The following is a 144,179-nucleotide window of genomic DNA, read 5'->3' as shown; positions in this document are numbered from 1 at the left end:
TCTTACACTTAGTTTATGGAATACACCCTTGGGCACTTGAAGCAATAGCCAACCACACTCCCAGGCTGCCCAAACTGTGAGCTCATTTACAGAATCATCTCTATGAACTGAAAATCCCTGAAACAGGATGTCTACATAAACAAGTTTCATATTTAAATACATGGCCGCCAGTAAAAACCTGAACCCTCTGCAGCTCTCCATGGACTGAAGATGTAGTCATGCTATATTTTAAAGTAGTAATATTTTTTGAAATATGTGATATTTTGCGCATTAAGATTGTTTCTAGAAATATTAAGTGTTAATTACAGCCTTACATCAACATCAGGATGTTCAAATTGAAGAAGTGTTATTAAAATGTACTGATCATTGATCATGTTTGAGATTTCCATTAAAAGAATCACATCATACTTTATTTATGAAGTCATACATCATGTAAGTGTATACAAATTTCCTAACAACTTAAACTTCAGGTCAGTTGCACAGTTTATTAAATTATTTTCAAAAACGTTTGGCCCTTAATTCTTATTCTTTGATAAGAATATCAAAATGAAATGAAGGAAAATAAAATAAAATAAAATAGATGCGTATAATGAAATTGGTTGCTTCTTATTTGCATTGAATCACTGAAGTAATCTGCATAAATTTACACTTTTTAGTGCTACTTTTCACTCAAATGACATTGTCACTGTCCAGTATATATAAGGAAATTCTGGGGTGTAATCAAAGATAAAGCTTCATGTCAAAAATTTCATGTTTTTACTTTTATACACTGATTAACAGTCACATCAGTTCATGGCATTTTTGTGCATATTGGTGTTTACTGAGTTTACTTAATTTGTGTTTAGAATGCCAGTCCTCATTAGCTGTTGTCAATTCAGTGATCAGAAAGCTGGGTAACGTTGCTATACTTTGTGAACAACAGCCTCTAGCTTTTTTGTGTAGGATGCCCCAGTGGATAACTAATGAAGTGAACTTAACTAAACTCAAAGCCCCATTGTCTTTCTGGCCTTATGTTAAAACTGACCAATAAAAAAAAAAAAAACAAATAACAGTAGCTCCCTTGTTAAAACTGAAATAAATTTTAAAAACATTTCACGTGTACTGAATTGGGTTATTAGTGTTATGCAGTTTTTAACACAGTTGGAAAAAACAGTTAATTGAAACAGATTACTTATTTTCCATTTATTATATTGCTACTGTTAAAAAAAAAAAAAAAAAAAACACCTTGGTCAATATATGGAATATGTAGGAGGACACGTTTCTTGATTAAAAGAATGGATTTTAAACACATAGTCATAGATCTGAAAGCCTTAGCTGTTATGATTTGGTGTTGCAGACGTGGTAAAATGAGATTAGGGCCTCCAAAAAGGCCTTAATAGCAGGCCAGAACCTTCACTAGCTGGCCCAGAAGAAGCTTACCAAGTCTAGCTTACTCCCATCTACAGGCAGTCCCTGGGTTACGTATGAGATAGGGACTGTAGGTTTCTTCTTAAGTTGAATTTGTATGTAAGTCGGAACAGGTACATTATTTTAATAAATGCTATTGTTGACTGACTGTAACCAAGTGCTCTACCAATGAATGATGGAGTTTCACCTCTCTCTGAACTTTTTATTATTTCTACTTTATTTTCCATGGTGATGGTTTTTCTCTTCTTTACTGCATCACCAACACTTGCATCAGATTTGTGTTTCAGAGACATTTTTGAAGGGTGAAGACAAAAGGTTAAGATGAGCTCTTCTGCACAGCACTGTACACGTTATCACAGCAGGAAGGCACACATTGACAGCACGTCTGGTGTACTGATGAGAGACAATTTCCTGCTATGTTTGTAACAGTACAAGCAGGCTTGCTATTGAAAATGAATGGGGGCAGCGAGGGGTGGTACACCATCCGCCCACCACACAGTCACCTCCACTACAGTATGCTGCCTGCAGCATCAGCCCACTGAGAGCGAACAGGGTGCGGCCAAAGGCGGGTAGTGAATTGCCCACCACTGCCCCCATTCAACAGGCAGCCACCCGAAGCACATTACAATGTTGCCCCCTGCCATCCAATTCACCCTCAATGGCCTCCGTTCAGCCACAACCGGGTCACCGCTTGCAGCATCACCAGCCGCCCACCACGAACAAACAGTGGCAGCTGTTCAAGGGACACTGCAAGGCTGTGTGCAATACGGGCAGCGAACCGCCCCCCTCGGCTTCATCAAAAGTGCACACGAGCGCTTGCTGCACACCCAGCCGCCCACTGAGAATGAATCAACTGGAGCCGCACGAGGGACACTACACTGCGCGAGCAGTGAAACCGCCCCCTCCAGCCTCTGTCCAGCCACCACTTGCAGCGTCCCCAGGCCGGAGATGACAGAGCAGCAGTTATGGAGGAGCCTGCATCGCGTCCCCCAGACAGAGGAAGGAGCAGTTGTGGCCCCGTTCGTAAGTCGTATGTCGGATGTCCGTAGCTCGGGGAATACCTGTACTATTAATAGGCTTCGGCCTGACTAGGCCCAACAAAGTGGAAACTGGTTTTAAGGTTCAAAAATGAGATCATATATTGCAAATACATCACAAAACAGAGAAACTGTGTAAAACTCTGGCTTGTGGCCAAAATGCAACAAACATTTTTATGTAACTGAAAAGGTTTTATTAACAAGCAAACAAAGGTTAACTAAAGGTACTCAAATAAGCAGAAAACATTTGCCTGAAAAGCTATCTTAAAGCAAAACCTCAATATACTAATCCAAAACAATATCCAAACACAGAAGAAATGTCAATATTCATAAATACTTCTAGGTAGCTTCAATGAAGCTCTACTAAATCTTCTTCCAAGGCTAAATATATAGCCAGGGAGGAGGTCTTAACAGCAGTAGCATCAGGGTAGTCCTGCCTCTTAGAAAACAGAGCACATGGAATGGTGGCAGAATTAAAAAGACAGTACATGATTACAAACATATTAGGAAATATGAACAATAATATTTCAAAAATAATAAAAGCAACAGTAAAACATGTAATACACATACTGTAAATCCTAGTTGTAGTAATGCTAACATTATATTCAATTGGTGATTAAAAATAACAGATATATATACTAGCTGTCCCCTGTGGCACCGCCCACGTAGTAGTGAAACAGGACAAACTTAAAAAATCAATAAAAAAATAAAAAGAAATGTAATTCTGGCCAAGCGGAAGGCAGGCTACATTAAACATAGGCACTGTATCTGATCGTGTGGTGAGAAAAGAACGTGGCCATGATATCTCTAGCCATCAGCAGTGACCCTCTAAAACACATGTAGCTCTGATCTCTTTCTCAAAAACATCAAACATTACTCCTTAACAATCTATAGATGATAATGTCTGTTGAACAAACAGGTATTGCTGGTTAAGCGGAGTCAAGGTACTCTCCAACACGTGGTGAGAGGTAGACCTACTTGAACGGAGGCTGACGCATGAGGAGGGCCCTATCCCCCTGCCCTTGGTCCGCAGCCTCTATATCGGATTCGTGCAAATAAATTACCACCGCAAGCGAACTATGATACTTAGCATGAAGAAAGAAGTCGCAAAATCGGCTGGAATGTTCAAGCAAATTATAGAAAAAAAAAACAATCCAAAAAAATATAAAAAAAACATGGGACGAGACGAAACCTGTTCAGAGAGACGAGACGTGACCTTCTCAGAGAGACACTTTTACGTCCTGCAGGACTAGACTTTGTGCCAAGAGATTTCACCATACCCTGGGCCAGAAAAAGACAAAGAGTAGATGACAAAGTAGAACGTCGTAAAGAATTCAAAAACGTTGGCGCGATACACATGCAGAGCAGGTTAGAGATAATGGAAGTAGGAAAATTCGAAAGTCTCAAAAAAATGATAGTAAAGATTGCATTAGCGCAAACAGATGGAAAATATTACTCAGTGAAATAACTGAACAGCGAAAGGAGATCGAATAGTGTTTGAGGATGTTTGGGGGAAAAGGGAGACAAGGCAGTGAGAGAAAAGGACAGCTGCTGTACAGGCTTTTAAACGTTTGAAGCGCCGCACAAGATGCAGATCACGTAGCACGGTGGCAGCAGCAACCCAGCAGCTGATAATAATAATAATAATCCATTACATTTATATAGCGCTTTTCTCAGTACTCAAAGCACTATCCACACAGGGAGGAACCGGGAAGCGAACCCACAATCTTCCGCAGTCTCCTTACTGCAAAGCAGCAGCACTACCACTGCACCACCTGCGCCACCTTTGCTGATGGAGCAAAGAGGAGGTTAAAAAAAAAACTATTTGTATCTCATTGTATCACCATTTAAGACGGGTTTCGGAGGAGCAACGGCTTTTCTTTGGGCTGCGTTCAGCCCCCCTCTTTACAATGGCGCATAGCACAGGCGGGTTGTTAGTGAGTGAAGCGAGCAGGGGGCAAAGCCACCTAGTATGTATATATATATATATATATAGAGTCAAACTTGGATCATACAGTTGCATAGGAGACTGGAAAAAGAAACCAGGTTTCTAAGTCACACAATTTTTATTGCTGAACTGGCAGGTACAGACAAAAGGCTTTATTCAAAAGAGGATTATCTTCAGCTGGTAAGCACACAGGTTGCAACTGGCAAAGCTGTGGTCCAGCTCCCCTTGCCTGGTTAAAAGAGCACAAAGTCTTGTTCATCAAACTGGTTTAATGACTCAGGAAACAGTGACTGGGACAGACGCAGTCTGAGGGAGAGAGGACAGGAGAGTGAGGTATTAGATCGGCCAGGGCTGGGTCATTTAAATGTTCTAAACCTCGTGTGAGAAGCATGGTACATGGTAAGCCTGCAAGCCTGCAGGTGATCCCGCAAAAGGGACGGGTAACAGTGTTTTTGTTTCTCATTGAAATATTGTTTAAGGGGGAATTTCTGAAGGGCAGTTGTATTTCTTTGCCATAGGTTTACTGTTTAACAGAGAGATAGCTCGCAGTCAAGAGAGTAAGAGAGTGCAGCTCCCACTGCTCTGTGATAGGAAAATGTAGCAGGGGAGGTACTGAACTGCCTATATGTATTAATTTAGAAACAAGAATAAAAATTCAGTTGTAAAAGACCAATGGTGGAGTTTACAGTGATTTGTAATAAGTAAAGACAACTTCTGAATATGGTCAATATCTCTGTATTAGAGTACAATAGTCTGATAGTCATCTTGTTCCATGGCTTGGAAGAGATTCTTGCTTAAAGTACAATGCAAATCTGTTAGAGTAGCAAACAGTCATGATGCAAATCAATCAAGAGTACAATCAGTAATAAATTAACATCGTATATCAATCTCAACAGGCATCTCATACACAAAATTTTAATTCATATAAATATATAACTATCATCTCTAATACAGGTATTTGAGTATTGTGTAAAGTTCTGGTCACGATGCCAAAAGAAAGACAATAACAGCACCAGAAGCTTTGGTAAGGAGAGCAACAAGGTGGACTTGAGGACATGTTGCAATGTGACAGAGTCAGAGAATTAAACCTGTTCAGTCTCAAGCAGGGTAGACTCTGTTGGGATCTAGTCCAGGTCCTTCACAGTTCTGAAATGTATTGATAAAACAGATCCAGCGTCATTTTTACAAGCTTAACTGAGAACCGTGTACTCAAAGATACCAGTTGCAATTAAGGATAATGTATTTAGGACAGAAGGAAGAAAGCACTTCTTCACACAAAGAGTGGTGGGAGTGTGCAACAAACTACTGAGACATGTAATTGAAGCAGAAACCTTGACAACCTTTAAGAAGTATCTGGATGAAATAAATGGACAACTTCGCTATTAGCTAAACAAACAAACTTGATGGACTGAATGGTCTTCTGTTGTTTGTCAAATTGCCTATTTTCTATGTTCTTGAAATGATGAATTTAAGGTGAAAACCTGAAACCATTTTTTTCTGACAAAAACTTGGGGAAATCTGTAACAAAATAAAGACTATTTAAAGTATCAGTATGACATATTGGAACAGTTTGGTAAGGACTAAACCCCACAAGCTTGATGGTCACTTCTTCTTTGCAAAACATCTTGCTTGTGTTTAGTTTGTATGTTTTCTTCCAGTTATCATTTAGTGCTCATTTTAAGACTCATCTTCTAAAACACAGTAACTATTAAATTAAGCCTATTCTTTCCATCATGGTCATTGATGTAATCACATTAATGTATCGGCCTTAATTGAAGAAGGATCCAGGGTTATGATGTAGAATTCACTCCTCCTCCTCCTCCTTCTCCTGTTCTGGTACTGCACCACTCTTCTTACCAGGCACAGCAAAGACATAATAAAAACTATACTAATTGTACTGAAGAATATTTTTATAGATGCTACAACTGACCTTGTGATCCTATTCATAAGCTGTTTTTGAGTTTAGTATGAGTTTGGACTTCAGCACTAGCATTTCACTTATTCTTCTTGTTAATACTTAAAACTAAATTTCAGTGATACAAGAGGTGATGTTTAAATTTTTCATTTAGATAAATGGACATTAATAAAGAAGGATTGTACCGTAGCAGTTTTTTTTATATATTTATTTTTAATATGCATTTACTATATGAGATGATAGCTCTATTGCATTCATGTCAACACTGCCATTTACTAATTTTATAAGCAATTATGTAAAGTTTAAAATGTGTCCAATAATTCCTATGGGAATTTGTACCAAACTATTAAGCTACGTACTGTAGTTGACGTGGAAACCTTGACACCCTTTAAAAATATCTGGATGAGATATTTGGACAGTTGATATGTAATGTAGCCAAACACACTTAATGGACTCCTTTGCTCTATAATATTTTGGAAGAGCTAATACTGAATTAGGTTTCATTGTGATTTGTTTCTCATAAAGATTTTTTCTGCAGCAATGTTTAAATGGAAGAACAAGAATTAAATGTCATTTTAAAAATGGCATCATATATGAGCTGAAGCAAAGTGTAAGATTCAAAATCACAGAGTGGCTAATATGAACAGGGTGATCTTTGAGATTATGTAACTTAAATTTCTGCGGTGTTTCACAGAACGAATTCAATTGTTTATGTTTTGGATTCAGAGGCAACGAAAGTATGTTTGAAGCTTTTTCCCTTTTTATATAATAATTTCATTAGAAAATATAGTTCTAACTAAAACACTTCTGAAGCCATGTTTATTGGTACTAAAAGAGGCCCGAGTTGTATTATTAAGAAAAAATAAATAAATAAAAAAAGCTTGTAAGGTTATTTCAAAATAGTAAAGTCATCCAAGGAAGCCAGCACTTGGGTGGTTTAATTTATCATTCCGGTCAGGAAAAAGTTTCTTGTAAGCTGCAAGAAAAACATCCAAGTGAAGCTACTGTGTAAAAGATAACATCAATTATTTCCAAAAAGTCAGACTGTCAGGAGGACATGAAAGAAATGCTCTCATGGATGTCTATTATTTATCACTTTTTACTTTACTACTACACTGCATTTTCTACTCTATATTTTGTATGAGAAAGGGCACGAATGAAAGGAATTATGAAGCTCAAAAACAACAAAATTGCATATAGTATATTTTATTTAAAAACAAATCTTTACTCTAAATTCATTGAAAAAAGAATGACTTTTATTGTTTCAGTTGCTTAGAGGTTGGTGTTCTTGCATGTTCTGCTGGCATTTGAATTGTCATTATTATTTTTTGCATTTGTGGTATTTGTTACAGACCAACAACATGTTTTATGTTTTATACTGAGTGTTAATGCAAAATTGTCTCACGTGAAAGTCTAAAATGCAAAAGATTTGCTTCCTGTAATAAAGTAATACAAACTCGTGTCAATGGTCACTTCACTCTGTGCAATTTCCTTGACACAGTTACAGAAATAATTAATCAGCATATAGGATTATATTGAAAAATACTGTCTACACATAGAAATAATACAAATAAATTAGCCTCACACATATTTTACAATGTGTCATTCTTAGATTATAAAAATAAGCATCAACATATGTTAGGGATGATTTATAAATTAACAAAAAACACATATTGATAAAATATACTTTCATTCCTAAACTGTTTTAGCACTAATGACTTGGTTAGAGTTTTTCTGAGTTGGTACATATTATGCTATCGTAAAAATATAATTATCATATGTTTTTCAATGTTAGAATATTCAAAGTATTTTTTAAACAGTTGGGCAAATAACTAATGAGAAGCTAATGACTCAAAGCCAAGATTTAAATATCTCTCTAATCTCCTCCAATCAAATACAAGGATAATTAACTCGATCAAGTTACCTAACATTTCTCTACAAGAAGAAATATTTTCAAATAGTTAAAAAGACTGGCATCCAAAACTGAAAAGTTTAATCATTGCCTCAGTTATCTTGAATTGTACTCAGCATGTCATATAACCCAAGACTCAATTAACCTTTTCAACCACTTCTATACACATTCTGATTGAGGGTGGGTAACGAGATAAACAGGTCTCACAAATGCTAATCAAAGTGTGTAAAAACGTAATACACAATATGCAATGATTCTATAGTGTACATTACCTGATTGTCCATGAGAAAAGAGGTAAACAGATATCACAGGTGCTTTTCTAAGTAGTGTCAGATTCAAAACTCCCATTGTTATTATATTCTAACATTTTACTATATACATGTAAAACTTTATACAGTATTTATATATACTATTTAGAATATTGGGAGAAGGATGCAAAGGATAGAGCTGACAAGCAAGAGAAAAAGAGGAAGGCCTAAGATTAGGTTTACAGATGTGGTGAGAGAGGACATGCAGGTGGTGGGCGTGACAGAGCAAGATGTAGAGGACAGGAAGATATGGAAGAAGATGATCCGCTGTGGCATCCCCTAATGGGAGAAGCCGAAAGAAGAAGAAGTAAGTCATTAGCTGTAATGTACATTTTTGTCTCAATTCTTCTGTATGGAATGAACTGAGTCTAGGATATCAGCTAATCCAGAAAAAATTTCAATTTCATGTAAACAGTAAAAATCAGTGTCCCCACCATAGATCCCTGTGGTGCTTCCCTTATGACATTTCTAAATTTACATAACCCATTATTTTCTGTGTTTACGCCAGTTCTGCACCCATCAGCACATCACATCACGCTTTGCACTTACCCAAAAGCGTCTGGCTGCAGACCAGACCCTACTCCACTTACGTGACAATACTGACCTTATAAATTTAAAATTTCTCAACGAGTACATAATCAAAATGTTTTTGAAACACATGGTAATTAATATATCTTGTTGCTAAGTTACATGTTTAGAGTATTATTAAACAGGGTCATCCTTCTATAATTCAGTTCCAGTACTCTACTACTATGCTACTTTCTATTTTGTCTTTAAGTTATATTTGATTTACGTTAGACTAACTGAGCTGCAATTAGAAAGGTATACCTGATTTCCTTTTCACAAAGGTCTTAGAAATTTCAGCAATTTGTAGTGATCATGGGAAAATAAATACCAATGGTTTATGCATATAACCAGTAAGGTTCTTCGGGTCTCTAAGATAAGCATTATCAATGACTGATGATTTTTAACCTTTTTAATTTTTTATACCTTGCTCACTAATAATTTTCAAAGATACTGTTTTATAATTTACCAAGATACTGATCTTTAGAAAATAACACCGTTTCTGTATGCCCAAAAAGTGTTTCTGTTTTCTGTGTTAAGTATTTGAAGTTGATTTGAGATATCTTAAACATTGTCATTTCTGTATTATCTGTATACAGCATATTCATCGGGTTATGTTTTTAGTGAACTTTACCTTGTGCGTTCTTTGTGCTTACAAAACTAAAAGAATCTATTATCCCATATTTTTGTGCTGTTATCAATATACAGTTAGGTCCATAAATATTTGGACAGAGACAACTTTTGTCTAATTTTGGTTCTGTACATTACCACAATGAATTTTTAATGAAACAACTCAGATGCAGTTGAAGTGCAGACTTTCAGCTTTAATTCAGTGGGGTGAACAAAACGATTGCATAAAAATGTGAGGCAACTAAAGCATTTTTTTAACACAATCCCTTCATTTCAGGGGCTCAAAAGTCATTGGACAAATTAAATAACTGGAAATAAAATGTTCATTTCTAATACTTGGTTGCCTTTGCTGGCAATAACAGCCTGAAGTCTTGAACTCATGGACATCACCAGATGCTGGGTTTCCTCCTTTTTAATGCTCTGCCAGGCCTTTACTGCAGCGGGTTTCAGTTACTGTTTGTTTGTGGGCCTTTCTGTCCGAAGTTTACTCTTCAACAAGTGAAATGCATGCTCAATTGGGTTAAGATCAGGTGACTGACTTGGCCATTCAAGAAGTTTCCACTTCTTTGCTTTAATAAACTCCTGGGTTGCTTTGGCTGTGTGTTTTGGGTCATTGTCCATCTGTATCATGAAACGCCGCCCAATCAATTTGACTGCATTTAGATGGATTTGAGCAGACAGTATGTCTCTGAACACCTCAGAATTCATTCAGCTGCTTCTGTCCTGTGTCACATCATCAATAAACACTAGTGTCCCAGTGTCACTGGCAGCCATGCACGCCCAAGCCATCACACTGCCTCCACCGTGTTTTACAGATGATGTGGTATGCTTTGGATAATGAGCTGTTCCACGCCTTCTCCATACTTTAGCAAAGTCTAATCTAGCCTTTCTATTCTTGAGGCTTATGAGTGGCTTGCACCTTGCAGTGCACCCTCTGTGTTTACTTTCATGCAGTCTTCTCTTTATGGTAGACTTGGATATCAATACGCATAGCCCCTAGAGAGTGTTGTTCACTTGGTTGGCTTTTGTGAAGGGGTTTCTCTTCACCATGGAAATGATTCTGCGATCATCCACCACTGTTGTCTTCCATGGACGTCCAGGTCTTTTTGAGTTGCTGAGTTCACCAGTGCTTGCTTTCTTTCTCAGGATGTAACAAACTGTAGATTTTGCCACTTGTAATATTGTAGCAATTTCTCAGATGGGTTTTTTCTGTTTTCGCAGCCTAAGGATGGCTTCTTTCACCTGCATGGAGAGCTCCTTTGACCGCATGTTGTCTGTTCACCGCAACATCTTCCACATGCAAGTACCACACCTCAAATCAACTCCAGGCCTTTTATCTGCTTGATTGATAATGACATAACGACGGACTTGCCCACACTTGTCCATGAAATAGCCTTTGAGTCAATTGTCCAATTACTTTTGAGCCCCTGAAATGAAGGGATTGTGTTAAAAAATGCTTTAGTTGCCTCACATTTTTATGCAATCGTTTTGTTCACCCCACTGAATTAAAGCTGAAAGTCTGCACTTCAACTGCATCTGAGTTGTTTCATTTAAAATTCATTGTGGTAATGTACAGAACCAAAATTAGAAAAAAATTGTCTCTGTCCAAATATTTATGGACATAACTGTAATTATCCAGCTTCATTTTAGCATTTCTAATTTCCTTTTTTGCCTGTTTCTTTTTAGTTTACAACTTTTTTTACAAATACTTTATTGGGTCTTTACTCATAAAGTGAAAAACCCTTGTCGCATATGCATGTGCTTAGGTGTCATTCCACCCCAGACCACAGATCGGCTCTGTAGTTCATGTCATTCCCTCTTGTGTTCCCAGATCTGATGATTGCAGGCTCGAGGACTTTTGGTGTCAATCTTGATTCTCCTTTGGAAGTCCTGCCTCTTCCACCCAGGACCTAATAAACAATAACCCACCAGACTTAGGCTGTCATAACAGACTCATGTCTGGATAAGAGGTTTTTCCCTGGAAGTGCACTGGCACTAACTTCTTTGTTTTGTTGTTTCTTTTTGGCAAAAGACCAGCCAATGAGGGAGCTTCACCTTTTGGTGCCTCATCTCTTTTGTGTGTATTACACCTTATTGCAATCTCTTTCTGCTCTTTAGATTCATCCCATTCCATGCCTTCACTTTACCTTTAGGTCTTTAATAATGTGCAACAATGTACCGTATCTGAGAGTACAAAAGCTGCAGGTGACACTCTTTAATGTTCTGGGTTTTGAAAATAAAATATTTTTAAAATAGTTATAGTGGTAAATAACTAGAGGATACAGTAATATGCAAGAATAAGCAAAAGTCAATATTTATTAATGGAGCAAAATAGGAAGAGAACAGTGGCATCTCTGCAATAAAGACCGGTGTGACACTGCCACCTGTGTGCAGCAGATGGCAATGTTGGGCACCAATGTAATTTACCATAGTCTTCATAATCAATGTATTCAATATTCCATGATATGCTCAATGCAGCTTATTAGCTAGAAAAAATGTTTATTTTTTGAGAATTTTCTTTGTGCATCCTGCCGCCGGCCTGTTTCCAAGATGCTTGGATGAAGACATGACAGATGTGGGCCCTCATATGCCTGGTGCTGTACTGCAGAAACAATACAGCCAGTTTGCTCTTCATCCACAAGTGGCTAAGCTCCTAGTAAATCTGGCCAACACCAAAACCAAGGCTGGCAGTGAAGATTCCTTGCATTCAATCCACAAAACAAAAATAGGCTGATTTGTTACCAGCATCTACATCCCCTACATAAACTCCAACTGGCTGTAAGATGACACCACAGCACTGTGAAAAAGAATATATAGAAAATGCTACAATTTGAAGAAGATGACAATGATACTGTCAGTGGCAGGGACTTGCTCAGGGTCACTTCTCTCTTCAGTTCTCATCCTCACATGGAGTTGCTGGCTCTAATCCAGGGCCTCTGAGTCAGTAACAGACAGTTCTCTCGGTATAACGATGTCAGAGTAGAGGGACAGGACCCTGAATGATTCCTCACCACTGACATTTATGTGCTTGTCTGGGACTGCTCAGAGGAGGGGCGAATGTTAGGAAGGGGTAAGATGGCTGAAAAAGAAAAAGCCTGCCGCTCTACAGTTTAAAATCGCAAGCTCACATATTCACCTAGGGTCAAGTTTCCATTAGCACAACAGGTTGAGCTGCCATTTCTGACTTAGAGGCCCTGGGTTTGCATCCAGCCTTTCTGTGTGAGAATATAGATCTGAGAGGAGTGACACCCTGAGCAATTCCTTGCTAGCAACATTTGGGGCTAAACTGGGATTGCTCAGGAGAGAAAGCAAGTAGAGCAAGGCAGACAGGAAAAGAAGCAAGAGTTATGGGAAAAGTCTAATCTAATGCGACCTTAAGCAAGCTAATTATACAGCAAAGAGCTAGCAGCAGGGAGATGTTTTAAATTGACTTCTCAAGCAAATGTGGCCTTTTGACTACTGCAACCATGACTTCTAATTCACCATAAGGTCCCATCCATGTAAACACAAAACACATCTCATGGCAAGGGACTGGGATAAAATAAAAAAAAAACAAACAAGACAAAGTAAGGGATGGGGAAATGAAAAACAAAAAGAAAACAGAGTCAAGACGTTTCTGTAGCCCTAACAGCAGATAAGTACTTTTATGACATCTGTTAATTCTGTTCTAGGTTGACATAAGCAATTAAAGTCAAAGATTGCTAAAACAGGCTGAAGGATAGTGAGTAGAAAGTAGGCATGGCGTGACTGGTTAGAAGTTATCTTAATGGCTTTACATTTCAGTCTGCAAAGACAAAGTGAATCCACTGGGGCAGTGGCAACTAGTGACTTTATAGAATGTGCACACCAATTTCTGTAGTTGTTTCCTGTCCTTGGCAGAAAGGTTGCAATACAAAATATTTTTTTTTGGTTCGGGTGCTCTGTACTACTCCCTGATAACTTACTGCCCTGGGCAGCAGCCCACCTCACCCATATCTAACTTTGTCATTTGTCGCTTAGGCATAAAAAAGTAACCAAAGATATACTGTACATTTTTTGTGAAAATAAAGAGCAAACTAAACATATTTAAATGTGTATTGCTTTACTCCAAATGCAATTTGACCACAAAATGACATTTCTGGCTAACCAAGCTATATTTGTTTTATTTTATTTTATACAATTGACTAACGTGAAATGTCAGCATTACATTACAACTGGGAGAATTTGGGTACCTTTGTTATCTCCGAATTGCTCTGAGTCTATAGGGTGTTCACATGGAATTTCTGACGCAGAAACTCATATTTACCATTTATTCGTTGGCAGATGAATGTAGCAGATCTATGTCTGTTGAGTTGTGTGAAGCTCCAGTCCTTACCTCTCCTCCAGCTAAGTCTTGGTATTTCATGATTTATTGTTTCTTTTCTCTGTCGGTCCCACCAGAGATGCTCTTTTGGTCATTCAGGGTCATGTCAGGGTAATGCAACTAGTGCAGAATGCAGCTGCTAGAATCTTAACTAGGAAAAGAAAATCCAAGCACATTTCTCCAGTTTTGATGTCACTACACTGGTTACCTGAGTCATCCAGAATTGACTTTAAAATACTGCTTATGGTTTACAAAGCCTTAAATAATCTCGCTCCATCTTATATTTTGAAATGTCTTACACCATATACTCCAAATTGTAAACCTAGATCTTCAAATGAGTGTTTACTTAGAATTCCAAGAACTACATTTAACAGAAGTGGTGAGGTGGCCTTCTGCTGTTATGCACCTAAAATCTGGAATAGCTTGCCAATAGGAATTCGCCAGGCTAATACAGTGGAGCACTTTAAAAAAACTGCTAAAAACACATTATTTTAACATGGCTTTCTCATAGCTTCATCTTAGTTTAATCCTGATGCTCTGTATATTGAATTAATTATTATTATTATTCATGGTGGCTCCAAAATCCGTACTAACCCCTACTTTCTCTGCTGTTCTTTTTCTGGTTTTCTGTGGTGGCGATCTGCACCACCACCACCTGATCAAAGCACCGTGATGTCCCTACATTGATGGATTAAAGGCCAGAAGTCCACATGACCGTCATCATCAAGTCCTTCCATGAGAACCCTGAATACAATGAGGACTGATTGAGGTCATTTATGTTAGGTAGAATGCCTAGAGGGGGCTCGGTGGTCTCGTGACCTGGAACCCCTGCAAATTTTATGTTTTTTCTCCAGCCGTCTGAGTATTTTTTTGTTTTTTCTGTCCTCCCTGGCCATCGGACCTTACTTTTATTCTATGTTAATTAGTGTTCCCTAATTTTAATTCTTATTTATTTTGTCTTTTTTCTCTTTCTTCATCATGTAAAGCACTTTGAGCTACATTGTTTGTATGAAAATGTGCTATGTAAATAAATGTTGTTGTTGTTGTTGTAATGTCAGTTATTATATCAGTTATTTAGCTTAGATGATCTAGTATCCTTAACTATAACTGTCACTTTAAGTGAAACTTACAAATTCATATTGTGATTTGGAGAATTCTCGACTTTCAAATAAAAAACAGAATAATTTGTAAAAAAATGTATTTCTAGTATGAACTCCTTAAGAGAAGAGCTCTTGCTCTTTCCTTAAACTACTGGAAAATATAATTGAAAGAATAAAGTGACTTTTACATTTTATCCTGCTAAAAAAGAAAAAATGTAAACATTAATTTTCTATATCTCACAAGCCCATGACACCTAATTAATGTCCTATTTTAAATAAATGCCAAAAATATACAATATAAGGTACATTAACAACACCACTACAATGTTAAAACAAAGTATAAACCAGTTCACTGAATTAATACTTTTATTTTGAACTGCAATCAATCATCTGCTTGGGTTTGCTTAAGATGATATCTATTGTATGTTTTAGCTTGGAGGAAGTGTGTTTCCATGGCAAAAAGAAAAAGGCTCCAATGATCTAACAGACCAATAAGGCCTTCATTACTTTAGTTCTAGTTTTCATTTTTTTCCTTGCTTTGTGTATATGATATTTCAATCAAATGTGAAACGCATGCAGGCATGTGAGTTTGTCATAATCATCTAATTAGATTTCATTGACAAAGTTTATCTTTATTTTATCTTGTACAAAAAGTACTAATAAGGGTTTTCCATTAAATCAGTTGCCATCTTAATGAAAGCATAATCTATTCTAGGAAACTGTATGCGTAAAATGAGATTTAAACATAATATAAACCATGCCTTGCATATATTAAATGGAAAACACATGAAACAAAAAGAGCTGTAAACTGTGGGAAAGATAAATTCAAACACACTTAATTTCTTTCTTGGCACAGTGGTGCAATTGTAAACAAGTATGCCATTGAAAAATAAAATAAAACAGTAGCTCCAGTCCTTAGATCTTGTTAATACAGTGTAGCTTTCCTCAAAGGAATGCAATTCTGCATTCAGAAATTAAAAAAACAAGCAGATACAATAAATACACAAAGGGAAACTGTGTAATAATCATCTGATTTATTTAAACAATCTGTTATAAAAAAAATATCTATGTTTAAATTACCAAAACACTGAAACTTTTAAGCACTTATAATAAAAGTAATTATTTTATAGTATTCTTCCATAATCAAGCAAATAAGAACAATTCCACAAAAAATATTAAAAGTGCACACTGTCAGTACACATCTCATTGCAACTCATCTTCAAATTTGTTTTAGCAAGACAAATCTCCTTCTCCAGCACTCCCTCCACATCCTCACAGAGGCACTTCTGAACCAGCCATGATGTTTGATCCTTCAGCATTTCCAGGGCTACTACCCGGAGGGTAAATACAGGAGGAACCCTGGTCACATCCATGTTAAATGCTCTTACCATCTCTGCTGTCTCCTTCCAATGAGGACCAGCTTTGGCTCTACTGAATTGACATGCTTTTCACCACGTCCTGTTTCAATACTTCAACTTTCACATATGCTCTACCAATTCATTCAACATCTTACAAATCCCACATAAACAGACGTAGTTGCTGTTCCATTACTTGCAGAGACAACACCAATTTTCTTATAAAAAACTTAAAATTTCTAAGCACCCATTCTCACTACTATAATCGCAAAGCATTTCACTGTAAACTTTTAACAGTGTGTACTAAATATCAAAGTATCATTACACCAAAGCATAGCAACATCTTAACATATTTTACTTTCAAACCTCCATGCCAGATGATCTTTAAACCTTAGATGAATCCTACAGCTTAAATATGTTTGATTTAATGACAACAATTCATATATAGTTTCCTTTTGTATATATTGCGACTATTGTGAACCTTGACCAAGTGAAAGATATCTAGGAATACCAAAACAGGGATTCTAAAAGAGATAGGCAGAAATGTAGTCAATCAACAGGCTAGGGTTTCTTTTACCAAAGTTGCAAACAAAATGGAAGGTGAAAGCCAGAGCTCTTAAAATCACAAATAACATAACAAAACGTCCTGATAGTATCATGGTCTCCTTTCCTCTAACTACTCTAGCATGGGTGCTGACTTGTCATGAACATTGCGGGACAAGCAATTATGAGCTATAACATAAATAATATTCTAATTATAGCAGCAACAACAATAATAATCCTTAAACTGGTGTAGACTAAGAGATACAAATGCAGCAAAATAAAATTAAGCAATCAACATGGTAATGAAACCACACAACTCTAGGTTTTGAATGCATTGCTAAGGGCTGACTTAATTCAAAGTATAAGCATCTCATAAATGGGCTTACATTAAATTTTACAAATAGTGTCCTTATTGGTTTTTGCCACCAACTATGATTTCATTCTCCATATTTTCTCCTGGCACGCTAAAACTGTTCTCTATGGTTGATCTCTTGCTTGGAAACCTGCAGACACTGTTTATTGATTGGATAGGGATTTTACATTTTTCACATACATACAGTAGGATACAGTAAACAGGGATCATGGGAAAATGTTTAAAGATAATCATTGTACTTTGATTTCACTGATTTTTGTGATTATATAAGGCTAATCATTTTATTTCAGGGATCTACTGTAAATTTAATTTATATTTTTACTAGCTGCGTGTGGTCTTCAGGACAAAAAACAACCTGAAGACTCTCTAGCAGTTTTACTATATTTGTGAACTCAGAGAGGCGTAAGTTAACTCTTAAGAATTACCCAGGGCAGAGGATGTGGACCCACCTGTGCTTGCTGCCCCACTGGCTTTCGTAAGAAGACACTGGCGATACTGTATCTTAGACATATTGCTGACATATGAGTCCTCCAAATAGATAACGTTGTAAGTGAAAACTTCAAACCTTGCCTTCTGTTGCTGAGGTGTTTCACTTGCACGTTGTTGCACAGTGGCGTTTCCTGCACACAGATCTTTCGTATTGAGATACATGCAAGTGCTGAAAAAATTTTAATTTGCATGTATGCACCATCCAGTAGCTGTGGTGGAGAATGAGCAGAGCGGACTGTTCCATACATGTACACACACAGGTCTTTCATTTATATATACAATATCTAATGGGGCTGGTATGTATGGTAATATTTTGATTATGTTGTCGCCGTCACCATGACCTATATGTTAGGCTGGTGGGTTAAATTAAAACACACTTTTTCAAATATTTGTTTATACTGATGTTTAATCAGCATTTTCTTTTTCACTAAATCTTTTTAGAAAAACGTGAACTGCAAAAATGAAAGAGCGCCTGCCAATATAACCCAATTGCTATGTGATTTCTTAAATGTGTGTCAAGTGGCTCCTCTCTCGTATCCACAAGTTTCTATGTACAGACCTGGCAGTGATGATTCCATTGAAATCAAAATTCTGGGATCTCATTTATAAAACTGAGTTTGAGCATGAAAATACATGTGAAAATACACGCCAATAAACAAGAAAAACCATACACCAAAAAGAAATCAGGTTTAGAAAACCTGGCATACACATGTTTCTATGAAGTTTACACTTTATAAATCATAACCATCTTGTAAATGTGCATTAGTGAACATTCCTTGTCCACCTGGTTCCACCCTGAAACAACCATATATGAGCCATGTTTATCAACCTCATACATAAGTAATCACAATGTTGCGCCGTTCATTGAATGGTAGAGGAGCCCACTACATGACACATCCAGTAGTCTGAGACAGAAGTTCTTGTCTCTAAATTAGTAGGCATGTAAAGAACCTTAATTTGGTTGCCTAAGCGTGGGTGTTATCAACAAGTGCAAATATGTTGAATGACAACATGTTACTGCTGCTGTAAATGCCGTATGCTCCAGCCCACACCATGCTTAAATACAATTAAAAAAACAAAAGTCATATCTCTATCTGTGAAGAGGACTGCATATTCACACTGTCCAATGTCATGGTTACTAAGTATTACAGTAATCCCTCCTCCATCGCGGGGGTTGCGTTCCAGAGCCACCCACGAAATAAGAAAATCCGCGAAGTAGAAACCATATGTTTATATGGTTATTTTTATATTGTCATGCTTGGGTCACAGATTTGCGCAGAAACACAGGAGGTTGTAAAGAGACAGGAACGTTATTCAAACACTGCAAACAAACATTTGTCTCTTTTTCAAAAGTTTAAACTGTGCTCCATGACAAGACAGAGATGACAGTTCTGTCCCACAATTAAAAGAATGCAAACATATCTTCCTCTTCAAAGGAGTGCGTGTCAGGAGCACAGAATGTCACATAGATAGAGAAAACAATCTCTAGCAAACAAATCAATAGGGCTGTTTGGCTTTTAAGTATGCGAAGCACCGCGGCACAAAGCTGTTGAAGGCGACAGCTCACACCCCCTCCGTCAGGAGCAGGGAGAGAGAGAGAGAGAGAGACAGAGTTTGTTTTTCAGTCAAAAATCAATACGTGCCCTTCGAGCTTTTAAGTATGCGAAGCACTGTGCAGCATGTCGTTTCAGGAAGCAGCTGCACAAACGATAGCAACGTGAAGATAATCTTTCAGCATTTTTAGACGAGCGTCCGTATCGTCTAGGTGTGCGAACAGCCCCCCTGCTCAATCCCCATACGTCAGGATCACAGATAGTCAGCGCAAGAGAGAGAGAAAAGTAAGCAATCTAGCTTCTCAGCCATCTGCCAATAGCGTCCCTTGTATGAAATCAACTGGGCAAACCAACTGAGGAAGCATGTACCAGAAATTAAAAGACCCATTGTCCGCAGAAATCCGCGAACCAGCAAAAAATCCGCAATATATATTTAAATATGCTTACATATAAAATCCGCGATGGAGTGAAGCCGCGAAAGGCGAAGCGCGATATAGCGAGGGATCACTGTACTACCAGAATCACTGTTTTCTTTACCTGAAATGATTATCTTACCTTGAGACTACTTTCTTGAAAACTCTCAGAACATATTTGTGATACAGTAAAATGAAGCTCTGCCAAAGCATGTGAAATTATCAACTCTCTGATTCCAGAAATGATGTGGAAAAAGTGGGATCAAGCCATGACTTTCAGGATCTTAAGGACAGGGTCGCAAAATTACTGTCTTGTGTTTGAGGTCATAACAAATAGTATACTATAGCTGTACAAAAGAGTAATTGTTGTAAGGATTACTATATTTCTTCTTCCTCTTCTTCTTTGATTGGGATTTGTTTGTGTTTATTTTTATTTTTCTGATAGGGATATCATGTCATCAGCATTTTGGAAAGGTCATATTTCATTTAAGCAGTCATCTTTGTTGTGGTTTGATCAAACTTTTTTTTCATGTGACCCAACCTTATGATATGTAACATCACTGCTAGGGACATCTCTGCTAGGGTGGGACATATTCTAGTTTTGGAATTTTCAAAAAAATTCTTTGCCGCATATGCTTGAGTTTCTTGGTTAGTTTGGTTGCGGAATTCTGCTCAGGGTTTTGGCTTTGATTCATTGTTTGCCCAAAAATCTACTACGTTTGCTAATCTTACTTACTTTTACTGCTTTTGACCTCTGGCTGAACATGATTTTGGACTTGTTTCTCTCTCAGTTCAGCTCTGTTAATCTCCTGAACATGTTAATTCAGGGCTCTTCCTAGCCTATCCTGGAAAAGGCTTTACCAAAAGCAGACTGACCTGCCAACTCCACAGGCAGGCTCCAGGCCTGTCCAGGCCTCAAAAAGGGGGACAGGCTTATAAAGTTCAAATTAATATCATATGTCCCAAAGTCTATCAAAATGCCTCTCAAAGGAAAGGAAACTCATAAAAAACTTTTGTCACACGAAGAATTTTTATAAAATGCAAATGTATTTTTATAATCAAAGGAAGAACAAAAATGACCAAAAGAGGCAAAACTAAGACAAACAGATTTTCTAAAAGGCAAGGTGAACAAGTCCAAATCCGTAAAACGAGAGTACAGTAATCCCTCCTCGATCGCGGGGGTTGTGTTCCAGAACCCCCCATGAAAGATGAAAATCCGCGAAGTAGAAACCATATGTTTATATGGCTATTTTTATATTGTATTTTGTATTTTCACAGAAACACAGGAGGTTGTAGAGAGACAGGAACTTTATTCAAACACTGCAAACAAACATTTGTCTCTTTTTCAAAAGTTTAAACTGTGCTCCATGAGAAGACAGAGATGACAGTTCTGTTTCACAATTAAAAGAATGCAAACATATCTTCCTCTTCAAAGGAGTGCATGTCAGGAGCAGAGAATGTCAGAGAGAGAGAGAGAAAAAAGCAAACAAAAATCAATAGGGCTGTTTGGCTTTTAAGTATGCAAAGCACCGCCGGACAAAGCAGCTGCAAGGATGTACAATGTAAAGGTAGTCTTTCAGCATTTTTTAGAGGAGCATCCATATCCTCTAGGCCAGTGTGCGAACAGCCCCTCTGCTCACACCCCCTCCGTCAGGAGTAGAGAATGTCAGAGAGAGTGAGAGAGAAAAACAAACAATCAAAAATCAATATGTGCCCTTCGAGCTTTTAAGTATGCGAAGCACTGTACGGGAAGCATGTCGCTTGACAAAGCAGCTGCACAGAAGGGAGCAACGTGAAGGTAATCTTTCAGCATTTTTAGATGAGCGTCCGTATCCAGAGCAAGAGAGAGAGAAAAGCAAACAATCAAAAATCAATACGTGCTGTTTGATCTTTTAAGTATGCGAAGCACCATGCAGGAAGTATATCGCTTGACAAAGCAACCATATGTAAGCCCAGCAAGGAAGAGAGCAATGTGAAGGTAATCTTTCAGCATTTTTTGAGCAGCGGCCGTATCCTCTAGGGGTGCGAACAGCCCCCGTGCTCACAATATATTTGAGGAGTTTTATTTAATACATAATTCGCGCTCTGGTTGGGTAGCTTCTCAGCCATCTGCCAATAGCGTCCCTTGTATGAAATCACCTTCTGAAGATAAAGTGGTGACAACAGAGGGGTCTCACATCTTGGTGTTCCACCTATAAAACACAAGTAAGACAACAGAACAGGGTGCAAATACATAGATACTAAATAATAAATACAACAATATTAACAAAAAAATACATCATTTCCATACACATATGGAAAGTAATCATTTAAGTTAAAGAATTCACAAGAAAGAAAAAATAAACATAAGCCAGGGAACAAACACTGGCTTTAACATAACAATTGCATTCTATTAACCATCATTGAGATGTGTCTACTCCTTGTTTGGAGCCCACCGGTGGTCATTTCAATTTATTGTACATGATTAGGAAAGTCACACACCTTGTTGATTGAAGGTCTCGGAGCTTACAATGTGTATCTGAGCAAAAAGCAAGAGATGAGTACAGAGCTTAATGACAGGATTGTGTCAAGGCACAGATCTGGGGAAGGCTACAAAAACTTTTCTGCAGCATTGAAAGTTTCCAAGAGCAGAGTTGTTCACATTTTTGTTAAATGGAATACATCTAGAACAACCACAACTCTTCCTAGAGCTGGCTGCCCTGCCAAACTGAGCAGTCGGGGCATAAGAGTCTTAAAGAAGAGGTAACCATAGTCACAATGGCTAAGCCCCACAGAACCTATGAGAGATGGGCAAGTCTTCCAGAAGACAAATCACCACTTCAACACTCTAATCTGGGCTTTATTGCAGAGTGGTCAGATGACACATGAAAGCCTGCTTGGAGTTTGCAAAGGAAACCTAAAGGACTTTCAGACTATAAGAAATACAATTGTCTACTTTGATGAAACCAAGACTGAACTGTTTGGCCTCAATTCTAAGCATCATGTCTGGAGGAAACTAGAAACTGCTCACCACCTGTGCAATACAATTCCAATGGGGATGCATAATGGTGGCAGCATCATGTTGTGGGGTTGTTTTTTCTGTAGTAGGGGCTGAGGTTGAGAAAACTAAACAAAGTAAAAATATATCCTTACTGAAAGCCTTCCCCAGAGCACTCTGGACAGCAGACTGAGCCAAAGATTCACCTTCCAATGGACAATGGCCTTAAAAACAAAACAAAGACAGCACCGGACTAGCTTAGGGACAACTTTGTGAATGTTCTTGAGTGTCTTAACCAGAGCTCACCTTTGTACCCAATCAAATATCATTAGAGAGACCCGAAAATAGCTTTCCACTGACAGGATCCATCCATCCTGGCAAAGGTTTAGAGGATCATTAGAGAAGAATGGCAGACAATCCCAAAAATCCAAGTGTCAAAGTGGCTTCAACAAAATACTGAGGAAAGGGTCTGAATACTTGTGTCAATGTGATATTTCAGTTTTTTTATTTTAAATATATTTAAAAAACAAAATATGAGCTTGTTTTAGCTTTGTTATTCTGGGGTATTCAGGGTCTGATAAGGGGAAAAAAATATAATGATTATAGCATAAGGCTGCAATATAACAATATGTGTAAATAATGTGGTCTGAATACTTTCTGAAAGCAAAAAATTATATGCAACACTAAGCACATAGGGTACAACAAAATAAGTTTATAATTTATAACTAACTTAAAAAGCACACACGTCAAAAAAATGACATTAGTTTCCTTAGATAAAAGCCATGTGGTCAACGTGCTGATTGTGTTATTCCAATGCAAATGTCTCTTGGCCTTACTATAAACCTTGAAAATTCTTTTCAAAGGTATCTAAGTCAATTAGATCTATATCTAATAGAGCGACTGGAGACTGACTGACTTATAGTCATTCTTGTTAACATAATTTAAAACATTGGAATATCACATTCATGAGGCTGTTAACTGAAAAGCAATCATTAAAATCTCCCTTGTCACATTCCATCTCCCTCTGTTGTCAGTAAGAGTAAATTCAACATTTGCCGAAATTCATTGAGAAATCCACTTTGTTTTGTAGCAGTGTTGTATTCCTACATTACAATCATTAGTGTTTACTTTTGCAATACGATGCATAATGTTAAGAATTGCATTTCCTGTGTAGTTGTACTATTCTGTTTAGACTTCCACTGAGTTTTGGAATTTTGGCATTGTCTCTGATTAAATCTATTTGCTAATTTTGCATTCTGTTGCCCCTTGGAGGTGAACCAATATATACAATGATGATATCCCATTCAAAGTAGTAAAAATAAATGAGGAATTGCAAAGGAATACAAGACAGGTAATAAGTTACAGAAAAATGTGGCAATAGAAAAGAAAAATGTTCAGCAAATCACAACCTTTTTATTTATTATAATAAACCTGAACTACTCCTACTTCAAATGGAAAGGTCACTTGGAAGCTAAAATAATATGAATGCACCTAAAGAAAATGCTACGAAACCCTGAAGTTGTAGAATGTACCATAATGTCCAGCAACCTCTATATAGTGTTTGCTGTACAGTATGTAAGAGATGCTACAGAGTGAGTCTGAATAAAGAGCAGAAGATGGGCATTAGTTAGAGGCCAAAGCCAAGATGGATACCCAATTCTGTCATCAAATTCATAGTCATAGTGCACATTTCAGTATCCAGGTAACACTAAAATAAACACACTCACAAACGCACAAAGGCTGTATCCACGATCTTGGATAACCATGCACTAGCAGAGACACAAAAGGTGTATAGCACATTTCACAAAAATAACACCCGTCTTATCTTTCCTGCCTTGTACAATGGGTCCTTAAATTTTTTCACTGATCCCCACATACTGTATATGCCCTCTGTGTTAACTTTTCCTGCCTTCTTGTATACCTTGAATGTGTTTGTTTGTCAGTGTTTTCTTGACCTCAATCTCTAAATACACAGTATTTTCTTATTTTTCTGTGTTAATATCAATAATAAGATAGACATTTAACATTTATAGAGTCATTAATGGTAATGCATATTTGATTTTGCACATGTGAGGTGTTAAATAAGGTTAGAGTTTACAAGTACAATTGTTTTTTTTGCTTAATGATGGCATGTATGACATATAATAAGGTGATAATGTACAAAGACTGCATGGTAGAGAAGTGCCTAGCAATGCATTCTCATACCTCAAGGCCCCTTTTTTCATACTTTCCTCTTGTTCATGGGGGTTTCTTCCCATATCCCCTAGACGTAAATGCTAAATTATTTGGCAGCACTACACAAAAAGTGCTACAAGTAACCATTCAGGCTGGATGGTGTAATACAATATTTTGAAAAACTAAAGTGTGTTACAGTAACTGTATGATAGAATATATCCCAAACTAGACACTATCTAAATATTGATACCTTTTTAATGAACAGGAGAGAAGATGCAACACAATTCTTACAATGCAAACAAACTTACTGGACAAAATGGCATGGAGCACTGACTCCAGAACACCATACTCCAATATCACCTTTCCCATGATACCAGAAGGTATGTGGTTGCAACCTTTGTCCAAGTCGACAAAACACATGAAAGGAGAGTACTGCAGACTCACTCAAATAAATGTGAAAGGACAATTAATCCACACTTTTCTTCCTGAACCTGAGGTTTACCTATGAGAAGGAGTTTCCAGTATCCCTGCAGAGTGTGATTTCTGCTATAAGGTCACCAAGTAAAGTTTCACTTATGTTGTAACATTCTAAAACTAAATGTAGCTGCCAGTGTGTAAGGCGGGATCAAACATGGGTAAAACAAGATACTACACACATAGAATAAAAGGCAAAATATTAGAAAAAATGTATCTTCTCTAAACTTAGCTTTTCTTGTCAAACTTTATTTGTTTCTATACTTAAAAATTCTTTATTTCTTCTTCTGTACACTTTAAGCGTACGGCGCTGCACATTCAATAGAGCTTGTTGTCTTTCATGTTACATGGCACGTAAGGCACGCAAGGCACAGTTTAAAACCATGTGCCCTCAATGCCTTACACATGGCAGGATAGGTCACTAACTGAGTATAATGTACTAGCCAACCCGCGGCGTAGCATATGCCGCATAATTATGTATTGATGGGTGAACACTTCCTGAACGACACAGTTGTCCAAATGGGGGTGGGTTTGTGGATACCACTGTGAGTGAATGAAAAGATGGACCTCTGGATAGAGCAACATACAATTGTCTGTGACTGAAAGCGAGATCGTCTGTGACGATAGAGGCCACGCTGGTGAAAGTTACTTCGTCGGTAGGGATAAGTTTCAGCACTTGTTCATTAAGGTGTAGCGAGTCTTCATTGTTGACGCTTAATATAGCTTGCGTACTGAGTTGTTCCCGAGTCACAGCTGAGAAACACTTTTTTAATGTCTTTTAAGCGCAGGGAAAAAAAACGAACATGTGAAATATCCGTAATGTAATAAGGCACCAAGAAAAGTAACATTGTAATAATGCTATCTACGACCCGATCGCTGCAAACAGAAGTGAAAACAAAATCGAGCCCGGCGCATTCTTTAACTGCTTTGTAGTGCAGCGGTAGTGTTGCTGCTTTGCAGTAAGGAGACTGTGGAAGATTTTAGGTTCGCTTCCCAGTTCCTCCCTGTGTGGATAGTGCTTTGAATACTGAAAACACCGGTATATCAATGTAATGAAGTATTATTATTCTTATGCGTCTAGCGCTCTCTCTCGCGCGCGCGCCTGTATGTATGTGTGTGTGTGTGTCGCTCGCTCGCTCGCATGTGTTCCTGCAGGCATACGCCGCATAATCATTTATTGATGGCTGAACAGTTCCGGAAAGACACAGTTGTCTAAAAGTGTTGGTTTTGAGGATACAACAGTAAGTGGATGAAAAGATGGAACTCTGGAGAGAGCAACATACAACTGTCCGTGACTGAAAACTGGTTTTGGCAGATACATGCATATCTTTTTGAAAGTTTGGCCCTGTGCCATATTAATTGTCATCACAAAGGCCAATCTAACAGGAAATTGTGTTCGTGTAAAAATAAAAGGCAAATTATCCGCGACAAACAAACTGTTTTACACACTGCATACCAACCCGCGGCGTAGTATACGCCGCATAATCATGCCGCTTTTTTAATGTTTTTTAAGCAGAGGGAAAAAAATGAACATTTGCAAAATCCGTAACGCTGCTTTCAGTAAGTTCAATGCACACGCATTTAATTTGTCGGCCACTTTTTGCCAGCCATCTTTTCTGGTTTGGGCTGCTTTTGCAGTGTTACCGCTTGTGCATATTAAATCTTGAAATCCTTAGAGTAACTAATTAACTAACTAACAACACACACACAGCTTGTGTGAATAAAATGCGCCCGTACTTTCATCATTTTGTTGCAGCCTATCAAAGACTTGCTGATCATGTTTTCTAGACTCAATATACATTGGCTTTTCACTCAGCGTGGGGCCGCGCATTCATCTCAGATTATTACATCCAGCTACACGGCTGCGTTTGAAAAACCGACTTATTCCGGATGAGATTCACCGGCATTAATGATTAGGAATCTGGTTGGAACAAAACCCTGCAGCCACAGGGGTTCACCAGGACCGAGTATGGGAAACACTGCTGAACACAGACGAAACCGACTCAGGTGAGGCGTTGGGGTGGGCAAAGTAGTTGCAGCTATTGATTATTCAGTGTTGTTTGCCTGGGTGTCTGATCTGCTCGACGGGATCAGAAATAAAAGGAAAACAATGTGAAGGCAATGTCACAGGTGATCCTGTGGTATAGCGGGTCCACAGCTCCTCTTCAAAAGGCTATTTTTAAATAAATAATCATCGCACTCACAGCGTAGCGAGGGGCGTGGAAGTGTGGCTGAAATGGTTTCCGGGTGGAGTCGTGCTGCGGGCATTTCTCCCCTGTGCAGTGTGCGAGCGAGTGAGGAGAGAGAGAAAGCAGGCTTGATGGCAATGTGTTCCTGTGGTATAGCGGGTCCATAGCTCCCCTTCAAAAGGCCATTTTTAATCAGGCGACTGACAGTAGTGGAGTCAGGCACAGAGAAGGTCAGCTGCTGAGAGAGCGTCTCGACTGTTGCAGGGCCTGTATCGGTGAAGCAGGTGAGATGCTAATGAAAAAGAGGCACAGGGCTTATTGGTTTTTAACGACTGCTTCCTTCATTGTGTTTTAACCTCAGTTTTAAAGGATTGTTTTAAGGATCCCATGGGTTACCCCTTGCAAACTGTTTTAGACGCTGCATACAGCGATTCACATCCACGAGAAACATGCCTCTATAAACAGTCAACGTGGCTCAGAGGTGCATGTGGACTCTAGCACAGACAAACATAAATGACGGCGTGTTTTCTGAGACGTCGCATCTGAGTTGGTGGGCGTGGCTCTGCGAGTTGTCGTCGTATCCAATGGTCTTAGAGTTGGTGGGCGTGGCTGTCCTGTGTGCTTTCCATGGGTGTCTACTTGTCGGCGGCTTAGTGAATTATATATATTGATAGCCAGAGAGGCTAGGAATAGTTAGAATATACTGATTCAATTCAATGTATGGGGGTTGTAAGAACCTCCCAATAGACTATGCACTAATATTTAGGCACACATTTATATAACTTATTTAACTAGCAAATGGCTCTTACACCAAACAAAAACTAGTCTCTCACATTTTTTTATTTTATTTTCAGGACAGCATGTTTGCAGTGATATATTTATTTTTATTAATCAATTCTAAAGACTCTGATAAATAAAATAAGTTATGCGATGTTTGTAATACTTTGAACTTCTACTTTTTTCAGCATTAAAATATTATTTAAACGTATTATTTAAATATTCTGATGCTGTGGTGAAATAGGCAATGCATTCTCTGCTTTGTTTTTTTTAATAAATATTCCACTGATGTACCAGTGTATTTTGTATTATCTGGTTTGTTTCTTTAAATGTGGTACATATCTTTCCTCCAGATTAATAATGCAACTTTTTAATATTAGAGTTAAAAATGGATCACTATTCCTCAGTCTCCATGAGGCAAATGCTAAATAAATATTCCTTTACAACAGTTAAGGTACGCCATCATTTACTCTATAATTAAGCTGTCAGTGAATCTATCATGCTCAAGAAAATATTTTACTATATGGATGTGACTACAACAAAAGTAACATTTTAGACTGACAGTAAACAAATTGCTTTTATGATATAAAAATATTTGCAATGTAATTATAAGTGTTTTGCATAAAAAATGATTTTGACTTTAAAGATTGAGTACCAGAATAACAGTGATATTTTGCAGTGTTCACATAAGCGTTTAATGTGTCGGAGCTTTCTTTATTCCAGGGCTGAGTGGGAAGGTGGTGATTGACAGCAATGCCCTTTGAAGGTGGGATTTCCTGGCTGTGCCCAGGAACTGTTCCAATCAATAGACAACTGGAGGTCGGTCTGCTGAAAATAAAAGGAGATGGAAAAAACCCATCGTAAGATATCTGATTCAAATGCCAAGATCACATTGTTTTGAGCATAAATAATTAAAGGAGTTAATAAAAATGAGCGTCCCTGGAACTGACCATCCATCCATCGATCCCTGCCTCATCCTCTAACTGTTCCGGGGCAAAGGTATTCCGGTCTGGCTGAATGATATATTTCTATATTTCTAAGGTTGAGCTAAGACACCAAGCAAAGAAAGCTCATTTCCGCCACTTGGATCTGCAATCTAGTTTGGAGAGCGATGTAGATTGACCAGTGAATGAGGAGCTTTTCCTTTCTCTTCACCATGACTGACCGGCACAACATCTACATAACTGCAGATGCCAATCCGATCCCCCTGTCAATCTCGCACACCTTTCTTCCTTCACTTGTGATAAAGACCCCAATATATTTAAACTTCTTCACCTGAGGCAGCAACTAAATAAACCAGTGTAAATAAACTGGTCTGCTTGAGCAATTGGCTGAATCCAATTGTCTTATTTTTCATCTGTATATTGTTTTAAAGACGGCATTATTGACAGAACCAAGCAAAGTGCTAGACTAAATTCCATTGTGATATGATTCAAAATAAAAAATAAAAAAAACTTACTGTGAGCTGTTGCCTCAGCTGTGTTTCACTGTTTATTCAATTGTTTCTGTCTCACAAAATGTATATAAACTAACTGGAATAATATAATTTGCCTAAGTTGTTAAACCTATTTTTTATTAGTAAGTAATCACTGAGTTATTTCTGCTTTACAGAAAAATATTATGACACATGAAGGAAACATAAAATTTCAATTAATATGCAGTTCATTTTGATGAAAATTTTATTTTTTCAATTAATTCTGACTGCATTTTTAATTGAACAGCAGCCCTACTTGCTAGCATGAATATTCTTCTAGTAGACTCTCCTACTTTCCTATTAATTTCTTTTAGTTTCTGTATATTTGCATTCACGTTTATGTTCACATTCATATTCTTAGGCCAAAAACTATATACCTTTGTGTCTTTCCATTTGAAAACTCATTCTGCACTTTCTATCTTAAACGTTTCATCACAAATACAACAGAATATTAAGCATGTTCCATTAACATGCACCTTTATAGAGAGTGAAACAGAATCTTCAGTTACCTAAATTAAGTAGCTATGTAAAACTTACCCCTCCTTTAACCGTCACCTTATCGTGGTGGAGGGGTTTGCGTGTCCCAATGATCCTAGGAGCTCTGTTGTCCGGGGCTTTATGCCCCTGGTAGGGCCACCCAAGGCAAACTGGTCCTAGGTGAGGGATGAGACAAAGAGCGGTTAAACAAACCTCCTATGAAGAAAAACAATTTTGGACGGCGTTTTCCCTTGCCCGGACGCGGGTCACCGGGGCCCCACTCTGGAGCCAGGCCTGGAGGTGGGGCTCGATGGCGAGCGCCTGGTGGCCGGGCCTGCACCCATGGGGCTCGGCCGGGCACAGCCCGAAGAGGCAACGTGGGTCCCCCTTCCCATGGGCTCACCACCTATGGGAGGGGCCAAGGAGGTCGGGTGCAGTGTGAGTTGGGTGGTGGCCGAAGGCGGGGACCTTGGCGGTCCGATCCTTGGCTACAGAAACTGGCTCTTGGGACGTGGAATGTCACCTCTCTGAAGGGGAAGGAGCCTGAGCTAGTGCGCGAAGTTGAGAGGTTCCGGCTAGATATAGTCGGACTCACCTCGACGCACAGCTTGGACTCTGGAACCAATCTCCTTGAGAGGGGCTGGACTCTCTACCACTCTGGAGTTGCCCCCGGTGAGAGGCGCCGAGCAGGTGTGGGTATACTTATTGCCCCCCAACTTGGAGCCTGTACATTGGGGTTTACCCCGGTGGACGAGAGGGTAGCCTCCCTTCGCCTTCGGGTGGGGGGACGGGTCCTAACTGTTGTTTGTGCATATGCACCGAACAGCAGTTCGGAGTACCCACCCTTTTTGGAGTCCCTGGAGGGGGTGCTAGAGGGCATACCTTCTGGGAACTCCCTCGTTCTGCTGGGAGACTTCAATGCTCACGTGGGCAATGACAGTGAGACCTGGAAGGGCGTGATTGGGAGGAATGGCCCCCCTGATCTGAACCCGAGCGGTGTTTTGTTATTGGACTTCTGTGCTCGTCACGGATTGTCCATAACGAACACCATGTTCAAGCATAGGGGTGTTCATATGTGCACTTGGCACCAGGACACCCTAGGCCTCAGTTCGATGATCGACTTTGTGGTCGTGTCGTCGGACTTGCGGCCACATGTCTTGGACACTCGGGTGAAGAGAGAGGCGGAGCTGTCAACTGATCACCACCTGGTGGTGAGTTGGCTTCGATGGTGGGGGAGGATGCCGGTCAGGCGTGGTAGGCCCAAACGTGTTGTGAGGGTCTGCTAGGAACGTCTGGCAGAGCCCCCTGTCAGAAGTAGCTTCAACTCCCACCTCCGGCAGAACTTCGACCACATCCCGAGGGAGGTGGGGGACATTGAGTCCGAATGGGCCATGTTCCGTGCCTCTATTGTTGAGGCAGCTGACCGGAGCTGTGGCCGTAAGGTGGTCGGTGCCTGTCATGGCGGCAATCCCCGAACCCGCTGGTGGACACCGGCGGTGAAGGATGCCGTCAAGCTGAAGAAGGAGTCCTACAGGACCCTTTTGTCCTGTGGGACCCCGGAGGCAGCTGATAGGTACCGGCAGGCCAAGCGGAATGCGGCTTTGGTGGTTGCTGAGGCAAAAACTCGGGCGTGGGAGGAGTTTGGGGAGGCCATGGAGAATGACTTTCGGACGGTTTCGAGGAGATTCTGGTCCACCATCCGGCGTCTCAGGAAGGGGAAGCAGTGCAGTGTCAACACTGTATATGGTGGGGATGGTGCGCTGCTGACCTCGACTCGGGACGTTGTGGGTCGGTGGGGGGAATACTTCGAAGACCTCCTCAATCCCATTAACATGCCTTCCAATGAGGAAGCAGAGCCTGGGGACTCAGAGGTGGGCTCCCCCATCTCTGGGACTGAGGTCACCGAGGTGGTCAAAAAACTCCTTGGTGGCAGGGCCCCGGGGGTGGATGAGATACGCCCGGAGTTCCTCAAGGCTCTGGATGTTGTAGGACTGTCTTGGCTGACACGCCTCTGCAACATCGCATGGACATCAGGGACAGTGCCTCTGGATTGGCAGACCGGGGTGGTGGTCCCCCTCTTTAAGAAGGGGGATCGGAGGGTGTGTTCCAACTACAGAGGGATCACACTCCTCAGCCTCCCTGGAAAAGTCTATTCAGGGGTCCTGGAGAGGAGGGTCCGTCGGATAGTCGAGCCTCGGATTCAGGAGGAACAGTGTGGTTTTCGTCCTGGTCGCGGAACAGTGGACCAGCTCTATACCCTTAGCAGGGTCCTGGAGGGTGCATGGGAGTTTGCCCAACCAGTCTACATGTGTTTTGTGGACTTAGAAAAGGCATTCGACCGTGTCCCTCGGGGAATCCTGTGGGGGGTACTCCGAGAGTATGGGGTACCGGCCCCCCTGATAAGGGCTGTTCAGTCCCTGTACGATCGGTGCCAGAGCTTGGTCCGCATTGCCGGCAGTAAGTCGAACCCGTTTCCAGTGAGAGTTGGACTCCGCCAGGGCTGCCCTTTGTCACCGATTCTGTTCATAACTTTTATGGACAGAATTTCTAGGCGCAGCCAGGGTGTTGGGGGGGTCCAGTTTGGTGGGCTCAGGATTGGGTCACTGCTTTTTGCAGATGATGTTGTCCTGTTTGCTTCATCAGGCCGTGATCTTCAGCTCTCTCTGGATCGGTTCGCAGCCGAGTGTGAAGCGGCTGGGATGAGAATCAGCACCTCCAAATCCGAGACCATGGTCCTCAGCCGGAAAAGGGTGGAGTGCCCTCTCAGGGTTGGTAGCGAGATCCTGCCCCAAGTGGAGGAGTTCAAGTATCTCGGGGTCTTGTTCACGAGTGAGGGAAGAATGGAGCGTGAGATCGACAGGCGGATCGGTGCGGCATCCGCAGTAATGCGGGCATTGCATCGGTCTGTCGTGGTGAAAAAGGAGCTGAGCCGCAAGGCGAAGCTCTCCATTTACCAGTCGATCTATGTTCCTACCCTCACCTATGGTCATGAGCTATGGGTAGTGACCGAAAGAACGAGATCGCGAATACAAGCGGCTGAAATGAGTTTCCTCCGCAGGGTGTCTGGGCTTTCCCTTAAAGATAGGGTGAGAAGCTCAGTCATCCGGGAGGGGCTCAGAGTAGAGCCGCTGCTCCTCCGCATCGAGAGGAGTCAGATGAGGTGGCTCGGGCATCTGATCAGGGTGCCTCCTGGACGCCTCCCTGGTGAGGTGTTCCGGGCACGTCCAACCGGGAGGAGGCCCCGGGGAAGACCCAGGACACGCTGGAGGGACTATGTCTCTCGACTGGCCTGGGAACGCCTTGGGATTCTCCCGGAAGAGCTAGAAGAAGTGGCCGGGGAGAGGGAAGTCTGGGCATCTCTGCTCAAGCTGCTGCCCCCGCGACCCGACCTCGGATAAGCGGGAGACAATGGATGGATGGATGGATGTAAAACTTACATATTATTATAATTAAGCAAACAGTTATGTGAATTTAACATTGATATTTTACTAGGATTGGCTCTTGCACAGCATTTCACAAAAAAACATCTCTTTAGTGACTGCGAGCAGGGCTGGTGCATATCCAAAACTGCAGATGTAGAAAACGGTGGTTTGCCTGTCTACAGCAACACAATAAACCAATATGTGTCTTTTGAATTGGAAGGCTGCAGATTCAAAATCATTTGAGATTGGGTCAAAAATCTCTACTACCCATCTGCAACACCATTATAGTTATTGTGTCTGGCTGAAAAACAGGTATGTTCAATAAGTCCTAGAGGAAAAGCTAGATGACCAAGAAATGGAGACCCGTTATGGGGTGGACAAGAGAGAAGTAGTCAGTAGTAGACAGTGTAGGATAGCTAAAAGTCTGAAGCAAAAGAGCAAAAAGATCCAGGAATGAACCCTGAGAATTATTATTAAAAAGAATCGAGCAAGCTGTCCTATCAATAACTGGTAACTATTTCCCTAACTAGCAGTATGAAGTTTGAGGCTTTATATTGATTTTTAATTAAAAACTTGTTTAACTCATGAAGCACATCAATATTCGTGTTACTGATTTGTCTGAACCTTAGCAATGAAAGGAGACAAAAACAAAGTAATCAGCATGTTGTGTTTAAAAAAAACACTTATCTTATGGCCAAAATCACAAGGGTTTGTTTTGTTCATCTGGCGGTACATGCCCTAACTGTTTAGCTCCTAACAAGAATAATTTACAACACTGCTGCAAACAGTAATGCATGGAAAATGTGCAAATGGTAAACAGGGCATGAAAAGAGCGCCAACAAAAGCAGCCAACGCTGCCACAAAGAAAACACCTTAAAATTAGAACAATAGAAAACTCTTGATGAGAATAGGCCATTCAGCCCAACAAAGCTCGCCTATCCACCTCATTCATGGTGTTATTAAAAATATAGTACAGCCTTTCTGAGACCAGAGTAAGTAAACCACAGCGGTGCAGTTACAAATAATCTGGAAATGAAGAAATGTTTTCTTCAAATGTCAGACATCCCCCACATTTTTAATATAATGTGATGACATTACTTTGAAAGCAGAAAGCAGTGTTACTGTTTATTATAGGTCTTGGATTGTTGCTTTAACCAATTTTTCATCATTCCAGTTTAATAGAGAACTTATTTGACTTTAATAATGCCTCTTGGAGTTCTTTTGTGTTCACAAGTTTATTTTCTCTTATTCTCTCTTACTTGCCCTCCAATAATTCAAAAATAGCCTTGGAGACTTAAATAGATTATTATTCCATGTTTTGCAGGATGCAGTTAAAAGTGCTGTGGCACATCATCACAAACAATTACATAACAAATAATATGATACTGATACCTAAAAATATAGTAAGACATAATAAATCCAAATTTGATGGCCCGAGGCTTTAATCCTGCTATTTGAATGCTGCTTAATGCAAAATGAAGCAAAATAATGAAACGCACAGAGCTGCATTTTTTCCTACTGTTTATGTACAACTGTTAGTAAATCATTACTTAGTGGTCTAGTATTATATAATATGATATAGAAGTTGGTCAAAAAAGACCTTAATTACTTTGGGAACAGATGGATTTTAAAATCTTAATATTTTTAGTACTATGGTATCTTCTATGGTATATTGTAATTTTAATTCTAGTTAGAAATGTTGTCACCAGAGTGTGGTGAAATGTTACATCGAAAAGTACATGACTGAAGATTCAGAAGGGAAAATAAAAAAGGGTAAATTTTCACAAGGCAGGAAGCCTAAGTAAGATTCAATGTGAAATTTCCATTACTAAACATGAAACTGTAAACAGGAGAAAATGTGTTTGCACATGAAGGGGAAGTTGAAAAATGTATCTGAAAATGGGTGGATGTAGCTGATGGAATTGATACATTCATCTAGGCAGGATTGTCTATGCAGGTAATACAGGAGATTGCTGGATTATTTTATTAAGAATTAACATCATGGCAATGATCTAAGTAAATGGGGACTGCTGATATTTCCCACCTGCTAAAATAATTTGTCTTGTTCTTCATCTAATTTTGACATTTGATATCTTAAATATGTAACTTTGCATTCAGATGTTGTACATGTTATTTAAAATTCAATAGCATTTGAAAACTTGTTGTCCTTTTGCAAGGCACTGTACAGTAAACATATTGCTGACAAGTTCGACATAATGCCGAGTGAAGTATAATGTATAATAACGTCAAATGCATTTCAAAATGCACTGAATGAGAATTAAGAATGGCAGAAAAAGAGTTGGTTAAACAAGTGCTGGTTGCTTATTAGAAAATTGCAAATAAGATAATTATAATGAGTTACAATGCAAAACAAAATGCACTTCAAAAGAGATAAACCGATTATAATAAAAATGCCAAGAAATGATTTGTGCACAAGCAGCCTTATGCCAAAAACTTTTGCTGTTAAAGTAATTTAGAGCAAAAATGCATGGAAATAAACTTACATCTTCAGATAATTACGTTATGTGATGTTCTTTGAAGTGAAAATTCTGTTATTTTGTATGCTGAAATCCTTTTTGGCATTTACATTAGCTTACTGGCTATAAACAATGTTTTTGTTCCTCAGCATTATCAAGTTTTTTTTTTTTTTATTCCCAATTAAAATATTCTCTGTTCCTGGGTCAAGTGAATTGCTGTTCTCTTAGCAAATTGCTGCTGTACGCTGATTGAACAGCAGGTTTCAGCTATTAGTACATGCTGTTCGGACAGTATGTAAACCAATTAGCATCTGAACCAATTAGCATTTGATCACTTGCATAGTTGCTGATCAGAATCACTTTTATAACAAGAAGGCTTAAACACAAACTTTTAAAAAAAAAAATGTTTAGGTTTAATATTGTTCATGAAAACTTGACTCATCAAGTTGTATCCAAGTATCCTTTTCTGTCCAGCAAAGCTTTAAACTTATCATTATTGCTTCTTACAATTAAAGTTCAAAAATATAATGAAATTGTGAGTTCAAAAAACTTTGAAGTATCCCAGCTTGTGTCATTTCTGTTTTGCATAAAAGCACAAATTAGTGAAATTCAAAACGCTTTCAGATAAGCTGCGAATATCACAGAGCTGCAAAAATGAATACATTAGAATGCATTTAAATAGAAATTGTTTGCAGCTCAGGCTAAATGCATCTGGGTCATGATTGAGCATATGCAAAGAGAGAAAAGAACTATCATCAAAGCAAAAAATGTTCCATAAGATATTGTTACAGAATAATGGCATGCCACATAAAAATGAAAAAAAAAAAAAAAACTTGCTCTCATCATGCAGTGATTCAATATGTAACTGCAATCTTGTATTTCATTGAAAACAAAATACAGAAGACATTGCTTTTGCGTTTTTGATTAAAATGTAATTACATATAGTATAATTTCTATACTGTTGTGCATAATAGAACTGTAATTTTACCACAGCTATCTCATAAGATATACATAATTTGTACTGCTACATTTATCTTAGAATTTAAGGAATATGATTAATAGAGATTTTCACAATATAAAATCATACATTTCATATATACATATATTAATTTTGCAAAGTGCATGCATAACCATTTTACACAGTTTCATGTGAAGACTACAGAAACTGAAACAGAATTGTAAGATAAGAATATTATTTTACAAGATCAACCCATTTACTCAGATGTAACACATTAGTTTTCTTTTCACAGTCAGAAATTAGTTAAATTCATACTGTGTTTCTTTTCACTACTTACTTGTTTAATTTAGTGTTATTTAATTTGATGTAATGCTAAGATTGTAAAATATTAAAGTATGTGTTGTAATAAGGTAAAAGAAGCAACATAAAGGGATGGGGACTCCCGCTGTAACTCATTTAATGTCCAAAAGGAAAATAAAGCCATCAAAATAACAGATTATGCAAATACAAGACTGATCTGATTGGAGACCAGCTAAACTAAAAATGTATTGCTCCTGAAGTGGGAGATGTGCCATCTTCAGACACGTTTGAACAGTGACTTCTGGTCTCTTTTATTGCTAAATAGGGCGCTTGGAGGAAAGGGTGGGGATTTCAGGACTGAAACAGAAGTGACATCATTGTTCTTCCAGACGTTCTGCTTCTGCTGTAGAAAAGGAAAAAGGAGTCAGTAACCATGTTTCTGTATTCGTTCTCAAAGCCACTTAATCCATTTGGTGGTAGGCAGATAAAATGACTACCGTTATTCGGCAAAATTCACCAAAGTGTTTTCCACAGCAAATGTGCTGTATTCACCAGTGATCTTGTTTGCTGAATATTTTCCTGAAAGTTCACCGTATGTCTGGCTTAGATTAACATTTTTTTTTCCCCAGCTCCCCATGATGCCAACGTGACCACCACAGAGCTGTAGCAAACATGTGTGTAACCTTCAAGCATGACTTGACCACTCGGTACTCCAGCCAATTTGCAACCCACATACATTTAAAAAAAACAAAAAAAAAAACATTGTAATGAGAGGGGTCTGTGATGGTGCAAGTTTTATTTTAATTGGTGCACTCAGACATGGAGGGGCATTGCACACAGAGCAGCCCTGGGTCTACTGATGGGGAATTTGAATGCCTGCATTCACATACAGATGCACACGGTCTGGGCAATTTTCTTGTTAGCGCTCTAGGGTGCATAAGTAAAGCACTTTCGTCCCAATCGGTTTAAAAAGCAGCCTGAGCAGAGTTCCAGGAAGGGCTGGAATCACATTGGAAAAGGCAGAATCGGGGTGTAAGTGAGCACAGTGGAGAGCAGTCGACACTTCAAGGCAGCAAGAGGAACAACTCTACAAGGGTGGGTCACTTATGCACTGAACACAATGGAGGATTAGGAAGCGTTCAAATACTCCTAGGGATCCCACAGACAGCAAGGCAGGCTGAAGGACGATGGAGTTTGACTAGCCATGTGCCACAGCTACAATCTAAAACAAGCCTTACAGGAGCTCCCTCTAAAGAAAGAAAACATAATAATAATAAGAAGTAATAATAATAGATTTATTACAGTTTACAAGGTGTTTTCTAATATTGAGATAAAATAAAAAGGTGCAAAGCATTTGCGTAGAGATCAGAAACAAAAAAAAAAAAAGTTCCAGCTGCGCCCAGAGTCTTGATTTCAAACGCTGGAGTGAGCCATTCCCATGCCAGCACTCCAAGATTAGAACTCTGTTAGCTCAATGATATGTATCTTTTTTACTTATTGCTAGTTTTAGGCGATTTGTTAGTTTGTGGTTATGTGAGTCTTTTCATGTTTGAGGCACAATGGCGCAGTTCTTAGCACTATTGCCTTACAGTTTTTACGGAATTGATAATTTCCCTATGGTAAGTTTCAGCAAAAAAAAATCATCATGTTTTACAATTTTGTAACAGTGCAAAAGTTTACATGTTCCAAATACTAGGTGTTATGTATGAACTTGTGTTTTAGTGAATGTTATGTTTTCTTTTATCCCTCCATTATCCAACCTGCTATATCCTAACTAGAGGGTCTGCTGGAGCCAATCCCAGCCAACACAGGGTGCAAGGCAGGAAACAAACCCCGGGCAGGGCGCCAGCCCACCGCAAGGCACACACACACACCCACAACAATTTAGGATCGGCAATGCACCTAACCTGCATGTCTTTGGACAGACATGGGGAGAACATGCAAACTCCACGCAGGGAGGACCTGGGAAGCAAACCCAGGTCTCCTAACTGTGAGGCAGAAGTGCTACCACTATGCCACTGTGCCGCCCTGTTTTCTTTTAATTTTTGTTAAATCTATATATATAATTCACTAAGCCAGAAGACAAGTAGCCAACCATGGAAAGCACGCCGGAAGGGGCGTGGATTCACTAAGCCGCCGACAAGTAAGACACCCATGGCGCATACAGGAAGGAGCCACGCCCACCAACTCTAAGACCATTGGATGTGATGACAACTCGCAGAGCCACGCCCACCAACTCGGACGCGACGCCTCGGAAAACATGCCGTCATTTCTGTTTGTCTGTGCCACAGTCCACATGCAGCTCTGAGCCACGTTAACTTTTCATTAGTCAACCTCAGTGGAACCTTGGTTCACACAGAGGCAGCGCCAGAGAGAGACAGAAGCACACACAGGCAGCGCGAGAGAGAAACAGAGGCACACACAGGCAGCCAGAGAGAGAGAGCCGCGCACACACAGGCAGCGCGACAGAGAGAGCCGCGCAATCCTTTAAAACTGAGGTTAAAACACAATGAAGGAAGCAGTCTTTAAAAACCAATAAGCCCTGTGCCTCTTTTTCATTAGCGTCTCACCTGCTTCACCGCCCTGCAACAGTCGAGATGCTTTCTCAGCAGCTGACCTTCTCTGTGCCTGACTCCACTACTGTCAGTCGCCTGATTAAAAATGGTGAACTCCTGCAATGTTACTATCTTGGTTGGCTTTTACATAAAGTTCGGATTTGTTCAAATGTTCCTTTTTTTCCCCCTGTGCTTAAAACTCATTTTAAAAAAAAGTGTTTATACAACTGCTGCAATGTTACAGAGAGAGAGAGAGAGGGGGCTCGCCTGCTTCTGAGAGACAGAGGGGGAGGGGGCTCGCGTGCTGCTCAGAGAGAGAGAGCGAGGGGGGGGGGGGCTGGGGAGGCCGCCGTGCTGCTGAGAGAGAGAGAGAGAGCCTGCGTATGCAGGTAGCCTGGGTTTTTTTCCCCCTGTGCTTAAAACTCATTTAAAAAAAAGTGTTTATACAACTGCTGCAATGTTACAGAGAGAGAGGGGGCTCCCGTGCTTCTGAGAGACAAAGGGGGAGGGAGCTCGGGTGCTGCTGAGAGAGAGCCTGCGGGTGCATCTGAGCAAAGACAATTTCCTGTTAGATTTGCCTTTGCAATGACAATTAATAAGGCACAGGGCCAAACTTTCAAAAAGATGTGCATGTATCTGCCAAAACCAGTTTTCAGTCACGGACAGTTGTATGTTGCTCTCTCCAGAGTTCCATCTTTTCATTCACTTACTTGTATGCCTGCAGGAACACGTGCAGCGAGCGAGAGGGAGCGAGCGACACACACACGCATACAGGCACGGGAGAGAGAGAGCGTTGACGCATAAGAATAATAATACTTCATTACATTGATATACCGGTGTTTTCAGTATTCAAAGCGATATTCACACAGGGAGAAATCGGGAAGTGAACCCAAAATCTTCCACAGTCTCCTTACTGCAAAACAGCAGCACTACCATTGCGCTACAAGGCAGTTAAAGAATGCACCGGCCTCGATTTTGTTTTCACTTCTGTTTACAGCGATCAGATCGTAGCGTGCATTGTTGCAATGTTACTTTTCTTGGTGGCTTATTACATTACGGATGTTTCACATGTTAATTTTTTTCACTGTGCTTAAAAGACATTAAAAAAGTGTTTCTCAACTGTGACTCCGGAACAACTCAGTAGGCAAGCTATATTAAGTGTCAACAACGAAGACTCGCTACACCTTAATGAACAAGTGCTGAAACTTATCCCTACCGACGAAGTAACTTTCACCAGCGTGGCCTCCATCGTCACAGACGATCCCGCTTTCAGTCACGGACAATTGTATGTTGCTCTCTCCAGAGGTCCATCTTTTCATTCACTCACAGTGGTATCCACAAACCCACCCCATTTGGACAACTGTGTCATTCAGCAAGTGTTCACCCATCAATACATAATTATGCGGCGTATGTTACGCCGCGGGTTGGCTAGTTTGAATTATTATTCTCCATATATTTTTATGATTGCTGTCGTTTATGTTTATTATTCTGTTATTATGTACTGTAATTTCCCTTTGATTTGTCATCAATTCCTTGTATTCCTTGGTTGGAACATTTGTGGGACCACCCTAAACCTTTATATTATGGTGGATCAGGCAGTTTCCCTCAGGATGTCATTGAAGGTTATAAGAGTCATTATTACAGTGTTTTAGGCTAAATGAAGGCGCTGTATAATGACGTATGGTGCATTATTTGCAACATTGTGATACCAAATGCATTTTGCAGTAAAATTAAAATATGTATTTGGAGGTTTTATGTACTGTATGAGATGACAGGAAATGAAGACACATATGACACAAAGACTCCAGTCTTTAACGATTATGATCATGGACGTACAGTAGCTCACTGTTCCTAGTTTTTAAGGTGATGGTCTTCTTCATGTAAGATTTCCTATCTTTATGAAGGCAGAGTTCTACTTCCATCCTGCTCCTGGCCTCCACCTGTTTCGTTCAAGGGTCACCTGACATGATGCAACATGTTTCTGGATGGACCTTATAGTGTGAAGCTTGCTGTAGAGCTTGCTTTTAAAGACATAATAGTATGCTCTTTCAATTTAGTGGTTTTCATTCACCACCCTGAAAGAATGCAGAACAAACTCTGAGGCATCCAGGGTCTCTCTCTCTCTCTTCACCTACAATTTCACTATCTGTGCCTGAATTGTGTTTGGTGAGCAGGCACATATGAATACATCATGCTTTAGGAGGGTGCACATGGTTGTCCCTGTAATCCACTAGCAGACTAGTCACAGTTGGTTTCATCTTTTCCATTTTGTTCCAAATTTGCTGATATGATGTTTGTCTCCTAGCAAGATTGTATTGGAATCAGATTGGTTCAGCAAGTAAGTGGATTAATCACTGAATTGTAGATCAGATTCATAGTAATGCATATGGGATCATGCACATCAATATTAAAGAAATGAATGCCAACACAGTCTTGCTTGTACTAAAATAATGGCCCATATTATGGTTTAAGGCATAGAATACATTAAATACATAGAATGGGTTTGTGGAGAGTGAGGTGTGTGATTGCACTGTTTTATAGACAGCATCTGAAGACAGCAATCTAAGTCTGTAGTGGGTAGAAATGAGCAGAAAACTGCATCAAAGCAAAAAAGGAATGTTATTGACTCTGCTCTCTTTATATCATGTTTAGGTGTCAGGACAATTGCGAAAATGGTGTGAGGCTTTCCAGTCAGTCACCAGAGTAGGGCACTAATCTCCACTGGCTTGTCCAAAAAAGATTTGCTCCAACCAAGGCCCAGAATAGGGAAACTAGCTTTTAAAGTTCAAAATGCCTTTAAAGCTCTTAAATGTCTTACAAAGGAAAGGTAAATGTAATAAAAGGTTTGGCTTGAAGAGACATTCCACAAAAGGAGTCTTTACAAATGAGAATATTTACTCAAAAAGTAGAAAAATATATCAAAAGTAACATGACCTGGTGTTCTCAGCCTTAATAAGATCTTAGCAAAACACCAGGGTCATGTAGTAAATGAGACTAAGGGGCCAGTGGAACAACGAGTGAGGCAGACACAGAGAGGTGGTGAGTGTAAAAAAAATAAACACCTTTATTGTGCAGACTTTAATATATAAATAAGCACTCATTTAAACCACAAAATGCAATTTCAAAGTGTACACTTTTTCTTCAATGGAAAATAAATAACCTTAAATGTGTGCTATAAATTTTTGTGGCAAGTTTCCCAACATTAAAAATGAAAGAAAAAAATACATATTGTTTTTGTTAATTTATAGTTATTTTTCATGTCTATGGGATATTTCTGTTGATTTCATATTTGTTTTTGTAATTGTGCACTGTCCCTTTAAATGTAATTATGTTTCTTGTTCTTGTGTGTGGAACCCCCCAAAAGGTGGGGCCACTCTAATATCACCACTTGTGAGCCTGTTCTCAGGCTATTAAAGCTACTGTGTTCTTTGTGCTGGATTTTCTGGTTTTATTACTTTTTTTAATTGATTCTGATTTTTGGATTGCATTTTTGAAACTCATTTGCTTCGGATTACCTTTAAGGGAACAGTTTTGCCTCTTTTTGCTGTTTCTAGATTTTCTTTTATATTTTTCTATTTTTTGAAAAATAAATGCTTGAGGGCGGCACGGTGGCGCAGTGGTAGCGTTGCTGCCTTGCAGTTGGGAGATCTGGGGACCTGGGTTCGCTTCCCGGGTTCTCCCTGCGTGGAGTTTGCATGTTCTCCCCGTGTCTGCGTGGGTTTCCTCCGGGCGCTCTGGTTTCCTCCCACAGTCCAAAGACATGCAGGTTAGGTGGATTGGTGATTCTAAATTGGCCCTAGTGTGTGCTTGGTGTGTGTGTGTCCTGCGGTGGGTTGGCACCCTGCCCGGGATTGGTTCCCTGCCCTGTGTTGGCTGGGATTGGCTCCAGCAGACCCCCGTGACCCTGTGTTCGGATTCAGCGGGTTGGAAAATGGATGGATGGATAAATGCTTGACTTTTAAAAGTCATATCACCTATCCTTTAAAACTGTTAAAACTAAGACTGTTTATCGTTATCCCTCCTCTTGTAGGGATTTTGTTATATTTTTGAATTATTTATAGTTGTTTTGCCAGTTCCTGATCTTTGGACCTACTCCTGTTTAAGCCAGCAGATAGGCTTAGGGGCCTTGCTGAAGTCAGGTGCGCCTCTGCAGGGTAGACCAGGTAGATCTGGCTTGATTTTGGAGATCTCACACATCAAGCATGTTTATCTCATTTAAAATTGTCTAACATGTATCCAGGACAAGCCTAAAGACTGAGCCTATAGAGTTTTAATCAAATATTTTAAATAAACACATGGTAATTATACTGAAATTAAGTCGTATCAATAGATTATTAAAAGCAGAAAGAAACGGACTGAAGATATCTAAAGGGTTAACTAAACATGGCTTAAAGCTTGAACATGTGAGGATTGCCTCATTTTAAGAGGACCTATCAAGGTAATTAATAAAATTAAAATTAAGTAAAGGAGTAATAAACACCCCCTTAAAAAGCAGGAACAAACTAGTTAGAAAGCACAAACACCCCTTCTATGAAGCGGTGATAAGATCAATGGGAAAACCCATAGAACACCCCTATTAACAAAGTGGTGTTTAGAATAATGGAAGGATCAACATGTATATGAATTTACTGGTGCCTGTAGTTGATTGACTAAGATGATAGTATTCTGCATATTTATTAAAAGTCAGATGAGTTGATATATTAGATAAGATAATGGAAAAGTATAAAAGGGAATTAACAGCTCACTCCGTGGATTGAGAAATTTGTGCATATCTATGTGCAAATAAAGAATTGTTCTGTATTTTCACCTTGGGCCTCATGCATTATGCCGTGCGTAGAATTCACACTAAAACATGGCGTATGGACAAAAGTGGAAATGTTCATATGCACAAAAAAATCCAGATGCATAAATCTGTGCAATCGCCAACTTCCACGTTCTTCCACTTCATAAATCCTGGTCAGCATGAAAAGTAACGTACGTGCCTGCTGCCACTCTCCAAACTCCTCCCAGAATTACACCTCTTTTAATATGCAAATCAATATAAATAGCCCTTAAGCACAGCGTTCTGTGAAAAGAAAATGGCAAAAGCATAGGGGTAAATAGAAGAATTTCAGCAAATACCAAGTGGAGTCAAGGAAAAACGTACTATTTGTTGGTTTAAACAGTGGTATAAACAAGAAAAGGAAGTTGATCGAGTGACATAGAGTGTCGGAGAAACTTGAAAGCTAAAGTTCACAAAGTTGCACAGTGCCCAAAATAAAAAAGAAGTTGTCAGATATCAAAGTCTCCGTGAAAAGGCGAGTCGTAGCCCACCATCTGAGTGTCATATGAAAGCTTATTAGGGTACAGACAAAAAAATAGGCACACAGTGGGAAAAAAGCTCGAAATGTCAACTTTAATCTTGAAATTTCTACTTAAATTTCTAGTTTATTTTGTCATTAAAGTAGAACATCATAAACTTCATCTTAAAATCGTTTAATTTACTAGTTTCTCAAATTCTTTCGTAACTAAAGTAGCACGTTAAATGCTTGGTTTTGTATGTGTTCTTCTATGTTCTCTATGTGTGTGAATCACTACATACTTCTTAAATGGGCTTTGTCTTTCTCCAATAGGACACAGAATTCATTACATTCATGATATTACAGCTCTCTGAATAATTTAAATACTGAGATGTATACTTGATATTTTCATGATGATAGGAATTAAAGCATGTATGAAACATGGGAACACAGTAGTGCAGTGATAGTGTCGAGCTGGCGCCTTTCTCCAAATACCCAATCTTCTTTTCTTTCTCCAAATACCCAATCGCCACACAATCAGCTCTGTAATAGATGTAAAGCCATCTGTAAACTGAGAATGCCAATTCTTCAGAACTTTCAAGGAACATTGAAATATCTTCATAGTACATGTTTAATTATTCTATCCTTCCTGTGTCACGCCAGCCCCAGCAAGAATACAGTACGAGGCAGGAACAATCTGTGAACAGGGCGCCAGCTCCTTGATAGCGCTGCGACACCATGTCCTCACATGTTTAATTATTAACAATATAGATTATTTAAATGAAGTTAAAGTTATATTTGTATAATATAATAAACATATTTTGCTGCATTTCATCTTAAAAATTATATTGTCATCATATGTCAATATGTGCTAAAGTGGCTCTGGTTGTGCAATATTATAACTGTATCGCAAGTTTACAGTGAGGTAATTGTACTTGTAAGTACAAACAGTTCTACAAGGAGCACTTGATGGACTGATTGATTGCATTTATAGTTCTTGGGATGAAACTGTTTCTGAACCACGAGGTCAGTACAGGAAAGGCTCTGAAGCGTTTGCCGTATGAGAGCAGTTCAATAGACAGCATGGCTGAGGCAGCGTGTTCTTGATGCTATATACTGATAATTCTCTTTCCAATCAGCTGCTGTAGAGCTGTAATTCCACACTCAGATACAGTGATATAAATACTCCGAGTGGTGTAGCGAGAGTAATATGGAAAAAGATGATCCGCTGTGGCATCCCCTAACGGGAGCAGCTGAAAGAAGAAGAAGAGTAACAACGCTAAAGGAGCTATGGTATTTGAAATAGTTTGGCTGTTCTGTGGACCATTATATTGTTACAGGTTAATTACAATCAGATGCCTTAAACTAATAAACATATGCGGTTAATTTCAGTGCATATGATAAAGCCACGTTAGGGATGTGGATCTAAAGAAGAAAGGGAAACCACACTGGAACAAAAGCACTGCTTTGACGCTGGGTGCCGCCTGTTTGCAAACCTGAGCAGAGAACTTGTGTACACCAGGGTTTGAGCTAGCGTGAAAATGTATGTGGCTTTCCACCAAATTTAGGTTTTATACATCACGATTTGAGTGGGAAACGGGAGTACACAACATTTTTGTGCGTACGCAACGTTTAAACATGAGGACTCTGGTCTGTGAAAATGATTTATCTGAATATAGAGGGATACAAGCCACATGTTTTAGGCGTGCAGCAAATTAACGTCATTTTGAACAAAAATCTTTGAATGCCTCTCAGACAGCCTTGTTGTCAGAATTCCTCCTAATCCATTAACAGCTGGGCTTAAAGTGGAGAAGGACAAACAAACTGTAATTGCCTTTACTTCACTATTTACATGTGGACTTATCATGCTCATTTGGAAGAATCCCACCCCACCTCTTGTAAGTCAGTGGGTAACTGATGTTCTATACTTTTTGAAACTGGAAAAAAATAAAATTCCCACTTAGAGGATCTCTTCAAAACATTTTTTTTTTACTTTTAAAAATTTTTTTATTTTATACTGTATTGAGGATTTGTTCTGTTCTGTGTATTGTATTGTATTGACCCCCTCCTTTTGACACCCACTGCACGCCCAACCTACCTGGAAAGGGGTCTCTCTTTGAACTGCCTTTCCCAAGGTTTCTTCCATTTTTCCCTACAAGGTTTTTTTGGGGAGTTTTTCCTTGTCTTCTTAGAGAGTCAAGGCTGGGGAGCTGTCAAGAGGCAAGGCCTGTTAAAGCCCAATGCGGCACTTCCTGTGTGATTTTGGGCTATACAAAAATAAACTATTGTATTGTATTGTATTTTTAAAATATGGTTGGATCTAATCAGTAACATTCTAGAATAAGCATCTATATCCTTACTGCTTTTAAAATTTGCTCTGGTAATTGGCTCGCCTTTCTTTTTCTTGGGTGGGGGTTTGTTAAGTTTGACTTGATTGTATGGAATGTTATTTGCTTCAAATAAAATCAATAAAAAAAAAATGGAGATCTCACACCTATTTTGTCTTGGAGGAAACTCCTAGTCATTACAGTTATTCAACCCTGCATTTTTAGTGGTGAAAGAAAATTCACTTTTATGTTTTTTTTATGGAAATATAGATAATAAAGTTCCTGAAAAAAAGGCTTAAATGGGTACACAATTTCAACAACAGCAAACAATATCAAACTTACATGTCACGTAATTCAAATGTCAGGTACTCACTTATGCGGTTCTTTTCCAAACATGTATTTTCACTAAAGTATTGCTAAATAAAAAAACTTCTCTTTTGCACAATGGTGAAGCATACAGAAATGAGGTAAAGATTTTGAACTGAAGACCAAACTTCCCCTCATTCACTGCCCAAGAGTCCTGCTACATTTACACTACTAATGCACCTCATCTGCAGGACTTCTGTGTTATTCAGTGGCAGTTTCTTAAGCCTCCCAGATATTCATATTTTCTAGCTGACAAAGATTTTACCCACTTTTCTTTAGCTTTTCTTCTATAATTGCACATCTGTCTCACGCCATGTGGTGAAACATGTTAGGGGTCTATGGTAGTGTAAGACTTTTTGTTATAAAAACAGTGAAGATCAGATTAGGTGAGTGTGGTTGTGTGCTGCTCCAATGTTGGGTGGGCATAGAATGAGCAATGGGGAAATTGGTTGATTGCGTTTTCATGTGCAAACAAGATTGGCTCAGCCGGTTTCCTCATTGATACTCTGTAGGTTGTTAGGCAAAGCAACTGCACCTACAAAATATATTGAGGAGTCTGAGTAAGGCAAAAAGATAGGGTCAAGAAAAGAAAGAAAGGGAGAGAAACTGAGAGAGTGAGTTTGTGTGGAGACAAGCAGTAAGATCAGTAGTGTGTCAGTGCAGTAGTTAAGAAACAAGGCAAGTGGGAGTCGGCCTCACAGAGAGCTTGAGGAATGGTACTCCAGGGGCAGGTCACTTCTACTGTGAATCGAAGGAGCAGGAGTGGCCAATTAAGCTTCAGAGTTTGTCCTACGGACCCCAAGGAATGGTGGTGGCTTGATGAAGCTGGCTTTGAGCATTCTAGCGGTGGCTGGGACTAAAAGCCATTTAATGGTTGACTGCATTTGCTGGTGTCTCAGCCACTTTGATAAGACCTGATGGGTGAGTAGGAGGAGGCAAGGAAGAGAGACATATTGAGCTTTAAGAGGAAATAGTAAAGAAGGAGCCCAATTTTTTATTCTTTATTTTACCTATCATTTGGATTTATTAATTTGTTGATTTTTCACTCCCACTGATTAACACCAAAAAGACAGTTTAATTATTTATTGGTTAATTATTGAATTTGCACTGCACTTTATTTGCCGTATTTGGACAGTGACTGTTCTAATAAAATGCACGATGCACTGTTTACACCAATGTTGTTGTTTGTATCCTCATTGTGCTAGCCCATCTTGGTTTCATGACTATCAATGTCCCATGATCAGGAAGATGCCAGGCTGCAGGTAACGTGGTACATCACAGATGACACACTGCAGTGTTACTATCACATGAAGCAATGAACGATTTATTAGTGGACAGGACTTCTCATCAATAAATGAATGGGGAGGCAGGTCTTCAGTTTAAAAGCTCTGGCACATCTCAAAGTTCTAAACGCATAATTATAGATAGAAGGACCAGGGAAAATTACAATATAAAGAATATGAACAGAGGACCAACAAGGGAGTGATGAAGTATGACAAATTTCATAAACAAACCCCCAAAATATTAAAAAAAAGAAAGGCAATTCGAATGTCTACAACCCAGTGTTAAAAAAGCAGGTGCAAACAATAAATAAATTAATTTGGGTGCAAAAAGTTGAAATTGTGTTTCTTTCATTACAGCTATAAATGCTTACTAATTACCTTCCTAAGGTCAATGTCATTTGGTAGTCTTAATGATATGAAGGAGTAAAGACATAACTAAGTACTTATTCCTCATTACTACTTTTTAGGGGACATTTTATGTATAGAATTTGACACTTATTATAGGGAACACAGGGGAACTACTTTATATTATAAATATATTGTAAACATTATCATTGTTACAGGCTACATTTAATGTTTAGTATTATTGTTAGAACTTACTGGATGATTTTTTTGTTTCAGAGTTCTGGAGCTCTTGTCTCCTTTTGAAATGTTGTAAGTACATATCAAATTGGCCTTTACTCTGTTGATATATTCTTTTTGCAATCGTTTTTGCCCTTTTTAATCTTTTCCTCTGAAGTTGCAGGTCTTTATTTATTTTCCTATTCTGTATTCTGTAACAGTCTTCTTTGTGTGTTAGATTAGAATGTATCAACTTATTTAGCAATGAGACCATTACAGTAAAAAATATATATATGACAGTAGTGGCAGGATTTCTTTTAATGTACTCTTCTAAAAAATAAAACTACTTAAATTGTATAGCAGTGATTTCCTATTTTCTTAATTTCTTTTTGGCTTTAAAAATAGCCAAATCACGCTATAGTCAATTCTGCACTTAGCCTGCTTGCAACCTAGCTTTGATGTAGAGTTTGAGTAAATTAACTTTGTGAAATGTATATTGCAGCCCCATGTCAACAAATTATTAAGATCCCCTCTTGAGGAGTGCAAACATTGCATACAGTTTTAAGAAACAACACAAAGAGAAACAAGACAATCAGGAATAGTGGTGGATAACTGAACTAGTCCAATTACAATGGAGAAAATGGCACAATCGTGGTTAAAACAACACCTACCTCTTTTTTTAAGGTGTCACTCAAACCCACTTTGTTTCTCATGTGTCTATTATTTGCACCCCACTGAACCATTTTCTCATTTGCCCATTCCAGTTCATTGTCAAAAAGAGACAAACTCTATCCTGAACAATAATGGATACAAGTCAGGAACCATCCCATAGCTTGCATCCATATTTACAAATCCTCTCTACTGGCAATCGAGGGATAAAGAGGGGCTAATTAGCTTCACACTATGGTTTTACACTGTTAAAAGTAAACTATGGTTCAAGCATTTCCCACTGCACTGTTGTACAGTTCAGGTAAAATTTGTAGTACTGTACATTTGTATGAAAAAATATTTGATGTATATGTATAAACACCAGAGAGACATACATTTCAGCATTTTAGTTTTGTTACTGGACAAATCATACCAATGTGTCACATAATGCTATTAAAAAAATACTATATTGCAATACAAATGTGTAACATATGCAGACCAGTGACTATGATAGTCATTTGAGAATGATGAGATAAATTAACACTAATTAAGAGGGGAAAACTTTGAAGTGAAACAAAATATCTCTCTTAGAATCAAAAGCTAAAAGAAAAAAACAAACTGTCAAACCTTTAAGCATCTTGGAAACTAACATTTCACAATTTAATTATTCGTGAAGAATCTGCCTCACATATAACTAAAACCTCCTCCCGATCTTTGAAATTCTGAGAAAAGACTACAGAGAAACTCAAGGGTTTCATATTTCACCAACCTTGAGGTATTCAGTCTGTGTATGCATAGGAAGACGTGGGACAGATTTGAAATCTTTACGTTTAGATGAAGTATGTAGGTATGGGAATGTACATTGTGATGGAAACTGGGGAGTCAATGAGCCCCAAACTAATAAAACATGAACGCACAAAGAGTTCTGAGTTCAAATAAAGGATGGTTTATTCACCAGTTCCTTCACAAAGTAACATAAGCACAAGCAATTTCATCTCACAATATCTCTTACCACCACACTGTCCTTCTCTAGTTGAGTATTGCTCCACATGGGAGTGCAGTCCCTTTTATTTAGGACCCAGGAGTACTTCTGGTGCCAGGGCCACTGCCCAATGGAAGTACTTCCGGGTCACACAGAAGTCCCATTTTAGGGAGCGTGTCTCCTGACAACACCCCCTTGTGGCACCCATGGAACCCAGCAGGGCTGTATTGCTGGTCTACATCTCTAAGCATTCCCTACTGGTTCCTAAATGGGAGCCGATACATAGGGCTGCTGTCATTTCCTGTCCCCAGCAATATCTTCCACTTCTGACGGTCTCCTCCGACCGTCACTTCCAGTTCTGGCTCCTTCCTTACTCTTGGTCGGGATGCCCATCTTCTTGTTTGGAAGCCTTCCATTCAGGTAAGCAACCAACCCCTTCTCTGGTTGGGATATCCATTCAAGCTGTGTGGCATTCACAAGATATAGGTGAATATACTGTATATGCTTTGACACCCTTTTTCACATAGGGGATAGTTGAAAAGCTCTAGTGACTGTAATTCTACTGCCACTCCAGGGGTTGGCACTGTGCCCTAATGCCTCTCTCTCTTTCTTCTTTCCTGTGCAGACCAGGTGACTGATGGCTATAACACCTCTGACGTCACTTCCAACGTCCATCCACCAGGATCTGCCATTTCCTGCCAGAAGGACTGAAAATCAGTCCTTTGTCAGTTCTGTTGTGAACTTGTGTCTGTAAAGATGTCTCTGCAATTATTGTGTTTTTTTCTTTGTTTTCTGCAAACCAATTATACTCTTTATTGTTGTTGTTTCATTCTCTTACAGTGTGTAACTATGCAAGTACCTATATATGTGAGTACCTGTGTGTGTATATGTATGTATGTATGTACAGTATGTATAGATACAGGTATGTGTTTGCATAAATCTAAATTTATCAATTTAGTTTTTGAATATTTATTTTCTTTACATGTTGTCTCGTGACACGTCCTCGACTGGCTAAATCTCTCTCTTTCTATGGTCTTTCTTTCTGAAAATAGGGTAAATAGGGAGCAGAAGTTAGGGGAAATTGAGGGGTTTGGTGAGAGAATGGATTTGATAAGAGTTATCCTTTATTATCCTTTGTATGCATAGGTAGGTGGTAGATAGGTTCCATTCTGGCCTTTGTTTCTCTTTAAGTAATAATCTCATTGGCAATATGTCTTTATATACATTATATTAAATAAATAAATAAAAATTAATCACAGAAAAGAACTCTTAAACCACAACACTTGGGGTCACTAGACCTGAGGTCTTTGCAAGTGCTGAGAACACAAGGCTTCCTCAAAGCCCTCTGTACTGTCCCGTATTTTAATTGACAGTACCCCATCTAGTCACATGACTGTAACATGAATAATTTTGTATAGCAACAGACACTGACAAGGCAGCTAAGTAGTTAAAAGAGGGGGTCTAAGGCCTGAGTCGTCTGCCATCAGAGCAATTGATGGTGTTCACAATGTTCCCTAGTGGACTACAAATAATGTGTTTAAAAGAAAGAGACATACTGGCCCAAATAAGTAATCAAATAAGGATAGAAAAAGATATGAGGTTTAGTTTCTTATTGCACATTTATAATTTTAGAAAATGTATAATATTAAATTAAATAATTGTGGTTTCATGCCTTATGTTATGCAGAAATATATGCTGTATCATTACACTACTGCAATACCAAAAGCATAATTACACTGAAAACACAGAGGGAAATTACCTAATAAGGCCATAGCTTACCAGTGATAGGTCCATAATAAAAATTTTTTTAGCAATAAAACTTGCACATGTCTTACAGATGTAAGATTTTGTATATATGACTGACAAATCTGGTTTACTGAAAGTATTCCCCAGATTTTTACTTCAGTGAGACCCAGATACACTGTGTGAGATATCTGGAGTGGTGTGGCATGCACATAACCAAAATAAATGTACATTTACTTAACAGACAACAATAAGAAAAGTACTAGTTCTAATCGAAAAGCAGACATCCGTGGATCACTACATACTGTATTACTAAAGAGATATACAGAACTTTGTTACAAATATGGACATCCTGAATGTTTTAGGTAAAGTAAGGCTCAGCTGGCAAAAATTGACTAGTTCCTAAAGAAAAGATGACAAATATCAGACAATAGTCCCTACAAAAGGAGTAGTAATGTCAACAAACAGCAGACTGATATACATTATAAAATGTGTCTTAAGTATCTACAAAATATGCTATAAAGTCTATGCATTTTCTAACCCTTCTTACTCTGCCGTAACATTCAAGCAAAGTAGAAGCTATTCCAGCAATATCGCGCAAAAAGCATTAAGGCCATCAGTCGATCACAGAACACACTAACACACGTTCCTGTATTTAATCACATGTGCTTCATTTGCTATGTAAAACAAATCTGTGTGCTTTAGGATGAGAAAATACAGGATATCTCAAGATGCACACTCCATACAGAAAATAGGCCCATTTTACTAGAGCTCTAGGGTAGCACTGCTTACCACTAAGTAATGGTGACAAAAAACTGTAGGATTGAAATGGGAATACAAGTCATGGGGGTTTTTTTTTTGGTTTTTTCCATGTGTTGCTAAACAGTCTCCATCATAAAAAATATCCAAACACATATAGGAAGGAAGAGGGCTGTTTTGACAAGAAACACAGAGGTACACTTTACTTGGTACCAAGACAGAGAAACCACTTTCATTTTATTTGTTAACAATTTATGCCATACATGAATCAATACTAGTGGCAAGTAGAATCTACACTAATGGATCAATTTTTCATTTACAATGTTTTTTTTTCTCTTTAAAAGTAGATATTTTGTTGTTTAACTCTACTTCAGCACCGTGAACATACCATTGTTCTCCAATAAAGTCTTTCATCATGGAAGCTTTCAAAATTCATTTGATTCTATTTTTGTAAATGTCTCCATCAATGTACATTTAGGTGTAAGTTTATGTCATTAAACCAAAAGTCAAACATGTTATAATCATTCCTTTTACTTTTTTACTCTATTGATTTTTCTTAAGATGTTGTTTTAAATTTCTGTACTCTACATCGATCATATGCCTTTAAATGAATAATAACATTTTTAATGCTAATTTTGGCATCAGTAATGGTGTCGCGAGTGTTTTTCAATATTTAAACTATTTATAGATGGATTAAGCAGTGGAATAGTACTGCATATAAATACATTGAAGAAGGGATTGATTAAAGCAATTTTTAAAGAATTAAAATATAAACTAAAAAATAAAGTACTACCACATGTATTATGGGTTTTAAATCATTTCTATCCTAAAACAAGCAGATTAATATTACTTTTTATCATTAGCTGTCAAATAAATATTCATTATTAAGTGTTTATGTGAGCTTTAATATTGATATTCAGACATTCTTTCGGTAGTAATTGATGTGTAGTAGTGTAAATGGATGAACTTGTCAATCATAACAGTTATATTAAAAAATGAGATGAAAGAGGAGATTTATCAAAGTTTCTTTGCCTTAACAGTGACATTTTTTATCATTTCCTACATTTCACACTTTATGGAATACATGCGCATGATGGTATTTCATATGTAACATTTGAATTGACTGATTTATGTATCTTGGTCTATTTCCAAATAATAGATGCCAGGAAAAAGCATGGCTTTATAATAGTCTTACATAAGTGCAATCACATCGCATCTGTTTCAATCCATCATCTGTGCTGCTCTGTGATCAGATTCAGCTTCTTTCTAAGGACAATAATAGCAGGTTATGAATGCTCTATGTAATGTGCATTAGCTAATGGTAATTTGTTTTCTTATTTTGCTTATGATGTTAAAGTATGTATTCTAAGTCAAAGTCAGTTAGCATTAAAGAAAATTAAATATAGCCATTTATATATAAAGATTTTTTTCAGTCGTATTGGTTTTTGTATTTCTGCTTCCAAGTAATACTTGATGTCCTTTTATCCCTTTTGTTCATCTGCTTAATGCTAAAGTAGAGCGGGATTAAAAACAGAAATTTATGTTATGAAGCAAACCTTGACATTAATCAGTACTGATTTATTTTAGTCTATTATTACTTATGATAAGGCACATATTGCACTTGCCTGGTGACTGTTAATGAAATACAAAGAAATTATATTTAATGAAAAACTGCTCTTTGTAATGCCTTTTATACAACCAAAAGGGAAATAAATAAGTTGCATTTAAAATGATCTTCATCCTAATGTGTATTAAGTAATCAGCTGGAATTCTTTAGATATTTGTAGACATAATTTAAGGTACTTCTAAATCTCAGCATGAATCCACATGCTAAATGTTGTTTTTACATTAGAATATTTTCATATTTTATTTTGCTTTCATCTTATCTACATCTCAATGTGACATGCTGGGACATAAATAATTGTTATGAACAGAAAAAGAGCTCCCGGTGTGCTATCCCTTTTAAACTGCATGTTTAACTTGAATTCAAAAAACAGGCTGGTTCAGTCTTGACATGTTTCAGGAAACTATGTCTGTGTAGTAAGACCTGGAGATGTGATGTCAGGTTTAAGAAGCTGAACAGAAACCCACAAAATTCAGGTACTCCCCTTCTCATATTATGAGTCAAACATTTGTTCAGGGGCAGATTAAAGTATATAAATAAAAGGACAATGAGATTGTAATTTGTTTAAGTCATTTAATATGAAACATGACTAAATAAACATTGAAACATCTCAAAAAAGTGCCAGTGGGTAGCACTGCTGTCTCACATCTCCAGAGTCCTGGATTCAAAACCCGAGCAAACACAATTACCAGGTGTTTCAAAGTAAACTCTACAATCAGCCATATTGAAATTAGATTCAGATTATTCTAAAGATCTAAGGTTCAGACTCTTCTGTCCTGCAAAACTGAAAATACAGCTATGTAGACATAACCTATACAGTAGGTAATAGCTTTGTATAATATGATTAATTTCTGTACTGCTGATCAAGTGTTTAAGACCAATAAACTTTGAGGTCATTTTGGGAACAGCATTTGACTTGTCTAAAACCTTAATCATATATGTCGATTTGCCATCAACAGTTTAATTTTTTGAGAGTCTGACATTCACTATGGCTTTCATACAATAAGTGCTTGAAATAGGTACTCCTACATTGTAAGGAAATTACTCACTCTTTTAATATACTGCAGCCAACATTTATCAAGTTATTACTGACATTTAGTACTGTGGATGTTTTCTTTTTCCATTTTACTGTACAAAAATTTTTTTTTCCATTTATATTATTAACTAAAGTAGCTGAAATTGTACTTTGGAGAAAAAACATATATTTATCATAATCCCACACATTTTCACATGCAAATACCAATGTGAAAGGTAAGTATCTTGTCAGGAAATTTTACTTAAGTTATAGACCCCACCAGTAAGTTCTGAACTAAAGGCTATAAGGGACACGGAAGTTACAGTGCCCATAATAATCTGGTTCATGAGATCAGATGAGAATTAAATATAATCTAATTTTAATAAATGACTTAGTCTTGAATACTCAATAGGAATCTGGCAGAGAACAGTTATGTTGAAATACTATCATACCATGCAGTGGACTGATTACAATCCATTTGTCAAGCATGAAAGACTGAGATAACCTCTCATCTGGCAGCAGTCCTTTAGTTATGTTATCTTTCAATTAGATATCCCTTATTTTAATCAGTTTGCAAAGGAGCCCTATGTAATCAATGGGGTCTGTTAGTACTCCATTGTTGAACAGTGAAATCCGTGGAAGATATAATTAGCTATATACTGTAGGATGCTACCACTTAGGATATTAATATTATAAAAACACTTCTACTGATAAATAAGAACTAAACCAGGCAAGGACAGTGCCTGTACACCCAATGTCAGTTTCCTGCTTGTGCAGTACAATGGAATGGTCAGTGGTATCAAAGGCTATGCTTAAATTTAACAACATAATTACAGTCACATTCCGTTCATCAGAGAATATCGGAATGTCGTTTACAACACGTGTTAGTGCTGTTCCTGTACTATGAATGGTGAGGAAGCCAGACTGGAGTTTCTCAAGTAAATTGTAATGCGTAAGGTGAAACTGAAACTGATTGGCGACGAATTTTTCAAGTATTTTAGAGAGAAAGGTTAAATCCGAAATGGGTCTCTAATTATTAAATACACATGGGTCTAGGTCTGACATTTTAAGTAATGGTTTGGTAACTGTGACACTTTTAGTGCATTAGGTACTGCACGATGCAGTAATGAACTATTGATAATGCTAAGAATAAGTGCTGCAAGAACATTTGTTGTGCTTTTTCCTAGTTTTGTTGGAAATAGCTCTAGGGAACAAGTAGTAGGTTTTACTGTGGAAATGAAAGTTCAGACATCCTAATCTGTTACAGGATTCAAATTTCTAAAATGTTGAATTCAAGGCAAGACATGGTTTGCAGATCTAGTATTAGGTTTGCACTATGATGTTGAGATATAGGATCTTATATTTTTGATTTTCTCATTAAAGAAGTTCATAAAGTCTGTACTGCTAATGTTTGTTGGTATTTTGCATCGTTTTTCTGAGTTCCCCTTTGTTAGGTTAACCACTGTTCTAAACAGTACATAAGGATTATTATTGTTAAGACACCAGCCACCATTACAAAAACATGTACCCAACACTTGAACATTATGAACAGCTTCAGTAGCCAACTTTGCATCATCATCATAAACATGGTTGTCTACATGGTTGAGAGGTTTTATAATCAGAGCTCATGGCCAAATACTGTTGGTATTCACTTTATGGCATCATTCAATAATAGGCAAAAAATATGTAAAATTCTGAGAAATATAGCAGGTCACAACTTCTTCATAAAAATCTATGGGTTACCATCCTACAAGCTCTGAGCCCCAACCATAACATATTTTTTAAATTTAGTTTTATACTTTCTATAGTTCAAATTGGCTCATTATAATGCTTAACCAAATTTTTCAATCCTATTTCACAATTATCATTCAAACACAAGCTCTAATTACAGTGCAGTCATCAAAAAGGCTTCAAGAAATGAATAGGCTGAGAAATGTCTTGTTAGCGTTCTGGTATTGAGTTCTCTCTTTATAAAACCTCCTCCTTCCAGAATTCAGATTCCACAATTACAGTTCTTATTTATGGTTAAGGTATTGTTTATGGGCAAGTCTTGCTTTTGTTTATGATCTTGTCCAAAGTTTAATTTATGTTTATCATAGTTCCATGGTTTTACCTTACCTTAAGTTTCAAGAATTTAGGTTTTGTTGTTGAATTCCCTCCTTTTTGTTGATTGATAATTTTACTATTGTCAATTTTTCAATATATAGCTTTTAAGATTTGGATTCTAGTCCAGGTAAATTAAATATTAAGAATTTATTTCTGTTTTTTCTGTTCTTTCCTTCAAGCTTATTTCCTTTTATTGTGCTTTGAAATTTCTGCTGGTAATCATTTAATTTTATTTTAGTTTGTTTTTCAATAATTATTGTTTAATGAATCAGCTTCTTTACTTAATTAGTTAATTTGGTTATTTTCAATTTCCTTAGGTTTTGAGTTGGGTTTATTTTCCAGGTTTTCTCTTTTTGATTATAATTATCCTAAAAGAGAATTAAACGAATGTAAAATGCATGATACAGGTTGAGTAGCCCTAGCCTGAAATGCCTGGGACCAGAAGTATACTGGATTTCAGATATTTTTGGATTTTGGATTATTTCCATATACATAATGAGATATCTTGGTGACACATATGATCAAGTGGGAAAATGTAGCCAAGCCAGTTAAATGCCAACTTGCCTGTACTGTAATGTGTGTTGACGTGACAAACCTATTAAACCTCAAAAGTGATGAATATGATGTACAGACTCTATTGTTGTTCCCTTTTAAGAGGGCCAATACTGTGTATTTGCACTGAATAACTTTTTTTAGTTCATAGGCTACCTGTTATTACTTATGAGGAAACTGTCCGAGAAGTCAGAAATGTCTCAGCCAACCTTCACTGCATCATACCCACAGTGCTGAAAGCCATTAAATTGCCACCAAGGCACTACTTTCAGTTTTCGTATGGTTTGGGTGTGCATACAGTGTATAAAACACATAAAACACAACACATTTTTCTCAACATAAACTCATATTGCAGTAAGAGCATCCCACGACAGTATCATATTTAAAGTCATTGAGCTCTTCAGTACAACTACCTTACTGCCAATCAAGAGTGCATGTTTATATGCTTCATTTTATACACCTGTTAACAATGGGCGCAGCTGAAACTCCTGGACTGAATGGTTTGGAGGGGTGTTCACATACTTTAAACCATACAATGTATTTCAAAGAGTGCATGCCTAGATTATCTAAGGCAATGCTAGGAGCGGCAACTTTCAATTAGCATCTCAAATAAATATTGACAAAGTAATATAAAACATAGTTGAAAATAGTGCATCACTCACCTTCTCTATGTCAATTCAAAATTATAAAAAGCATATTCAGGATAACATCCAAGTTATAAACAGTATCACTAAGTAACCTGTTGTGATATCTTATACTACATAACTCACTGGGAAAAGCAAGTCTTACTTTATATAAAACTGGAAAAAGTCACATTTTCTGTAAGGGACATTCCAGAGCTTTTTTTAGAATCTGGCACATATTCACTAATGTTGATTTTGATGCCTCTTTTATACAAACAACTATTTCATGTTAGGCTGTCTATGTATATAGTGCACAGGAATCTCCATTTTTGGATCCAGCAAGCTTTCTTTGTTTCCCTGTTAACTTTTCTTAGACCCTGTTTGTGTAAGTGAGTTACTCATTAATAGTATTATGTACCTTTCACTTATTTACTGTTGGCCTAGACTCTGACTTTAATAAACATTATAATTTTTGTAGCTGAGATCTACATTTATCATGCTAGTTGCCCCCCTTGGCTGGTCACCTGTATATACTTGATACATTGTCATTTTGTGAATATCACTTTTATTGCACCAATATATGAAATTACATATTGTAACATAGTAGTGCTGTATTCATGATGATTACATGCAGCTATATCCAGAACAGGATTCTGAAGCCTGTTAGATCCCTGATGAAGGACTGACATTGTCTGAAACACATTGGCGAAGCAAAGCTCCAATGTCAATTTTGGTGTCTACTGCAAGCTTCTTCGTCCTGTCACATCTACACACAGGGGATGTGCTGCACCTTCAGGACTGTTGATATCTTTGGATGGATGTCCCTTATTTTGTGCTTAAATGTTTGCAATTGCTTTGTCTATTTTACACAACAGATTTAGTAGTATTTTTCACTAATGCTGAACTGCTTAGATTGATCATATATGAAACATAAATGTTAGAAATGCAATATTGAGGGTTAATTTAAACTGAATCTCACTTATTGTAAATAGATTTATAAAATCACAGCAAAACCTAACATTTTCAGATCCATGTAATACAATTCAGTGCCATCGAATAAAGACAACTAATTGAGCAACATTGAATGCAAGGCAGGAAACAGCCCAGGACGGGGTACCATTCCATTGCAGTGCCCACTCACTCAAACATCCATGGCCCAATTAGATCAATTACCTGAGAGGCTCGACATAATGTAAATTTTCATAGCAGTCACATTGTGTGTATGCGTGCATCTGTGACAATAAGCGTCCAGATATTTGTGTCTGCACAGCACTCTGCGCATTGACTACACATACCTTAGGCAATGACATGCACACATTTGAAGATAAGGCCAGTGTGCATGCGTGGAACAATTTTGCATCAGTGCAGTGAAGTGCACACAAAATTGTACAATAAACAGAAAAGGGTGTACATCCTCTATCCATGACCACACTGAACACTGCAGCGGTCTGTGGCCATTCAGTTTTGGAGATGTGGTGGACGGCCAGGACACCCCTGTGATAGAAAGACCTGGGGAGAGGACATATTCAGGGTATCAGGGCCCAGGGCCACTGCCATGGGGTGCTTCAACAGTTCCGGAGTCCTGGTCTGCATTACTGCCGCCACACCCAGAAGTGCTGCTGGAAGAGGATCTGGGAACACATGGAGTACTTCTGGGGGCTCTTACAGCACTTCCGCCACACTCAGGAGTGCTGCCGGAAGAAGATCAGAGTGCACCTGGAGCACTTCCGGGTGCACTATAAAGGAGGCCTCCTCACTCCGTTCAGAGAGCCAGAATTGGGTGGAAGGTAGACGAAGCTTGCATGGAGGAGTGGAGGTGGTAAAAAAGAGAAAGAGAGAGAGAGGGAGAAAAAGAACGAACAAGAAAGAAGGGACTGAGCAGTATTAAGTCCTGTGTATTGTGTACTGTGCTCGGAAGTGGGGAGCTGGGAAACGGAGCTGACCCACGAAGAAAACAAAAGGATGTGTTTTGGACTTGTGTCTCTGTGCCTGTCTGTGTCCCGGTTCAGGGAGCGGTACGGGCCCCATTATATTCCGAAGAGTATAAATGTTCTTTACAGGTCAACCTACCATGGGAAGGAAGATTTATGCAGACTCAGGGAGGAGTTACTGTCTCTGTAGACCATAGGATTCAAACCCAGGATGCTGGAGCCATGAGGAAGCAAAGCTGACTACTGTGCCATCTTGTCATCCAGTTAATAAAATCAATAAAATGAACAAAGAAAATTACATTAATCTAGTGAACTGCCTTTACAAAAGCAAAGCCAAATTAAAAATGACAGAAATTATGACAAGGAGGATTACATTTTTATACAATTTTGGATTTCTGTAATTTTAAAAGAATCAATTCATTCTGCATATATAAAACACCTATCAGATATACTTTTAAAGATTAAAAAAGATAATGTAATTGGCAACATACTGTATGCTAAATACATCCATCTTAATACTTTCAAAAGCATGATGTTCTGATGCAGTCCTAAGCTCTGAATGCATTAGCAATTTCATGCCAGTATGTTAATGCTGCTATAATGAATACTGATTACAGGTATCACCTGTCTTGCTTAGAGACCCTGTGGAAATGTTGTTGTGTAATTTTTACTATCAAAAATTGTAGATAAAAAGGTGCATTTGTTACACACAGCAAAGTTTGGAATAAAATATGAGAAAAGTAGTGGTTATTCTTTGCAGAAGTTATATCATATTCATTAAAAATATTTAAAAAAAATTGCAAACACATGAGAAGAAATCAAGTTACACTTAAAGGTTTCAAAAGACTCCCACACTTACAATGCATGTGCATAATTCGTATTTTGCAAAATGTGGTTACATTTTCTGTCTCTAAATGTATGAAATCTAGTGGTGTGTGCTATATCATGTAAATATTCATAAGTTTAAAGATTTCTGATGGTGATGCAACATACTTAATTTGTGCCATTTTTCCAGCCTTTGATAACTGTAGTGCTTATATTCATGGCTGTCAACACATACCTATCACATTATTTCAAACATTTACCTGTAATATTTCAATCTATTGTTTTACCTTTAAATAAACATACTGGATGAATCATACGACTTTAGATTTACTTGCATTCTTTTCCTAATTTAATTCAAATCTAGCAGAGCAGGCAGAGAATGCTTTAAATTCTAGTGAGAGAATTTTGATGTTGGGTAGCTATGCCATGCATATGCAATTCACCAAATTAGTATTCTAAATTGTTTCCTTTTTAAAAGCAATGTTTATTAACTCCATCCAGAGCTTTTGAGTTATTCTCTTTAAACTTGCCAGTTAGATTAATGCCACTTGCAGGCTATAAACACAATCTGTTTAAGAGTATTTAAGCATAACTTATCATTTTAGCATATGTACTCAGTAACCAAGTGTTTTTTTGAGCAGAACGTAATGGCATGTATGGTAGTCGGCAGGCAGCGAGTGCAGCCTTTGTTTGCAAAGGGGTGCAGAATGCTGATGTAGTATACCATACCATTTCCATGTCTGCTGAACCCAAAGCAGGGTTACAGGGTAGAATACCAGGCAGGAACAATCCTTTGACAGGATGCCAGTCCTTCCCAGGGTAATACACTGCTGCAATCATTGTAAATTGTTGTTTTAGAGAAAGCAGGGAAATTCTAATACTTAGTTCACCATGCAGAGTGCAGTCGAAGTTGCAGGCATGACCGTAACAGCAACAATGCAAGGTTCATGGTAGGTTAAATAAGCCATTCTCTTAATCAAAGGAAAATTTATGAAAGCTATGTGAGAAATAGTATGCTGTACTGAAGTGAAACATGGCCAACAAAGATTGAATATAAAGAAAAGTTGAAAAGAACAAAAAAGAGAGTGAGTGAGTGGATAATTGGAGCAAGTGGAAGATTTGGTGTGAAAGCAATAGGTGTTGTGCTGTGGGGAAAAAAACAAAAGTGGTTCAGGCATGTGGAGATAAAGGTGGATGAAGAGATGAAATAAGATGGAGATGGAGGTAGTGCAGCTTAGAGGTGAGGAAAAGGAAGATGTGGTTAGACGAGGTGATGGGGGGGGGGGGCGTCTGGGAATTGAGAAGAATGGGTCTCAACATAAAGGATGTCCAGGACTGCAGAAAATGGAAAAGAAAAGTTTTGGAGGGAAATCAACCAAACTGGATAAACCCAGGAAATAAACCTTAAATAATGAGGATGATTTTATTTTATTTTTTCATTCTAAGAAATAAACTAGGTGATTAGATCACCACCTTTCAAACATGATAATTAAATCTGAGCTAATGTTTTGTTAGCCTTTATATTTATTTAGTACTGCTACTATTTTCTGTTTTAGTATAGATGAATAGACTAAATTGTCAGTTTGTTTCCAGCACCAATTTATATCATTCTCCTTGTTTTCTGGAGCTCTGACTGCCGTGTATTTGTCAAATCAAATATGAAGTTGTTAATTGTTTTAAGAATGTACATGAACATTTGCAGATGTCCCAATTCAATAGATTGAGGTTCTAAACATGTAAGTGTATGGCTATAAGAGGAAATGATGGATTTAACTTATGGATCTTCTTTATCTCAGTTTTTTCTCTGAGCTTTCAAATGCTTTGGTTCTGATGAGTATTTCAAACAGAATTTGTACAGATTAAACTTTTCACCAGTATTTTGTATCGATCTTTCCCTCTAAACATGACTATGAAGGATAAAAGTATGAAATGCAATTTTGAAAAATGTACTTACACTCAATGAATAATAATAATAAACTCCAACAGTTCATTTAAACAAAATTCATACAGAATTAGGGCTGGGCAGGTTAACGCGATATTATCGCGTTAACACATTCATTAATTAACGCCAACAATTATTTTATCGTGCGTTAACGCAGTTTTGTTATTATTATTATTATTTTGAAAGCCTCAGTCTCACTAGCAATCGATAGAGATCAGTGATCTTCTTGTTACAGCATTTTTCGATACGCTGTTGCTAGAAGGAAAGTTAGCTTTGTTGATTTGACCTTGATAGTAGCGAGTAGTGAAGAGCAAACAGCTTCTAAAATGGCATGTGGAGAGATACCAAAGTGAATGCTCAAAGAAAAACTTTTTTCATATTATCACTGAATCGGACTTTGATTTGTCGGACTCTGATTTTGATGCAAGTGATCTGGAGATGTAGGTCGAAAACGAAAGTGAGGTACTGGCATCAGCTGATTGGTCCCCAGCTGACACTTACGATGACAGGAGGTACAAAAACTGCAAACAGGTGCCGACAGCAGACAAAACAGGCAGCAACAGACGTTTTATGTTGATTTATGTGTGAAACCAATGCTTTATGCGCTTTTCAGAAAACTGAGTTTTTTGGAAAAAATATTAGCCCTCAAAGAGTTGCTACAGAACATGGACTGTTTACGCTGCACCTTGATAAAAGAAAATGTTTCTACTGGTATCTGTTCAGATAAAAAAGAAAACTGATTTAGAAATGTTAACTTGCTGTTGCTTGGAAGGTGCCTGTTATAATGTTATGATTGTAGCTCTGGACTCTGAGGGTAACTAGTTTTTCTATAACAGACTAGATAAAATATTAATTCCCTGGCAGTGGCAAATAGCTTTGGTTTTATATTTGATTTGATTACATTAATATTTAAGTTGAGATTTACAACAAATATTTTAACTGCTACTGTGTAAAGGGTATACTGCTAACCAAATACATGCAATACACTACTTTTGAGTTCATTATTGAATTTTGCGTATAACAATGTGATTATTGTGATTGTCTGTGATTAATTGCGATTAAAAATATTAATCGTTGCCCAGCACTATACAAAATATCCAAATCAAGCATGCCTATGCACCTTTCTCATTTAAGCAAATCTCTTTAAATTATATTAATATTTACTTTCTAAATTAGCAGATGCAATGCCAAACATCAGATGTGTTAAAAATAACCAATGATTTTCATACTATCTAGTTATCTTTCTGCCAGGTGTCTACACTTAATGCTCATTGTTCAATGAGCAGACTTGTTTTTTTAAACACAGACGACGCTGCATGAGCTGTTTATTAATAGGTGAGTTATTGATTCAAAGTAGTGTGCAGACAAATTATGGATATTCTGTTATTATTTAACACTATTGTAGCTGTGTTTGTCCAGGGTTTTCAAAATTCTGCAGGTTCAGGTTCATAGAAAGCACTGAGTGTGATGCACATACAACAACTTCCAGCATTGGACTGGCAAACAGCTATGTGTAAATTAAAAACGTAGCTAAAGAGCTCTTTAATATTTATGGTTGAACCCTTACTATTTAGTGATTGTAAAGATATAGATAGCATCTCTAGACTTCACTAGCTTATCATAGTCCTAAATGACTAAGGGGGACTTGAGAGGGGGAACTTTCATTTACTGTCTCAGGAAATGAATAGAAATTAGCTGTTGTCATGATACACTTTTTGCCATTTTTTGATATAATTCAGTTAAAAATCATACATTTCATGCACCTGCAGTATCTGAATATTTAAAATATGCCCAGGGTAAGACCTGAACTGTGCATATCATCAAGGACCGTCCTTGCTAGGAATATTATGGATTCCCCCAAATTCAAATTATATTGAAGAAAATTTATTTTTTGAGTTTACAACACGTCATAATCCTTTGAATATTCCATCCAGGAAAATGTATTGTGATATCCTAGATTACCCTGGATGATCATTTAATTTAGTCGGAAAAATCCTATTTCACCCATGTATAATTTAGTGGAAAAATGACATTTTATTTAAAACTGGAAAAGATCAAAATTTATCAGTGAGGAATGATGGAAAGCATTTAAATTTTTCAGAAGAATTTGTTAATGTTGTTTTAAAAATAAGCATGCAGGGGGCACTACAACATACTGAGCATTTTGTTGTTATAATTTGATATGTATGAAGGACGCATTGACCAAATTTCTGTTTGTTCTACGCCTAAAAAATTGCAATAGAATTCATATAATTAATACAATATTAAATTTTTTTTCTAGAGATTGCATTCTCAAATATTCATTCATGTCATGTTTTGGTGCAGAATGCATTTTTGTACATATCTGTACTTTTCTTTTTATCTTAATCATGTGATTATTATTTATAATTAGTTAATTGTTGTTTTTGGGCGGTCATTTTGTGTTTTTCTTTCATCACTGACACCAATTTGTATATTTCCAAGCAGTTGTGCCGATGTTATTGCCAGCAACGGATTCCAATTGCAATCACATGATGGCAGAAAGCCGTGTCTTGTGACATCATCTATTAAAAATATGTAAGATGGTACTGTTTGCTGATTCTAAGATTTTGAATTTGTGACTAAAATATGCTGAGAATAGTTAGTGCTTTTAGGTAACTAGATTTTTGCAAGTTTTTTTAAGTTTGATTTTGGAATACATTTTTGTGTTTTGGCATTTTGGTTTCTTGTTGACTTCCTATATTTTTTGTTTTTCTTTTTTCTTTATCTCTGCTGGTGTGTTTGACCACACTTACATCTTATTCTCCTGGTTTTCCTTAATAATTTGTCTCTGTGTTCTGTTTTGATCCATGCCAGGAAATCACATGCACAGTGGCACTAGGAAAAGTTTTCCAAAAAACTAGCAGAAATTATATCATTGCAAGTAAACAAAAACAAGGGATTAAACTATGCACATTTAAACACAGTTTAAACATGTCAAAATATTTTTTCACCTCCTGAATAACCTGACACCAATGTTTTGACTAAAGAGAGCTTACTAATAAATAAAAATAAAATATTTTGATTATTGTTTTCTACTTTCAAGGTCCTGGTAATCTAGATTTAACAGAATTACCAGGAAAATCTTATGGGACCTAGTTTCATGTCCTATGTCATTCACAAAACTTAAGTGATGAAGGGACCAAAATTTTGTATTTTTTATTGTTGGTTGGCTGGTAAATCGTGAAATATTTAAAGAGTGCTTTCAAATTGAAGAATCATGGAAAAATGACTTTAAGTTGACTAGAAAAACTTAAATATCAGATCCCGACAGGCCACTAAAGAAGCAGACACATTGATAAATTATATAAATCTGTAATCCCAAACACACAATCCAAACAGAAACAGACAGATGGACATCGAGAAATGTAGCCAAATGTAACAGGCAATTTGTTCACCCAAACACAAGGTTTAAAAAAAAACACAAATGACTCTTCTTCTTCCTCTTTATCTCTTCCCACCTTTATGTGAAGTTGCCTTGCCTGATCAACCAAACAGCTCGGTCCTGCAGCTCCTCTCCAGTCAGATCCTTTTCCTTCAGACTTTATTTTATTTTATTTATTCATCTCCACTTTGACCTCCCTTGCTTTCTCATCCCTTGTATGTCCATTCCCATCACCCTTTTGCCCACATATTCATTGTCTCACCTCATCACATGTCCATACCACTTCAACCTACTTTCCTGTCCTCTGATTGTCTCAAAGACTCCAAACTAAGAAAATTAATAACTAAACATGGGCTAAATAAATAAATAGTTAAACACCCTAAACACCAAATATAAACTTGTTTTCAGAGGTCTGAAACATAAAGCTCAAGTAAAGCATTCTTCAGGCCCCACTAAATTATATGCACTAACCTCAAATCACATAAGCTCTCCAATAATAGCAAAAGATGCCAATGGCTGAAGGTTTAGGGGAAAATGAGGCATGAGGAAGGATGCTGTGAAACTACGAAACAAGATATCATGCACTAAATATACAATTTTATGAATATCAGAGCCATACTACATGTGTGAGTCAATAAGGTTAGTCTGTTACATCTCATTAATATTTGTCCTTCTCCTGTTGTTTTTTTTCCCCGTCTTCACAATGGCTGAAGATAATTCTGGAACTAAGTATTATTTAATAACCATCCACTGAAATCTCTGTGTTCCTGTGAATTTTTAAATTATACATTTTAATTACACTGTTCTCAAAGTGTTCCAATTCTGTAGACAGATGAGTTTTTTGCACTCAATTTCTTCTTTTTATGTTTCCACATACTATACTTACACATTGAATATAAAGAAGTAATTTACATAATAGTGATTTATTAATATTGGTGTTTGGATGTAGTATAAAAGAGATAAAGTAAATTATCCTTTGGTCTGTTCTGCTCATGAATTGAATTAAGCAGGTGCAAGAATATTATTTTAAAAAGCAAACAGTTGGTAGATTATTATAAACAATACAAATCATTGAATTCTTGTTTTTGCAGTTTCTGTTCCATTTGTTCACAATGGACTGTAAACATGAAAAAAACATTTGTACATGTACTGTTCTATACAAGTGTGCCAGTCTTTGCTCCCAGAAAACAGGGCAAGATCAGCAGATAAAAAGGATAATGTTAAAAAGCAAACAAAAAACAAAATGCACTAAACATACAAGAATGTAACAGATTTCAGCAGTGTCCAGAAAAGCAAATATGCAATTTAGACAGAGTGAGTCCAAATGAAATTAATATACTTCCATCATTGTAAGGATGCTAAGGATAGAGCTACCAGGGAAGAGGAAAAGAGGAAGGCCTAAGTGAAGGTTTATGGATGTGGTGAGAGAGGACATGCAGGTGATGGTGTAACAGAACAAGATGCAGAGGACAGAAAGATATGGAAGAAGATGATCCGCTGTGGCAACCCCTAATGGGAGCAGCCAAAAGAAGAAGAAAAGGCATGCATAGTGTAACATTCAAATGTGACTTAGTTCACTGATATGAAAACTTGAGCATTTTACGCTGTTTATTTGCTTCATCAAAGAGACAGATATCATGTTTTTGATTTTGAAATACTTTGAGCAAATCCCCACTTCACACAAACCTCTTACAGACTGAACATGCAGGTATAAGCTCTGCTGCCATTTCAGTTGCTCAGACTGATGACTGAGAATCTGTTTGCCAACAGTAACAGCTATCGGGCATGTAAAATGGAGGATACTGAATATAACATACACCTCTACTAAGCCTAATCCAATGCAATGAACTAATCTGTAATTGAAACTGTGCAGGGTATTACTTTATCTGTTTTAAGGATAGGTAACGTGCAAGGGAGAGTTGGATTAAACAGAATGGATTATAGTACTTGTTGATCCATCCATCCTCTAAACCTGCTTCATCAGGGCAGGGGGCAGCTAAAGCGTATCCCAGGTGCAGGCAGGAACAGCCCCTGGACAGGGCAATAGCACAGAGTGAACACACACACACACACACATCAGGGGACAAGTTAGCCTCTCCAAGTCACCTAACTGAAATGTCCTTGAACTGTGGGAGGAAACACATTTTCATTTTCTTTGGCTTTAAAAAATTGAGGAAACTACCCTTTATTTGAGACTTATGTCAGTTACAAAGTGCATTCTTCAGGGCAGCCTGGCCACCTTTTAAACTCCGTCCATGCCTACTTTTATATGCCCAGTGAATGCTGATAATGCTATTGGGAGCACTGCTGATATTGTTATTGCTATTTTTTGGGTGTGGGCCCTTAAAGATGGGGGCTTCATTTTGTATATGAAGTACATAACAATGAGAGAGCTTAACACTCATGTTTTTCTCTGACTGTGCTCATCATTTGTAATTTTATGGTTAATAAAAAACATGTCTAGTGGTTTGAACAAAAATGAAGGCTTTGAAAGAAAAAAGAAAATTATTAGTGCTAGCAAAATCTAATCCAAAGTCATATTATTAAGAGAACAAAAACATGGAAATATAATCTATTTTCAGTAAATTTACTTTGAAATCCCTCTATTTAGGTTAGAAACTCTCTGTTTTCACACTTTTGAGTTGGAAATGTGTTCATAAAGATTTTGATCATGAGATTATCTAGAATTTGGCCTAGTTATCTTTGCTTTTTGTCAGGATTAATGAATCAAATGATGTTCCTGGCCAAGTGTATAATGATATTTTGGGCTTTTGGGTTTGAGAGAGTTTTCTTTTCTCATATATCAGCTGATCGGTCAGATTAATAAGAAAGCCATGTGACCACTGCTACATCCAGCATATGACAATTCCACTTACATTTTCTGAAATGTGTCACACACAATTATATGCATGCCCATCCATGTAAAATGTATTATACTAAAAATGAGACTTTGATCAGCAGATAATAACTTTACTAACCTTAACCTGTAGTGGACAAGCTTTTTTAATATACTGTTATCACTGTGGGGTCCATTAAAAACCAGAATGAGCCCACAAATATTACAGTAAATTGATATATTGGACAAAAATCAGAGTGAACCAGTCTAGTTATAATAGTGGCTAATTGAAAGAACACCATTAAGTTTATCATTATGCATATCATTTCTCTACGTAAAAAAAGATATCTCTTTGTATAAATCAATGTAGTAGCATGTATTCTTTGAGACCTGGAAGAAACATGAGGTGAAATCACTGCAGCATGAATGTAAACAAGAGCTCAAAAGATCAGCTACTCAGTGTACCACCATTCTACCCCAAATTGTCTTAATTTATTGATAATATAGTATTTTACTGCCAAAAATCACCTGGCAGTGATTCAACTACCCCATGCTGGCCCATTTAACTGCTTGCCACCATTTGCAAAAAATGCTACCTAATTAGAATAATACCACAGCATGGAGATAGTTTGAAATGATTTTGAAAAATTAAAATGACAGATCTAAATGAGCTAAATGGGCTAAATGGATAGTTAATTCTCTTATGTTTCTTTTAAATGGTTTTAATTTGAAACTAGGAGCATAGCAAATCATAGTGTCTCCCTATAAAGCGTATTTAAAAAAATCCTGCAGCAATTCAAACAGATGTATCACACAAAAGTATTACTTAAATTTTGTAATAATTGGTTAAAGTAATTTACACATGAAGGGTTATTTTTAAAGTTGTAAAAAAAGCAACAAACTTTTCTGTCTGTACATAGTAAATTTAATGGGCTTGTCCATAAATTTTAGTTCTAAGGCCCTTTTATTTGTTCAGTCTTCCTAAGATCCAAGGTGACTCGGTGGCACATTTTAATGCCTCAGAATATTTTTTTCTATTTTGTGACAGCTGAGTTGTTACTGTACACACACAACTAAACACATCCATCCATCCATCCATCCATCCATCCATTTTCCAACCCGCTGAATCCGAACACAGGGTCACGGGGGTCTGCTGGAGCCAATCCCAGCCAACACAGGGCACAAGGCAGGAACCAATCCCGGGCAGGGTGCCAACCCACCACAGGACAACTAAACACATTCTTACCATATTCAAGGAACTGCCTGACTTTTCCCAGTATTTTAGAAATTACTATTTATTTTGTAACTTCAGGAATCCAAGTGTCATCTGATCTCCTACTATACATTTTGCATGAGGAAAGCAGATTAATAAAGCCAGCAAGTGAAGAAGATGATTGAAATTCATAACATTTAGTATTAAAATGCAAATTTAAATACAGAACTTTTCTCAGCTGTACTCTGTGTCACTATTTTCAGATTTTAGGAGATGAGCATAATTCCATGCAGCTTTTGCCATATTTCTGTTTTCCTATTTATTTTGTCCCTGTTCTGCCTTTGTTTTGTTGCCTGCAGATGGTGTATTTCAATTCCAAGGTCATCATTACCATATGTATGCCAGCACATAATGTCAGGGCGTTATTTTATATAAAGCACATGGAGAGTGAAGCTCAAGCATTGGCAATTTGTTTAGTGTAAGTCAAAGCCTGTCTTTATGCATTTTTTGGAAATAAATATTAGGTTCTAGGAGAAAATGTTCACTATCTAGTTATCAATGTAATTTGTTTTTTATTTTTCAGCTTTGGTAAATTGGGTCAGGTTTTAGAGTTTTATGGCATTCGAGTAAAGCAAAACTTTAGCGCTTGGTGCAAAATACAATTGGAAAAAACAGGAGTGTTATGTGGACAAAAAATGAAAGCGTTGCATTGTTGTTGACAATTAATCATTTTTATTTGGCAAAGCATAATACAGTATACTAGAGTCATGCAAGATGGCTAATTCTCAATAGTACATTAGTTCAGTATGAGTGAGTCTGCATGTGGGAGTAAATATGCCAAACAACATAATCAAGCATACACCCAATACCCTGTAACGACAAAGTGAAAACATGTTTTCAGAAAGGTCTACAAGTATATTAAAACTCAAAAACTAAAATTTCTCATTCATGCAATATTCACACCCTTAATTCAATACTTTGAAGAAACCTCTATGGCAGCAATTACAGCTTCAAGTCTTCTTGGATAAGTCTCTACAAGCTTTCCACGTGGGCAGTTTATCACATTATTCCTAGAAGATCCTGTCAAGCTCCGTTAGATTAGATGGGAAGCGTCTGTAAACTGCAATATTTAGATCTCTGCACAGATGTTCAGTGGGGTTCAAGTCTAAGTTTTGGGCGGGCCACTCAAGGAGACTTGTCTCAAAGCAACTCCAGCATTGTCTTTGCTGTATCCTTTAGGTCATTTTTGTGCTGAAAGAGGTGGAGTAGGTGTTTTTCAATGACCTCTCTGCATTTGTCTGCATTCAGCCTTCCCTCAGTTCTGACCAGTCTCACTGTAACTGCTGCTGAGAAGCATCCCTATATCATGGTACTGTCACCAACGTGTTTGTGTACTGTCAGAAAGGTATAAGGCAGGTGATGAGCAGTGCCTGGTCTTCGCTAGACATAGTGTTGGAGTTCTGCTCAAAAAGTTCAATTTTTGTCTCATCAGACCAGCAAATCTTTTTTCTCATGCTCTCGGAGTCCAAGCGGGCTGCTATATACCTTTTACTCAAGGGTGACCTCCGTCTAGCCACTCTATCATAAATGCCTGACTGATAGAGTGCTGCTGAGATGCTTGTCCTTTTGACAGATTCTCCCATTTCAGCAGAAGACTTCTGAAGCTCTGTCAGAGTGGCCATTGGGTTTTGGTCATCTTCCTGAACATGGGTCTGGTTGTTTAGTTTGGCTTCCAAACTTTTTCCATTTCACAGTGATTGAGGTCACTGTGTTCCTGGAAATACTAAAAGCTTTAGAAATTATTTTATACCCTTGCCCTAATCTATGTCTCACCACAATTTTATCACAGAGTCCCACAGAGGGTTCCTTAAACTTCATGGCTTGGTTTTTGTCTTGTGAACTGTGTGACCTTAAATACACAGGTGTGTGCTTTTCTAAATGATGCAAATAGGATGCACCTGACCAGAATTTGGAGTGACACAGCAAAGAGTCTAAATGAGAAATTTTAGTTTTTGATTTTTAATACATTTGCAAACCTCTCTGAAAACATGTTTTCAATTTGTAATTATGGGTTATTGAGAGCAGATTGATGGACTAAAATGCCAAATACATCCATTTAAAATTAAATCTACAACACAAGAAAATGTAATGAAAGTGAAGGGGTCTGAATACTTTCTTAATCCATCCATCCATCCATTTTCCAACCCGCTGAATCCGAACACAGGGTCACGGGGGTCTGCTGGAGCCAATCCCAGCCAACACAGGGCACAAGGCAGGAAACAATCCTGGGCAGGGTGCCAACCCACCGCAGACTTTCTTAATCCATTATATATATATATATATATATATATATATATATACAGTATATATATATATATATATATATATATATATATATATATATATATTGTGGAGAGCAGCCCAGACACAGACAGGCAGACACCGATGGGTTTCAAACCACACACACATTTATTGTACATCACTCCAACTGTTTACAATACCGCACAACCCAGTGCCCCTGCACCAATCACCCTCAGTCCAAGCCTCTTGCAATAATGCCTCTCTTCACCGCCTCCACTCCTCCACTCCTCTCCTCTGAGCGCTGTCCACTTCCACCCAACTCCAGCCAACGAATGGAGGGAGGCGGCCCCCATATTATGTTCAAATTAGTCAGACTAGCACATTCCAGGAATAATTGTTGTTCCACATCTCCAGACTCAAGCCTGTGGTATAACATTTTTTAACACATACATCATGGGATCTTCAGAATATCCATCCATCCATCCATCCATCCATTTTCCAACCCGCTGAATCCGAACACCGGGTCACGGGGGTCTGCTGGAGCCAATCCCAGCCAACACAGGGCACAAGGCAGGAACCAATCCCAGGCAGGGTGCCAACCCACCACAGATCTTCAGAATATAAAACAGTATTTTTGATCCTTCAAGAATTGGGAGTCAGATTTCTTTACATAGTACGTTAAAAGAGTTACGCCTATGGATCTGAGGAGTGTTCTGTTTTGGGAATCATTCATATCTTTACCCTATCATGTCAGTTTAACTCACGGCATTTATCAAAATTTGGTTAAAGTGCTCACACACTGCACTTTAGGATGAGCTTTGTTAAGCTGTTTTTAAGCTGTGAGCATTTTAATAATGTTAATTTCTTTTTTAAGTCCATACACAAAGAATTTGTTCACTTGCTGTCTGTTTATTTTTCTGTAATTAATCAGAATTACTTTGTAATTATTGTAGTTACCTTATACAGTTGTGGAATCCATGGACTTAAACCATACAAGGATAACATATCTCATATCACATCAGAATCCTTCACTGTGGAAAACAAACATTATAACCTGTAGACATTTTTTGGCGTGCAACTTACATATATACATGCATGTGTGACAAGAACATGAATAAGGGTAACACCTCTGACTATATTGTAGGTTTTTTTTTTGTACTTCTTGCTAAACAACTGTTTTGTCCTTTGTACCGTTTTTAGGTGTAACAAGATATGTATGGACCACAACTTTATCGTGGCAAAGGCACTGGAGTTTAAAAATCACAAAGTTGTCAATTAATTCTTGACTCCGATTTAGCCTGTCATTATGAGCAAATTATTTATTCAACCTGTACTCCAATGATAAAAATATATGTCAACAATTTACCATGTTCCAATCTTGGTTTTCGAACAAAAAGTTTGTATGTGATTATGCTGGTCTGTATCAGGTCAGCCCTTTTCAGCCTCTTGCTCTGCATATGCCTCTCACAGTTAAGCGACATTTCATGTAACTCTTTTTCCTTCTGGTCTGATCTTGCACATGTACTGTATATCACCCTACAGGCATTGCATCTAACATCCACACTTTGTACTGAAGGTGATGAGTCCATACTATAGCTCCAAGAAATCTTTTTGAGCTTACCTTGACACCAGGCTACTTGGGTCATCAAGCATCACCTGAAATAGAGCAATTTATTTGAAGCACACCAGCAACTGAAGTATTGTTACAGAGGACTATGAATGTGGAAGAATATAGTATATGCTCAATAAATATTGTATTTATATGGATATATGTCTCTATTCAGGGTTTGTATTCTGCTCTGTTAACTTTAAATCCTATCACTAGCAAAATATATTTTGTTGTTTAACAATAGGTAATGAACTGGGTTTCATATACAGTATAGTAAGTAGTATCATACAAAGTTATTTTCTTTACGTTTTAACCAAATCTGTATCTTTATAGCTACTTATTAAGTATATCATACCCATAAATATTTCCATAGGCAGTCATTAGTGTTTTGTGAGGGTGATGTGACTTATGTCCTGTTTTTATTAAAGGGGTATCTTAAAGTTTAAAGATAGTCTCTTACTGATAAGACAATTAATAATCTCTGTAAGCAATAAAGCTGGTGATGTGTTTGCTAGCTAATGGTCACCAGACATGACCTAAGTCTTGTCTTGTATAAACTAAGCAGTGTAGGATTAATTAATGATGATAGCTAAGAGAAGAGGGGATGATTTTCAAGTTATATAGACCGCACACTGTGTTAACTGGGTATTCGGGACTTTAATGTTAAAGTCCTGGATCAGTTTTAATGCTAATAATGATAATGGTAAATTCAAATATTATGGCTTATTTTTCTTTCACATGAATTAATTAAATCTTAATTGAACCTGATTTAAAAGTCAATTTCCCCTAGCTATATGTTTCTATAATAAACATTTCATGTTTTATATCTCACAATTAAAATGAGAGCAGAATCAGGAAAGACACTTTTCCTAACGATTCCAGAGTTTATTTCTTAATACTGGATTTGACATTCAGCTCATATTTTTGTGAATACGATTACAGTCACTGATAATGTGTACAGAGACCATGGAAAGAAAGGGAATTTTTTTGTTTAAAAACACAAAGCACTCATTTTATCAATGTCTACTTTCAATAAAGTGTGTCTCATGTGATATTTGTTCCATGCAAAATTGAATCGTTATGACAGAGCAATAAAAATATCATAATGACATACACACGAAGGGCTGAAATGCAGGTTGGTATAATGTGTGTCGACATGAAGAGCAAATGCTTTATTTTAGTTAAGATAGATCATAAAAGCAAGAATGAATAAGAAGTTTAAAAGAGTCATTGATCAAAAAACAGCTAAAGAATTCAAGCAAGTAAAGAAAAAGTTTGATGGGCAATGACTAATCTATTAAATAATATCTTGCCATAAATTAGAATGTATTGACTGAGGACAAACCTTTGTTATAATAAGGAGATTACCAAATGATTATTTGTAGTATTACATGAAGATCAAAGCAATAGGAAATAAGAAAAAAAACAACATAACATGAAAGCATCTGAGCAAATGAGTTCAATTTTAGCCATCTCTTTGTGAGTAAGTATTGGCAGTTCTGTCTATTCCATTCAATGTCAGTAACATACTGTAGGGAAAATGGACTACTGTGCTGCTGCAGCTTGCTTTACAGTTTTTATTCAGCGTTGACACTAACCACACCATATTCAGGCTTTCATCAGCTTCCACAGTAATCTTCCTACTTTGTTATCCTTCAATTTCAAGTTGAAGATTGCCCATGTCTATCATAAATGATTTATATTCAGCTCATGCCCTCATACTTATGTGTCACTTGTATAAATAACAAGCAGCACCTTATGCAATCATACTGTATTAAAGAAAAACACAATAGGAAAAATCTCTGGCAAATTATACACAATATATATTTTTCTATAGCGCTTTCTTCATACCTTGTCCTCCACGTTCCATATTTTTAATTTACTTGCTCTTTCTACAAATTTAATTTTTTTTCTTTGAAACCTCTATTTCTTCACATAAAATGATCTACATATATAAATATGTAAAGCTCTGTACCCTTAAGGTTTAAGACCCTTAACAACTCCTTTTCCATTTTCTTAATACAAGCTGCAGCAAATTAAACTATTTGAATTATGAATAAAATATGCAGTGCTGCAACTGTGTTTGTCCAGCCAGCAAAAAGGAAATAGAATAGCGCAAGACCATAATAAAAAATGTGTTCTTATTTGTGGTAGGTTTCCATGGAAACTTGAACCTTGCTTATCTCAGGGGTGTGTATGGAGTTTGGGAAAAAAGTACATTACCACAGTCATATTGAACAAGCACATCATAATATTAAAGTCTCTCGCAGAATACAGATGCATTTTACATAATAAAACACAGGATGCATAGAAATGTTCTAGCTTAAAATTGAAAATAAAAAAAGAAAAAAACAAAAACCTTTTTTTCTTTTCACTCAGAATTATTTCAAATCATTTCATTTACACTGGAATGCCTTGAAAGACATTTCTTTCAACAAATAGCTATTTGAGATAATATAAAAATGTAAAATAATTGTTCCATTCATGGTAGTTTGTATATTACTAGTTTGCTTTTGGAAATGCTTCTTTTTTTAAAGCTACCAATTTAGCAAATAAACTGAAGAGAATTATATTTCACCTACTGACAGGCATATAATTATTAACTGTTTTGGTTTCATTTCAGTCAAAAAGCTTTACATCATTTTTGCTTCTTGAAGTCTTAGAATTCAGCACACATGAATTGAACAAAAATGTCTTGCTTTTCCTTTGTTACTTTTGTTTCATAGCCTAAAGCAACTCAGTAAAAGCTACTTTATGTGTTTTTTTTCTATGCTGTTTAATTTTGTAAAATAAAAATTTAAATTACAGTTTCATGCTTTTCAATCAGCGTCTTACAAATCCATCTCTCACAACCTTTGATGGCAGCAATTTCCTGATGAGTACTTTACTATTGATTGCGGTATATAATATATAGAATCTGCTATAGAATAGAGAATGATACACCATATTGCAATCGATTTTTTTTAAATTACATCTTTCAGTTTACTAGAGTCTATTCTTATTGCTTAGAATTTATGAGAATATTTTTAAGTTCTGTATAAAGACAGTACTTTTTTATTTTTTAACAAGTCTACATATGAGTGAATGCTGCAAACTAACATTTAATGTAATAGGGTATTTAGCATAGTAATGTTTAATTTCTCACTTGTGAAATAAGACATTTGCTTGTAAAATAAAACCAGCCACAGTCCTCTCTAATAAATACAAATAAGGAAACAAGAACATAAAATCATTTGACACGTACAGGCTATTTGGCTTTGCATAGCTTATCAACGTCTTATCAACTATTTTTCCGTTTTCCTCATACATCTTACCATAGTATCAGACTTATCATTAAACCTTGAAAACATATTTATATATAAAAAGATATTACTATATCTATGATTTGTATATCTGTGGTAAGTAAGTGCGTATTGATTATTTACTAATTTATGTATGCCATTTATTAATTCTTATTGTTATCTGTTGTCACTTGTGCGCATTGGGGATGACTTAAAGGCTCTAGTGGTTGATAATTTCCCCCCATTTCCCCACATTCTAACACCTCTTCTCTTCTTATGTCTACAGGCCGGATCAATGACAACCTCACCACGTCTGACATCACTTCTGGTGTCTGTTCACCTGGACCCGCCTCTTCCTGTCTGCCTTATACAGTATTTAATCGGAAGTGTTTCCATCTTGGATAGGTTTGCAAAGCATTGTTTATTTTGTCTTTACGATATTTGCGGTCTTTGTCCTGTTTGTACAGTGGTGTAGTTGGCAGGATTGCTATATTTGTGAGATGAGTGAGTCCCAAGAGGTTGCAAAAATACAGGCCAGGCAGAAAGACGCAGATCCAGGTGGATGGACACCAGAAGCGAAATCAGAGGTGGTGAGGTTGTCAATCATCTGGCTTGTAAAGGGAGGAAGAGAAGAGGCGTTAGAATACAGTGTCACACTGTGGATCAGCGGGGAATTACCACCAGTAGAGTCTTTATGCTGTCCTTAAGGCGCTTGTGTGTGACACTATTTTTTATTTGTTTTTTTTTTCCGAATAGATTTTTCTTTGACATCTTGTAAAACACTTTGAGCTCCATTCTTTGTATGAAAATAATAATTTTCAGTGTAATTATTTTCTTCATGTTTTGAAACATTTAACTGATTCTATCTCGCCTTAAAGCTTATACAGGGTGGCCCACGAAAAAGTGGCCATGAACAAAGAGTATGCAAACAGTGTACATGAACATGCTGAAACTGGCGCAGAGATGTATTGACGCACAAGGAGGCCACCTCCAGCATCTTCTGTAAATGTGAGTACCAAATTTAATCATTTTTCTCTTCACCATGTAATGCAGTCGTCACGGGCCACTTTTTCGTGGTCCACCCTGTATAATTCTTCCCTGGATGTTACTAGCCCCGTTATACCCTTTTTACAATCCAACGACCAAACTGCACACAAACTCACCAGGGCATGTTACCATAAAGCATTATCACTGTTGACTAGTAGTTGAAGTCAACTAGAACTCTTAAGTCTTTCTTTTCATTAGATGTTCTTTATAACTCCAATCTCCTATTGTGTTTTTGTCGATCTTTACTGATTATGTTGTACTCTGCTGTAAGAAACTCCTAAGGAATCATCAGAAAGAAGCTTTTTGTTACCAATTAACCTCCAAAACCTCCAAGTCTTTTTCAAATTTACCTATATTTATTTTTTTCCCATTCTGACTAATGCACTTTGCTGTATTTCATTTGTCAGACTGACTGGTTCAGTTAATAAAGAAGAATGACCTCCTTTGTTTTACTTCAGATCATTTTGCAAGTGAAATAAAATGTAAGATTACAAAACATAGATGAAGCCTAGTCTGGCTGAATGAAATGGTGCAGGAAATGAAGAATGAAGAGGAATGCTGAAGTAAAAGTTAAAAGCATAAAAAAAACACAGAGGGTAAACTTAGAGTAACATTAAATATGACTGATATCAGCCCAATGACATGAAATGCATGTTAGCACTCGCATTGAACAGTTGGAAGACAGAGAGGTGACTGAATTAGAAATGAATGTGAAACTCTTTGGAATAAATTAAGAGATTCTGAAGATACAACCAGGAGAGTCAAAGCTTTTTTTGTTTCACATAAAAGTAATCGACACTCTGTGAGGACATCTAGGACTAATTATTGAGATCTCCAAAACTGAACAAGTATTTGAATTTTGTAATGTGTACAAGAATTAAATTATTATACTCCAGCCCATAATCTTCTGTTCATATAAACAATATAAATCAAGACTATTTTACTCTACCATGCAGAACTAGGCAGGGCTGTCTGTTATCAGCAGTGCTTTTTCACTATTGCTAATGAACTCTTTGTCTATTCACCTCCTCAAACACCCAGAGAATAAGGCACGGACCATACTACTACATTTTCTTTTAAAAATGCATACTCCTTTTGTTCACACTACACTGCCATTTTCAACTCACACAAACAAACACCTTTGACAATATTCTCCAGAGCCAGATGCTTTTGAAAATGCTGACACACATTTCAGTTGTTGATGGGTAAAATGAAGATTTCTGAAAATGTAGATTCCGTCCCGTTCTAGTTGGTTCATGCTTATTATGTGGCTCTTCCCTGATTGAATCATGATCTTTACAATGTCTCATTTACTGAATCATCACCCTTCATGTGGTGCTATAAGAATTATGTTTCTGGACTTCTCTAGTGCCTTCAACACCATCCAACCTCTGCTCCTTAGGGACAAGCTTGACAGAGATGGGAGGAGATTCATACCTGGTGGCATGGATCGTGGACTATCTTACAGACAGACCTCAGTATGTGCGTCTTGGGAACTGCAGGTCTGACATTGTGGTCAGCAACACAGGAGCACAGCAGGGGACTGTACTTTCTCCGGTCCTGTTTAGCCTATATACATCAAACTTCCAATACAACTCAGAGTTCTGCCACATGCAAAAGTTCGCTGACAACACTGCTATCATGGGCTGCATCAGGAGTGGGCAGGAGGAGGAGTATAGGAACCTAATCAAGGACTTAATTAAATGGTGCGGCTCAAACCACATACAACTGAACATCAGCAAAACCAAGGAGCTGGTGGTGGATTTTAGGAGGACCAGGACCCTCATGGACCCCATGATCATCAGTGGTGACTTTGTGCAGAGGGTGCAAACCTATAAATACCTGGGAGTGCAGCTGGATGATAAATTGGACTGGACTGCCAATACTGATGCTCTATGCAAGAGAGGACAGAGCCGACTATACTTCCTTAGAAGGCTGGCATCTTTCAACATCTGCAATAAAATGCTGCAGATGTTCTATCAGACGGTTGTGGTGAGTGCCCTCTTCTAAGCGGTGGTGTGCTGGGGAGGCAGCATAAAGAAGAGGGACGCCTCACGCCTGGACAAACTGGTGAGGAAAGCAGGCTCTATTGTAGGCACGGAGCTGGACAGTTTGACATCTGTGGCAGAGCGACGGGCGCTAAGCAGTCTCCTATCAATTATGGAGAATCCACTGCATCCACTAAACAGTGTCATCTCCAGACAGAGGAGCAGCTTCAGCGACAGACTGCTGTCACTGTCCTGCTCCACTGACAGACTGAGGAGATCATTCCTCCCCCACACTATGCGACTCTTCAATTCCACCCGAGGAGGTAAACGTTAACATTATACAAAGTTACTGTCTGTTTTACCTGCATTTTTATCACTCTTTAATTTAATATTGTTTTTTATCAGTATGCTGCTGCTGGCGTATGTGAATTTCCCCTTGGGATTAATAAAGTATCTATCTATCTATCTATCTATCTATCTATCTATCTATCTATCTATCTATCTATCTATCTATCTATCTATCTATCTATCTATCTATCTATCTATCTATCTATCTATCTTCATGGAAGAAAAACATATTTTGACATAATAGGGATGAAAGTGTTGCTTTCCATGGTGCTGGTTGTGTTGCTTACCTGTATGCCTCTAAATTGCATTTTGTTCTATTTTTAGAAATTGTGGTCAAGTGACTACTCACACTGCACAATAAAGCTGTCAGTCGTATATGAGCTGAAACTGCATGAGCATATTTGGCCTGATTGACACTCCATGACATTGGTGCTTAGGCTATACATGTACAATGCACACTTACTGCAGTCGTTGCACGTTGCACAGTCGTTGAATTTTGGGAAGTTTAATGGTGACATGAGAAAATTGGCTTGTGAGACTGCTCACATGACGAGATAGCTAATTCACATTTCTGACATGACAGAAACTCTTCTGATCATGTGACCGTCCAAGCTTAACATTACAAATGGTCCTCATTGCCACTCTCATACTACACGTGAAACTACAGCTGATGAAGCTGAAATTCAGGCTGACTCAGAAAATAAGTCAGCAACTGCAAATCTGACTTAGAATTAGCTAAGTGAATAGTCCTGTATATCGGATTACAATTTCACTTTTCTCTGAATGTCTCAGAATAATTCATATATCTAAGAATTACAGTAACAAAAACTTGAAGATCTACAGTATTTGGGTCCAATTTTTGCACCCTGATAAAAAGCATCAAACAAGATAATAATAAATGGTTATTACCTGTTTACCTTGCAGAATTAATATTTTTATAATAAATACTCTTTTCACAAACAATTAAATATAATTATTACGGTGTTCATTTGGCATCCAAAAAGACAAAGTTTTAAAGCACAATTATGCAAACATTTAAACTAGGGGGGAATATGGTGCTATCTAATTTTCAGTTTTATTACTGAATAATACTGTATGTATGCCAGGACAACTGAAGAAGAGAGGAAATAATGAAACTGCACCTACTTATTTGGCTATGGAAAGGAAATCCACTGCACACTCTTCAAGCTCTGCCTTGGTCTGGGTGTATTAATAGTGGCCATCATACATAATAATTATTTCTTCCAGCTATCCTTAATCCATGCAGTATTGAATTATATATACTGTGATTTCCTCATGGAAGTTACGTCATATTTGGACCTTTAGAGACCTCTGTATTCACAATTGGTTTGCATCCTTTGAAAATACTTCAAACATAAATCTTCCAGTAACAGAATACATCTAACTTTGTTAAACAAAATCTGCCCAACATTTCTAATATTCTATCAACTTACTGCAGTTATTTTTAGAATAACATTTATTATATTATTTTTTTTTCTATTGTCTTTTATTGAACTTTATGTTTATACTGATGTATATTATACTTTTATGTTTTTTTTTGTTTGCATTTGAATTTTCCTTTGGGGATTAATAATTTAAATCTAATCTAAACTAATAAATGTTTCTGGAACCACATTATTTAGTGATGATGAGGATAGAGGAGGCATTTCCAGATGTTCCCAACTTTTTTCAAACATTGCACCCATAGAGAACCAAAGGCAACATTGGGAGCAGGGACCATTCAATTAGATGTTGAGTGAAAATCAGTCATAAAGAAGAAGCACTATTGACCAGCTTGTGGAAAACAAGGTGTAATTCAGTTAAAAATTGCACATCACCTAAACTGTAGCTATCTTAATTAAGATTATCTAAAATATAACCAGGGCAGACCTGAATTGTGAATGGTGTCATCAAGTGCATCTTCACTAACTCATATGATTTGGGAATGTCCTATACTCAAAACATGTTATGAACAAATATTCGCTCATTTGTCAGATTATAAATCCAAAACTCTTACTCCAAATCTTCCAGTAGGATAATTCAGCATAACACCAAATGAAACAACAAAAATATATATTTATTGTGATATGTTACACTATACTTTTTGACTGTTTGTCATCTTATAGGACTCATTTGGAAGAATCCTAATCCGCCCTACCTAATCCAGTGGGAAAATGATTCACTAAAAGAAAAAAATAGAAAAGATCAAATTATCTCAATGAGGTACACCCAAAAGCTTTTAAAGAATTTGGCAAAAATTTTCTAATTGTTATTTTAATTTCAGATAAACAAGACGTGCCCCGGGCAGCACGGTGGCACAGTGGTAGCGCTGCTGCCTTGCAGTTAGGAGACCTGGATTTGCTTCCCGGGTCCTCCCTGTGTGAAGTTTGCATGTTCTCCCTGTGTCTGCGTGGGTTTCCTCTGGGTGCTCCGGTTTCCTCCCACAGTCCAAAGACATGCAGGTTAGGTGGATTTGTGAATTTAAATTGGCCCTAGTGTGTGCTTGGGGTGTGTGTGTGTGTCCTGTGGTGGGTTGGCGCCCTGCCCGGGATTGGCTCCTGCCTTGCGCCCTGTGTTGGCTGGGATTGGCTCCAGCAGACCCCCGTGACCCTGTGTTTGGATTCAGTGGGTTGGCAAATGGATGGATGGATGGAAGACGGGCCCCTGTTAAGTTTCTAGATGTGTGAACACATGGGAGGGACTGCTATATACAGTGCTTATTGCTCACATACTGTAGCTCCATGAATTAGGTAAAGAAGAGTCACTGAATTGATATGATTTGGATTATAACATAAATGTATGGAAAAAGGACCAAATGAATTATGTTTCTGATTTATTATAATATGATTCATAAAGCACATAAAATTAAAAAAAGAAAATGACAGTAGACACTCAAAAATTCACTTAGCATCCCCCCCCCCCCAATAAATTAGTTATATATGTACACCTGGTTGCAAAAAACAATAACATCTCCTGTGTAATACTAAATCTTCCACAAAGACTATTATTGGGTTAGTATGCCCTTATTGATCTGCAGTTGTGTGTGTACAGGGGAGGAGTATCCGCTGTTGTTTTAAAAGCCTTATTGTAGCTTATTATTTGTGTGGAGTTTTACAGAAAGGGGCCTTTAAATGTTGGTCTTTTGAGTAATCTTTTAATTTAAAAATAATTTAAATTTTTAATTTAAAAGTAATCTTTTGAGTAATTAATTTTTGAATAATGTGCAACTGAGGACAGAGCCGACAATACTTCCTTAGAAGGCTGGCGTCCTTCAACATCTGCAATAAAATGCTGCAGATGTTCTATCAGACGGTTGTGGTGAGTGCCCTCTTCTATGCGGTGGTGTGCTGGGGAGGCAGCATAAAGAAGAGGGATGCCTATCTATCTATCTATCTATCTATCTATCTATCTATCTATCTATCTATCTATCTATCTATCTATCTATCTATCTATCTATCTATCTATCTATCTATCTATCTATCTATCTATCTATCTATCTTTGCATTGTAAGCTGCATGCATGCCCTTGCTCGATCTTACATACATTTTAAAATATATTTTATTATATAGCACCTTTCCTATGCTCAAGGCACTTGGGGAAGTATCAGCCATGTACAAAATGAGGAACACTGGGGTCATCTTGCTGTGCATTACTGACTAATAGTTCTTAAAGATATGTGTGCCTTAACTGCACATAAATGTTCAATGCTGGGGCATTGTCCAGCTCAAGTAACTGTTAGAGGAGTCTTTTTTTGCTCCAGGTTACATATCATTAAGAATTTAATCTATTTTGTAAGGACTTTTGCATTGAAATAATGATAACAACTCTTTGTGCTTTTAACTTTTTAATCATAGCATTTCCTCATGCAGAGTAGGAAATATTCCATGAATAGAAAGCAAATGGGTGATCCAGCAGTTACCAGAGATGTCTAACTCTTTAAAGATAAGAAAGACAACATGATGATGGAACATTTCCTTGCCAGTAGAGGGCTGAACATGGTCCCAGGAAGTCAGAAGTGTGGCATTTGTCTGTCTTTCACTTAAGAGGCTAAATGAGAAGCCTAGTGTTCCTGAAGCAGAAGTAGTGCCACCTTAACTCCAGGAATTTCATTGGGCATGCACAGAAGTGGCACAGTAAGGGACATTTTCGCTGCACTGACTTTGGATACAAGCACCATGTCTGCATTTCTGTATTCAATGCGTAGTGCACGGCAAAAACCTAACCACGTGCCAGCAACACACAAGGATGTGCCTTTGTGTTATTTTCACCAGTGACGCTTCAATTATACACCTGATCTGACAAAACCTATCCTAAGTTAACCTAACTTCAGGTAGACTAACCAAACATTATCATAATACACACATCAAATAAATTAATAATAATAATTATTGAGCTACACTAATAATAATGCATTAATAAAAATATTAATAATGAATAACAACCAGTTACAATAGTGTTTTGACACAATTTGATTCCATTTATTGTATTTCTGTGAAAGCTTTGTCATTAGTTGAGAAGTTGTTAACCAAGTGCCAATTGTAATGCTTACTGTGGGAGGTAAATATTCAAACCATGTCTCATGACATCTCAGAAAGGGATCAGAGCATGAAGAGGGAGGTTCAAATGGACAATTGATTTGTTATGAAATATTTATATTGTTTATAGTTTTTGTAGGAAGGTTACTGTTAAAGTATTCATTATGTTCACACGGTACAGTGTGAATGGATTAATAATCCAAATGTAATGGTCTTTAGCCATAAATTAAAAATGTTTTAAATACACAGCTTATTCATTGTGCATTGACTAACCATTAAAATGTAACATAACATCAGTCATAAGTTCAAAATGTTTTACCTACATGCCGTGTTCAGGTTTTGAAAGTTTCATTCTTGTAGATAATACATTTTTTATCAAAGACCTCCTTTCAAATAAAGTAAGGATTGGAAAACAAATTTAAAAAGTAGAACACATGCTAAGAAAAACATTACAGATAAATGCAGTAATTATTCAATAGTATGCAAATTTGTAATGAAAGTACAGGTCTAAGGTTATAATACTATGATATAACTGCACAGAATGTATGCATGAATTATTTAAAAGCATTTGCTTTGTGAAAGGTATTGTAAAAAATTTTCTGTGGACATCTTTAGTTTTTTTCTGTGCGTTTTTGGAGGTACTGCTTTACACTAACCGGGACATTTCTGGTAGTCTCAGTTGAATGACTGCGTGCAGTCAGTAAAAGTTGACTAAAATGTTTTATCTGTGTATAGTGTAATGAAAAGAGTGAAAGATAATATACATTAAAGTAAAAACTTGTGTTTTAATTAAACCTGATTCTGTTTTGTGAGAAATGAGAGAGGGAATGTTTATTTTATACATTGTACACAATTCAATTTCATTTGTTTTTGCATAGCTCTCTTTAGTAAGTATAGGCTTGGAATGCTTATACATTTACCAAATTAAAATTCATTAAGAGTAAATTACTAAGCTATGCATTATTGACATATATAGACACACAAACAGAGTAAAACAATGCAACTATAGCGATTAACATTAAATTCTATATACAATCAGTTAACATTATAATTGAAATATGCCAGTGTACAACAGAAGAGAGATAAATATAAAGTTAGAGTTTAGTCCCTATGAAACTGCACACACTTGGACAAAACAGTGGGAAATTACAACATTATCCCCGCTAATCCTATTTTATTGTTGAACAACATGCAGCATACCGTGAAACAGATGTAAAATAACAAATATATTTGTGCAGGCTATATATTGTTTTGCTTTCTTACTATGTTTGACCTACTGTATGTCACTGTGTTTAGCAAACAATAATGTAATATACACTACTTTATTTTTTCCATATCTGTGGCTCTGAACCTTATCTCACCTCCATCACTTATATAGGTAACCTGAATACATCATCAGCTTCTACCTCATGCAGCCAGTAATTGAGTATAGCTAGCCTACTTTTGGCTTTGATATTATGGTAATGGCTCAAGCAGTAGCATAGTTTTCTTTGCAATTATGGCTTCATAAAAATTATCTTATTGTAGTTTGTAAATTTAATGCTGTTTACAGTGAACCTGATGATTTTTTTAAATGCGCAAGTCTGATGCAATAGAGTAGTACTTAGGTGCAATGTCTATGTATGCATGTGATCAAATGTTTAGTGATTGCCTTCAGTTTTTGCATATATATACCAGATTGCACCATGTGCAATACATTTAGCAGTGAGAGTAAAGGTGGATGATTTTTCTTCAGAGACACCGTGACTCTGTTTCATCAGAGACACGAGAAGATAATTTTACATATTGTTTGGCAGTCATAAAAAATTTGAGTGTAAGGAGAAAGATCAGTCAGCATTTACTAACCCACTTAGTCCTGAACAGGGTCGCAGAGGGTGCTGAAGCCCGTCCCAGCTAGTACAGGGGGAATTGCAGGAACAAACTCTGGACAAGGCACAAGTCCATCGCAAGCTGAATACACACAAACACACTATAACCAATTTAGTAACACCAATCCAAATAACCTGCATGACTTTAGGACTGTGGGAGGAAACTGGAACACCTGATATACAGAAATTAAAGAAAATCTCAAAACACAGTACCGTAATGACAATGTCCTCTTTTCTTAAAAGGTGAGGTTTAAGAGAAAGGGGGCAGCATACTTGGACAGTCATTACTCTGTCTTCTGTCTGTCTCCCTTCGGCCCAGCAGTGTTCTGTACCATTGCTCTGTGTGTGCACATGCAGTCTGAATTTTTCTTGATATGCTTCAAGGAGAAGGGTGGAGGTAAGGTATGCAAAAAAAGTTCTTCTGTTTAATTTGCATCTGCTTCTCACCTAGAACAGCATCAAGCCACACCACTAAGCCACTCTGGTAGGTCGAGTAATCCCAGCACATTCTTTTTCCCCTTGCTCTTTTTGCTCCAGTTTACCCAGTCAGGTGGAACAGTGAAACAAATGGCCAAGTTCTGTTTCAGAAGTGGCCCCACAAATGTGTATCCAAAATGATCCTCTATTATGGTCCACCTTGTTGCATTTGCATTACACATGAGTACAGTAGCCAGGCTAGTTGTATTTAATCTCTGTTAAACTTGTATCGAAGATTTGCAACATTTTGCTACTTTCTTTGTAATGGCTTCACTTAGGTTAGAAGGAGCTGTGTGGTATCAAGAGAAAACCTTTACATGTTTTCTCAATATCTTACTGTCAGATGAGTAGGTTTGTTTTAACAGCAGGCTACTGTACATCACTGAAATGAGCTGCCAGCAAGAATAGTCTGTCATACAAGTTTTGACAAGTTGGTATGCCTCTTCAAAATGAGCCATGTGTAAGCATTTCAAAAAGCTACACTTTTTAAAAGTTGTTTCCACAATCCATCAAATTGTAATCATAAATTTATTTAAGTGAAAAAAAACCAAAGTTTTTATACTGCAAATCTGGATACCTTCTCAGATACTTCTACATTGTTCAGTGAAAGTTGTCAAAGACATATTTTAAAATACACATAATTCAGCATACTGCATATAACAAACCCTACTTGCTTTAAAAGTGTATACTGAGATATGTTTAACCCAAGTAATCATTTGACCTGTGTGGCAGGCGACCGATCCCATGCCCGGCCGGGACGCCCCTTCTACTTATGTTTCGGGGGAGCAGCTATGGGCTCCTCAGTACCTTCCCCGGGACGCTTTGTGGCAGCCTCCCTGGCTGACGACGGTGCCTCAGTTTCCCGCAGGGTTCCATGGGAGATTGAGTTCTCCACAACCCTGTGGGGATCTAGGGTGGATGCCAGGAGGTGCTGCATGGATCCCGGAGCCAGCCTGGACAACTCTACAGCCCCGCCTGGAAGTGCAATCAGGAACAGGTGATCAAGCACCTGGAGCACTTCCGGGTGGGCTATAAAAACGACCGGCAACCACCACTCAGGGCCAGAATCGGGAGGAAGAGGACGAGGTTGCCTGGGAGGAGTGGTGGTGCCAGAAGAAGGGTTGTGGTTTGTGTTGCTACTGTGCTTGGGACTGTGTTGTGGCTGGAGGGTTCACGGGGAAGACGTGCCCTCCAGCTGAAGAAAAGATAAAAGTTTAATTTTACACGTGCCTCCTGTGTCCAATCTGTGTCAGGTTGGGTGCTATACAGTGTCCATTCTCACACCTGTTTAAATGAAAAAATAAAATGTTACAGCACAATTATCCTAAACAGTATTACACCTTAAAGCTATAGAATGACATTTGCTTGCATTCTGCTATAAACAAATAAAATCCGTTACTCTGTTGGACATATTGTCTTGAATTTCTTCCAATATGTACAGTGTCTCCTTCTTTATGCCAATAAATGTGTAAATTTGGACGAATCAGGAAAATAACTGGTCTGACTGGAATTTAGCTACAGCACAATTGCATGCATAGATTGAATCAAGTGAAGTGAAAATTGCATCTTCCTTGACTATGCATCTCAGCTATTTAAACACTGGCTTGCATTTTAGTTAACTTTGTCAGTAAATAGTTCTAATTATTTCCCTAATTTTTCTACATGCTAATATTAAAGGTTTAAAGTTAAAATTTGCTATTGTGACACATAGACACACTCAATGTATAAAAAATTACTTTTTCTTTCAATACTGATAGAGTTGTACATTCAAGTAATGCGATCACTACAAAATGGCAATACTCAACTTCAGCACAACTCTTTAGTTCCAATCGGTTAGTAGTGGTAGGCAAACTCCAACCTCCCCTTTAAACTTTAATAAAGCACTCCTGTTACCAAATGTTATAACCTGACGTTAAATACAAGAACTATTTTAAAATACAGCATAAATTAAATTATAATTGTTTAATTTTAGCTGTCTTCTGGGAAGTCAGTGCCATCCTTCGCTGCAGTATTTTTTAAGTCAAAGTTATTTCTTCACATGCATTGTATATATTAAATTGTATCATAAACTTGCACTCTAAATTGAAGTGCTTTTTATAAGTTTTTAAAATACTTAGGTCTGTTCTTTCAGCTTACAATGATGATGAAGTGTACCAGCATCCACAGATGAACAGAAAAGCCTTAAAATTTTATAAATATGTCTACTTTGAAGCAGCAAAGTGAAAAAGCATGCCTTCTGCATTTGTGAGGCATCGTTGTGATAAAAAAAGAAAAGTAGACATAATTATTTTATCGCAAATTCTTGGAACTATTTCAATTGAGGTAAGAATACATTTACTGTTTGCTTGTCTGTTCACAGCGGCAGTCATGGGTAGAATTTGCACATAACTAAGGAAGATGTACAGCGCAAAACCAAGCACATGTCTGGTGCTGTTCATAACAATTTTGTCTTTTGAGAATATAGTCAGAAAATGTGCATATCCAGGATGTGGACATAAACTTAAAAGGAGAAGTGTTTACAGTTTCCATTGACGTCCCTGTAGTAATCTTGATACCTTTAAAGTTATGGCCCTTGGCACCTAGGTTGGATGTGAACAAATCGAATGGAAGAACAACCAAAAGCGGATATGCAAGTGTGCAATGCTCATTTCTCCATGGATGGTTACTTGAAGTCAAAGAGGAAAGGAAAACATGTTCCTGATCGTTCTTTATTGAAGCCATCTGCAGTTCTAAGCCAATCTAAGTCAAATCATTTCACTGCAGCTACAAGTGAAGCAGGCTGAAATGCAGAATGTTAACACTGGAGATGTTTACTACCAAACTGAAAACTGAATGTAGGGCGGCAAGTTAGAACAATCGCTACTGGTGCTGCATCACATGGGTTTGCATCATATGCCTGCTCAATGTCCATGTTTAATTTGTCAGACATAGTATAGTGTTCTGTATAACACATGCACAAACTCATAAAGATTAGCTTGAATGGGATTGTGAATAGGCGTGTGTATGTCAGTTGAGCCTGTGATGAGCAGGTGCTGCTTCTTGCCTTTCACACAGTGCCATGGAAGGAGAGACAATCGGTGAGATAAGGTGCAGAGCCAGTTTTATTTTAAAATGATCAAATACAAGGAACGTTCAAAAAGTTTCTGCACCTTTTTTAACTCTACTTTTTACTAATTACATCACTTTTCTACATAGTCACCTTCCTTTGCGATGCAATATTCCCAGTGTCGTACCAACTTTTTAATGCCATCAGCAAAAAAATGTTTTTGGTTGAGCGCATAGCCACTGATGCACCACTGCTTTCCCATCATCGTCACATGAAGATCTAGTCGTGGCTGTAGCTGAACATCCAGAGTGCTCTGCATCCGTCACACTAGTACGGCCATTTTCGAACATTTCAATCCACTCATAGACAACTCTACGAGAGAGAACTTTATCCCCATACTGAGCACACATGTGGAGATGAATTTGTGCTCCCAGCACACCTTCTGCCCACAATAAGTGTATGACAGAACGCTGTTCCTCTTTGGTGCAATTTATAAGCCATCTTCACCACAGGGCGACAACTCTTATACTAAACTGCAAGGGCAGCCGGCTTGCCAGATGCAACTAGTCACATGACACTCTGAGACACAACCAAGTACTACTCCTCCCGTCTTCAACATTTCCAACAAAAATATCTGTAGTACTAGGGTGTTGTACCATGTTAGCCATTATGAATGTAGAGAAAAGCCAAGCAAAATGACACCTTGTATTGGCTAACTAAAAAGATTACAATATGCAAGCTTTCAAGGGCCCGAGTTGCCTCGAAAGCTTGCATATTGTAATCTTTTTAGTTAGCCAATAAAAGGTGTCATTTTAGTTGGCTTTTCTCTACAACAAAAATATAAAAGTGCGGAAACTTTTTGAACGACCCTCATGTCACAAATGGTTTGTCTACCTGTTTTTATTCCTTTCTAAAGTAATGTGGATATACTGTACTATTTAACAATATTTGCAAACTAAAGATGCAGATTAATATCTTATAACATTCTTGCCTTGAAAAATAGAATATTTGGTAAGTTTAAACATTTTCTCATGTTTGGATATTGGTTACCTTCTGCTCCATTGTATTCTGCAAAAACAAATGTGGTGTTTTTAAAATTTATTAAAAAAAAACCTCTTTACTTTAGAGGATATTTTTACAATTAATATATCCCATGACTGTGAAGAAATAACTTTAACTTGTAAAATACCAAACTTACCCTTTAAGTATAATAAAATATGTTGGGGCAGTACAGAGGACATGGAGTTAGAGGACAGAATAGGAGGCACTCATAGCACAAATGTACCCAGAGGTAGTAGGCAACAAAGGGAGCGTAATACGAGAGATTTCCAAACTACTTGTTTTTGGTGAACTGGAGCATCGGCTGCACAGACAGAAGGTCGATACCATCTCACTAGAATGGGAATGAAATAAAAATCTTAATGGCTTCACAAAAATGGCCAAACTTTATAAAATTTATAAAAAAAAACTTTACTTTAGAGCATAATTTTACCTGGCAAATTAATATATACTATGATTGGGAAGAAATAGCTTTAACTTGTAAAATACAGAGCCCATCCTTTAACCATTCAAATATTTAATATTGATTGATTGATGACTGACAGTTAAACTGCCACAAAAATGGCCAAAATAGAATGGATGTAATGGTTACATGATGATTATAATAATGATTACATCTTGTCTGAAGAAGGGGCCTGAGTTCCCTTGACAGCTTGCATATTGAAATCTTTTTAGTTAGCCAATAAAAGGTGTCATTTTGCTTGACTTCTCATTGCATCCATAATGGCTAACACAGTACAACACCCTAGTACTAGTAGGTATAACAATGTCAGTAAGAGACTATAGTAAACACTGATAAAATTAATTAAAAATGTAGATTTTTCAGGCATAATATGAATTTTAACATGAATATAGCCTCACACAGAGCACAAGTGAGATATTTACATAGAGCAGTAGAAAGCATTGATAAAGTTTATTTATTAAAAGATTTTAGGAGTGTGAAAGTTTGATATGAAGCAAGTAATAAAACTAACTGAGTGTTAGAAGTTTTAATTTTAATTTGACATTGAACAGGAAAAAACAAAGTAACTGACTAAGTTGAGGGATCCATGTTCATTACATGTAAGACTGGATCTATTCCACTCATTTACTGTATGTCATTGAACTGGCATTGCACTCGACCCCCAACCTATCTTCTTATGGGCGGTGAACCCACTTGACAGCTCTGTAGGACATGACTGGGTTTATGGGTCCCCCAGTGCTCCCCAGCAAACATTGCCCAAAAGTGTAGATCCAAAAGTAGGTCCCTCTATCCCTGCTCTTGGTAATGTTTGACTTGATTAACTGAGAACCACTAAGAGAGTATTATTTCTGGATTTCTCTTTTTCTGGCCATATTCCTTAGACTTTTTTAACATAGGTAACCTCACCAGGACTACAAGGCAACATATCTTTAAAGATCATTGAGGAATTCAAGCCTCACCATACCAGTGGTGAAAATGTGGTTTCCATATAGACTTGCTTGGGTGCATCTCTGTAACATTTTTAAGAGTTCATGAGATGATTTTGGCATTGAGGAAGCCCTGTGGCACCTCCTGTAGGAGCTTGGGAGAAAGCCCAAGAACATATATGGGAGAGGCTGGTGGAATGATATTTTTAACCTTGATTTGAAATACAGTACCTGTAAATTAAATCCAAAACCTGGAGACTAGTATAACTTGGTTTAGTCTGTCCACCTCAGGTGTTGCTACTGTGACCCTCACCACAGTACAGTTTTGAGGAATAAAATGAATTGCTCTAATGTTTTAATGCAACAAACGAAAATATCCTGAAGTAAACCATTGAATGTTAACATAAATGCTGTCTGACAAATAACCACTGACATCTTCTAAGATACATTGTTTCAAAAATGTAAAGGGTACAGCATATGCTAATGTAGATAACTAAATTGTGACACACAGGTTTATTTCAGCCATAGGCAACTAGCATCTTTGCAATATCTACTATATTTATATTTAAGGGTAGTCACAGTTCCTTAAATCTAAAAGCCAAAGAATTTTAAAATAATGAAGGAAAAAGCAGTAGTTCTTAAAAATTTAACATGTGCATTGCTTTGTAAATATTTTGGTCTATCATGTTAACAAACCCTAAATACATAAAAATTAACAGTATGTACTTAGTAGTCCATTTACTTTACATGTTTGGCTTGAGGGACATTTGTGTATTCTACTAATGACTGCATCAAAGTAAGGCTTCATTTTCATTCTGGGAAAAAATGTAATCTCCATGGTAACTCCTCCAGTTGCTACAAAAATGGTGTGTATTAGTGATTCTAACATAAGCAACTTCTGCTAGATGTCTTCTGAAATAGACATATTTTGACAAGGTGAAAAGGATTTACCACAATAACAAAAATATGTTACAACTGCTGGAAATAGAAGTATTAGATAAATAACAAAACTAAAACTATAAACAAAAGAGTATCTAACGCAATCAAAACTTCATGAACCAATTTAAATGCTCCATCATGATCCTGTTTGAATTAAAGAAATAATATTATGCAAAAATGCAGAAAAATAATTGGCAGAGTCTTAACATAACAACCATGTTTTATTTACTGTAGCTAACAAAATATTAAACAGGGAAAAGATGCAAAAGATTTTAATAGGTTCGCTAGATCCACACATTCTGCTCTAAGGAAAAGATCCATTATAATTAAACAGAGCTGATCAGTGCCGCTGGCTTTCAGATATAACAAGCAAAACAAGACCACAAAAATACCATTCCTGTAAATTTCATTTCATGCTTGTTTCAAAGGTGTGGCCTTTATGCTTGAGAGACAATTCTAAACCAGTAACAATAAAAAGCTCTAGTAAAATAAAATGTGTGTTTTAAGGAACAAACAAGCCAAAGAAATTTAAGCAAACAATAAAACATATCTCACCCAACCCACAGCAAAAATACCCCAATTTCCATTATTGATCTTAAGAAGAAAGGCTGTAAGTAGAAATAATAAAGAGGGGATAAGTCTAGGAGGAACAAGATTGGCCACAAGAGTGGAAGGTTAGCAAAATAGAGGACAGAAAAGTGAAAACTGCAGACCAGAAGGCAAGCACTGAAGGGAACTTCCAGAACATACAAGTTCCATAACAGTGTGCATAAGTGATAGCAGGGGTCCAGCCCCAGAGCATGATCTTTGAGGGGAACTCAGGGGAATTGTACATATTGAAATTATATATATGTTTTGATGGCTTAGATTTTTGGAGGACACAGAGATATTCTTGCAAATAGAACTGAAAGTAGATTATACTTCCAGTCCAAGGTTATTAGCACAGGTTTGTAGGCTGCCTTTTACAGAATTCTATATATAGTGTTTCCAAAGGCTTTAGGGTGGGAGAAAGTGAACATAAAATTTAAATTAAGGTTGGGAGAGCAGAGAACATGAAGTACAAACTACACTTGCCTAGAAAAATGATTTTAACTGGAGACAGAATAAACACAAGAAGGGAGTGTCAAAACTAGCCCTTATAAGCTGAAATGTTCTGAGCCTGTATCATTGAAAAAGTCCCCAAATTTTCCAATTCATTGATTTGACCAAGAGGAGAGGAGATATGACTGGCAATGCATAGAGCTAAATTATGAAATAAGGAAGTAGAACTCACTCCCAGAGTCATGACTATCCCATAAACCTCCTGGGTCTGTCCATGCACAACTCCTAAGGGCGGCTCCAGGTGGTCCCAGTAATCCTGAATGCCATCTTATATAAGAACCAGACAACCAAACCCTACAGGTCTCTGAATAATAAAATAGGGAAGTTGGTGACTTGTATAACACCACATGGTTCCCTGGTGCCATTTGTCAGCTTGGTAGACATTTAGTCTGTTATTAACTGTTTTCAAGTATGCTCCTTTGTTATTATCCCTTGAATTTTAGGAATTCTTTACTTATTTCCAAACCGGAACGTGCCCTTATTAAACACAAAAATCCCTCTGTAAAATTAGGCTTTATTGTACCGTATATGCTACATCGATCCCTCTCTCACTTGGACAGAGGCAGTGGTGCTGTAAGAATTATGTTTCTAGACTTCTCTAGCGCCTTCAACACAATCCAACCTCTGCTCCTTAGGGACAAGCTGACAGAGATGGCAGTAGATTCATACCTGGTGGCATGGATCGTGGACTATCTTAAAGACAGACCTCAGTATGTGCGTCTTGGGAACTGCACGTCTGACATTGTGGTCAGCAACACAGGAGCACCACAAGGGACTGTACTTTCTCTGATCCTGTTCATCCTATATACATCGGACTTCCAACACAACTCAGAGTCCTGCCACGTGCAAAAGTTCGCTGATGACACTGCTATCGTGGGCTGCATCAGGAGTGGGCAGGAGGAGGAGTATAGGAACCTAATCAATGACTTTGTTAAATGGTGCGACTCAAACCACCTACACCTAAACACCAGCAAAACCAAGGTGCTGGTGGTGGATTTTAGGAGGCCCAGACCCCTCATGGACCCCGTGATCATCAGAGGTGATAGTGTGCAGATGTTGCAGACCTATAAATATCTGGGAGTGCAGCTGGATGATAAATTAGACTGGACTACCAATACTGATGCTCTGTGTAAGAAAGGACAGAGCCGGTTATACTTCCTTAGAAGGCTGGCGTCCTTCAACATCTGCAATAAGATGCTGCAGATGTTCTATCAGACGTTTATGGTTTAGGTTGTGGCGAGCGCCCTCTTCTACGCGGTGGTGTGCTGGGGAGGCAGCATTAAGAAGAAAGACGCCTCACGCCTGGACAAACTGGTGAGGAAGGCAGGCTCTATTGTTGGCTTGGAACTAGACAGTTTGACATCTGTGGCAGAGTGACGGGCGCTCAGCAGGCTCCTATCAATTATGGAGAATCCACTGCATCCACTAAACAGTATCATCTCCAGACAGAAGAGCAGCTTCAGCGACAGACTGCTGTCACTGTCCTGCTCCACTGACAGATTGAGGAGATCGTTCCTTCCCCATACTATGCGACTCTTCAATTCCACCTGGGGGGGTAAAGTTAACATTATATAAAGTTATTGTCTGTTTTTACCTGCATTATTATCAATCTTTAATATTGTTTTTGTATCAGTAAGGTGCTGCTGGAGTATGTGAATTTCCCCTTGGGATTAATAAAGTATCTATCTATCTATCTATCTATCTATCTATCTATCTATCTATCTATCTATCTATCTATCTATCTATCTATCTATCTATCTATCTATCTATCTATCTAATGACCAATGTATACAATTTTATAGGACACGTTTATTTGTGAAATGTTCCACCATTAACATATTTTACCACAGTTCATATATATAAATATATACTGTATACATATATATGTACATATATAACCCAGCCTCAGGGGGGATGAACAAACCAGTGTGTTTCTTTGTACCGGTCCCAAGCCCGGATAAATGGGGAGGGTTACATCAGGAAGGGCATCCGGTGTAAAATTTTGCCAAATCAATATGCGGACAACAATACAAATTTCCATACCGGATCAGTCGAGCCCGGGTTAACAACAACCGCCACCAGTACTGTTAGCCAACAGAGTGCTGATGGAAATTGGGCTACCGAAGAAGAACAAGAAGGAGAAGAAGAGGGAGGAGACGTGTCTGGAGGCAGGAGGAGAGGAGGAAAGTAAAGAGAGTAGAACTGAGGGGAGAGGAGGAAAGTAAAGAGAGTAGAACTGAGGGTAGGAACTGTGAATGTTGGCAGTATGACTGGTAAGGGGAGAGAGAAGGAAGGTTGATATATTGTGTGTGCAAGAGACTAAATGGAAGAGGAGTAAGGCCAGGTGGATCGGAGGTGGATTCAAATTGTTGTGGATGGGAGGAGAAATGGGGTAGGAATTATTCTGAAGGAACAATATGTCAAGAGTATTTTGGAGGTGAAAAGAGTGTCAGGCAGAGTAATGATTATGAAGCTGGAAATTGGAGGTGTGATGATGAATGTTGTTAGTGCATATGCACCATAAGTTGGGTGTGCAATAGGTGAGAAAGAAGATTTTTGGAGTGAGTTGGATGAAGTGATGAACAGTGTACCCAGGGGCAGAAAGTGGTGATTGGAGCAGATTTCAATGGACATGTTGGTGAAGGGAACAGTGGAGACGATGAGGTGATGAGTAGGTATGGTGTCAAGGAGAGGAATGAAGAAGGTCATAGGATAGTGGATTTTGCCAAAAGGATGGACATGGCTGTGGTGAATACGTATTTTAAGTAGAGGGAGGAATATAGGGTTACGTACAAGAGTGGAGGAAAATGCACACAGGTAGATTACATCCTATGAAGAAGAGTTGTTCTGAAGGAAATTGAAGACTGCAATATGGTGGCAGGGGAAAGTGTAGTTAAGCGGCATAGGATGGTGGTCTGTAGGATGACGTTGGAGATCAAGTAGAGGAAGAGAGTGAGGGCAGAGCCAAGGATCAAATGGTGGAAGCTGAAAAAGGAAGACTGCAAGGTTGAGTTTAGGGAGGAGGTGAGACAAGCACTGGGTGACAGTGAAGAGTTACCAGACAGTTGGGAAACTACAGCAGATGTAGTAAGGGTGACAGAAAGAAGGGTGCTTGGCGTGACATCTGGAAAGAGGAAGGAGGAAAAAGAAACCTTGTGGTGGAATGAGGAAATACAGGAAAGTATACAGAGGAAGAGGATGGCAAAGAAGAAGTGGGATAGTCAGAGAGATGCAGAAAGTAGACAAGAGTACAAGGAGATAAGGCGCAAGGTGAAGAGAGAGGTGGTGAAGGCTAAAGAAAAAGCGTATGATGAGTTGTATGAGAGGTTGGACACTAAGGAGGGAGAAAAGGACCTGTAACGATTGGCTAGACAGAAGGACCGAGCTGGGAAAGATGTGCAGCAGGTTAGTGTGACAATGGATAAAGATGGAAACATACTCACAAGCGAGGAGAGTGTGTTGAGTAGGTGGAAAGAGTACTTTGAGAGGCTGATGAATGAAGAGAACGAGAGAGAGAAGAGGTTGGATGATGTGGAGATAGTGAATCAGGAAGTGCAACGGATTAGAAAGGAGGAAGTAAGTGCAGCTATGAAGAGGATGAAAAATGGAAAGGCCTTTTGGTCCAGATGACATACCTATGGAAGAATGTAGGTATTTAGGAGAGATGGCAGTGGAGTTTTTAACCAGATTGTTTAATGGAATCTTGGAAAGTGAGAGGATGCCTAAGGAGTGAAGAAGAAGTGTACTGGTGCCGATATTTAAGAATAAGGGGGGTGTGCAGAACTGCAGTAACTACAGGGGAATAAAATTGATGAGCCACAGCGTGAAGTTATGGGAAAGAGTAGTGGAAGCTAGGTTAAGAAGTGAGTTGATGGTTAGTGAGCAGCAGTATGGTTTCATGGCAAGAAAGAGCACCACAGATGCAATGTTTGCTTTGAGGATGTTGATGGAGAAGTTAGAGAATGCCAAAAGGAGTTGCATTGCGTTTTTGTGGACCTGGAGAAAGCATATGACAGGGTGCCTCGAGAGGAGCTGTGGTATTGTATGAGGAAGTCGGGAGTGGCAGAGATGTACGTAAGAGTTGTACAGGATATGTACGAGGGAAGTGTGACAGTGGTGAGGTCTGTGGTAGGAGTGACAGATGCATTCAAGTTGGAGGTGGAATTACATCAGGGATCGGCTCTGAGCCCTTTCTTATTTGCAATGTGATGGACAAGTTGACTGACGAGATTAGACAGGAGTCCCCGTGGACTATGATGTATGTTGTTGACATTGTGATCTGTAGCGAGAGTAGGGAGCAGGTTGAGGAGACCCTGGAGGGGTGGAGATATGCTCTAGAGTGGAGAGGAATGAAGGTCAGTAGGAACAAGACAGAATACATGTGTGTAAATGAGAGGGAGGTCAGTGGAATGGTGAGGATGCAGGGAGTAAAGTTAGCGAAGGTGGATGAGTTTAAATACTTGGGATCAACAGTACAGAGTAATGGGGATAGTGGAAGAGAGGTAAAAAAGAGAGTGCAGGCAGGGTGGAATGGGTGAACAAGAGTGTCAGGAGTAATTTGTGACAGACGGGTATCAGCAAGAGTGAAAGGGAAGGTCTAGAGGATGGTAGTGAGACCAGCTATGTTATATGGGTTGGAGATGGTGGCACTGACCAGAAAGCAGGAGACAGAGCTGGAGGTAGCAGAGTTAAAGATACTAAGATTTGCACTGGGTGTGACGAGGATGGATAGGATTAGAAATGAGTACATTAGAGGGTCAGCTCAAGTTGGACGGTTGGGAGACAAAGTCAGAGAGGCGAGATTGCGTTGGTTTGGACATGTGCAGAGGAGAGATGCTGGGTATATTGGGAGAAGGATGCTAAGGATAGAGCTGCCAGGGAAGAGGAAAAGAGGAAGGCCTAAGCAAAGGTTTAAAGGATGTGGTTAGAGAGGACATGCAGGTGATGGGTGTAACAGAACAAGACGCAGAGGACAGAAAGATGTGGAAGAAGATGATCCGCTGTGGCAACCCCTAACGGGAGCAGCCGAAAGAAGAAGAAGAAGATATATGTACATATATATAACATATACAGTATTTGTAGCTGGAAATCCACAAAGCGACCAAATGAATCATGTATCTTAAAATTGTTTTTTATTCCAAAGCTTTCGATTCCTACTGGGAATTTTCATCAGAGGAAAATGACTAGACTTACAGGAACCCAAGGCAAAATATAGCAAATAAGGAGAGGAGGACTGGTGGATGTGGGAGGGGATTGATGAGGTGGTGTTCAGAGAGTGTTGGTCATAAAGTCTTATTTATTACTTGCACGTTCTTCTTTTCAAGTCTGCATATGCTGGGTTCATGTCCAAATGTCTGTTAATGGTGTTTTCATTGGATAGCCATGTTTCAGCCAGTTCTCTGGCACTTGTAATATTAGCCTTGAATTTTACTTGCACTGAGTCCCATTCCCAGTTGAACTTGAATTTGTGTAAGTCTAATCAATTTTCTCTGATGATAATTCCTGTTAGGAATCAAAAGCTTAGGAATAAAAAACTATTTTAAGATACTTGAGTCATTTGCTCCGTATCAGGGTATCACAGACCTTCGCCTCCATATATATATATATATATATCCATCCATCCATTATCCAACCTGCTATATCCTAACTACAGGGTCACGGGGGGTCTGTTGGAGCCAATCCCAGCCAACACAGGGCACAAGGCAGGAAACAAACCCTGGGCAGGGCACCAGCCCACCGCAGGATGTGCACACACACACACACTAGGGACAATTTAGAATTGCCAATGCACCTAACCTGCATGTCTTTGGACTGTGGGAGGAGACCGGAGCACCCGGAGGAAACCCACGCAGACACGGGGAGAACATGCAAACTCCACGCAGAGAAGACCCAGGAAGTGAACCCGGGTCTCCTAACTGCAAGGCAGCAGCGCTACCCACTGTGCCACCATGCCACCCATATATATATATATATATATTGTGGTGCACGGATGGTTGTGGTACCCAGCTGGGACGCCCAGGAGGACCAGGGGAGGGCTTGTGCCTCCTCCAGACCATGAGGGGGCAACCGCCCTGGTTGCTTTGGGGGCCATGGGTACAGAGCTTGGAAGCTCTACCCTGTAGGGGCCCCTGGTCACCGCCAGGGGGCGCCCCAATGCCTTGGGGACCCTGGACCCCAGCGCTTCTGCCACACCTGGAAGTGCCGGGGGGAAGAAAGAGGGGACACCGGACTGCTTCCGGGGTGCGCAGCTGGCACTTCCGCCACACTGGGGAGTGCCGGTGGAAGATTGCCGGGGAGCACCTGGAGCTCATCCGGGTGCGTATAAAAGGGGCTGCCTCCCTTCAGATAGAGTCGGGTGGAAGTAGGACGACGTCGGAGGAGGACAAGGAGGCGGCCTGAAAAGAAAGGCATTGTGTTGTGTGGCCAGGACTTTGGGGACTGTGGGGTTTGTGAGCCCTGCACATAATGGAAAATAAACGTGTGTTGGGTGACATGAATGTGTCTGCCTGTCTGTGTCCGGGTCAAGTTCCACAATATATATTGTGGTGGGTGGCCGGCTAAATATTCCGGCCCTCACCCCCAGGCCGCCAGGTGGAGCTCTCCCAACAGCGTGGACGTTCCCCGAATTCCAGCGGGGCCTCATGGACTTTGTAGTTTATATGCACAGCCCTGCTGGATACCATGGGGACCACCAGAAGTCGCTGTGGGGAGGCTACCGGACTCTCACTTGCCCTATAACCGGAGGTGAGTCATGATCACATGACAAGAGGCAACGACTTGCTTCCGGGTTGAAGAAAGGAGCTTTTTATCCGACCCGGAAGTGTTCATGATCACATGGACAGAAGGGAGAAACACTTCCGCGTCATGGACTATAAAAAGGACTCTGGGAAACCAGTACACTGAGCTGAGCTGGGAGGAAGGGTGGCAAAGTGTCTGGGAGTGTGGAGGATTGATTATTGTAGTGTTTATTGATTTACGAGTATAGTGAAATGGAGGGTGCTTTGTGCACGTTATTGTCTAAATAAAAGTAATATCTGGACTTTTACCTGGTGTCTGGAGTCGAGTCAGAGGGTTCAAGAGGACGACAAGGGCCTCAATCTGCTACAATATATATATATATATATATATATATATATATATATATATATATATACATACATATACACTTACATATAACACTTGTGGTTGGTCGGCAAACATCCACCATGTTCTCTCAGTTGTGAAAAACAGATCATTGAAAAGTGATACAGTATCTGCCAAATAATACAGAGTATACGAAACATGTTTCACCCTTACTGAGGCTCGTTAGTTGTATGCACTTTTACATCTCCTTGCTGGGATCAAACCTTGGACATCAGCCATGGTGGCTGGTTTGCTTATTGGGCAGGGTAAAGATCAGAATATTACATTCTTTTTAATGATTATTAGGTGATTATCTACCAGGTAACATTTGTGGTTGGTTGGGCAGTCAGCAAACATCTGCCACGTCCTCTCGCCCCAAACACCCAACACAAGCAGGCACGGACTCAAGTGTAAAAGTCTAAAGAGTCTTTATTCATGGGAAACTCTTTGTTATAAAGTATTTCCCAGTATATGCAATATGCACAATTATCAGCAAAATAAAGCACTATTTTCATCCTTCTTTCTCTATCACTGCCTCTTCCACTCTTCCACACAGGTTTCATCCACATTCTTTCTGACTCTAGCTCATTGATGTGAGCCAGGCAGCTCCTTTTATCTAATCCCAGGGAATGCGTCATGACGTGCAAGTGATGATATGACACTGCAGCTCCCAACCACTTCTGGGTGATGTTAGAGCTCTGCAGAGTAGGGACTCCCAAATCCTGCATCTCCCCCTGGCAACCTCCACTGGACCCAACAAGGCTGTCCCCCGTGACTACAATACTCAGCATGCCTTGTGGGCTCCCATGTGAGGATCCGAGCCTGGATTCACTGCCATCTAGCACCCTGGGGGAGATAAAGCCCTATGTAAGCTGCCTCCCCCTGTCCTTCCATTCTGAGAGTATCCCTGCCAGGCAAGGATGCGGGTCATCCCTCACAATATATACACAATAATGCATATATGTGTGTATATTATACATATTTATGTGTGTGTCCATGTGTGTATGTACTGTATATACATTACTAAATGGATGAAGCAGTAATACAGATACTTCAAAAGAAAATAGCACATAGTACTGGCCTAATGTGGAGCAAGCTAACAACACAGGCTTCATAGTAAAATCTGCACAGGTTTGTTTTGCTCATCTGACCCTGTGTGACCAATGAGTATATGCACCACAGTGCCCTCAAACAAGTGAACAAATAGCAAAAATGTGCCACCAAAGTGCAAAAACAAAATGAGAAAATGGAACAAACAAAACCTGATGGAAATCTTACTTTACAATTTTATTATTTTCTTTGGGACGCCCAGGGCCGCTGCTGGCCAAATGGGTGCCCTAAGCAGAAATTTACTTTTGTGTCCCCCCCCCCAAATATTAGTTAGGCAGCTGTAACAGAGGTGAGGGCGCGCGCGTCATCACGTGTGCTTAGCCTACTCTGCGTTCACCATAAAATGCAATATATACGTTTATAGTTTTGTTTATTTGTATATGTATATTATTAATATTAATTTATTATTATAATATATAAAAACGATTTTTTTGAGCAGCTGGGATGGTGCACCCCTGGGAGTTGGTGCCCTACGCAGACTGCGTACTCTGCGTATAGGGAGCGGCGGTACTGGGGACGCCTTTGGAAAAGGGCCAATATGATGCTACATGGCAGCTCAGATTGTTATGCTCAGCATGTAATGTTGTAACACTGTGCTTATCTTGGATCCTGGAAACCAAAACAATATTGTGTTTTAAATTAGAGTAAATCAACTGTAAAACAAAAACTTGTAGATTTTGTTGACACAGATCTAAAACTTGCAAAAGTTGTACAATAAATAGTATTTACTTTGTTAATACCATTGGCTTCCATTCTTTAAGTGCACAGTGGATAAATAATTAGAAGCTTGCAGTCCATACTGCATATTTGCAACCCTGCCATTACAGGAAGATTAAAATCTCTAAAATCTTTAGGGTGAAGTTGAACACAATAAGGTTATACATTTTGTCAGCAACCCCCACCCCGATAAATCTCTGTGATTGATAAAGACCCAGTTCCACATCTGAACCCACGGGTAAGCAGTCTTTGAATTTGACCTCCTTTTCCCCTTCTACTTAACATGCAGTTTCATAATTACACTGCCTTAGTAAGACAATTCCATGTGTTACTTGGTTTCTAATTTCACTTTTAATGTTTTCACAATTTAAACTTTCTTTTAATTGGATGAAAAAAGACTGTATCACTTTTTGTTTCATAGCCCTCCTTATATTATGCAGCGCCCCCCACTCTTCAAACACTAACTTTTGTACATTTATTTCAAACTTATATTAACACACACCTTAACAACAGAGATAGGGAAATTAATCTGTTACACTGTATGCTTTATCTTCTTCTCTCTTTGTTCAAAAAATTCTCATTTTCTCACACTGTGATGTTTAGAAAAGAAAGATGAAACTTTTAATCTCTTGGCATGTCACTTGTCAGAATCTCTCTTCAGCTGCAATATTAAATATCTTTAAATCTGTAGCATACTTTCATGACTGCTTGGCATTTATAATTTGCAGCTGTATTTTATGCCTAGGTCCAATAAGCTACCAACATTTCTTCCTTGAATTATCAAGTTTTCTTTTTTTTCTGGCAAGAAAGGTTTGCCTCTAATTAAATGCAATGAACCACAGAGACAAAAATTAGTATGTCAGTGGTAAATTACTATTCATATACAGGACTATACTGGTGACACAATTCTCCTGCTCTCTAGTTAATCATTGCAAATCTCTAAAAGACAAAAATTAGCTGTTACTTTCTTATAGAAACAAATATACACTCACTTTGTACATACATTTTGTGTATTTAAAGCAAATACTATAGCATTAATGCTTACATTTTAAAAGTACATCATAAAGGAATATAAACTACAAAGACATTCTGGGTTAAAGGTTACTTGACTGTTAATGATAAAGTGGTGAATACCCTCATTTAAGTAAGCATGCACAGAATTTTGACAGTGCCAAGCACATTTATGACATTTTTCAACATTATGTTTTTGTTCTGTTTTATTCAGGTTGTGTCTTTTGTTTTGGATTGTGTTTTCTATTTAGAGCATTACACACTGAAGACCTGATCAGCCATGACAGACATATATTTGACAGGTGACACATTTGCTCAGGAATGAGGCCACAGGTCATGTCTAAAATAAAACTGGCTACATTCATAGCATCCTTGCTAGTGCCGTTTTTGGGAAAATCATCAACACAACTTAGAATACCTTTGTTTTTTGTCTTTTCTAAATGGAAACCACCAGCATGTTCGTGTCTGTTTTTAACTGTAGGCTGACTTTTCTGACTTGTTTGCTTTTGCTCGATTGCTCAACCAATAAGTTTTAATAATGTACTGAGTGCCTGTCTGATCACCAACTTGTTGCTGTTCTTTGTGTTGCTGCTAAACCACCATCTCCAGTAATAGAAGTTTTTGCTTTGTATTTTTTCTGTACCTGTCTTTTGAGAGTTTGTTTCTAGTTAGCAATTCCTGATGTCAGACTGAGACTCACTATGACTTAAAATCTGATTTGTCCCCTTGACTATACACCCTGGTCCTAGTTTTGTTCTGATTATTTTACTGATTAATGTAAATGTTCTTTAATAACTTAAGTTACAAACTTTTCCATGTTTTCCAATAGTTTTGTCATGTATTTAAGCGCTTGACCTTTGCCCCTGAAAAAATGACATTTGTATTACACTAAGCAAAAATGAAATAATTGCTTTTGTGGCTTTTCAATTTTGTTACTTTTGGAATGGCATTTTTGAACTGAATTTTTAGTTTTATTTTTATTGTTATTCTGGTGACTTCATTTTGTTTTTTGCTTTAATATGGTTACCACCATGTTGTTTACCGTTGCTATGACTGTTAATGGTAAAGTGGCAAAGAGGTCACAAGACATGGTATGTCATCCCACTGTGGCTATATAATATTTTGTGGCACATTATGTGTTAAGCATTATTGTGAGAAATATTGAATAACCACAAAATGGTTAATGTATAAGATCGAGCCATACTCAAAACAGGCAAAACATTAAAATCAGGAAACACAAAATAGAATCGGGCAACCAGAAATCAAATGGGTAAGGTGTTCAACAAAAGTCAAAAGAAAAATGAAAAAAATCCATAGCAACAAACCTAGCAGTTTGGCCCTACTTATAAAAGAAGCTAACAGTACTAATAGATCTTTTGTGCATATTGTGCAACCATTGAGGAATAACACATAGTGTCTCTGTTACATGATGCTACCAAAGCTACAACTGTGGTCACGTCATGCTTCTGAAAAAAATACACTAAATACAGAAAAACAAACAATAAAAACAGCTATGATAGCATATAAAATGGCAGTGCACATCTTCTAGCATCCTGGTTTTGTATTTCTTTGTTTTTGCTACTCTGTCTCTTTTGTGTGACATGAAGCTCAAAAGTGCTTCCAACAAGATTTGGCATTGTTGTGATTCAGGCACCACAAACTAACAAAACTGGATGAGGCTTTCAAAACAACCTACAAAGCACTTGACTGATTGGTCTCAATATAGGCCTTACCCAAGCAAGGCTGATTCTTAGTGACTGGGAGGCATCCGGCCAGAGTAGGCCCCAAAATGGAGAACAGGCTTTTAAAGATTACAAATAATAAAGAGTCTCCGAGTGCTCAAAGGATGTGCCTCCAAGGGGAGAACCGTAAAAACTCCAGCTGGGTGTAGAGTCAAGTCCACAAGAACCCTTATAAAATTAAAATTAAACATACATTCACAAAAATTTTAAAATATAACAAAATACCGAAAAGAGCAAAAAAGAGGCAAGAAGACAAAATACTTAAACAAAAATCATACGGCAGAACAAAAAGTGTAAAAAAAAAAAAAACAGAAAAACCAGACAATAGCAGTACCTGAATCAAGACTCTACTAAAGCACATTCAGTGAACAATTAGGGGTTCCATTTCCCATAAGCCTTTATATGGCATTAAAGCAGTCCCTCAACTGTGATGGACAGGTGGACCCGCCTTTTGGGGGAACCACACAATAAATGCACAGAAAATACAGGGAAACATAAAAGAATAACAAAAACAATAACACATTAAACACACTGCATCAACTAAATGATACATGAACAGAACAAAATTAACAGAAATAACTATACTAAAAATTTGAAACTGAGAAATAAATGTTAAAGACAAAGGAACATGGCCAAAATAATACAAGTATGAGGACCTTAGCTTTGTTTTGCTGACTCTGCTCCTTGCTTTTTCTTATGATGAATTCATCTGGCCCCTCTCAGTATTTGGACCTTTGTCTGTTCCAGGCATTGTTTCTGCCTCTCCTGGGGTCTAATTTTTAAAACTTTTCATGGATTCCAGTGTGAAAAGTTGTGCATGCCAAAAAAATATATATTATATTGAAATTCGTACTAGCAGTCTCCTCAGACAGTTGACAAAAATACAGTACAAAAAAGAGCATACTTAGAGGGCAACATATGTACAGTATATTATATGCAATATATATTTGCAATTATTACAATATCTGAATTCTTATAATTGACTGCTCAGATTCCTTACAACTTGAGCGTAGAAACTGTCTCTGAATCTCCTGGTGCCAGTGTCAGTGGTCTTGTATCATTTGCCAGAAGGGAGGAGTGAAAAAAGCAGCTGGGCAAAATAAATGAAACCTTTAATTATCCTGTTTGACTTTCAAAGTCAGTGGGTATTGTTTACTGTATGTTCTCAAGAGAAGATAGCTGGGGCCAGTAATATTTGCTGCCACCTTCACTGGCCTCTGCAGTGTTTTATTATCTTGAGCCAATCAGGTGTCGTACCAGAAGCCAGTAAGGATGGACTCTACTGTACACCTGTAGAAAATTGAGAGGACTGATGGACAAATGCCAACTGCCCTTATATGTCTGAGAAAGTAGAGGCACTGGTGAACCTTTTGATAGGAATCAAAATGTGTTGTACTCACATATGACCGGAATTCAATTTATAGTCCAGTTTTATATTGCAAATTATTTTGCCTCCAAGAAACACTTCCAGGTAAGCTGGAAGTTCTACCTGACAGAAGAGTTCCCTCCCAACAACACCCTCTAGTGGTCCCAAAGGACCTCAGCTGGAATGCCCATGCGATCCTATGGGTGTCCAATTGAGAGATGTGCCAGAGGGATTATACCCACCAGTAGCCTAGGCAACACATGGCCCTGGGAGTCAGTCATCACCAGTCTAGCCTTTATATCAACCACCCAGTCAGGAAACACAGTAGCACTGATGAGGATTGTTTTAATTGTAGATAGATAGATAGATAGATAGATAGATAGATAGATAGATAGATAGATAGATAGATAGATAGATAGATAGATAGATAGATAGATAGATAGATAGATAGATAGATAGATAGATAGATAGATAGATAGATCTTTATTGTCATTGTCACTTTTACAAAGGAACAACGAAATTGAAGAGGAGAAAAGAAAAAAAGAACCATTTGTTTTAACTCCTGCCCCGTTAGTTGCTTCATGTGGAATAAACGCTTTTAGGATACTTTGGGCTGTTCATTTCAGGAATGTCTGCAGCCTGCTTTGTGTTTGTTCTTGATGTTTTTCTCACAACATTGGTTTGCATTTTGCTTTTTTATTGCTTTTAAAAACAACATGGATACACTGCAGTAAGTGTGTAATCTCAAGCTATGATTCAATACTCTTTATATTTTTAGCTTGAAAAATTGACATATTTAGTAATTTTTAAGACATTTTCTATCACCAGGACCCGGGTACCCTAAAACCCAACTTGTTAGCAAACTTACTCTTTAAGGGGACTCTCTTGCTTTTCCACTATATTTTAAAATTCTTCTTTGATCCTTTTACTTCTGATTTCTGTATGCTCCAAGATAGAGCTGACATATCAAACTCAGTAGTCCCCCATCTAAGTAATGATTTAATGTTATGTGTCTTTAATAGCTTTAGATTCAAAAATAAAAAATAAAATAAAATAAATTCAATCTTTATCTCTTTGATATTTCTAAAGCTCTTCCTATTCCTTTATTTTATTTCAGAAATAAAAAATACTGCAACTCAGAGATTTTTAAACCATTTGGTGTTGGCAAAATTCTGATGGGGTGGCGCAGTGGGTAGCGCTGCTGTCTCGCAGTTGGGAGACCTGGGGACCTGGGTTCGCTTCCTGGGTCCTCCCTGTGTGGAGTTTGCATGTTCTCCTCATGTCTGCGTGGGTTTCCTCCGGGCGCTCCAGTTTCCTTCCACAGTCCAAAGACATGCAGGTTAGGTGGATTGGTGATTCTAAATTGGCCATAGTGTGTGTGGGTGAGTTTGTGTGTGTCCTGCGGTGGGTTGGCACCCTGCCCGGGATTGGTTCCTGCCTTGTGCCCTGTGTTGGCTGGGATTGGCTCCAGCAGACCCCCGTGACCCTGTGTTCGGATTCAGTGGGTTGGAAAATGGATGGATGGCTGAAAATTCTGATGAGGGATGTTTGTTTAGTATGGACTTTTTATAGATTGGATGGTACACAAGTATGTGTACCAATGAATAAGATGACACAAGAAAGGACAAGATGTCCATTTCTACATTCTGTTTAGCTCATTTTAAATTTTGTTTATTTATTTTTGCATTTTAAATTGTTTTATTGTGTTTGGCAAAACTCAATTAATACTTGGTTCACTATGACTTCAAAGTTGTGACAGTAGCATTTGATGTCATGGTGGACATTTTGGATTACTAGACATCTAACTTTGCATATTTTCTTTAGTTTTTGGCATTTTTGATGGATGTTCTTGCACATTATTTCTAATCTGTTTTGCATGCTCTTAATGCTTTGTTTTTGTTTATCACTAATTCCGTGACCCAGTGTTAGGATATAGCGGGTTGAACAATGACTGACTGACTGACTAATTGTTACGTATACACCACCATGTAGGGCTCATCTATGGGGATTGCTACATGGCTCCTTTTCACCCTGTGCTGAACCTTTAGTGTTTCCTGTTTGAAACCTTGGCAACTCAATGGCCTATTTTGGGGGACCTGACAGAATTTATGGAATAAATAAAACATAAGGAAAACAACAAAACAAACACTAAACAAATGGTTTTTTCCGTATATTCATCCATTATCCAATCCTTAAATTCATTCAACTTGTCTTTCTATGATAATCTAAATGCAAAAGAAACTAAAAGATTCTCCATTCCTAAAATGCCACAACAAAAAACTCCAGAAGCTTACAATACATAATTAGGACCCTTAATGCCATGTTACATAAAAATTATATAGTGTTAAGAATACAATTCTAGAAATTATGCAACTAGAATTTCATAAATGTATATCAGATATCTTCAAAATCTTCTTAGTACAGTATATTTAAAATGTCTAAATCCTGCGTTCTTTATACCTTTGTAAACTGTCAGTTGTTTCCTTTTTAACCTTGAAGGCTGCTTCAACTTCCTTTTGTATCTTACTGCTCTCTAGCAGGAAATGAGACTTCTCAATTAAAGGCATTTCTTTGGTATGCTTTGAGTGATGTTATTTAAGGAAAAGGTGTCATGCAAGCATGCAATTTGAGTTTTTTCTATAATTGTTAACAGGCAGTTTCATTTTAACTGCTTTTGGTGTAAAAGTAACTTGTAAAGACATCTTCAACTTATGTGTCTTAAAATGTTTTTTTTTGCCAGAATAGACTGATTGTGCATTATACAAAAGCTTAGGTCTAAAATATTTATTCCTCATTTTAAATCTGCTAAAAATAAATTATTGTCAAACATGTCATGCTTTGTTTTGTTACTCTTTCTTTAAAATGATTTATGAACTAATGAAATTTTTATAAGAAAAGTGCCAGGTAATATTTCTAAGAAAACACAATGTAAAGTCATGATTGTTAGCAGCATATAAGAATATACTTATGATCAGAAAACAACTGCATATGGTGTATTGTACTTTTATATATAGTAAAGGACATGGATGGACTGGCATCCAGTCTGGGTTGGATGGTGCTTCCTTACCTGGGTAGGGAGTCATTGTACTGGAGGGACAGTTGGAAACTGCTTCACGGGGACATATGTTTCACCAGTACACCGAGGGTTTGCATATCTTTCATGGTGAGCCCACTTGGACACCCACAGGGCTGCAAAGGACTTGTAGTCCTGTTGGGGGAATCCATGGGTACCACTGGAGGGAGCTGCCGGGTGGGAGGCTTCTCTGTTCTCAGGACTGACCAGAAGTATTTGCACATCTGCCATAAAAGAAGCTCCTCCAGCTCAGCCAGAGGAGTGAGATCTGGAAGCAGAGTAGGGCAACACCCACCTGGAGGTGTAAAATTGCAATTTGGTTTATTGTGGAAGAGTTGTGGAAAAAGCCTGTCAGAAGGTAGTTTGTTTAATAAAAACGTTTATGTGAACCAAGGATTTGTGTAATTCTAGCTGTGTCTAGGGCAGCGTTTCTCAACCTTTAAGTATTTGCGACCCGAGTTTTCATAACAATTTTAATTGTGCCCCCTAACGTTTTTTTGAAACCCTAATAAAATTTATTGGTATATTTTTTGCTGCCGATACACCACTACAAGTTTAAAATTTTCCTATGAATAGCGAAATTACGCCACATACGGCAACATTCACGCCTCCTTTTTTGTTACTTCGCGCCCCCTAGAACCGCTGGTCTAGGGTTTGAGGGCCTGAAGCACGCCCTATAGGCCAGTTATCAGCTATTTAATAAAACACTAAGGTTGTGTCTCCAGTCCCTCAGAGCAATCCGATTGGTCAGTTCGCCTTTGCTGTGATTGGTCAGTTTGGATTTGCTGAAGCGACAAAAAAGGAAGAGTGAGTGTGAAATGCATGAGAAGGCATAAAGGTATACAAAGCTTCTTTGTGCTTCTTTTTAATGTGAATAAGAGCATATAAGTTGGACATTAGTAATATTTAAAAAGAAAACGATTTGAAAATATATTTTTGTTAATATGCGCACAAAGATAGGTGGACGGAAGATGGAATATGCTAAATTAGAAAGTATAGTACAGAGTTCTGGAATGCCATTGGCTCCTAGAACCATATAATAAGATAAGACACTTAGCATGAAATTGATTTGCAAAAGAGCTTGCCATTATATAGCCAGGCAAAAATGAAAATTTTCATACTATGAAGGTTTTGTGTATTTCCACCAAATTTGAAAAAATAATGCAGGTATGTGAAACAAATAATGACATACACAATGTTCTGAAAATGGTTTTAGTGATATTATTACAAAATGTTTAATAATAGCCAAATGGTAATCGATGTGGTTTAGGATACTTTCCTGTTCAATGTCACACTATGCCTTTTCTGAAGTACAGTTATGGCATCTTTTTACAATGCTGCCCACAGGTAACATTTAACTGAATTTAAGTTGCAAAGTGATTCCAGCAGCATGTAGCTAACAATACTTCAGCTTTAAATATAAATGGAATGACAGCAGGGGTGGCACCTTGTGCTTAGCAGCCATGGTTCTCTCAGTAATAACTGGCATCAGTCCCTACATTACTCACTACTTTATCATAAATGGAAACAGAGCTCACCAAATCTTTCTCCATACTAGATGTGTGTTTGCTCTCTGTGGTGGGATGTTACAGGGAGCCTTTGTGTTGCAACTCAGGAGTGCAGGTTAAAGTCATGCAGGGAGGGGAAAATGAATGACATTGTGATACTTGTTACTAAAGAATATCATTGTTACTCTGTGGTCTGAAATCACCTCCTAGGGTACGTGTTGATGTTCATTGCCTGTTGTGTTTATGGATAGCCCTATCCTTGGTATGCAATTACAGTCAGGCCCATACGTCTTTGGACAGTGACACAATTTTCATAATTTTGTCTCTGAACACCACCACAATGGATATGAAACAAAGCAATCACCATGTGATTGATGTGTAGATTTTCAGCTTTAATTCAAGATGTTTAACAAAAATATTGTATTATCTGTTTAGAAAAGACACATTTTTATATATGGTCCCCTCATTTTCATGGGCTCAATAGTATTCGGATAAGCTAACATAAAAATAAATATTTGGTAGAAATTCCTTTACCGACAATGATTTCCTGAAGTGAAATGCATGTCTAATTGGGTTGAGGTCAGATCACCATCAACACAGGAGCTCTACAAGGGTGCGTTCTTAGCCCCTTGCTGTACTCCCTCAACACCCATGACTGCACGGCCACGTATTCCTCCAACACTATCATGAAGTTTGCAGATGACACAGTGGTACTGGGATTCATCGCGAACAACGATGAGACGGCCTACATGGATGAAGCGGCGAACCTTACATTGTGGTGTCAGGAAAACTGCATCCAGCTCAAAATCAGCAAAACCAAGGAGCTGGTGGTGGACTTCAGCAGGAGACAGCAGCAGGACTATAAGCTCCTCATCATTAATGGGAATCCAGTGGAAAGGGTGAACAGTTTTAAATACCTGGGGGTTCACATCTCTGAGGACCTGAAATGGTCTGAACACATCCAAACTACCATCTCAGACAGCTTAGGAAGATTGGGGTCTCCTCAGGGATTCTAAAGACTTTCTACTCTGGCGCTGTGGAAAGTATCACAGAACATTACATCCTAGTTTGGAAACTGTTGTGTTCAGGACCGTAAAGCCCTACAGAGAGTGATCTGTGCAGCTGAACGCTGCTGCAGGTCAGCTCTACCATCTATGCAGGACATTTACACCAGAAAATGCAGGACCAGAGCTCTCAGGATTATCAAAGACTCATCTCATCCCAGCAATAGCCTGTTTCATCTGTTAAAATCAGGCAAAAGGTTTTGTAGCATCCTGGCCAGGACAGAGAGACTCAGAAGGAGTTTCTATCCTCAAGCTGTAAGAAAACAGAACATGCCCTCTCATCCATGACCCTCCATATACTTAGACTGGACTGTGTACCATGAAGTCTACCCTTACCTTGTTTTGGAAACTGGTCTGTCCTTTAACACTATGCACCTGTCCAACATTTGTTTTGCACAATAATCACTGCACTATTGCACCTTAAAACTTAATTCTACTTTACTTCACTTAATTTTACTTATTTATTTATGTTCTATTATAGTGTTATCTTTCAATTTAGGACTTTTTGTTAATCTAACTGATATTCTTCTAACTTTGCACAGTTTTTGATAAGCAGATCAGGATGCATTTCATTGCACGTTGTCCTGTATAAATATGCATATGATGAATAAAGAATCTTGAATCTTGTAGTCAGTTGATCGACTTGGCCTTTGAAGAATATTCCACTACTTTGTGTTAAAAAGCACTTGGTTTTGCTTTTATAGTATCTTTTAGCTCATTGTGCACCTGTACTGTGAAGCTTCATTCTTCACCAAGGACAGAATTTTGCAGTCATCCAGCATAGTTGTCTTCTGTGGTTGTCCATATCTCCTGGTGTTGCTCAGTTCACCAGTGTGTTCCTTCTTTTTAAGAATGTACCAAAGGGTTGATTTGACCACTTCTCATGATTCTGCTATCTCTCTAAAGGGTTTGTTTTGTATTCTCAGTCTAATGATAGACTGTTTTTACTTGCATGAACAGCTCTTTGGACCTCATAATTAAAGTTCACAGTGACAACTTCCAAATGCAAATTCCACAGTAGGAGTTGACTCTAGACCTTTTACCTGCTTAACATTTAATGCAATAATGAGGGACCTGCTCCTGCCTGGTTACGGAACAGCTTGTCAGTCAAATGTCCAAAAACATTTGAAGCCCTGGAAATGGTGGGGGGTTGGGAGTTGGTGGTATGCAGAAAATGGCTGTCATTCCTAAAGGGCTCATATAATATTTTCGGTAAAAGCTAAAAGTGTACATTTCAATCACATAATGATTGGTTTATTTAAAATCCATTTTGGTGGCGTACAGAGCCAATATTATGAAGATTGTGTCACTTATGGACCTGACTGTAAATGTACCATGAGCCAGCCACTGATGCAAGATACAAGGCAGAGTGTAGGCTTGGTCTGACTATTATTAAAGGTTGTCAGCTATTAAACGGATGCTTTTAACTGTCCATTAAGCATTGTCTGTTGAGGTATGAGGTCTAAAATATAAACTTTGCAACTTAACCACAATTTAATGAAGCTGATGGTCTTTATTGGGTCCTTGCCACTAACTAGAATGGTACCAACCTCTGGGCATATTTGCAGGTATTTAGCCTTATTAATTCTGAGGCAATAATTTGAAATGCAGATCCTGAACCAGTGGGAAAATGTGAAGCTGAGGTTGTGATTATTTTTGTCTTCTTTTATTTGTATTATTTCATTGGCGATCTTAAACATGCTATTAACTACACTACAGGTATGAATTGTTATGGATGTTATATCATTACTACCCCCCAATTTGCATGCACCATAAAGTCACAAATTAAAATAAAAAAAGGAGGCTTGTACTGGCTTACTTTTGTTGTCTTGTGTCAGAGATCTGTAGCAAACATTTTAAGAAAGAATCTTTTTTAGTTTGAATGTGTCCACCTTTTCTCAAATGGGGTATGCGTTGTTCCTGGAGGTACTTTCTTCAGAAGTGGGACCCGTTCATTTTTTTCCAGGAGCATTTGCATCAGACATTGAGCCAAGTAAGAAGTTTTTCAGCTGCTTGTTTGTTTTGTGTGAATGGTTGCTTGGCAAAACAGCATCCATATTGCATTTTTGTTTGTTTAGCTGCCAACTGCCAGCTTTAGCGTTGCCTGCCTGTCTTTCTGCCTCCTCCCTATTTCTGTTTTGTCTGCACAGCAGCTGAAAACATCGAGCCAGCAGCTGCTTCTTTTCTGTGTAGTCAGTCACTTTCCTTGGCAGCTGTGATCTTTGAAGTAATTAAGTTAAGATTTAATAGGCCAAGTATCAGTTTCCTTCACAGATAGGTAAAGCCAAAATATTATCAGAAGAGAAATTAATATAGTATATGTGATCTCACCTAATGGAAACAGATAAAGAGAAAAATAATTTTACTCCTAAAACCAAACTCTGTGGCACTCAATATTTTTATCTCAAGTATATTAAGACTTTCAACATTTTGAATTAATATTTTTTAAGCAAGTCTCTTGTTTGATGATTTAGCATTTATCTAATGTTTTAAACGGAACAACTATGTTTGAGAGTTCTCTGTAATTCTTAAAAGCATTCATGTCTGGTTTGATTACTTACATTAGTCTAACAACAACCATGTTAAAGGAACGGGTGACAAATGTCTGCTAATAAAGAAACACTGATATTTTTAACAATATCTTTAAAATGGGATTTAAGAGGCAAATTGTTACTGTGTCTTTTTGATTGGAGTTTAAAATGTCCCGTTCTGTAAACAACTGAATACTACTAATTACAGATTTCACCTGCGGTAATTGAGTTCTTCTAGGCCTTAATTTCAAGGAGGACTGAAAAGAGTTTGACTAATGTGAGTAAAGTGATGCCAATTGTTTTGAGAAAATGGATATGACTTTATAATTATTCTAAATAGGGAAGTAGCTGTATATAATTTTCAGATTAATTTACACTGCCATGGGATGAGTGTCCCATTCTTCCCTTTTTTTGTGTTGCAATATATATATGCGTCTTTGTCACCTACTGAAAACTGTAAACATCTTTTTTGGGTAGCTGAACTTAGTTATTGAAGTGGTCAATTAATAAAGATAATTACTCTGTGCTCTTATGTTATTTTCCATTATATACTATGAAAAAATCCTTCTGCCATTAAAAATACTGATGGAGAGATACGAGCTGATCACTAACAACTGATCCGTCTGATCACTAACAACTGATCCATGCTTCTATATAGTCTGTGACTTTGATTCGGAAAAAAAGCATCTGACAATAAAAAAAAATCATCATGCAATATTTGCAAGTTTTTGTATTTTTAATAATGTAATTAATATGACTGCCATTTTGAATTAGAAAGATACATTTTTTACCTTACCCATATGCATTGCAGTGTACTTTCATGTGTAAGTAATGTACTGAAAATGACTGTACAAATGATAGTAACACATATTTATACTCATGAAATATATTCAATGTTAATCTTTATCCATAATGTTATCAGGAAAGCATTTCGAAAATGAAATTTTTACAGTTGCGTAAACAGTCATAAATTTGCCAATTACAAGACTTTTAGGTGGTACGACGAAAGCTTTCTGTGCTGCAGTAGCCATAAAATGGAATCAAATCTTTGTTGCACTTTTTTCTATTTAATGAAATGAGGTTACTACTAATTATTATGAAATTTGTTAACAAATTCCATATACTAATTGATAAACATACTATGCCACCAATTCAGTGATTCACTGTGAACTTTTGTCTTGTACTGAAAAGGAATCTCGGCTGCCATAAGAGCAAACAAGACTGAAGAGGGCAATTAATCAATAAATGAATTAAATTTCATCTGTGAAGTCAGTATTTAATTTCATATCTACAAAAATGGCTAAAATATAAGGAAATAATGTAAATGATAAAATCTGTAAAGATCATCAAATTTTATAATCAACTGATTGGGACAGATAGTACGGAAATTTGAAAATTCTTCATTTTTGCAAAAAGTTCCTTGTTCATTTCATAATTGTGCAAATAACAGTTCACTTTCATTACATAATTAATTAATTTACAAAGAGACCAGGGTTCGCATCCCCTGACATCCCTGTGTGAAGTTTGCATGTTCTCCCTATGTCTGTGTGGGTTTCCTCTGAGTGGAGAGTGGAGTGTCTTTTTCTCCACACATCAGCATCCTCTCCAGGTCCTGCAGATATCTTCTTTACAACATCAGGAGAATCCGCCCCTTTCTCACTACAGAGGCTACTCAGCTTCTCGTCCAGACCTTGGTCATCCCTAAGCTCGACTACTGCAACTCTCTGATGTCTGGACTTTCACTAAAGGCAACACGACCACTTCAATTGATCCAGAATGCAGCTGCAAGACTCATTTTTAATATTCCCAAATTCTCACACACTACACCTCTGCTGCGGAACCTGCACTGGCTCCCTGTGGCTGCCCGCATCAGGTTCAAAACCCTAACACTTGCCTTTAAGGCCAAAACTGGAACTGCACCACCTTACATATCAGCACTGGTTAAGCAGCGTGTCACTTCTCGCTCTCTCAGAACATCAAGCACTGCTCGTCTCGAACCACCCTTACTTAAAAGAAGAGGACGACATGCATCAAGACTCTTTGCAGTGTTGGCTCCTCAGTGGTGGAACGAACTTCCTCTTGCTGTACGAACAGCGGAGACCCTCACTGTCTTCAAACGTCGTCTGAAGACACACTTCTTTAAACAGCACTTGGGACTAAAGTCCCCATACTTTTTTTCTACCCATTTTTCAAAAAAAAAAACCAAAACAAATTGTACTAACTCCTAGTACTAACAACTTACTATTATTTTCTTCTAGCATGGTTTTGTGTACAACTTGGTCAGCGGTAACTTGTTTAATGACAGTAGATTTAATCCTAGCCTTAAAGACTGAAGAACAGTCGTAGACTACTAAGCAGTGTTGTAAGTCGCTCTGGATAAGAGCGTCTGCTAAATGATGCAAATGTAAATGTAAATGTAAATGAGTGCTCTGGTTTCCTCCCACAGTCCAAAGACATGCAGGTTAGATGCATTGGTGATACTAAATTGGACCTAATGTGTGATTGCGGTGTGTGTGTGTGTGTGTGTGTGTGCGTGTGTGTGCGTGTGTGTGTGCGTGTGTGTGTGTGTGTTCTCCCTGTGATGGGCTGGTGCCCTGTCCATGGGTTTGTTCCTGCCTTGCACCGTACAGTAGCTGGGATAAGCTCCAACACCACTGCAGCTCTGTTCAACAGAAAGCAGTTTAGAAAATTACTGCCTTTTTTTGAGACATCATGGCACCCGAGTTATAAAAGATGGCCGTTCTAATTAAATAACATCCAAACTTTATCGAAAAATGAAGGAAAGACTTGGGGAGAAAACATTTTTTGCATAGAATCCTCTGATTAGCAGAAGAGTTTTGTCTATGATTTTGATTTTAGTGATCTGCCTAAACATCAATAAACAATCCGTTGACCATTAGTTTTACTGATTTAGCTACATCTGACTAACATTCAATAACATCAATAAACTTCCAGTGAATAAATTTGTTTGATCAATATGAACTTTACGAAAAACTTATGGTTTTCTAATGGCACAGGTTTGCTTCCTGGATCTTCCACTGCCCTCTTTTCTCAAGTACTTAGAGTATATACAACATGCAGAATATCAAGGTTGATCTGAAATAGTTACTGATTTAACATGCAGTGCTGCACACCCATTTCAAGCGGTCATTCACTCATGAAACATTGTGAAATACACACTTCTGGAAAATCTGCATTACGTCATAACATCAGCAAAAAACAACACTATAAACAGGAAACACAATTCACATAAGGTTGAGTTTTTGAATTAAAGATAGGATTCTTGACCAGTGAATGAGGGGCAGAAGTGGGCTGTGTAAAATGCTACTGTTTTGTGAGTGTAAACCGCTCACAAAATACTCCATTAATTTGTGCATACCTCTGATACCAAATGTGTTGTGGCCATCCAACATAGCACTTTCTATTTAAAAACAAATACTGTAAGATATGTGAAAATGGCTATAAATTTTAAACTATTAGTGTCTACTTTATTTGTTATTTTATGCACTCAGCAGAAAGAAAAGCGTTATTTTTCTATTCACAATTAAATATTGAAACTGTTTTAAACCGAGAAGCAGTGTGATGCTGGAACCTTTTTTTTTTCACTGAAAGCTTATGCAAACAAATTTTCTGCCCAAAAATAATGTATTTTACATACAACAAGCTGGTGATATCTGATGCAAGGTTATCTGTGATATTTGGGTAACATATCAGGACTGATGAGCCATTATTAGATGCAGATGCCACTGCCGGTGGATGTGGTACCTGAAAAATCTGTGGTGGTTCTGTAGTTACTAGTGTGTTGTACCGTGTTAGCCATTATGAATGTAGTAAGAAGTTAAGCAAAATGACAGCTTTTATTGGCTAACTAGAAAGATTACAATATGCAAGCTTTCAAGGCAACTCAGGCCCCTTCTTCAGGCAAGATGTAATCATAATATAATACGCTGTATTCATAATATAAATGCTGGGTTGGAGACAATTAATTTCTACTTTTGAATTCTTTATTTAGGATTTTCTCTGTCTTCTGAGTTATACTTCTAGCTTAGTTTAATTAATTATATTCTTCCTACATAGTGTGGCTTAACAGTAGACTCATGAGTGACATTACAGACTATTCTGTTGCTTCACACATCAGGCTTGAACTCTTAAGAGCCTGAATGGAAAATGTGTGTTACTTCACATTTTGATTGACTAGCCAAAGACTAGATGAACAACTGAACTAGGCCTGCCAGAATTATAATTTAAGCTTGGACTGCTACCTTTCGATTAGCATCAAAAATAGGCAAAACATGCGTCCCTTTTAATTCTATTATCTTTTTATAGCATGTTCCTAGAATCATCATTTAACTTTCTTGGCTTGGTTGATAGCTGCTCTGTATGTGGAATTAATGCGAACCTGGGAATGCCTTATAATGATTATTGTCTGATTTTAGGTCATGATGTTACTAGAAAAAGCCACAAAAAATTGTTTTTCTCCTAAATTGGTACTATTGTGGAGTATTTGTTACTGACGTTGATGGAAGGAGTTAGTAAATAACATTAGTAAAAAGTGGCCAGGAGAGACATACCAAGAATTAGTGCATTCAGACTGCTCCTTTTTTAAAAGCTTATTACTGACTTGAATGAATAGGTTTTAAGCTGTAAACCCAAATAGCTAAGATAAAGTTAATAAAATGGGTTGGGCGGAAAAAAATCAGGATACAAATAATTATTACATTTACCATATATACTTGCGTATAAGTCGGGTCTTGAAACATGAAAAATCGATCATAAAATCAGACCCAGAGTTATACACCCGTTCAAAAATACAAATCTTAATTTTTATTTTTTTTTACATCTTCTTGCCACCTCTAATCTCATATCAGTTTCTCAGACACATCAAATTTTGTTGCATCAGCGCAGTTACCAATTTCTTTCACCACTTCAACGACTTTTAATTTAAAACCAGCTTTATATTTCCTTCTGATTGAATGCTCCATCGTAGATAAGGGATGTTCTTACGATAAAGGTGTATGAGGATGTGAGGTACAAAAAACACAAAACAGTGCAAATGTCGCTTCAGAATAGTTCAGGTATCAGCGTGTGGTCACGTAGGCACAATACTTAGAAACAAAAGGCAGTGTTCTCCGTGGTTACTCTCTCAGGCGTGCGTTAGCATATCATAATCTCTTGGACCAAAAGCGTGAGTTTTCCGCATTCGACTTATACAACCGACATTACTAAAAAACTGGAAATTATACGGCAAAATCAAGCCCCAGCTTATCTGCGGGAGAAGTTAAACGTGAGGATATACGATAAAATCATAATTCCCACAATCAGTAAACTTGAACCTTTTAGCACAGGAATTCTAAATTTTTGAATGATCCATTTCCTTACAGCATGCACCATACTACAGTAAACCAATTACTTTAACATTGCCTAAGCTTTAAAAGCTGCATTCACTAAATATACTATGACTTATTTATACAATACTTCTCTTTTTTGCTTCATTCCTTATCACGATACTGAATGTCTTTTTCACCTTCAGACGTTTTATCTTGTCACTTCCCAGTAAGGCAACAATGATCTTGTTTTTTGTGCCTTCTTTGTTGTTTCTTAGTTTTTAAACCACCAACAGCTGACTTGTCTTCCCGTGACTTGTCTGAGCAGCACACCGTCCCACAAAACACCTCCAACTCCCTTGTCTTGGTCTGTTAGAGTGGTCAGCCAGTCTACCTTTGGAGATGCAGTTATTGTTACTGTTTCCTTGTGAGGCAGACACCTTCTCTAATCTTAGCACCACATTCCCTTGTTTCATTCCATTTTGGCCTCTGCTTCACAATTACAAATTTCTGTGTATGAAAGTAATCAATTTATCTAGTGGAAGCTGTCTGTTTTGGTTATGAATTTCTAGATTCGGCTTTTTTAATGAATTGATGGCATTCTCTTCCCCATGTTTAAACATCGAGACTTGGACTTTTAGTAATTGGTTTTGACCCTTACACTTCTTGATCTTGAATTCTTGTTGATCCCCTGATAACAACTGTGAAGTAATAACTTGCTTTATTTTTGATCACAGAGTTACCTCTGCTAGTGGGGTTGTAAAGTTGGGATTGAGTGTCAGCTGGCCAATGTCTATTAATTTGAACTTTCAAACAAAGATCATGGGCCTTTTTTTTATTTTGCTCATTTTTGTATATTTTTGCCTCATAGAGAATTGCAGGAAGATCATCTGGGGTACAAGAAGAAACATGTATGTATAAAATCCAACTGTCCTGACAATACACGTCAGAATTTATATTTGTTCTGTCAGTTTCTTGTGCTTTTAAAGAACTATAAAAAAACAAAAAGGAAAAACATCTTTAAAAAAATCAAACAAACACATCCCAGTATTTTTCTGCTCATACAAACACAGCCCTTTTAATTTCACTACCCTTTAAAACTTTTTCATTTTCTTTTTTGGTATAGTGTCTCATGAATGGCAAGTAGTGCTGTTGTTTTTTTTAGAAAAAAATTGATTCCTTTGAATTGATGGCTGCTATATATATTTCATTTTCTGTTTCAGGGTTTTGCTCCTAAAGGCTTCTGCACTGTTTTACTAAATTTGCAAAAGAAAGCTTTTGTCATGACAAATGTCCATAGTGTTTTAACTTACAACATTTTCATTTCAGCATGCTTCTCCTTGCTGTTTCTAAAGTAGCATCTGTGCACATAGATTTGTTTCTAGATATTCTGTTTTTAACCCCGGTCAGGCTAAGATTATGAGCTTAAGCTGTTATTATATTTCTAACATCTCTTAGCAAATTTTTTATCCTCCTTAAAGGTAAATATTTTTTTGTTTAATTTGCTCAACTAAATTGCTGAGAGCTCTTTTCACATATTAGCTCATCTAAGTAAGTGTGAGTTATCAAAATTAATAAATGAATAAATAGTTAGATGCATTTCTGTATAACATGTAAAGTAATGGCCATGAAGCTATCCAAACAATACAGAAACATCTACACAACTGACCAATGCACTCAGCCAACTTGCCGAATGATATGCTGTCATTTTTTATGATAAGAACAATCTGTGTTAATTAATCTAAAGAGTTTAACATTTTCAAAATCAGAAAAAAATTAACTAGCTTGTATTACAAGATGAACAACCGAATTTTGAAAAGAAAAAAAAATCTCCAAAAAACCATGGTTAACAAAAAACGTTGTGAAAACACTAAAATAAATTAATGAAGGAATACTAAGAGCTGACTTTTGAATTTGCAGTCATATTCTTCTCCAACTATTGGCATTTCTTTTTTCAGGGAAAAGATTTTCTGTCTGGTGTTACGGAGCACTTAATTGGTCCTTGCAAAGAACTTACTTTTAACTAGCTCTGTTAAGGAATTTTGTGTTTTGTCTCTTGAAAGATTTTGTATTTTTAAAATAAATAAGTGTTTTGACTAGGAATGTGAATAAAAAATGTTATGTTGATTAGAAGGTGAAAACCATTCAGGAAATAAAATTAACATTAGCACCATTCCTTCCAAATCCAATCACATTGTGCTTTACAGGGAAAGCAAGATTTCAGCATAGTCTCCTTGTCAAATTGCAGATTGACTCTATAAATCAAATTTGCACATCAGAATGAAATCAAGCATTATAACAAAGGAACATCTGACAGACCCACGTAAAACAGGTTTTGGAACTCTTTCTCACTGGTCCTCCACATTTTGTGCGCTCCAATTACTTCCGCAATCAGAACTTATGAATACAATAAGTGTTCCTACACTGGGAGTTGTTCCTTTTATGACACAAGCATGGAAGGAGCAGTGGTGTTGTAGTCAAGCAGCAAGCAAAGAAAGTGGAGAGAATGCAGACTTTAGTGAAGCTGAGCAGCATGGGTACACTGAGAAAGGCAGTGTCAAAACTTTCTCAGATTCAGGGCATGGCATGGTGGTCAGGACATGATCTACCACCATGTAGAAGAATTGTCATTGTCAGTGAGCTTTCGTTAGCTTAGCAATTCTAAGCATTGTGTAAAAATATATAAATACATACAAGTCAAAAAGGCACTTTATTTAACAAAGCAAAACCTGGTACCAATTAGCAGATCATTAGATTTCATTTGACAACTGCACTGCCTTAGAAGCATTGCATGAACACAATATTTGTTAATTTCTAACTTTATCAGGGTACAAGGTTCCATTTCTCTCTATTTGATTTAAAATCATGTGAACAAGTAAGCACACCCCATGAAATGTTTTTTTCTTTTTTAACATTTGTGTACATATCATGATTTGAACTTAATTTAAACAGTATCTGCAGGTAAAAGTGATGTAGTAAAAATAAAAGAAACAATGAAAAATTAACTTAGCAATAATTTACTCAATGAAAAAAGTATTGATATATCATTTCCAACGTGTGGAACCCTCAGCTCTGATAGTTGGTATTGCCCCTTTTGCTTGCAGCTGGCTTCTTTGTCTGCTTGTAATCTGTTTCATGCTCCAACAACTTAATGTGACCACAGTCACTGATTTTTTTAAATCTGTTTTAGTGGCACACAGGAGTGGTCCTCCATCAGAGCCACCATCAATGTCTCAGCAAAGGAATGGTCAACATTTGTAAGTGTGGTCCTTCCATATACGAGTTGGTTACTTCATGGCATTTGGTACAATATATGGGAGGATAAGTACAGTATTTTTCAAGTTGTAGTTATTTCTTCACAATCATGGTATATATTAGTTTGCATGTAAAACTACATTCTAAAGTGAAGCATATTTTATACATTTTAAAAAACAATTAGCCCACTCTTGCATTTTATTATGGAGATGAAGGGTATAGAGGCCATATTGCAAAAAAAGCCATAAAACCTACTGAATATGACCACTTTCAAGTAGCAGAGATTTAGATCTTTATATATAATATGCTACCGTGGCTGTTCATTTGTCTGTCCAGGATTTTAAATCATCTGTAGCTCGCAAACTGTTTCACCTATTGGTCTGAAATTTGGTACACATATACTACATGACGTCTACTGTCCACTTTCGGAGTGATGATTGTCCTCCAAGGTTATTCCTCTTTTTACTTGTAGAATCAACTCTCAGCAGCGGCCGTGCGGCGCATGTGTACAGGCACCATTCTCATTCCCTACCACCTTCGCCGTCACTTCCCCTACCTCTTAATATCTTAAATCATTCTTGAGGCAGATTGAACAGTTAAGTGCCAGCTTAAGTGAAATATTAAGAAAAAACATACTAAGTAATTGCAACACAAAAACTGACTGAGTTTTAATGCAAAAAAATTCCAAGAATGAAGAGAAGACGCGTGGCCCTAGGGTGGAGAAAAGAAGAGCTGCTCAGGATGCAGCAAGCGCATCAACCTCTGAGCAAACGAATGCTAAACGTACAGAGAAAGAGGATGAAAACTAGGAATGCTCAAGTCAAGTGTATTCACCATACGTTATCGTGCAGCGCGCTGTTACTGGTCTAAGAATATATGCCTTCTGCATTTCTGAGGCTTGCTTGTGACAACAAAAGTAAACTGAAAAAAAAAATACATTTTATTGGAGACTCTTGGTCTTATTTTCTCAAGGTAAGGATATATTTCTTGCTTGTTTGTCTGCTAGCAGTGGCCATCATGGTAGAGATATGACAACCCAACACCAAATCCCATCCCTCTGCCCTTTACATTGTTATTATTTTACATAGCCCATAGTGTTGTTATTTTACATAGCCCATGTAGCGAGATGAACACCAAATGGAAGTGAAAAGAAAAGAGCATTGTACTTTGTACACATAACATTAACTGAACATAAACTGATCTAATTACAGTGCATTTTATTTTGAATAAAGGCCTTCACTTTTTTAAAGAGCCATGGCAACTTTTTACTCTGGTGTGTCTTGCAAATGCAATATTAAAAAAAGGCAGTGTGCGATAGACCAGATTGATGTACCACAAGCCAATTATCGATTTTTTAAAACATTATGAATTGCTTTTGCTGAGGATATTGTAATAAAAGAACTGAGCACAATATTTTTTGAGTGAATAAATTCACTGCTGATACTGATTAATTTGATTCAAAATTTTCAATTGCATTCATTTTTTCTTTTTTTTATTGGCCCAAAGGGGACATTTATTTGTTCTTTCAACAGGTTTAACAGAAGAGACCACAACATAACAATGAAAATACATCAAAAAGAACACAGCCATTAAAAATAAACTTAGTACAATAAATATATTATAACAGTGGGCATAGCACTTATGGTGAGACATTCCATCAAGCATATTGCACATAGTAATTAGACCAGATGCTAATTGTTCATCTTATGATTTGGGATGTTTACTAAAATTGAACTTATTTAGAAGGTTAATAACAGTTGTAAGAGAAAGAGTATTTGAAATGGTTGCTTTTTAACCTTAAAATCCTGAGCTTGTAACCTGATGGGAATAACCGAGAATGTAGTCTGTTTTACAGAATACCCTCAGATTTCTGCCACACTTGCTTGTTAATGATTTGACTGTTGATACCTTGTTATTTTATTGCTCCACTTTACAATATTATTTATTCTGTGTTTGTGGCTGACAATAAGATTTCCAAACCAACAGAGCAGAATATACGTAAAGACAGATTCAATACAAGATTTATAAAAAAGTAACATAATGGAATGGATCACATTAAGCAGTAGAGGTTCTGCTGTCCCTTTATGCAATTGCCTTCTGTGTTTTCCTTAAAAGTCACTTTTGATAAAAGGACGTGAAGACTCCATGTAGAACCTGGTGCTGTGAGGCAGGAATGACAGCTCTGAGGTAACACTCTGCCTATGCTAAAAGATATGTACTGAACTTATTAAACTTCAGCCTAATTAAACTTGGGTGAACTGGAGTTGTAGAGTGCCGCACATTTAGGTGTTTGCCCTGTAGTGGACTAGGGCCCCATCCAGAGATTGTTTCTGCCTTGCAACCTGTGATTGCTGGGATAGGCTCCAGCTTCCCCATGACCCTGCATTTCATCAATGGGTTAGAAAGACGGTCTAAGTACATCTGTTCAGTTCCTGTCACTTGAGTACATACTACAAGATGGCTCAATATTCTTTTCCACTGTCAATGGCAGCAGGCAGTACTTTTGCAAAATAAAGAAATAAGCTTTTGTATAATGAAAGAAAACAGGTAATCACAAATGTGTCATTTTCAGTTACTATTGTCTGGTTATCTGAAGGACAGAGACAGTAATTCACTTTTGGGCATCAGCATTCCATAATGTCAGTAATGGTACATTTCGATGACTATCTGAGGTGAATCCATGGACCTGGGTCTGAAAGTGTGTCACAAAGGAAGACAAATGGCAAATTTTTAAAATAGTTGAATCTCACAACCATGGTTTGCATTTTTACCTTCTTAATATACTTTTTTGAAATATCTATGTAATCTCAAGACGGACTAGTATTTGATGACGCATTTGGCTTCAAAAATTGACATATTCAGTAAAATTTAAAGCATTTCTTTATAATAGGACCCTGGTTCCCTTCCTCTCCATTACAGATGATTGTGAAAAAATATCTCCGACTTGAAAAATGCAAAGGTTATTGTTAGTTGTATGTGATAAATTGGTTTAGAACCACTTTGTATCAGCCACAGCACAAAGCAACAGACGGAGAGAGTCCAAGAGCGCACAGCAAGTGGGCATGAATGGGAAAAAAGAAAGGAATCCTAATAGCAAACAGGAGAGCACATGCTGCACATCCAAAACTCTGTCTTCCCAACATTTAAACGCCCATCACATGGTGATGGAATAAATTGCGGAACCTTTCTGTCAATCCTAGCAGGGATTAGAACCACAGTAGTAAGATGAAAATCAAATCTGACAGTCGTGGAATACTGTAATCTGACACTGATAAATTCACATTCCTGCATAAACATTTACACATTTTTGATTCTTTAAACAAAATTTTTCCCAAATTTCTTGGGTTTTAACATCATTAGTTTTGACATTGGCTCCCTTGGTGCTATAAGTAGATTCCTCCCTGAATTAGCGGTAGTTTAGCATTTACACGTTTTTCTGGTTTTTAATATGGTTTTGGACCTTGAAGGTGGCTGTTAACAAAAACAACACATTTATTCAGTTGTTTGCTCTGTGACATTTCATTGAGTCAGAATTACTACTGAATAAACATGTTTTAAAGTAAAGAGTTTCTAAGAATTACAAACTACACTACCTAATAAAGAAATGCATTAGGTTTCCAAAAAGATACATTGTTTATACGATTAGCAGACTAATTCTTTTTTTACACCAAATTTCAAACATGAGGGGTTTTGCACCTTGACAGAATTACAGTTTAAAAGTGACTGAGAATTAATAAAAATGAGACAAATCACTAAAAATATGATTGGGGGCCAGCACCTTTGGTGCATGATCCTTAAATAAATGTAGTCTTGCAACAACAGATGGTGCTGTTGCTTTAAAAAGGCCATATCTTCAAAATGACTGGACAGAAAATCAAATCTGTCCTTCATCTCGATGAACAAATGGGATTGTGGGAAGGTAAAACTTCACAAATCAATTTTACAGAGATATCTGAACCAGGTTAAAAAAGCTGATAAGAAAGCAACTGTCTGACTCTACTGCCTCTGCAAATAATGAAGCTGAAGTACCCAAAACTGAACCTTAGTGTTTTTGTAGATCAGCTTTTAAAGGATCTTTTAAAAAAACACTGTTGTTACAAATGTAAGAAAAGTTATTACGAATTAGTAGTAATTAGAAAATATGATTTGCAGTTTTCTGTTTGACATCCAGTTGCACTAGAATCAATGTTCATTTTCATCTAATCCATAAGTGTATTTTCAGTATTTATCATTATTTTTTGGTGCTTTTATTTATTGTTTTTTTCCCAGCTAAAGTATTTGCATTGGTGTGTAGGTTCCTTTTTATGTCAGCAGCTTCTGAAATTCTGATGTAAAAAGGCAGGTTGCACATTTGCTCTACAATGGGAGGATTTGTTTTTGTCTAATAGAGATCTATATTTATTAAGGTGCTTTTTACGCCTTATTCTTCTTGCTTTTTTAATGTGTGATGATTTGTAGCTATGTGTAATGCATTCTGTGATTTTTACTCATATCAAATGCACACTCTGCAGTATTTTAGAAGAATATAATTTCATAATTATTAACTTATGTATTTTTATTTTAAAAATATCTCTCTGAAAAACATCAAATTCTAACTACTGCTCTGATGTCTGGAAAGTTGGGACATGTAGGCTATTTTTCCTTCAGCAGTAACTAAAAACATGTAAGATGTCTCGTGTGAGGATTTGTACAATAAATTGAATCTTTAAAAAGTTTTGTCATTGTACTTAAAAACAGTACCTTATCACAAAACAGAAATTGCCTACATGGTCTACAGCAGAAAAAGGTGGTAGGGGTAAAGTCATTAATAACATTGCCTCTAAGTTTTGACAACAGCATTTTTTAAATTCTCATATGTAATAAGTAATATGTAATGTATAGTCAGATTTTGAACAGAATTGTTTATAGTGCTGCATGATTTTTTTTCTGGCTAGTATTATCATTTTTTCTTCTTGTGTTTTAGTATATGCATCTTAATCTTTTGTTAATATTTTATTGATTTGAGATTGATTGTTTTCTTTTTATTTATATTGTTTTGAATAAAGCAATTCAAGCAAATTCTGCTGGAACTGTTGGCTGATTTCCTTTGGGGATTCTAAGGTTAATTCATTTGTTTGATGATTTAATTGTTTTCTGTTTCAGCATACAGCAGCCTGTTTTTGCAAAAAGATAGCTTCTAAATCTTTTTCCTTTCTACATGGAGCATATAATTTTAGCACTTAAGAGTTACAACTATACTTTAATTGAATCCACATAAAATCACCTCATTTCCTAATATTTATGGGTTTTGCTTGTGTTTTTATGTTTATTATATTTAAGTGTTTTGTAATTGTTCATCATGTAATGCGTCTCATAAAAACAGAGTGACTGACTAATATATGTAAATGATTAAATAAAAATAACTGACTGATGTGTACTGATGAAATGCATTTTCTCAAATTTTACAACAAGGAAACACCATTACTGGAAAAATGCTAAAAAATGACTGATGTTGTTTATTACAATAAAAAGAACAAAATAAAAAAGACATTTTTTTCAAAGCTTAGCAGTAAAGAAAGAACCTCTTAAAATACTGGAGTTTGTGCAGCATTTTTTGTCTATACATTCAAAACAGGCACTAAACTAATATAAAATTAAAGGAACACTTTGAAAACACATCAGATCTCAATGGGAAAAAAATCCTGCTTGATATCTATACTGATATGGACTGGGTAATTTGTTAGGAACGAAAGGATGCCACATCGTTTGATGGAAATGAAAATTATTAACCTACAGAAGGCTGAATTCAATGACATCCTAAAAATCAAAGTAAAAAAATGATGCGGCAGGCTAGTCCATTTTACTGCAATTTCAATGACTTGATGCAATACTCTGATTAAAAAGTGTTCCTTTCATTTTTTTCAGCAGTATATTTACCTATGGATAAAATCTGTTTAATGAATAGCAGTCAAAGGAGCACTACAACATCATGAAAAGTCTACGTTTAAATCATCAGGTGCAATCTGGGATCCTGGATCACCCCAAAAGGTAGCAATGAAAACACCTGAGGGCAGTCCCAGAGATACCAGAGTCAGGGTGGCCAGAGCCGGCCCTAGACAATTTCGGGCCCGAAGCAAACTGATACCGAGCTGACTCCTGCAGCTAGGGGGTCCGGGGCAGAGCCGCCATGCGATTTCCTGCATTCTGAGCTGCAGAAATGCGTTTTCCCGGCATCTACAACCATCACTTTTTGACGATTTCTGTTTGACACTGACAACTGTAACCGTAACACACTGACAGGAGCCACATTCGCAGGCTGTCAGCGCAGACTGTCGTACAAGGCCCTGAGTGAAGGGTATGAGTGATGGAGGTCGGAGTGGGCCCACATAAATGTCTTTAGTGATGATACATTAACAGATAAAGCTACACTTTAGCCAGCTTTTGCTGTTTCCACGAGGCAGCACATGGAGGTAAATAGCTTGGCCAAGCACTTTTTTTTTGCTTTTTATATTTTTTATATATTTTTTTTATTTTATGAAGATGAGATCCACATTATTTTGTTTTTACATTTTTATTCGGTTTTAAAGCTTGTTTTCATACTTTCGAGATATTCAGATTTCCGTATAAAATAACTTACCAGCAGATATTGAAATCTATTTCACACAAAAGACACTTTTCGAACCTTGGCACTGGCAAACTCATGAATAAGTTCAGAATAATCAAGAGATTCGACTATCTCTTGATCAATTGAAATCAATGCCAGACTATTCAGACGTTCGTAGCTCAGGGAGCTTCGCAAGTAATTTTTGATAAGCTTGAGTTTTCAAAAACTCCTCTCCGTCGAAGATACCGTTACAAAATGGAAATATATTGATATGAAGGAAAGTGATGGCTTTACAAAGAGAAGGGCCCCTTTTATGCTCTGTCGAGAATGCAGTGCGGTGGAGCGGCCCTGACTGAAGCGTAAGTGGCCGCCTACTGAGGACAGAGGCACAGATGAGCTGTGGTGGCGGCAACAGGCGCGCAGGCCTGAGTGAAGCGTAATGAAGATTGGAGTGCCGAGTGGAGATGTCCACGTGGAGTAATTAGGTGATGGAATATGTTGCCCGTGAATTATATATATAAAAAAATTTGTAATAGAGGTTGGAGTGAAGGAGTCTGTTGCTCCATTGGGCCCTCCGCAGCAGCATTGCATCACAGGAAAAAAAAAACCTTGGGCGCAGTGGGCCCCCTCCAGCTGTGGGCCCGAAGCGGTCGCTTCGTTCGCTTCGCCCTAAGGCCGGCTCTGGGGTGGCAAGGAGGATCTGATGTCTGACAATTTTGAAGGCAGAGGACAGATGTAGAAGGATGAGAACAGATGACATGTTGGTATCTCTAGCTAGCCATAACTCTTTTCAGGTAGCGTTCTATATCATAAGCATGCTTTAGCACCTTGATCTACTGAGCTGCAAGCTGATAAATTTTGTGACATTTTAACTCTGTTTATTTGAAATTACAATTACGTGGTACGGCTTCCATTTACTGAGAATGCTAAGTATACTACACTTGCAAAATATATATGTAATACAAATGTGCACATACATATTGGTGTCACAATTTAGTGTTCCTGAGATGTGTTGTTGCTGTCAGCTTCATCATTCCAGGAAAAATAAACTGCAACAATTTCAGGGGAATCTCATAGGTAGAGGATAGAGCACTACAGATGACTCAGAACCTGTCGTGCTCTCTCTTCGAGAGAAGACTAGTAGTGCATCAAACAGGACACACTCGTGACAGGTGGGCTAAGGAGCCAGGTCATCCCAAAAAAGGTTGGGCTGAATGAATGAAATGAATTAATGAAGGTATTAAATGAATTAATACCTTTGAATGAATGAAATGAAACAAATGCCTTTTCCTGTAGCATAATGCTATAGAGTGATAAAAATGTAGTGAACTGCCTTTTGCTCTGACCCTTTTTAAGCATACTGATTAGGGGTACATTTCCTGAAAGCTTCTTAACACTAAGTACTTTGTTATCTCGAACATAAGATCATTCATTAATTAGCGAGTGCTTCCCGAAACCCTTCGTAACTAAAGAAGTACTAAGTCTCGAATATAAATTAACAAGTGAACCGACCCACTAGATATTTTTAACATTGTTCTTTATTAGGACTTTTGCCTGCGATTTTCTCTCAGAAAGACATAGGTTGCCTTAAGTAAATCACAAAAAAAACACTGACACCCGTAATGGACAATATAATAACAACAATAACAATAATAGGTTGATTATGTAATATAAATAAATAATTATAATATTTAGAAAATGGATGGATGGATGGATAATGTAGGCTATACAGTATATTACTGCAAAAGAGGCTCTATAGCTTTAACACCTGTAGACAATTTGACTACATAAAAAGTTAACAAATCAAACTCGTTCCATAATCAGTGTCATCCTTTAAAGTGAGAAGGTGAATCTTCCCTTAGTACCAGCAATGACAATGGCAGCTATCCTGAGAAGTGTGCAGCTCAACCGGTGATTCTGTTTGCAACAGTGTCTCCCAAGAAGTAAACTTGCAGGTCTAAATGCTCTTTTGTGGGTGGCCATGGATCCCTTTGGACCATCTCAGTAATCAACAACTAATAGAAGAATACTGGGTTTCCCTAGGGTGAAATGCTAACCCCCCTTTTTCTGGTGCAGGATGAACTAGAAGAAGGAAGGGTTGTGTACATAACAAAACCTGATGTTGTGGGCTGAATTCCAGCTACTAATATTGTGTGACCATGAGTAAGTTACTTCACCTGCCTAGGATCCAGTTGGAAAACCAAAAGAAATGTAACCAATTATGTGTCAAATGTTGTAAGTCACCTTGGATAAAGGCATCAGCCAAAGAGTATTATGATTATTATTATTAATATCTTTAATGACACTAAATTTGCTTTTTGTAGGCATACCTAGCATTGTAGATGCAGTGAATGCATATTCCTATTTACTATCCCAGCCTCTTGAATCCCAACCATGCCTGTCAAAAAGTGTTCTCGGCGCTAAATGACCAGGGGCTTAATGTATAAACAGTGCGTATGCACAAAAATGTTGCACACACACATTTCCATGCACACTTGGAGATGTATAAAAACTAAACTTTGCGTAAAGCCACGCACATTTTCACTGCAGTCTCACACCTTGTGTGTACACTTTTCTGCTCGGTTTTGCAAACTGGCGGAACCCAGCATCAAAGCAGTGCGACTGTTTCTGTGTCGTTTCCTTTCCTATTTCATATTTGCATCCATGACACTGGATTTATCAAATACACTAAAATTAATTGCATATCGTTTACAAATTTAAATTACTTGATTGTTATCATTCTGTAACAATATAATGGTGCATAGAATGACCAAACTATTCCAACTACCATAGATGCTTTAGTGTTGCTAGAAGACATCGCAAATGGGAGAATTAGAAGAGAGTGCTTATTTACAGATGATGATAACTGGCTTTCGATTTCCAAGAGCTATCCTGTTGGAGCTGTGTGCTGAACTGATGCTGACTTTACAAATGCAGACTTTGAGGAATCATGCTCTACCTGCTCCTTTGCAAGTTCTGTCCACTCTCAGGTTTTTAGCCACAGGAGCCTTGTAATGTGAACCTGCTAGCCAATCAGGTATCTCACAATCATCACTGAGTCGTGCCATGCCAGCTATATGGGATGATATTATCTGTTTCTCATCCAGATATATAAGAGTTCCTTACACTTTGGTGTTGAATTGGGAAACATCAAAGCTCAATTTGCAGCAATATCCAGTTTTCCAAATTTAATTGGAACAGTCAACTGCACTCACATTGCTATTGCAATGACGCTGGACAAGTTGCATCAGCCAATGATGAATCACCAAAAGAATGAGCTGGCATTACATCATCATATATTAGAAGCACCTATAAAAACAACAACTCTGCACTGTCACACATGCTTTTTTTCCAACTAGTGGGGCAAAAGGCAAGCAGTCCTTTAAAGGATAGGAAATCATCTCAATGAGCCATGTAAAGAGCAAAGAATCGATTCATTGTGCCGTTTGACACTAACACTACACTATAAAGATACCTTAAGAGAATAAATTTACTTATGTAAATAAAAAGCATTTCCACTCTTTTAATGTGTTGCTCTATAGTCCACAGAAGTGTGTCATATTGTGCAAGCATGTAGCATGCTACATAATGTGACACACAATCGTGGCTTGCCAGTATCTGAAGAGAGTGCTGTATGATGAACCTGACCCTGACCCAAAATATAATCAGACAAATCGGACAGAATTACAACTTTGTTTGAATGTAACAAGCAGAATGTAAAAACAGGTAATCAGATGCAGCATTTTTTTAACCAATTTATGTAATTTATGGTCAATATCACATAGTATAGTCCTTATATTACTTAAGTTGATTGGCCACATCTCTTTACAGCATCCACTACTGCATTTTGTGACTCCAGAACAGCATCTGTCTGCACACATCCAGATGGTTCTCCAGCAGTTTCCAAGATAGAGGTGAGTGTGCAGCCAGCACCCGAAGGTGTCTTGTCTTTGGCACAGGTGTCAGCTTTTGCAATATTGTCTGAAACAGAATAAACAGACGATGGGCTTTCACGGTGACTTTGATATCTGACCACATTTTTAATTTGAATTTCTGAACTTGAACTTTCAAGTGTCTTAGTCACTCTGTATCACTCGGTCAACTTCCTTTTGTTGCTTATACCACTGCTTGAGCCAACAAATACTACATTTTGTCTAGCCGTCACTTCTCATTCACTGAAAAGCCATTGGCTTTTAACAAAACACTGAATGGAAGAGGCTATTTATATTGATTTCCATTTTCAAATATGCAAAATTCTGGGAGGAGTCAAGGTGGTTGTAGGCACATGGACATGCATTAAAATTCATGTTAATTGGGATTTATTAAGAGAAACTGCGTGGAACTTGATTCTCTCAGGCCGCTTGGCTATAAAGTCTGTTAAAAAGTCCCTGATAATCAGTTGCATATCACCTGGGGCCTCATGTATAATGCCTTTTGTAGAATTCACACTAAACTAAGGAAGGGCTTATAGAAACATTAGTAGCACTCATTCTTAATCTACATTGTTCATTATCTTGTTCGTTATTCACTAAGATCGATTGTTTTTGGGAAACACATTCTACAATGATTGGCCTAATAAAATTAACCACTGTGATCAAGTACTGTACATACATAAGACTGCTTTCACTTACATCAGACAACCACCTTGTTCTGCACAGGTCAGAGCATATGTTTGAGTCAGTATAAGGTCACTTATTTAGCAACTTTGAATAAAATGAAATACATGTATGTAAGAAAACAAAATGACTGGATGAATTATACTGTAAATGAAAATACATTCTGAATAACTGCTGTACTTTTTACGAGCTGTTAATATTAAATGAGACATGAATGTGTTCATAACACTTGCACTAAATATGTAACATATTAATCTACAATTAATAAATGAAATAAAGTTAATGGTAAAATATCTTGCTTCTGTTTACTAACTTGACCAACTTTTAACAACAAAATTCCTCCAAGGCCAAAAAAGATCCATTTAATTGTAGGCTCATTTTATTTTGTGTACTATTAGTACTATTATTATTGAGTTGTTGTTTTGAATACATCTTTTCTTCTACTCTATACCATCAGTTATAATGCAGTTATTAAGTTACTATAAGTACAACCAAATGTTTTGAGAAGCTGCAGATATAGGAAAAATAATGAAATTTGTTTGTTTTCTCATGTATATATTAAAATAGGAATTAACAAAGTCTATGTATCACAGAAATCAAAGAAGCTGAAAAACAATTAGATTGACCATTTGTTGTTGCTGCAAATACTTAGTAAAATTAAAAAAGAGTCCTGCACCATTGTTATGTACAAACTCCAACATGGATGTCCTTTATTTACACTAACTGGTGGAGTCCCACATGCTTTTATTGCTGCAGCATGGCAGACTGAACAAAGCTTCCTTTAATCAGGTAGGTTCATTTACATATAATAACTACAAACACACCAATCAGCATAAAGATAAAGGGTATAGTCGAAAAAATCACACCTCTGCTATTAAGTATTATGTAAAGTCCCAAAATAGGTAAACATATTAAGGGTCATGGGCGAATACCTGGTTACCTGTACAGAAAACGGACTTCTTATATGTAAGATATTATCAGGAAACAGGAAAGTTAAATGTTATTTATGATCTCATTTTATAATTTAAATGTACTGGCACAAATGAAGTCTGGATGTCCTAGTTAAACAGGCAGGCAGTTTCAAGAACATTTTCTCTTACAGTTGTATTTTATTAAAATGCTCATAATTCTGCTTCAATTAGCTTAAGACATTCATGGCAATGTTTGATGATATAGTATATAGAGTATGTGCTGCATTTCACCAGTGACATGGATTGACATTTCAATTTCTGGGAATTTTATGATTGCACATTTGGTTATTACTGAATAATTACCCAGAAAAGTTAAATTACAAATACTTTAGAACATTTATTATGCAGTAACCTTGCATCAATAAACATTTATTCACTAGATTTTCCTTCATTTATTTGAACATTAAATATAAACATAATTGCATGCAAGGAAAAATGGGTTAGTACGGTATATTGTGCTTCTTCTTCGAAGGAATTAAGTCAGTTATGCAAAACCTTATCTTTCTTGTTTTGTGTTTACAGCAAATAATCCATAGTTTAAAGATTTTCATTTTTCTATTAAACTACAAGAATTTTACTGACCATTACAGAAACTTTTTAATAAGTTTAGGATCATTAGATTGTCTTCAGAAATTAATGATTTCCTCATTTACACTGAACCAACTATATTCTCCAACAGAATAACTTAATGTATTTATTATAGTAGCTTTGGTTTTCTTCTTTGTTTTCAGCACCAGTGCACAATTTTTGCAAAACACTTAAGGTAATTATAGTTTTAGAGAAGCATCCTCTAAAACCTATTTTGCAGACAAACAATTAAATTTTAGATTGGAGAGGTGAAATGATTAAGAATATTTGACTTTGTTTCCATGACAGCATGCATTTTTCATTGTGCAAAGTGTAATTACTACAGTTTCAATGATGTAAAATCAAGACAGATGATAACAAACAGCAGACGCATGGAGATATTGCCATTGCAACCAAGTTTCCATAGCAACTGTGATAATAATCCTAGTGATGGATGTTTTCTCCTGCTCTTTCCATTTTCTATGGCTATAACATTCAGAGCCAGTTTTTTAGCACAGCTTTTTACAGTTTATTAGACTGTCAGAATAATTTATGAGATGTTGTTGCAAAGGAAATGGCTGAGTTCTAGAGCTTAATAAAATACACAATTCTCTGTTTACACACTACTTGAGAAGTTATTACAAACAGTTAAAAAAATTCATTTGAAAGAATAAATTCGCATTCTATCTAAATTCATCAATTTGCTGGGTATTAGCTTTGTAGATAGAGGTCGAATGAATGTCATCACTGCATTACTTTTAAAGAGCTGTTTTTATCATCTGTTGACAACAGGATTGCACCTTTTCTTATCCAAATGTTATTGCCCAGCACATAATCCGGATAAAATGTTTTACTGTGATGCAAAGGAAATGATTATATAAAACATATTTGCATTTCATTGAGAACATTGTTGGAAATGGCATTTTCCCTAGCTTTTCATGAATATTTTAGAATATGTATAAACATACAAATGGAAATACATTTAAGAGAAAGAAAAAAATGCTTGTTTAGCTTTTACATAGTAATAGTTAACCATTTCAAGAAAATTGGATTTATTGTTTATGTGCTCATTGGGTGCTTAGTACTCAAATGATTTCCCGAAAATGTAACGAGATTTATGTTAAAGACGGATTTATATGAATTCCATGATTATACAAAAGGGGCCCATGATAAATTAAAACATAAACATCTGTTAAAAGAATATGGTGCATTAATAACAATTTGTATTTTGTCTGTAGGCATAAGAATTGCACTACTGAACAATGAGCACTTAGAGATATAAATACCATGCCCTGCATATTATTTATTACATTTAAAGCTATTTCATGTAGTTAAAGATTTCAAATATTGAACCCTGAAGATGCCAACAGTTTTTCTTTATAAAGAACTGAGGAATAAAATCCCGTACTGTTGGTTAAAGCATTTATCTGGGCAGGACATTGTTCTTCTACAATGTCATCTATAAATCTTCAAGTGAGAGCCATAATAAAAAAAATGTCGTGTATAACCTACATTTAAAATTTTTATGCTTTATTTGACTTTTCAGAATGGAAGCACCATCAGCTAGCTAGTTCAAGGTGATAGTAATGCTTAGTAGGTCATATTCTGCCAAGCACTTTCAAAAATAAATTACAAAAATATTTATTTCTTTTAATAATTGCATTCGTCTGCCGTGCAATGTTCACATTGTTTGTTCTGTTACCTTTTTCATTTTTCTATTTTAGAAGAAAAGTCGTTCTCTGTTATTATTTAAAATGACTCACATTGCATGAAATTTTAAAAGCCTTCCAGAAAATGGATGTTAATTATGTGACTTTTTGAGCCTTGATATTATTATACCTTTCAAATACATTATGTTTCAGGTTATGTGCATACACTTAGCTTCTTTTAGTTCACTGGTTGCAGGGTATGCTATAACAAAGTGCATTTATTGTTAGGTTGTGCTTAGCATGTTGAAAAGCTTGATTGTTTTTGAAAAAATGCAGATGGATGTGTATCCATATTGATGCCTTCCTTATTTTTACCATGTACAATCTATATGAATACAAAGATAAGAGCTAACACACCATATAAAATGTACTGATTACAGCATACCAGGATGTATACACAGAAATAACAGTCCTGAACTGTATGGACAAGCAAAACGTGACATTGACAAACACAGGACACACATTTCAGAGCCTTACGTTAATCAGACAGTGCCCAGATCTGCTTCTGCTTTGTGCGAAAGGGTGTGGCATCTTTAAATTAATTAGAGCATTTACTGAACACACTTGTTTATTACTAGTGAATTACAGCATGCCATCCCCTCTGAACATGGAAATTAAGTCCACAGTAATCTGAATTTGTTCCAAAATCATTACATAAGTGCCCACCACATTCTGCTTTCTAATTAGCAAACGAAATGAAGCTCATGTGCAATTGATATAGTTAAAGTGCACTTCCTTTTCATTTCCCAGGATGAGCCCTCTCATATATTGAAGCAGCTGCTCAGTGCTAAATAACATAGAATTTCTAACTGAAGAATATTTCTTAACAAGATTGGATATGTATGCATACTCTGATATTGCATTTTGTTTCAGTGCATTTGCTCATGTTCCCTTATTCCGCCAGGGGCTTCAGATAAATCTTGATGTAATGTAGATTGTGTTTACCAAATGGAGAAAATGGAAAAAAAATGTTTGGGAGGAATTTTAATTATGACTTACTGCAATATATATTAAAATGCTTCGCTTTACTTAAAGTCAAAGTGATATAACTATGAATAGCAATTACCAAAAACAATAATTGTACATATAATCAAAAGAACAGACACAAAAATAAAACTGGAGAGTTTTGTACTGAAGCATTACCTGATTAAATGCTGCATTTGGTCAAATACATTGTCCATTTTTACTGGTTTGTCATTCGCAAGTGTAACCACGTTGCTTCTGGCCTGCTACAGAATTGATTTTAAAATCAATTTTACTTGTTTTAAATGTCTGAAAGGAATGGCCCCCTCTTACCCCTCTAACTCTTTCATTTTTACAAGCCAATGAGAGCACTGCAGTCCACTGACCAGATGATTTTCGTTGTGCAAAGGTCGATGTTGAAGCAAAGAGGGGATTGGACTTTTGTGATGGCGGCTCCCACTCTTTGCAATAGCTTACCTTATTATAGTAGGTCTGCCCCTACATTAATTACTTTTAGGTTATCATTAAGAATCTATTTCTTTTCAATGATCTTTGACCCCATAATATTATTATATTATTAAATATTATGTTGGATGTCATTTATGTATGGTTTGTCATAAGTGTGGTTTTATTATACAGTACATATAGTCCACTTTAGGCTGTTTTTATTGTGTTTTATAAATACAGCTTCACTTGACTTGACATGACTTTGTTTCACTGTGTAAATAGTGAGATAAAACACACCACTTCAAGGAGTGCTGCTCTCTCGCACTTGTAGTGTAGTAAATCTTGGATGCTCATTCTCCATCATATTTGATTACTTAAATAAAGCTTTATTCCGTTTATTTTGTAAATGTACTTTTAATGGGAAAGCATTGGGAAGGGGAAGGCCTTCAGGTTAGATGTTTTATCTGTTCATCATACCCTTTTCTCAATTTCATTACAGGGTAGCAGTGAGCAAACGCATATTCCAACAGCATCAAGTATGATGCAGTGCCAAATGGTGCATGAGAGAATGGCTTTTCACAAGTAACACACACACACATTCTCTTACTGATCTGCTAAACATGCACATCTTTAAGATGTCAATTCACTTTACTCCATCCATCCATCCATTTTCCAACCCGCTGAATCTGAACACAGGGTCACAGAGGGGTCTGCTGGAGCCAATCCCAGCCAACACAGGGCACAAGGCAGGGAACCAATGCCGGGCAGGGTGCCAACCCACTGCAGGACACCCACAAACACACCCACACACCAAGCACACACTAGGGCCAATTTAGAATCACCAATTCACTTTACTCTTAGTCAGCAATCTTCTCAGAAGACTCACAAGTAAATGATGCAGATGAAAAACAGTACTCCTTTAATTATACTGTATCGTTTTAGATAACAGGAATAAGTACTAGTCCTCAAGAAATCTTAGACCTTGGTAAATGCATTTTCAGGTGACTAACTTAAACAAGAAATGGGTCAACATGCAGAAACCATGTGAGTAAAACTAAATACACGTATACTGTTTCCATATCAGGTAATTAGAGAGAGCTGCTGCTTATCAGGTGTGCTTGATTAATTGATGATCAGGAATTTTGGCAGTCCAGTTTGGAAAATTTAGGTTTTGTCGAACTCCAGGCATGGAGGGCCACAGTAACCAGTTTTCACTGCTAATTAAATTCTTTTTCCCTTCATTTTAATAGCAATGTTTTTAAGGACTCAGTGTTCTGATTTTATTATTTTCTTCATTACATGACAGCCAAACAGAAATGAGACATGAAACACGCCAACAGATGACCAGCT

This window comes from Erpetoichthys calabaricus, chromosome 6, assembly GCF_900747795.2.
Source record: "Erpetoichthys calabaricus chromosome 6, fErpCal1.3, whole genome shotgun sequence".
NCBI lineage: Eukaryota > Metazoa > Chordata > Cladistia > Polypteriformes > Polypteridae > Erpetoichthys > Erpetoichthys calabaricus.
This window is presented reverse-complemented; position numbering follows the sequence as displayed.